The 114,065-nt window shown below is 43.7% G+C and overlaps 1 protein-coding gene across 5 annotated transcripts; it reads left to right on the top strand.

Moving 5' to 3' along the window:
* The first annotated feature begins 1,683 nt into the window (after positions 1 to 1,683).
* Positions 1,684 to 112,377, top strand: TAMM41 (TAM41 mitochondrial translocator assembly and maintenance homolog). Of its 5 annotated transcripts, XR_014016956.1 has the most exons (10): positions 1,684 to 2,036; positions 4,676 to 4,858; positions 7,292 to 7,384; positions 15,048 to 15,198; positions 31,185 to 31,330; positions 45,323 to 45,488; positions 46,989 to 47,051; positions 110,175 to 110,314; positions 111,818 to 111,988; positions 112,342 to 112,377. XR_014016956.1 is itself a non-coding variant. In XM_081247427.1 (9 exons), the coding sequence occupies exons 1-8, from the start codon at positions 1,902 to 1,904 to the stop codon at positions 110,291 to 110,293; spliced, it is 1,056 nt and encodes a 351-aa protein (XP_081103553.1). In that variant the 5' UTR covers positions 1,684 to 1,901; the 3' UTR covers positions 110,294 to 110,314; positions 111,818 to 112,174. The 5 variants fall into 5 exon arrangements, 4 of the variants coding, with proteins under 4 accessions (XP_081103553.1, XP_081103554.1, XP_081103552.1 ...); XM_081247427.1 differs by lacking the exon at positions 112,342 to 112,377 and having other exon boundaries at positions 111,818 to 112,174; XM_081247428.1 differs by lacking the exons at positions 110,175 to 110,314; positions 111,818 to 111,988; positions 112,342 to 112,377 and adding an exon at positions 56,737 to 56,863.
* Positions 112,378 to 114,065: the final 1,688 nt, after the last annotated feature.

Genomic DNA, 114,065 nt, shown 5'->3' on the forward strand with positions numbered 1-114,065 from the left:
TAGGTGGTCTGTATCCTCTTGTGAAAAATGATAGTCTAAGAGAACCTGCCTCAGAGGTCTTTGGAATGAAGAGAACGGATAAGTATAGAGAATGCTTGGAATAGAAAATAAACAATTGTCACCTATTATTATTGTCCTATCGATCGATCCTTCCTTGGTAGAATCTCCCATCTGTCTTCTGCTTGATAATCTCCTACCCATCCTTTAAGGCCTGGCTCAAATGCCATCACTGCAAAATCTCCTCTGGTCTCTCCCTGCACATCCAGAACTGATTGACGCCCCCTCATCATAGGTACTGCAGGGCACTGGGTACCCAGCTTCACCACCACATGTTATATTCTGGGTTTGCTTGTCTGTCTCCTCCATAGACCCTGAGCGCCTGCAAAGCATCATTCCTAGTCATCTTGACTTACCTCAGAGTTTGAATTCCAATAATCATTTTTCAAATTGAATTAATCCCATCCCTGCCTCTATCACCCCAGGCCAGGCAACTTAATTCACAATGAAACTATGGTAACAGCTTCCTAACTGGTCTCCCTGCCTCTCTTTCCCCACTCTGATCCAGGCTAACATTTGAGCCTGACAGGTCCCTGCTCAAAACCCTTCAAGGACCGAGTGGAATTGTAGGACATGGAGCCAGATTCTTCATTCCAGTTTTGCCACAGGCTGATGTGATCCCAAGCACATTGCTTTCTCTAACGCTTAGCTGCTTCATCTGTAAAATGAAGGCAATCACATCCTCCCACAAGGCAGTAGAGGGAACTCAATGAAAAATGCCTGTGAGTGCATCACTGTTACACAAATTTAGCTATTACTATTTGTGTTATTGTTGAGAGGACGTGATCATCAGGGAAGAAGGGAAGAGTATCTGAAAAGTCTCTGTCTGGGGACTCAAACTACATCCTGAATGGCCCTGTGACCTGGAGCAAGTTTCTCTAGTTATACACAAAGAGGTGAGCTCTTCACCTGGGGTCCCGTTTCCACCAGAAACTGCATTTAATGTGCCTTTTTATGAGCCCAGTCCACAAAACGAAGGGGCAAATACTCCTCCCCATGCTTAAAATTAAATACAAATATCAGAGAACCTTGGTGCAGGCTTTTTGTTGTTGTTGTTGTTTTTGCTTTAACCATTTATGGAACACTTTCATACCCATTATCGGATTTGAAAAGGGCTTTAATGGGAAGAAGGCACAGCAAATTCTTACCATTAATAATCTCTGGATGGTGGGATTGGGGGTGATTTTAATCTTATTTATGTCTTCCTAAACCTTCAAAATCTTCTGCAGTTTTGGAGCTGCATAGAGACATGGTTACACATGTTGCTAATGCAGTAAATGCCACTGAATTGTAAAGCGTACAATTTTAGGTTATATGAATTTCACCTCATCAAAAAGATGGTCTGCAATACTACACGCATGATTTCCTAGTCACTTATTAAAATGTGGTTTGAGGGGAGAACAAAAAAGAACTTTTATGGTTCAAAAGCAGTTCAATCAGCTGTTAACTTGCCCCCACTCATGTCCAGGTCACCGTCCCAGGCTGCCAGCCTGCAGTGCGCTCCTCCGACCACCAGGGGTCTCTGCGAAGGCCTCGCGTCCCCGCTCGCGCGCGAACGCCTGCTCTTACTCTTGCGCCTTCGGAGCACGTGTGCGTGCAGGAGGCGTGGCCCGGGGTGGGCACTAGACCGGCCCGACCGACGCTTATCCGGTTGCTTGCCGGTTGCCTACCCTCCTTGTGTGTGACTGGTGTGCAGCCCCGAGTCCTTGCCAGCTCCTCCACTCCCCGCCCCCGGCTGCAGCTTTCTCTCGTCTGGGCCGGTCCCCGGCTTCCATCTCCCACCCTGAGCGGGTACTCGTTCCCCGCCTGCTGCCTCCAAGGGTCCCTGTCTGAGCCCCGGCCCCATGGCTCTGCAGGCTTTGCAGAGCTCGGGGGTGGCCTTTCGCAAGATCCTGTCTCACTTCCCCGAGGAGCTGAGCCTGGCTTTCGCCTACGGCTCGGGGGTGTACCGCCAGGCGGGGCCCAACTCAGACCAAAAGGTGAGCCCGGGCCGGCCCCACGCCGGGAATGTTCTCACGAGTTCCCTTTGCCTTCGGTCCCTCCAGAGTCCTAGAGCTGCCTGTCTGCTCTGCGCACTCCACGTATCAACTGGCAAAGTACAAACCGTACAAAAGTGCTCCTAGTAGAACGATAGCGTGAGCTGAGTTTTGAAGGATACGTAGGAGTCAGCTTAGGTCTAGAGCGGGAGGTGCAATCATGCGGAGGGAAGAGCTGATGCAGCGACAAGATGGAAGAAAGGAAGAGAAATATTTGCCAGGAGCTAGTTCAGTGTTCCCAGCCTCGGCTGAACATTGGAGTTTTCTGGGAAGCTTAAAAAAATTGGGCCTCCCTGGTGGTGCAGTGGTTGAGAGTCCGCCTGCCGATGCAGGGGATGCGGGTTCGTGCCCCGGTCCGGGAGGATCCCATATGCCGCGGAGCGGCTGGGCCCGTGAGCCATGGCTGCTGAGCCTGCGCGTCCGGAGCCTGTGCTCCGCAACGGGAGAGGCCACAGCGGTGAGAGGCCCGCGTACCGCACAAAAAAAAAAAAAAAAAAATACAGATACCTGGGTTCCAACTGCGGAGATTGAGATTTAATTGGTCTGAGATGAGCCTGGGCTTCAGGAACTTTAAAAACTTCCCAGGTGATTCTACTACGCAGCCAAGCTTGAGAATCACGTCTCTGGTTGTAGGAGAAAATACAGAATGATTCTCCTGACTTGGGGAAGCTGACGGACTGATTGTAGGGTCAGGGCACGGGCAGTGACGTTTACTGACCGCGGAAGTTAGTGATAAGCAGCATATTTGCCCCTGCTCAGGACATTTAGCAGGAGTCTGTTTAGGGCTAGGCATTGTTCTCTTCAGAGTTGGCTGAGCACAACAGTAGTGAGGGTACAGTTTTCCTTGTGATTGCAGTTTTTTTTTTAATTCTGCAAATGGAAAAAAAACTTTGCTTCCAAGGTGGCGACAAGATTCAAGACATAGCAGACAAGTGGCAGGCAGATATTTTCCATTTAAATGAGGCTTTTAATTGACTTTGATACAGCTTTTGAGCTCTTGCTGAATTAATGTAAAAGGAGCGCGAGTCTAGATAGAGATGTTTTCTGTCTGTGCAACTCGTGTTCTGGACTGGGTTTCTTTAATAAATGAAGGAAATGATAGTGTGTAGTTTGCACTAGGGCCTCGTGGATTTGGACACCTGGCTGTAATCTGTCTTTCAGTTAACCTTCGTCTCTTCGCTTCCTGGTGAGGCCGTCTGTACCGTTGCTTGGATTTCCTGCTTCCCACCTATACTAGTATTTAAGTAATAGTTTTCTTTAAATTGAGAGCATATGAGAAATTACAGATTTGGAGCATATAGGTTGGGCAACCTAACTGTAGTTTGCAATAGGCTAGTTATTTTCTTGTAACATACATTAACATAAATTTTTAAAAAACATGTCCACCCCAAATCTTAAGTATCACCCACCACTGGTTTGTGGATCACACTGTGGGAAACTCAGAACAGGCCTTGGCCTCCTGATTCTATAGACGCCTCTTCATTTTCCTGTGTAGATTTTCCTTTGAGCAGACCTGGAATTCCCTCCAAGAAAAGGTCCTTCATTTTCCCTCACCCTCATTCCCTACAAGTTAACAAGTAAACTCCAGCACCTAAGTCTCTCCCAGATGAGCCCCTGCCCTCAGTGCCTTAGTGGCAGTTAGCCTCGTGTGGTGTTCCATCCTTTAGTCTCTCCTCCTCCCTTTCTACTGCAGGAACATTTCTTAGCATGCAACCAGCCTCCCTCTCTGGTCCCATCTCCCGCCACTCCCCTGCCTGCGTCCCATTCCAGTCCTACCGGCTCTCATCTCCACAAGAATGTTTTCCCCTAACAGCACTCCCTCCCTTCCTCAGGCCTCCTAGTACTTCACCAAGCCCGCTTAACTTGCACATTCTTTTAAGACTCAGACTTATCAGAGTCTGGAAGAATGTAAACCTGTAGGAAAATTCCTCCTTCTTCTCTGACCCCACTCTGAGTGAAATTAGTGCATTTTGTGTTCTCCTACCAAGTTTTTGCTAGCAACCTGTCTATTCTCCCCAGTAGACTTTGAGGTCTTTACCTCTATCCCAGGACCTATGGGTGAGAGTTAAATTAACTTATTTCCCTTTACATAACGCTTTATAGAGCTTGTCCATATGGTGTTATTTGATCTGGAAGAAAAGTAGAGCACGTTTAACTAGATTTAGATGAAAGACTGTGGCAAAGTGGTCCAGCACAGAATTTGGAGCCAGATTATGTCTGTCACTCAGTAGCCATGTGTCCTTGGGCAAGGAACTTACTCTGTGCCTTGGTTTTCCTTTCCTATAAAAATGGGATAATGACAGTACTTACCTGGTAGGATTGTTTTGAGGCTAAAAAGAGTTACTATATGTATAATATATCAAGTGTTTAAAAGAGGTCCGGAACATCAATAAGTGTTACTCTTATTATGTGAGTTGACAAAAACGAAGCTCAGATTGGTTCCAGGGACTTGCTTAAGTTTCTGATGACAGCCCTGGGTCTGCTGTTAATCACAGCAGCATAGAGTCTTAGAGCTTTCCACTCTGCCTAGGTGCCTTTCTAGGAATTAAAACTAAAATTATTCTCTTTTCTTCACCTCCCAGGATGCCATGCTGGACTTCGTGTTCACAGTCGATGACCCTGTTGCATGGCATTCAAAGAACCTGAAGAAAAACTGGAACCATTACTCTTTCCTAAAAGTTCTGGGGCCCAGGTTTATCACCACTGTCCAGAATAACTACGGCGCCGGGGTTTACTACAACCCATTGATCATGTGTGATGGGAGGGTAAGTGACTGCGGGCCTTTGTCTTAACTTGGGTGGTTATTAACCTTTGTTAATAGAATACCAGCTAAATAAATGTGTTCTTACAGTTAGGAAATGTTCACACTTTTGCTGGATGAAGGTGGTGAATGTGACTGTTTTTATTTTTTGCCTTTGGCCAAATTGTTTTGGTTCTCAAATTTTAGTGTGCATCAAACTCACCTGGAGTGCCTGTAGGACACACAGATTGCTGGTTCCCACCCCCAGAGTTCCTGATTCAGTAGGTCTGGGGTAGGGTTTGAGGATTTGCATTTTTAAAAAACTGAGCAGTAATTGTCATATAACATTGTAGTAGTTTTAGGTGTGCAACATAATGATTTGATATTTATATATATATAGAGAGAGTGAGATGATCACAGTAAGTCTAGGTAACATCCATCACCACATGTATTTACAATTGTTTTTTTTTTCTGGTGATGAGAACTTTTAAGGTTTACTCTCTTAGCAACAAAGATTTGCATTTCTAACAAGCTTTCAAACGTTGCTGATGCTACTGGTCTGAAACAAACTTTGAGAACCACTGGTTTGGGCAGTGGGAGGAATAGGCAGGCCCACTGTGGATCAGGGAGGAAATTAATCTTATCTACATACAGAGGGGCAGACACTCCCAGAAAGAAGTTGCAAGTGGAGAGGGTATCGTAAGAGAGGGTCTTATAGGAGAGGGTCTCATAGGTAGATGGGAGCACGTGGTGCCTCTTGTTGCGATCGGGTGGGTGGAATTTGATGAGGAGTATTGGAGAGCCGGGGAGAACCCGGGTCCCAGCAGAGGGTTGTGTGACAGCAGGAGCCCTGCCCAGCCGTCTTGCATATGGAGGCCCCGGGCTCTACAAGGGCTTCCTGGCAGGACCCCAGTCTGAGAGGACCAATGGGGAACTGAGTCAGATGCCTCCTAGAGGTCAGCTGCGCTGAGGGTGACCCTGCTGTGCCAGCTTTGTTCCATGCTGCTGAGGGCTTAGAGCAGTCATCCTTTGATGTGCAGACGAGTCACCTGAGGCTCTTTTTGAAATGCAGATTCTGATTCAGTTGGTCTGGAGTGGAGCCTGATATTCTGCATCTGGTGATGCTGGTGCTACTGGTCAGTGGACCCCACTTTGAAGGGCAGGAGGTTGGAGTACTGACTTGAGAAGGATTTTGAAGACCTATCTGAACGTGGCAGGAATGAGTGCTGTGACTGATTGGTGACGTCTTTGGGCCATACATTTACTTTTCTGGTTAAGGTCCCATCCGACACCACCTGTGGTTTGCAGATGAGGAAACCAAGGCTCGGAGAGAGGAAATGACCTCCCTAAGGTCTTGCAGCTAGTTAGTGACAGGCCCCTGTGATGTTCCCATGACCTCTCAGCTGTTACACACCTGCAGCAAGAAGGGCTGTCTGCAGTCCTGTGGCCAGAGCGGAGGGAAGAAGGTTGTTCAGCCCAGCCTTGCACGTCTGCTCTAGTCCTGCCAGACGCGCAGCTGTGTTCTTTCTCCATATCAATATTATGCTGAGCCGATCTCTAATTAGTAGTTTCAAATCATATTACAAGCTCCAGTAACCCAATGTTTGGGCATAATTATGTGCCAAAGGGACTGTACTTTTTAATTGAAATTCTTTAGCTACTTTTTAGATCTTTGCAGCCTGAGAAGGCTGTTTGGGTACTGAAGTTCAGTGAAGTGAGTCTGAAGATATTTGTTGAAGCAAATGGGATTTCGTAACCTGGAACAACTGCATTCAGGGTTTGTGTGAATTACTATTGAAATGAGCTTGACCATAATTCCATGTGTTCAGCACTGATAAAGAGGTTTTATTTTTGAATGTTGCTTTGTGATTACAAAAGCGTTTGAAAGAGCCTATAGTGAAAGAGAAATTCACCATGTAAAGGATGTCAGTGAAGACGTTAAAGAAAATTTCTTGTGCTTTGTAATGAAACAAACATTGGAAGCCCAGACTGAAATTCAGGGACCTAGTTTAACTCTGCTGTACGTGGTGCCATCTTGGGCACATCATTTATTCTCTCTGAGCTTCAGGTTTCTTATTTCTCAAATGAGAAACGTGAACTATGTTATCACTTCTTGAAGTGTCTGTGGTGAAGGACCAGTTTTTTTATTTCCAGTCCACTGAGGACCAGTACCAGACAGCCTCTAAGAGCTACTCTGCCTCTAACGTCACACGAGCCTGAGTTAAAACAGTGGTCACTTCACCTCGAATACCTGAGGAAACACACGGTCTTGGAAACTAATCCTTTTTAAAAGATTTTGTGGAGATGTGTATTTTTACAAGGTAGGCAGTTTAAGTGGCTTTGGAAATCAAGCTTCTGCTCTGGTCAGAAATTTATTTTATTTCTTTATGTTTTGTACTTGCGTAAGCATCAGTGTGGTATTTTGCTATTTTTCATGCCCATTTCTTTTCTTTTCCAGCTTATCAAATATGGCATTATTAGCACTAGTGTTTTGATCGAAGATCTCCTCGACTGGAATAACTTATACATCGCTGGACGACTCCAAAAACCGGTGAGTGTTTAATTAGGGACGTCTCTCCTCTCTGAACCTCACCTTACTTTGATCTTTGTGATTGCAGTGACGTAGAAATGAGCTTCACACTCCTTTCCCTCCCTGCAGAATTTGTTGCCAAACAGTATCCAAGGATTACCCACACTGCTCCCTCCCTCCCTCCCTCCCTCTCAAGATTCTCCAGTTGTCTGAATGGATCAGGTTCAGAGTCAGTCCGTTGGGCTGGGGAGGATGGCAGAAGAGGTGTCCAGTGCCTTGGTGGAGCCTCTGTCCGCCTCCCCAGACCGCCACCTCTTCTGGAATGCAAGTGCCATGGGGCACTGTTTGTCCAGGGATTTGTCCCAACAGTGCCTGGGACGATGCCTGGCATGTAGTACGCATTCAGCAAATATTTGTTGAATAAGTGAATGAGACAGGTCATCATTCTGGGGCAAGTGGACTCTGATCCCCTTTATTCTCCTCCTCAGGCCCTACCCTCATTTGGGACATTGCTGGAGGAGGCTGTAGGGGCAGGCTTCTCCGGCTTTACTAGAAATGGAAACAAACAGAAAACAGAAAAAAGTCGAGAGGACTTGAACTTTTGACTTGCATTCACAAATTATCGGGTTTCTTCTTTTTTGCAGTTGTATAGTCTGTTTTCTGAGAAGGGGTATTTTCGTAGTTTAAGAACTATTTGAGGACTTCCCTGGTGGTCCAGTGGTAAAGAATTTGCCTTCCAATGAAGGGGACTCAGGTTCAATCCCTGATCGGGGAACTAAGATCCCACATGCTGCAGGGCAACTAAGCCCGCGCGCCACAACTATTGAGCTCACGCGCCTCAACAAGAGAGCCCGCGTGCTGCAAACTACAGAGTCCACACGCTCTGGAGCCCGCGCTCCACAACTAGAGAGAAAACCCACATGCCACAACTAGAGAGAAGCCTGCACGCTGCAATGAAAGATCCTGCATGCTGCAATGAGGATCCCACGTGCCACAACTAAGACCCAGTGCAGCCAAAAAAATTTTTTTAATAAAATTAAAAAAAAAAAAGAACTATTTGTAGTTGTCACAGTTGTTAATCTCCCAGCAAGGAAGAATTTTCTCTGTGCTGTCAGAGGGTCTTAGGTCCCAAAGAGGGTTCAGGAATTATTCCCAGATGCCTCTCATGGGTGACTATGCTGCTCCTTTTTTGTCAGCTATGGCAAGAAATTAAAGAAATTTATACAGTCCTAGCTTACTTGGTTGTGTCATAAAATCTCTATTGATATATTTGGGAGGTTCAGATTCTCTTGCCTTGTATCTGGGCTTAAAATTTAATAGTGTAGGTCATTAAGACATACAGAAGCATTTGATCAAGGTGATAGTTACATGGGTACATCCATGTGTAAATATTTGTCAAGCCATGCTGATTAGATTTGTTTGCTTTACTGTACAGTATATAATTTTTACTTCAGTAAAAACACGTTTTAAGTCTGGAAACAATAGGTTACTGATTCAATTTCATATTTATGTAGATGAATTTCTCATTTCTAGGCTGGATAACTAGTAAGCCTCATAATTAAGCAAATAAATGTAATTGGAAATTTGTAAATATTCCTTTTCTTTCCAAGTTTCTTTTTAAATATACAAAATATGTAGTTTGATGGGAAGATTAATAAACGTGGAATTAGAAGCCTTGGGCCTTATTCATTCCTGCTACTTATTAGCTGTTTATGTGTTCTTAGGCAAGTTGTTTTACCTTTCTGAACCTCAGGTAGTTTCCCTGTAGAATGGGAGCAGCAATCCTTGCCCTGCCTACTTCACAAAGGTGTTGAAAATTGGAAGCAGAATGGTAATGGTGGAAAGGACACAGGTGTTTTAGAATCAGACAGATCTGGGGTTTGGGTCCCAGCTCTGACACTCCCCAGCTGTGTGACCCTGCACCAGTGACTTAATCTCCCTGAGCCTTGTGACACCCTTACCTGGGGACAAGGCCAGTGACACCGACCTCAAAAGGTGTTTGAGAAATGCCTAGATCTGAAATGTCTGGCATCTAGTAGACACTCAGGAAACAATCTTTCTCTTCTCTCTGTCCTCGCCTGTCTCAGAGTTATTTTGAGATAAAATGAGATATTGAATGTGAAAATGTTATATTATTCTCTGTACTATGTTTTGTGCTTGGAATAGTTCAAGTTATTTTTAGAAATAGGCTGTAGAAAAGTATAATGCCATGAAATCTCAGAATGTAAGCACTAGAAATGACCTCACATTTCATCTAAATGTCATGTATCCTAAAAAAATAAAAACATCAATTCAAGGCAAGTAGTGACAGCTACACTCAGATTAAACAAAACTGCATTTCTCAGCTAACTTGGAAAAGAAAATGTTCTTTATAACAGTGACTGCCCCTCCGACTTATTAAGAAGCTTCTAGCACAAGAAAATTAAACAATCTTAAAAACCATTTGAGGTGTTGAACATGACACGATTTTTAAAAATCAAAAATCATAAATGGGTGAATTAACTCTTCCACCCACACCTGCCTCCAGTTTCCCTTTCCCGCAGAAATCACTGTTAACTGGAGAATTCTTAGGATAACTATCTTTAAACTAACTATTTTTACCTCTAGGTGGCAGCACATATTAATCAAACTCGATTTAACAAATCCGATGAAAAGAAAGGGTTGGTAGCATTTTGGACAAAAATAATGGGTGACTATCTTAAGAAATAATTGTGAGAGTGAGTGTGAATTTTTTGTTTTTATGTGTTTTAAAACGAGTTACATAAACTTATATTGTCTAAAGCTCTAAAATTATCTTCCATATTGCAAATAGAGTCGAATTTCTCAGTCACTAGCAATTTAAGTCTTTAAAAGGAATATGCAGGGGATATATGGGAACTCTCTGTACTTCCCATTTGGTTTTGCTGTGGACCTTAACCTGCTCTAAAACATAAAGTTTACTATCAAAAAAATATATAAAGGAGTAGTTTGCTTAAAAAATGGACATTTCTGGAAAAAGCTGAGTGCAAGTTAAATTTCTATCAGACTTTAACCATTTACCTTACCTCATAATTGAGGAGATAACCCATTTTTACTTCTAGTGCAGCTTTAAGTTTGAGTTATTTACCAATCAGTCTTCCAAGTCAAGAAACATGAAAAGTATTTAATAGAACCTTGTTGTGGCCAATCTTTTTTTTTTTTTTTTTTTTTTTTTTTGCGGTACGTGGGCGTCTCACTGTTGTGGCCTCTCCCATTGTGGAGCACAGGCTCTGGACACACAGGCTCAGCGACCATGGCTCACAGGCCCAGCCGCTCCACAGAATGTGGGATCTTCCCGGACCAGGGCACGAACCCGTGTCCCCTGCATCGGCAGGCGGACTCTCAACCACTGCGCCACCAGAGAAGCCCCAGTGGCCAATCTTTTTTTAAGTCAGAAGTCGTCTAAAGTAGTATTTGCACTTCTCTAATATATTTAATGTAAGTTGGATTTTTGTATTTCATGTTGTTCTGTATTTCATGTATAGATAATATGGCTTGAATTTTTAAAGCATTCACATTGGCAAACAAGGGTATTTTGCCACCTTGTTAAGAGGATTTTAATTTATTTAATTTATTTAATTTAATTTAATGTATTCATTCCATTTTACTTGCTAGTCATATAGCTTTTTATAACAGGTTTACTGAGATATAATCACATACCATATAATTCAGCCCTTTAAAGTGTACAATTCAGTGGTTGTTAGTATATTCACAGTTTGCAAGCATCACCATATTGTAACTCTGTTGATTTACTTTTTTGTAGATAGTAAAATCCCAGTGGTATAAAAGGTCCCTGAATGGGAGTTGGAAAGCCCGGCTTACTAGTCTTGGCTCTGCCCGGCTGAGAGCAAATCTTTGGACTTCTAGCCTTGGAAATGAAAAGATTAAGCCATTCATGTACTTACTCAAAAGACAACTACGTTTTTTCCTCTGTGCATGCCAAAAGAATTTTTTTAAAAACCACCACATTGGTAGCCTCAAGAGCCCATAGTCCAACAGGTAGATGAAAAGGCTTTTTTTAATCCAGCTCAAATGTTCACTGTTTCTTTTTGGTCCTCAAGCAAAAATTAGCCTTTCTGTTCATTTGGAATGGAAAACTACTGCGGGAAGTGTCATTTGGTTAATGGTCGAGTCTTTGAACACGAGGTAGGACTGTGTTCTTTGTGCCTATAACTTCACTCTTTACAATTCAAACTCTGTCTCCGTGTGACTATTATAGAGGAGACCACATGTGACTTTCTCTTTTTTCTGTCTTGAAAGGTACTCACAAATCTCTCAAGTTGGGCTTTTGAAAGTCCCTTCAAGTGTTGCCCCTTCCTCTCTCCAGTAAAGATTTTCCCCTTGGCAGTAGTGCTAATGCTATATCTGTGGTTCAGTTCAGGGCATTCCCAGTAAGATACAAACAGCTATTCACAAATCTGAGGACTTTCTTTTTTTCCCAGGCCTCTCTGGCAGGGTCCCAAGAGTTCACTGGCTTTTCACTCTGAACAACAAATAACAGTGCTTCTGAGACAAGTTGCTAGTTCACCTTACACTGAGAACCAGATCAGCACAGTAGCAGAGTCTTCTGAACTGACATTTTTCTTTTGAGTAAGGGTGCTTTTATTTTCACTCTCTTAACCTTAAGTAGCAAACAGACCGCCTTTTTTTTTTTTTTTAAAACAACCTTACGTAGACACTTTCTTGGAGAACAAGGGTATTTCACAGAAAAGAAAATTTCCCCAAACTTACTCTTTCCTTTGCATCTTTGTTAGTATCTCAAAATAACTTCTATTTTCATTGAGTTTCTGTAAACAGTTCCCCCCCACACACACACACACAAAAGAGGGTGAGGAATTATTGAGCAGGACCTGGTGAATGAGGATGAAGAATAGGAATTTGGAAGTAAACAGGCCTCACAGGCTCACTTCACGAATCCTGGGTCCTGGTACGGTGTGCCACTGTTCCTCGTGGGGAGATCTTTTAACCCTCTGGGCCTCAGTTTCCCCGTTAGTGAGATGAGGAGGTTGCCCTCCTAGATCCTTGATTCTGTATGGAGTGTAAGGCAGGAACGTTATTCAAGGAATAGACATAGGAATTATAATAGGACCTTAAATTTTGTTTTAATCATCTTTCAAGATTAAAAGTTAACAAGAACAGAATGCATGAGGATAACTCAAAATATTTAGAGCTGGATTTGCCAAGTACAAGGGTGTTACCCTGATTTTTGCCATCAACTCATTATGCAACCTTGGGCAGATCCTGCTCCTGGACGGCTCCTTGCTTTGACTATCTGCAGATGTTCGCAGTAATACTGAACTCACCCAAGTGCTGCAAGGCTTAATCCAGGGCCATTAAGTCCTTGTAATTATGAGGGAGGAGGTGGCAGTATGGAATTCAGTGGCTTACCTATCACATGAGAGGTTTGTACGTTATAAATATTCCCTTAAAAAAAAGCAGGGACAGGGCTTCCCTGGTGGCGCAGTGGTTGAGAGTCCGCCTGCCGATGCAGGGGACACGGGTTCGTGCCCCGGTCTGGGAAGATCCCACATGCCGCCGAGCGGTTGGGCCCGTGAGCCATGGCCGATGGGCCTGCGCGTCCGGAGCCTGTGCTCCGCAGCGGGAGAGGCCACAACAGTGAGAGGCCCGCATACAGAAAAAAAAAAAAAAAAAAAAAAAAAAAAAAGCAGGGACAAAAGGTAAAAGACGGATTTTAGGTTCTTAAGCCAGATTTATAAAATAGTTATGTTTCTAATATTGCTTTTCACAATTAATAAAAACAATTAGAGAAGAAGCTATACTTGGGGATATACATCATTCCTGTCTTTCCGTGCTATCTAGTAAAATTTTAGTTTGGAGTTTCTCATCCTGTATGTGTCTTTTATGTGCCATCTGAATTTTGTCAGAAATGATCTATATTTGATCAATAAAAGGCAATTTAAGCCCTACTTTCTAGAACACGAGAAAACTGCGGCGACAGCACTGAATGATTTAGAGACGGTGGTTACATTTCAGGTACATGGGTGTCCGTATTAGGGATTTCTAGACCCTTCGCTTGTTGAGAAAATCCGTCAGAAGCAACATGATAGTTTCAGATTATGTCAGGAGTGCACATTGGCACAATCGCTACAAAGAGCAATTTGGCAATTCTAGTTCAAAGTAAATATACACCTTAGAGCAGTGGTTCTCAAAACGGGGACCCTGGACCAGCAGCATCAACATTACCTGGGAACCTGTTAGAAATGTACATTTTCAGGCCTCATCCAGGCCTACTGAGTCAGAAACACGGGAGGATGGGCCTAATAATAATACGTGGGGTGTTTTTTTTTTTTTCTTTTGGCTGCGTTGGGTCTTTGTTGCTGCGCACGGGCTTTCTCTAGTTGTGGTGCACGGGCCTCTCATTGCGGTGGCTTCTCGTTGTGGAGCACAGGCTCTAGGCGCGCGGGCTTCAATAGTTGCGGCATGCGGGCTCTGGAGCGCAGGTTCGGTATTTGTGGCACACAGGCTTAGTTGCTCCATGGCATGTGGGATCTTCCTGGACCAGGGATCAAACCCATGTCCCTTGCATTGGCAGGCAGATTCTTAACTACTGCACCACCAGGAAAGTCCCATAATATGTGTTTTAACAAGCCCTGCAGGAGATTCTGATGCTTACTAAAGGTGAGAACCCCTGGCTCAGAGAAACGCTTGTGTTGTGCACCAAGAAACACACAAGGAATCTCACTTCAGCTGCGGCTTCAGATGAAACATCTCATTTAATCTTCCCAGCAACCTTATAAGCTTGGTTCGGTTATTAACCCTGTTTTACTGATAAGGAATGATGCCCATAGTCACAGAGCTAGTAAGAGATGGAGCTAGGACTTGAACACATTCTCTTAACTGCAGTGCAGTCTTTAAAACCAGTCAGAACACACTGGAACAATTTCTATCTTGATGGATTGGGAGAAGTCAAAGATAGCAGATTCTACTGTACCTAATTTTCTTTCCCTTTTCCTTAGTCACATTCAAAATCAGTTCAAAATAGAGCATGACCTGCTTAGGTTATGTATGGTTAAGAACAGAGGTGAGTTCTAAATAAAGAAGTAAAATGCCTTTGTCCACCATAAAATTAAGTGAAGAACAATGAGATTAAAAAATAAAAAAATACTAAATTTCCCAAAGGTCATTTATTCCATTTAGTACTGACTTCTTTTTCAAAACTCATGTTGAGTTTCCTCATTTAAGAACAATATTTGTTTTTCTTTCCTATGTTACGAGTTCTCTGATTTGGGCTTAAAACAGGAGACTCCTGGGGCCTCCCTGGTGGCGCAGTGGTTGAGAGTCCGCCTGCCGATGCAGGGGATACGGGTTCGTGCCCCGGTCTGGGAGGATCCCATATGCCGCGGAGCGGCTGGGCCCGTGAGCCATGGCCGCTGGGCCTGCGCATCCGGAGCCTGTGCTCCGCAACGGGAGAGGCCACAACAGTGAGAGGCCCGCATACCGCAAAAAGAAAAAAAAAAAAAAAAAAAAAAAAACAGGAGACTCCGGAATTGCTTATTAGAATAATAAATATTTCATGTCAACTGGCCTAATACTCAAAGATCTTCAGGGCTAAGTGTTTAGGACAGTTCCAGTGTATGTATAAACACATAGATTGGGCAATACTCCACTTCTGGAATTTTTCTTCTGAATGTTCTGCTTTTTCCAGGTGAAAATCGTAGCAATGAATGAGAATGTCGCTCTCAGGTCAGCCCTGGATAAAAATCTGAAGAGTGCTGTGACCACTGCTTTCCTCATGCTCCCCGAAAGCTTTTCTGAGGAAGACCTGTTTATAGAGATTGCCAGACTCTCATATTCAGGTCAGTAGGTTTCATGCCTGTACTTTCTACAGGAAGGAGATTCGCTGTTGGAAGACTGTGCAGGCCAGACACCCCGCCCCTTGCCCTGCACTGGAGCTGCAGCAGCCAAGGCTCGAATCCCACCACCTCTTTGAAGGTCGCTGCAGGAGTTCTTTGATTTCCCTCCTTGCCCCCAGGGTCTCTTCCTTTCCACATCTCTACATAGGGTAATCTTTTTGTTGTTGTTATTGTTCAATTTTATTTTGAAACAATTTCAAAGGTACAGAGAAGTTTCAGTAATGATCCAGAAAACTGCCATGTGCCCTGTCCCCAGAAATGTTTCGCCACACTTGTTTTATCATTCTGTATCCGTGATTTTCAAAAGCTAGTGAGCAGCTGAATCCTCTGGAGGGCTTGTTAGAACAGACAAGACGGCTGATTTGGGGGGTCTGGGATGAGGCCCAAGAATCTGTGTGTCTAGCAAGGTCCTGGTGATGCTGGTGCTCCTCCAGGGATCCCACGTTGAGAACCACTGCTCCCTCTGTATGTGTAAATACTCCATATTATATACATATTTCTGAACTATTAGAGAGTAGGTCACAGATATCACGTCCCCTTTAGGCCAGATATTTCAGTACTTGTTTCCTAAGAACAAGGACATTCTCTTACATAACCACAGTACAGTCACCAAATTCAGGAAATTTAACATCAATACAGCACTTCCGTCAAATTGATGTTCCTTATTCCAGAGGTTGTCGGTTGTCCCAATAATGTCCTTTATACTATTTTTTTCCTTCAAGTACATGATTCAGTCAAGGATCATATATTGTACTTAGATGCCATGTCTCTTTTATCTTTTAATTTGTAATGTTTCCTCAGCCTTTCTTTATCTTGCATGACATTCACATATTTGAAGTCTACAGACCAGTGATGTTGGTGCCCTGACAAGCAGCGTTTTCTCCTTTCTAAGCAAACTCTGGGGAGACATTTGAAGGTGAGGCATATACGCTGCTTCTTACCAAACTTGCCCTCCTAGTGTGAGTTTCCACTGACGGTCCTTGCTTGAGCCAGTCTTTACTCTGATGGGCACAAAGTGGAGACTTGCCCACTCCGTCTTTCCTCACATTAAGGAAAGCTTGCCCTCCTTCCCCATTCATCTCTTTATTTATCTAAATTTTAACTTCCTTTCCCCTTAAACCAGTTGTGCTCCTCAGAGATGTCAGGGCACAGGGGAGGCTGAGGGCGGATCCCGACCCCTCACCACACCCCACTGATCTTTTTAATGTGTTAAGGGTCCGTGTAAAACTCTGTTTACAAAAAAGTAGCCTGCTACTTAAAAAATTGTTTGAAAACCACTATCTTAAATAAATATCCTCTTTCCCAACTTTTAAGTGTGAGTCAAAGAACTCTATACTCAAAAAATTGCAAAGGCAGTTGACTCATTTTCTGAATCCCTGTACAGATAAGATTTCATGGAAACGCAATGCTGAAAGAGATCTGAAAGGTCTTGTTCTTCAGTCTTTTTCCCAAAATGTGTGTGCTGTGACCACAGCTGTCATTGCAACACGGCCGAGAAAGGAGGTGACATAACCTTGGTCTTGGTTGCTTCCAGCTTCTCATGGCAAAGGCAGGGGAGCAGGCGTGGCGTGGCTGCCTCCAGGATGAACACGTGGGGAGGGCCTCTGGGTACCTCCCTCCCCACGCTCCCCTGTGAGACAGGGGGGACCAGAAGCCTTTTGTCGACTTTGTGGGAGAAGATGCAGAGCCGTTCTCTGCTCTGCCCACGTTGTCAAGATCAGCATAGTGTTAGGTGGATTCCAGTTCTCTGTAAAGTCAGAACAGTGACTAAAGACATTTATCGGATCTTATCACTGCTCCCACCTATTTGCAGACTTCAAGTCGGCACTCAGGCTGCTCTCAGTCTTGAGCTGAGTTTTGGTCTGCCTCCTGGAAGGACTGTGTCTTATGCTCCTCGCTTCTCCTGTTGTTCAGTAAACACTTGCTGATTCATAGCAGTATCATCCTCTGTGTCGCTTCTTCTATAATATTTATTAAGGGCTGCTGTATAGAGACGCTGTTCCAGACACAGATAAGGAGGTCAGTAAGTAGGCAGATAGATATGTAGGTAGGTGGATGGATCATTTATTCCTTTATTCCATTACTGAATCCTCGTACTACAGCCCTGTTTGTTCAACAAATGTGTGTTGTGTGTCTTCCCTGTGGCACACACTGTGCTAGGCCTGGGTGCACACTAGCAAGCGTGACGCGAGTGAAACTCCTCGTGGAGTTTCTGGTCTTTTAGGGAGAAGCAGACAGTAAAGAAGCAATAAGGCAGTTTGAGATCGCGCTAAGTGCTGTGAAGAGAAGAAAATATATCAGGCTGAGGGTAAGGCTGTCTCACAGTGGGTAGTCCAGGAAGGCACTCTGAGTGGTGACACGGAGCGTAGGTGGAAATAGTGACAAGGAGCTGGCCCTGGGCTGTTGGGGGAAGAGCTGGCAGAGGAAGCGGGCTGCTCCCCACGGCCGGGTCTCGCACCTCGCCGTGTCTGACTCCAGCCCCTCAGCCTCCGGTCACTTCCAATTCTCATCTTGCCGCTTCCTGTTGTTTGTGATTGCTTAACCCAGATTTGGATCTGAGAATTTGGCCATGTAGCCTACGTTACTCATTTCAAAGAGGTTGGCTTCTTTTTCCCGCAAAACTTAGGACACAATACTTGCCAATCCTCTCCAGAGGGACTAATTCCAACACTGTGTAGTCCCTACCTTAGAATGAGACATTTTCCAAAAAGTCTTCTGTAAGCCAGTTGTTTAGACTGGGGATATATTTTCCCATTGAAACAACATTGTATATGATGGTTGTTCCTAAGCCAGGACACAGTATAATTAATGGTTACCTAGCCCTTAATATGATGGAACTATACTAGGAGAGTGCACATGGGGAAGGATCTAGGCCCTGCAGGCAGGTGTCCTTCATAGGTATGAGACTTGCCCCAGGCGATGTGTTGAAAGGCAAGCTTTTCTACCTGCCTTTCTTAGGCTTCTGAGAACCCAGTCTCCCTGAATTGATCAGATTCTATCCCTTGGGCAAACTACCTAAACCTCCCAAGCCCTCAGAATATTCCAGACTTCAAATTACCCACCAAACTATTTTTATTTCCAACTTAGACATTTATTTTCCACCTGGTTCCAGTTGAGAGAGAGAATATGTTGTCCCTCACCTGTGAAATTCAACATTTCTCCCAGGCGTGGTCAGGAGGGACACAGAGAAAACAGTGTCTCCGTGTTATTGGACACGTTCCTGCCAGTAATTACTGGCAGAGGCAAGATCTGTCAGTATTGCTAGTAGTAATAATAACCCCTATATTTTATGCAGTATTTAAGGATCACTTTAACTGCCCTGGGGTCAGTATTTATGGCATTATTGTTATAAATGATGGTGAGAAAGGAGTAGGTGGATGATGAGAGCCTGCAAAATTGGGGAGTAGAAAGCTTTCTAATCCTTCAGGTATTCCTTTATTTATTTATTTATTTATTTATTTAAGTAAACAGAAAAAGAAAACCAAATGAACTTTAAAGGGCCACCTTGAACATTCTTATGGAAGTACAAACTATTAAAATGACTAATTTTAGGTAATGATCCTGGTTTAATATTTATCAAGTGAATCAGTGTACCATAACATATGAAGAACTAAAGCTACAGTTTCTGCTGTAAAGAACTGCACATTAATAAACGTATACAGTCATAGTGAGTCAGTGGTAGATTTAAAAAACAGCCCATGTGGAAAAGGCAGGGGAGTGTGAAAAGCATGGATTGTTTAGGGAAGAAGGAGCAGATTGACGAGACTCAGGTCCATGGCTATGGCAGGAGAAAGTTGCATTTTTTATTGTGTCCCAGGAATGACTCTGAATACTTTTGATCTAATAACTAGCTTAATCCTCACCACAACCCTTTGATTGGGTGCTCTATTATTGTCGCCATTTAACAGGTGAGAAAACCAAGGCCCAAATCTGTCTCAGGTCAGTTGTTTGGTAGACTAGTAGGTGGTGGAGCTGAAATCTTAGCCCACACTCTTAACCATTTAAATTCACTGCCTCTCTGGTATTTTGGAGAAGAGGTTAGGCCGGGGTTGTACAGGGCATTGAATACAAAGTGAAGAGGTGGGAATTTGACAAGCAATACACAAGTAAGAGCCACAGAAGTTTTCAAGCATTGCAAGTTGGTCCAAGATTTGTTGTTTTGGAAAGATAATTTTGCCAGCGGTGTGCAGGAGGGAAAGAGACTAAAAACAGGAAAGTTTTTTCATTCAGCATATAATTAGGGGAGTCTTCTCTGCCTGACGCCCTTGTAAGCTCTGGGGATGAAGGAAATAAACAAGGCAGGCACAGTCCCTGCCCTCGTGGGGCTTTCTTTGTAGGTAAAAAATCAGACAGCAAACACGTGGCAGCACAGAATAGGGGAGGAAGGAGAACGTTACTTTAGTGTAACCAGGGAAGGCCTCTCCCAAGGTGAAATTGGAACTGAGCACCAGCATCCGAGGACCCGTGAGCAGAGCCCGGTGAGAGGTGACCAGGCAGAGAGGAGTCTGTGGGGAGGATAGTTAGGACCGAGTCTGTGTCGGTTGCCCTATATCTTTGGCCTCCGGAACTCTGCTGTGGCTCATGGCAGGCATCTGTGCATGTGTGTTGGGTGGATGGACAGAGCCCAGCAAGTCCGGATGGTGATGAAGCCTCGAACTAGGGCAGTGCCTCAGAGATGTGAACAGTTTCACGTGAAAATAATCAAGGTCAAACCCTTAACTGCTTCAATTAAGTATTCTATTGATATTTAGTACTTTGCTTTTTTTTTTCTAAGTCATAATATTACTTCATGGAAGGGAGCATTAGTAAAGTGTTAAAAACCCAGTCAGACTCCTGGGTTCACGTCTTAGCTATAACCTTAATTAACTTTCTGCCTCCTTGTGACTCAGTTTTTCTCTCTCTAAAAAAGGTTTTTATAGGGATTAAATTAAATCATACATGTAAAGTGCTTAGCCCAGTGCCTGGCATGTAGTAAATGCTCAATAAATGTTAGCCCTTATTATTCTGGATACATGTTTGCTTGTATTAACACAGACACTTAGAAAGGGCAAGACTACAGTCAGACGTGAGTTTGAACACCAGCCTTGTGGAGGTGCTGGAACCTTTCTGAGCCTGTTTTCTTCTTTGTAAAACAGAAATAACTATCTGATAAAAAGGTTTCAATGAGATAATATTTATAAAAGCCCCCAGCTTCATACCTCATTGATGGTTGGGGCTCAGAAAATGACTGCTATTATTATTTATTACTATTATTGTGTACTATTGCTAGCTATAGAGGTTTTCCTCAGGCTGAGACACCTTTATTCTCTCGATCATTCAGTGATTGGTGGGCACTCAGGCTATCTCCGTCCATCATTGTTTTATTTATGACACTGCTGTGAATCACTTTGGCCAAATTACTTTGGTATGGAAGGGGGCAGAGTTGGAAGTTGTCTAACTTCCTTGGACACATTCTCCAAATTGGACTTATGTTGTCAGTTATAATAATCATAAAACTTGTTACATGTTGACAAGTAATGCCTGTTGAAGTTAGCAGAGTACTTAAATCAGGTGGATTCACTTGGCCCTTTACAGTTCTTAAGAAACAAAAAACACCTTCAAGCACTGTCAGTAAGAGAGAGAATGGGTTTGTTTAGTTGCCATATTGTCTGAACGCAGTCTCAGCTACTTCTAGGAATAAGACAAAGCAGTGAGGAAGTACCAGTTGAGTGATTCTTGGAGAAAAAAATGAGAAATGGGTGCCCGAACTCTAAAAGTGTGAGTAAACATCCCCATTTCTGGATCCTGGTCAAAGGCAGTAAAGAAACATTTTCTCTGGGGTGAGAGTGTTAAGATTTATTCCATGACAGTCACACCATCTGTGACCTTGCAAGCAGTGTCATTGAATGACTTGCATTTTGGGGATTGACTCTTTCAGTAATTTGGAAGCATATTTTTCCAGGCTTGGCAAGCTTGAGCTTTTGCTGAAGCCTCACTTGGACCTCTTTTTACTCAGTTACTTGCTAATTTCTGAGCATGCAGCACACCTGAAGGGATATTAATCACCAGTCATATCTAACGTTTCTGGATTACTTACTGCGTATCAGGTATTATTCTAAGTGCTTTACATGTATTAACTCATTTAATCCTGGACACCTGTAAACTGACAACTACTGCTGCTTCCATTTTATATTTGAGGATACCGAAACCCAGAGAAGTAAGTAGCTTGTCCTGGGTCATGTAGCTTCTAGTCCTGAGCTTGGATTAGAACACAGGCACTCTGGTTCTAGAACCCTTGCTCTTAGCCCGTCACTGTTCTACAAAGTGTCTGTGAGGCATGTGTCATTCCTGATTTACACCTGGGACACTCTTCCCCCAGGGCCCCTTGTGTCTCGCTCCCCATTTCTGGCCAGCTTTTTCAGCTTGTGTTTTCTTCGGTGCACTTTCCATCATCTGAAGTACTGTTTTTTTTTTGTTTTTTTTTTTTTTTGCTGTACGCGGGCCTCTCACTGCTGTGGCCTCTCCCGTTGCGGAGCACAGGCTCCGGACACACAGGCTCCACGGCCATGGCTCGCGGGCCCAGCCGCTGCGCGGCATGTGGGATCTTCCGGGATAGGGGCACGAACCCGTGTCCCCTGCATCGGCAGGCGGACTCTCAACCACTGCGCCACCAGGGAAGCCCTGAAGTACTGTTTATTTGTTGGGATTCTTGTCTCTGGCCTTTGTTCTACCACTAGGATGCTGAGGGTAGATGTTTTTGCCTTGCTTTGCTCACTGTCCTCCAGTGCTTACAGTGGTACCTGACATGTACTGGGTGCTCAGTAAATACTTGATGAATGAATGGGTGGATGGTTGTGACATTGGTTCCTTCCTGAACCAGTATCGTAAATCTGATTCCTCCCTGTCCCTCCCTACACCTCTCCGTTATGTGTTCTCTAAAGGAAGAGAAAATTTTATTTATTGATTGATTGATTTTAAATAAATTTGTTTATTTATTTATTTTTGGCTGCGTTGGGTCTTTGTCATTGGGTCTTTGTTGCTGCGCGCAGGCTTTCTCTAGTTGCGGCGAGCGGGGGCTACTCTTCATTGCGGTGCATGGGCTTCTCATTGCGGTGGCTTCTCTTGTTGTGGAGCACAGGCTCTGGGTGCCCGGGCTTCGCTAGCTGTGGCACGCAGGCTTCAGCAGTTGTGGCTCACAGGCTATAGAATGCAGGCTCAATAGTTGTGACGCATGGGCTTAGTTGCTCCGTGGCACATGGGATCTTCCCCAACCAGGGCTCGAACCCATGTCCCCTGCTTTGGCAGGTGGATTCTTAACCATTGTGCCACCAGGGAAGTCCCCCAAAATTTATATATGATTCAAATTTATATCACCGAGTACATCAGCTATTTATTCTTATCTCATTCTCTTCTACGTGCAGTGATGGTATGTTTTCTGCAGCCATGGAGGTATTTTGGGGATGTATTTCGAATGATGTGTTAGGCTGCCTCCTAGAAATACTGCCTTAGTCATCTTTTTTAAAATAAGAATTATTTTGTCCACATGCAAAAGAATGAAGTTGGACCCCCTAACATACACCCTACACAAAATTAACTCAAAATGAATCATGGATGTAAGAGCTAAAACTGTAAGACTTTTAGAAGAGTCACTTTGGGTTAGGCAGTGGTTTCGTAGTACACACCAAAAGCACAAGCGACAAAAGAAATAGATAAATGGGACTATATAAAAATTAAACTTCTGTGCTGCAAACAAAACTGTCAAGAAAGTGAAAAGGCAACCAACAAAATGGGAGAAAATACTTACAAATCATGTGTCTGATAAGGGACTAGTATCCAGAATGTATGAAGAATTCTTAGACTGCAGTAAAAAGATGAATAACCTAATACAGAAATGGGCAAAGGACATTTTTTCAAAGAACGTATACAAATAGCAAAGAAGCACATGAAAAGATGTTCAGCATCATTCGTAATTAGGGAAATGTCAAAATCACAGAGATTCTGTTTCACGCCGACTACAATGGCTATAATCAAAACGACAGATGAGAACAGGTGTTGACGAGATTGTGGAGAAACTGAAGCCCTCATACGTTGCTGATAGCATGTAAAATGGTACAGCCGCTTTGGAAAAACAGTTTCACAGTCCCTCAAAATATTAAACTTAGAGTAACTATATGACCCAACAGTTATACTCCTGGGTATCTACCCAAGAGAAATGAAAACATATATCCAGACGAAAAGTCATACACAAATGTTCATAGCAGCGTTATTCATAAAAAATGGCCCCAAAGTAAAAACAACCCAAATGCCCATCAACTGAGAGATGGATAAATAAAATGTGGTACATCCATCCAGTGGAATATTATTTAGTCGTAAACAGGAATAAGTACTGATAAGTGCTACAACATGATAAACTTTGAAAACGTTATGCTAATCAAAAGAGACCATATGTTGTGCAATTCCACTTATATAAAATGTCCAGGGTAGGCAAATCTATAGAGACAGAAAGCAGATTAGTCTTTGCCTGGGGCTGGGGGTGGACGGGTGGAGGGAGAGTGACTGTTAAGGGTACAGGGTTTCTTTTAGGGAGGCTGAAATGGTCTAAAATTAGGTAGTTGCATAGCCCTGTAAATAAGCATGGAATTATGTACTTGACATAGATGAATTGTATGGTATGTGAATTACATCTGAAAAAAACCCACAACTGTCTAAAATGAGCATTACGCTGCCGTGTCCACTTCCAGCTTGGGCTCCTGTTCCTGAACACTTTCACTTGGGAGTCCCACGTTGTAACCTGCACTGAAATGCTCTGTTTTCTTGTCACTTGCCGCCTGGGCGGAGCCTGTATCTTTGTATCCCCAGAGTCCAGCATGGCTCCTGGCACCTAGAAACCACCCAGGTGTTTATTGAGCTGAGATGACAGTGGTAGTGCGGTTAGTCTAAGAGGGGAAGGTTACCCAGCCAGTATCTTAAAAACTCAGGGCCTCCTGCACCCTCTATCCTTGCCCTTCCCATATACACGTCATCACAACAATATCTGCTTCACTATTTACAAAGCATTTTCTAATACCTTAGTCATTTGAACCTAAAAGCAGTTTTGCGAGGTTAGTATGACTATTACAGACATTTTGCAGAGAAGGAAACTGATTCAGAAAGGTTAAGCAACTCAACCGCAGCCGCCCTGCGACATTGCCAGACTTGAGAGCGGGGGCCTTTGCACTCACATCCCTACCTTTGTAATAACGTCCCTGACCGCTGCAGACATGCTGGAATCATAGAGCAGGCCAGCTACAGATGCGTTACAAGCCTCTGAGTTTGTCTTATTTCAGGTCAAGGAGAGGTTACCCTTTGGGTTACCCATTGAATTAGACTGGCAGTTCTCTGGCTTGAGCAGTTAAGAGTTAAACCCACCAGTAGAGGCATAAAATAAAAGTCAGCAGTCAGTTTTTCTCAATCCCTGTATTTTGTTGTAAACATATATTTGCAGGTAAGAAAAATTGATTCTTATGATCAGATGCTGGTTCATGCTGTGCTCACGATATTATTCATTTTGTTCTGAAGCAGCAGGTAGTAAGCCCATTTGCTTGCTGTTCCCCATGGCTGAGCCGGTTCTGCTGCACAGCAGTTGGAGAAATTCAGTTCAGCAGACATTTATTGATGTGCCTTCCTGTGCCAGGCAGTGCGTGAGGAGCTGGCGGTTCAGGGACGAGTAAGCTTCAGTCCGCGTTCTCAGAAAGTCCAGAGGATTTTCCAGCTCCTTTCATCGTGGCATGCAGTTGTTCTTTGGGGAGGATTTGGATTTGTATACCCTTACATTTTGGTAACGTACAGTCCCTCTCTCAGAAAGTCACTATCTAAAATATAAGAACTTTTTGTTTGTGGAATGTACAGGGGAGAAGAAGTGGCACAAATATTTAGAACTCAACAGTGATGCAATTTGATCTTTCACTTCTGAGCCAGCCTGTTAGATTCAGAGTTTGATGACATTTCACCCCTTCAGAGATTAATAGAAAACATTTATAGGCTCTGAATAAAAGCGTAAGGGTTTACCCAATTGAAAGTTAACCCAGCTGCGTCTCCATTCACATTTGCTGAGATAGCATGTCTGTGCATCTGTGAATTTATTTTAAAATGCTAGAAGTAGTGTGCCAACATTACAGAAGTGAGGGAAATGGAGGAAAATTACAAAGTGAAGTAAAGCTAGTACCTAAGACATCACTGCCCTGATACTAAGAGGTGGCTGGGCCTTGGGCAAGCTGTCTTTGCAACTCCATCTCCTCATCATTGAAATTGAGAATAATCAGTACCTTCATTTTTTAAAAAAATTATTTATTTATTAATTTTTGGCTGTGTTGAGTCTTAGTTGCTGCGCACAGGCTTTCTCTGGTTGCGGCGAGCGGGGACTACTCTTCATTGCGGTGCACAGGCTTCTCATCTCTGTGGCTTCTCTCGTTGTGGAGCATGGGCTCTAGGCTCGTGGGCTTCAGTAGTTGTGGCACGTGGGCTCAGTAGTTGTGGCTCATGGCCTCTAGAGCGCAGGCTCAGTAGTTGTGGCCCACGGGCTTAGCTGCTTCGAGGCATGTGGGTTCTTCCCAGACCAGGGCTCGAATACGTATCCCCGGCTCTGATAGGCAGATGCTTAACCACTGCGCCACCCGGGAAGTCCCAATCAGTACCTTCTTTACGAGGCTTTGCCAGCCCTGAACGAGACAACCAGTGTGAAGCACAGGCCATTAAAAAGCCCGCAATAAATGTGTATCTTAATAGAGCAAACATAACCATTTTACAATAGTCCTTTTGTCTTGTTTTTCCTGTTTTTTTACAGTTGTTTCCTTCTTGTACTTTTGTATCCTGGTTTCTTAGCTGTACGTTATTACATGGTCATTTTCCATCTCACAGTGTGTTGTGCCTGTAATTTTTAGTGGTTGCACCCTGCTCCGTGGTAGGTGTGGGTGCACCGTTCCCCTGTCGTGGGGCATTTGGTTGCTGCCAGGATTGATTTCAGTGTTATAAATAGTGCTTCAGTGAACAGTTGTGTGTGTGGAATGTATTCAGTTGCTTCTTGGGAAACCTCAGGCGGGTTCCATCATCCCTGTGTCTCTGTTGCCTTTGTGCTAGATCGGGATAGGGCAGCATCCACCTGAGAGGACAGGTGCGTGGACAAATGAGGTAATATGACAAAGCAAATGCTCAGCGAACTGTGCCTCCTAACCTCTGTTTGGGTTTGTTGCTTGGGGCTTCCTCTCCAGAGATGAGGTTTCATCATTCACGGCTTCCAGAAGTATGTTAGCAGTTTATAAAGTCAAAAGCATTATGTGAAAGAACCACTTTCTCTACACCCTCACTAGCAGTCGTCCCAGGGTTTAACTATGTAACTCTCTTCCCTTTAAAATAATAGTGAAAAAAACAGTCCCGTCTGTATTTGAGCAGCTTGTTAGGACAGGACTCACTTGAGCTCACTGCTCTAACCAGTCCCGACTTCATCTCACAAAGGTCGGGTTCCAGAGGCTGTTTGTAAGTCTTTTTCCAAAGCTTACAGTCCCCACATGCTTTCTTCCAAATTGTAGTGTAAGTTGGTCCTTTGAAGCTTAAAAATCCAGTGTATTTTATTCCTTACTGAAGTACATACTTACTATTGGATATCTTTTTATTTTTCCAAACAGACCAACAGTTTGCTCTAGAAGATCTGCTGTGGCTGGTCATAATTTTGATGATTCCCTTCCCTGCTCCCAAGAAAAGAAATCGGTGAGGGTAACCACATGTCCTGCTTTGCCCAGTTAATACTTGTCCTGATGACTTTGCATTGCCCACTTCACCCTCAAAAGTGACCTAGTTCGGATGATAAGTTACATTGTCACCCTCCCCCCAGGGGATTCCTCAGCAGCTGAGGTATCTGCCTGCTCTTTCCACCTCACTCCTCCCCCAGACTTCTTTCTATCTGCCCAGCAAAGGCTTCAGCCACATGGCTCTCTCCAGGCTTCCCCAGAGGGTCCTCACGTGTGCCCAGCCTCTTCTGAGTTAACGTTAGCCCAATAGGCGTTCACACAAGTTTTCCCATTTCCTCACTCTTGCCCCCATATCTTGCTGATGGTCGCCAGTGGCATGGGCAGGGTAGGGCACTTTAAGTTTGTCTCAGAAGTTGCTCTTCGTCCTTTGGAATTAGTATTTTGCAGCTCAGTTCATCCCACAGGCAAATGTAAGGTTCCTCATTTCTCACCACTTGCAATTTTTTTTAACTTTAAACTGAGCGTAGTCTTTTTTTTTTAACTAAATTTCATACTTTTTTTCCAGATGCTTTGGCATCATATAGAGGCAGGCTTTTGGTGCTTTTTTTTTTTAATTGAAGTATAATTGACTTACAATATTATATTAGTTTCAGTGTACAGCACAGTGATTTTATATTTTTATACATTACAAAATGATCACCATGATAAGTCTAGTTATCATCTGTCACCATACATAGATATTACAATGTTACTGACTGTATTCCCTATACTGTATATTACATCCCTGTGACATTTCTTTTATAAATGGAAGTTTATACTTCTTACTCTCTCTAACCTATTTCACTCATCTCTCTACCCCCATCCCCTTTGGCAACCATACGTTTGTTCTCTGTATCTGTGAGTCTGTTTCAGAAAGTTTTGTTGTTTGTTTTGTTTTTCAGTTTCCACATATAAGTGAAATCATACAGTGTTTGTCTTTCTCTGACTTATTTTGCTTAGCATAATACCCTATAGGTCAATCCATGTTGTCGCAAATGGCAAGATTTCATTCTTTTTTTATGGCTGATGTTCCATTGTGTGTGTGTGTGTGTATGTGTATATATTATATATCCCATCTTCTTTATCCATTCATCCATCAGTGGGCACTTAGGTTGCTTCCATATCTTGGCAGTTGTAAATAATTCTGCAGTAAACATAGGAGTGCATATATCTTTTCAAATTGGTGTTTTGTCTTCTTTGGAAAAATACCCAGAAGTGGGATTCCTGGATCATACAGTAGTTCTATTTTTAATTTTTTGAGGAAACTTCATACTGTTTTCTGTAGTGGCTGTACTAATTTACATTCCTGAATGAGGGCTCCCTTTTTTCCACATCCTTGCCAACACTTGTCCCTTGTAGTCTTTTTGATGATAGCCATTCTGACAGGTGTAAGGTGGTATCTCAGAATGCTTTATTTTGCATTTGCCTAATGATTAGTGATTTGAGCATCTTTTCATGTGTCTATTGGCCATCTGTATAAAACTTCTTTGGAAAAATGTCTATTCAGATCTGCTGCCCATTTTTTAATCAGGTTGTTTGGGTTTTTTTGTTGTTGAGTTGTATGAGTTGCATGTATCATTTGCAAGTATCTTCTCCCATTAAGTAGACTGCTATTTTGTTGATAGTTTCCTTTGCTGTGCAAAAGCTTTTTAGTTTGATGTAGTCCCATTTGTTTATTTTTGCTTTTATGTCCCTTGCCTGAGAAGACAAAGCCCCCCAAAATATTGCTAAGACTGATATTAAAGCTCATATGGACAGAGTTTTATGGTTTCAGGTCTTATTTTTAAGTCTTTAATCCATTTGGAGTTTATTTTTGTATGTGGTGTGAGAAAGAAGTCCAGTTTCATTCTTTTGCATGTAGCTATCCAGTTTTCCAGTACCATTTATTGAAGAGACTGTCTTTTCCCCATGGTATATTCTTGCCTTCTTTGTCATAGACTAATTGAACGTGTAAGTGTGGGTCTATTTCTGCACTCTCTGTTCTGTTCCTTTGATCTATGTGTCTGTTTTTGTGCCAGTGCCATACTGTTTTAATTTCTGTAGCTTTGTAATGTAATGGGAAATCAGGGAGCATGAGACCTCCAGCTTTGTTCTTCTTTCTCAAGATTGCTTTGGCTTTTTGGGGTCTTTTGTGTTTCCATATAGATTTTAGAATTATTCATTCTAGTTCTGTGAAAAATGCCACTGGTACTTTGATAGGGATGGCAGTGAATCTGTAGGTTGCCTTGGGTAGTATGTTCATTTTAACAATATTAACTCTTCCAATCCATGAGCATGGTATATCTTTCCGTTTGTTTGTGTAGTCTTCAGTTTATTTCATCAATGTCTTATAGTTTTCTGAGTACAAGTCCTTTACCTCCTTGGTTAGATTTATTCCTAGGTATTTTATTCTTTTTGATGGAAGTGTAAATGGGATTGTTTTCTTAATTTATCGTTCTGATATTTCATTGTTAGTATATAGAAATACAACAGATTTCTGTATATTAATTTTGTATCCTTCAACTTGATTCATTTGTTCTAATAGTTTTTTTTGGTGGCAACTTTAAGATTTTCTATGTGTAGTATCATGTCATCTGCAAACACTGACAGTTTTACTTCTTCCTTTCCAATTTGGATTCCCTTTACCTCTTTTTCTTGTCTGATTGCTGTGGCTAGGACTTCCAATGCCAGGTTGAATCAAAGTGGCGACTGTGGGCATCCTTATCTTATTCCTGATCTTAGAGGAAATGCTTTCAGCTTTTCACCATTGAGTATGATGTTGGCTGTATGTTTATCATTTATGTCCTTTATTATGTTCAGTGTGTTTCCTCTCTACCTACTTTGTTGAGAGTTTTGATCATAAATGGATGTTGAATTTTGTCAAAAACTTCTTCTGCATCAGTTGAGATGATCATATGATTTTTATTTTTCAATTTGTTAATCTGGTATATCACATTGATTAATTTGCAGATATTGAACCATTGTTGCATCCCTAGGATAAATCCCACTTGATCATGGTGTGTGATTGTTTTAGTATATTGTTAAATTTGATTTGGTGATATTTTGTTGAGGATTTTTACATCTAAGTTTATCATTGATATTGGCGTGTATTTTTTTTTTCTTTTCTTTCTCTTTGTGGCATGTTTGTCTGGTTTTGGTATCAGGGTGATGCTGCCTGCTTGTTTGGTTTGGCATCACGGTGATGCTGGATGTTTCCCAATCTTGGAGGAGTAGCCTTATGTAGGAGACGTCCTGTGGGTCCCAGCAGCACTCTTCCTTCTGGTCACCAGGACTATATAGGGGTGCCCCCTGTATGGACCACATGGGCCCTTCTCTTGTGGTGGGGCTGACTTCTTTGGGCATGCTCATAGGCAGGGCTGGTCCCTGGCCCAGTTAGCTGCCAGACCCTGCCTGTGTGGTGGCCACTAGCCTGCTGGTGGTTGGGGCTTGTCCAAGAGTGATTGGCTGTAGGGCCTGGGGCTGGTTCTGACCCAGTAATAAGCAGGCCTGGTGCTAATAGGCTAGAGGGAGGACTCCAAGATGGCACTTACCAGCACCAGTGTCCTCATGGTAGAATGAGCTCCTCAGAATGGCCACCATCAGCGTCTGTGTCCCCGGGAGTCCCAGTTGCCTCTTGGCTTCTCTAGAAGATCAGCAAGTTCACCAATTGCAATTTTTTAAATTATATCTGCTTTAAAGTTTATCTTAAATGTAAACCTTGCCCTTATCAAATATAATAAGGTTATTTATATTCATAAAGCACCTCAAAAGCCCTCACGCAAGCAGCAAGCAGGGCCAAGCTGAGTAAGCAGTACCAAGGACACAGTTATGGTGAGGCACACAACCCCCATCTCTGTGATTGGTCACAGGCAGAGTTTTGTTCACAAGATGCAAGTTTATAAATACAGAAGCTTCTGCATTGGAAAAACAAACACATATTAAACCTCTCAATGGTGACTGCCTTTTGTACTTAGGTAACTATATTTTAACTGCTAAAGGGCTTTGTGATTTGAGAGCCTTTCTTTCCCCCCAAACATGTGCCTGCATTTCTGGGGTACTCTGTTCGCAGTTTTAAGGTGAAAAAGCAAGTGTTTTGAATGAGAGATCCTGCCAGGTTGAACTAGTGCAGTGCCACCTGGGGGACTGTAGTTGACAGATCAGAATGTGAATTCGCAGTGGAAAATTCGTTTTTCTGTTTGTTTTAACCAGGTGACTTTCGGATGGTGGTCGGAGAGGATAAGGCAAAAGTGTTGAATATTGTGAAGCCCAACATAGCCCACTTTCGTGAGCTCTACGGCAGCATTCTACAGGAGAATCCCCAAGTGGTGTATAAAATCCAGCAAGGCAGCCTGGAGGTAAACTATCTGTGGGAAATCCTGTGGATTTATGTTCTTCCATATATTTGAAATAAGGCTAAAAGGTACACAAATGACTAGTAAGTGACTAGTAATCAGAGGCTGCCTTTGGAGAAGGGGACCAAGGGCTGACATGAGGCGGGGGGGTGGGGACTGGTCTTCACTGTGTGTGTCTTTTTTGCCATTTGAAGTTCTTACTATATATGTTCATTATTAATCAAAAATGAGTGAAAATAAACTCTGAAATTACCTTCTTTCCATCCCCAAGCCCATCTGCCTCCCCAGAGGTAGCCTTATTAACAGTTTGGCATGTTTTCTTCCAGAGCTTGTTGCATGTACTTCTGTATGTATTTGTACATATACACATGTATGAAGCAGTTTGTTCTTTTTTGTTTGGTTTTACTTTACATAAATGTATTTATACAGGTTATTCTGAAGCTTGTTTTTTCCCCACTTGTTATATGCATCATGTCTTAGAACTTTTCTTTTGATACATCAAACAAAACTTTATTTCAAGGCATTCTTCAAAATATTAAATTTTTTGAAAAGAAAGATCAAAGAGCCTTTCCTTTGAGAAAAGTAATTTGCATTTAAGATTTTTTAAACTATAGAATTCATAGTTTTTTATCTTTATGATAAGGAACACTATTTTACTTTTTTAATGCTCTTCCTCTTCCACATAATAGGGGCAACTAATACTATGCTGAATGACAAATTAATGGCATTTCTAGCACCAAAAGGAAACTTTTAAAAAGTAGGAATTATTTTAAATGTAATGTTGGAGAATAACATGAATGCCCAGAATACCCACCACTCAGGTTAACAGATTTTGCCATGTTTGCTTTAGATGGAGATTTTCTGTTTTTAATTTTTACTTTTCTCAAAGTAATGCATGCATACTGTTTAAAAACCAAGTGGCACCCCAAGGTTTGTCACAGAAAGCAGCAGTTCCCTGCTGTACACCTTCCTACTTGTCTGTGCTGCTTCCCAGAGCAACTTTCATCTCCTTCACTGATTCTTCTTATGTTTACCTCCATATTTCTAAGTAATATGGTTTGATTGTTATTCTTGATTTTTTTCAATTTGTACTTTATTTTTGTCATCTTTCTATGGAAAATGAGGATTTTTTTACTCTCTTGTGCACCGCAATCAACACACATACATTCTCTCTCTCTCTTTCTCTCTCTCCTCCTCCCCCCTCCAGCTCCTCCACCGCTTATGCTCCATGTATAGTTATTACATAATTTTGGGTTAGGGTAATAGTCGATATTTACTTCATTATGACAACTGACTTTCTTCATTGCTAAGATATACTACTATGAAATTTCCTTTCCTGTACAACTTTGTTTTTCTTGGAGTTAATCACTGTCTCATTTTTTTCACTTGCTTCGTTTCTCCGTACCTGTAACTAATTCACCCTCAATTTCTGCTACAGATCTGTAGAACATCTTCCACTGTAGACAAACACATCAGGTGTGTTCTCTTTTTCTTACTTTTCTTGGGGACGTTCTTCCTGGAGCCCTGTGTCCCCTGTTCCTTTCGGGGCTCGTTGTGTTCTAGGCTTGATGCACAGCTCTTCTGAAACTTTCTTTCATCAATACCCGAGAATTTCTTCCCCTCTCCTTTGCAAGTTTTTGGTTTACTGGATCTTTTCCTCTTTCACGGTTTACACTTTAACTTTGACGAAGTATACCTTTTAGTACTTCCTAACATAGGTTGTGAAGGAGATAAATTTTTTGAGACCATGTACATCTGAAAATTCTACCCTCACACTGATTGATAGTTTGAGCTAGATATCACATTCTAGGCTGGAAGTAATTTTCCCTCAGAAGTTTTAAGTCATAGCTTCATTTATTCTAGCTTCTAGTGTTGCATTCAAAAGTCCAACACTAGAGACGGTCATACAGAGTGAAGTAAGTCAGAAAGAGAAAAACAAATATCATATATTAACACATGTATGTGGAACCTAGAAAAATGGTACAGATGAACCGGTTTGCAGGGCAGAAGTTCAGACACAGATGTAGAGAACAAATGTGTGGACACCAAGGGGGGAAAACCGCGGTGGGGTGGGGATGGTGGTGTGCTGAATTGGGCGATTGGGATTGACATGTATACACTGATGTCTATAAAATTGATGACTAATAAGAACCTGCAGTATAAAAAAACAAGCAAACAAACAACTAATAATAAACTTTCTTTGGGTTATTTGTATGGAAATAAGTTAATATAAATGTTTCAGACCTTACATGAAATTTCTAAAAATCTTATATGTTCTGGTATAATGTTATAAGTCATAATTCTAGTTATTACTTTAAAATGTATATCTCAGAAATAACTAAATTTCCTTGTCAATTGCATTATTATGAACTTTCATCAAATCTTTAACCGTGGTCATTTTTAAGTCTTTTGTCATTTACAGACAGTTCTGGGTGTACTCTGATGCTTTTGCAAAAATGTTCCTATAAAAGGGTTAATCTTCAAGGAATTGATGGAAAAGGCTCTGACAAGTACAGGTTTCTGGTAACTGACTGTACTGCTGAACTGAATGAATAAGCGTTTTCAGAGCTCTAATGGAAAACTGATGAATTCATAAAAGTGCTAACAAAAGATCAAGAATGAAAAAAAATTAATTACATGGGACTGAGTGAACTGATGAGGATGATTATAATTTTTGTGACTTTCTGTTTGAATTAAAAAAAAAAAAGTCCAACACTATTCAGATTCCCTGTCCTTTGGATGTGACCTTTTTTTTAATCTCTCTGACAGTATTTAGGATCTTTTCCTTTTTTCCAATATTCTTAAATTTCATGATGATTTGCCTTTGTCTTTGTGTATATGTTTTTCATTTATTTTTTTAATTATTATTATTTTTTTGGCTGCACCACGCAGCTTATGGGATCTTTGTTCCCCAACCAGGGATCAAACCCTTGCCCCCTGCAGTGGAAGCTTGGAGTCCTAACTGCTGGAATGCCAGGGAATTCCCATGTTTTTCATTTATTACTCTGAGCCTCTTTTGGAAATGCACGAGCTTCAGTTCTAGGAAATTTTCTTTTATCATTTCTGCAATGAAATTTTCTTTTATCATTTCTTCATATCCATTTTCTTAGTTTGTTCTTTCTAGAATTCCTGTTAGTTAGTTGTTGGACCTCCTTGTTCGATTGTTTCTTTCCCTCATTCCTGTTTCTTTGGGTTTTTGTTCTGTTTTCCAGAAGGATTTTTTGAATCGATCTTCTAACACTTCTGTTGAATTTTTAATTTCCTCTGAATGTTCTTTTTTATAGCATCCTGTTCTTGTATGAATACATTATCTTTCCTCATCTCTTTAATGATCTTTATTGTAATTTTTGAAGTTTTTTCTTGCTCTCTATATTGTCTCTGTTTCTCTTAGTTCCTTTTTTTCTATGCATTCACTCTCATCTGTTGTGTTAGAAGCTTTTCTCAAATGTTTGCACATCCTTTGTGGCCTGTTTTTTAAAGAGCAAGGCAGTTTAAAAAATGCAGACTGGGAGTTCTTTGTGATGGATAGAGCTTGTCAGCTGGTGAGCTTCAGTATAGGATTTGGGACAAGGACCTGGCTGTTTCATTGGAAGACCCCAAGTTTCAGTATCTGTAGAATTTCTCCAGAGAGACATCATCTACTCTCTGGTTAGAGGATACGGAAAGATAATGTGCCTAGCTGCCAACTTTTAGAAACTGAGCAAGGGAAAAGAGCTGGGAATTTTCTTTAACTGTGAAAATAAACTTCCAAATCCCTCAGTTTGGCCTCTGAAAGCCTGGATGATCTATGTTCTAACTGGCTTCTTATTGTGGGGAAATGCACAAGAATAAGATGAGTGGGCTGAGCTTCAGTTCCCAGAGATGCATCTAGTCTTAAAGCTGCCGCTGATACCCATCTTCTCCCTCCTCTGCTGCCCATTCCAAATTCCCCTCACTCTTTCTAGCATTTCGGCTGGTCTAGGTGAGGTGACCTAGACCGTCATCCCTGAGGAGTCTGAGACCCTGGTCACCATGCCCATCTCAGACTGTAGCTACTACACTTTCCATTTACCATCTAAGTTGGGCAAGAGGTAGTAAGAGATGGGTACCAGCAGCCCTACCTCCTGATGGTCAGGTTTAATTATTTCTCAGTATGGTGATTCATTTCTTTGTCTTCTGGACTTCTTGTCTGCCTGGGATTCTAAAGTGATTGGACGGCAGTTATAGCTTTAAGTTTGTTTGTTTTTTTAATTAGTTATCCATTTTATACATATTAGTGTTGCATATATGTCAATCCCAATGTCCCAATTCATCATACCACCACCACCCCCCTGTGACTTTCTCCCCTTGGTATCCATACTTTTGTTCTCTACATCTGTGTCTCTATTTCTGCCCTGCAAACCGGTTCATCTGTGCTATTTTTCTAGGTTCCATATATATGCATTAATATACGATATTTGTTTTTCTATTTCTGACTTACTTCACTCTGTATGACAGTCTCTAGGTCCATCCATGTCTCTACAAATGACCCAATTTTGTTCCTTTTTATGGCTGAGTAATATTCCATTGTATATATGTACCATATCTTCTTTATCCATTCGTCTGTTGATGGGCATTTAGGTTGCTTCCATGACCTGGCTATTGTAAATAGTGCTGTAGTGAACATTGAGGTGCATGTGTCTTTTTGAATTATGGTTTTCTCTGGGTATATGCCCAGTAGTGGGATTGCTGGGTCATATGGTAATTCTATTTTTAGTTTTTTAAGGAACCTCCATACTGTTTTCCATAGCGGCTGTATCAATTTACATTCCCACCAACAGTGCAAGAGGGTACCCTTTTCTCCACACCCTCTCCAGCATTTATTGTTTGTAGATTTTCTGATGATGCCCATTCTAACTAGTGTGAGGTGATACCTCATTGTAGTTTTGATTTGCATTTCTCTAATAATTAGTCATGTTGAGCAGCTTTTCATGTACTTCTTGGCCATCTGTATGTCTTCTTTGGAGAAATGTCTATTTAGGTCTTCTACCCATTTTTTATAGGGTTGTTTGTTTTTTTAATATTGAGCTGCATGAGCTGTTTATATATTTTGGAGATTAATCCTTTGTCAGTTGATTTGTTTGCAAATATTTTCTCCCATTCTGAGGGTTGTCTTTTCGTCTTGTTTATGTTTGCTGTGCAAAAGCTTTGAAGTTTCATTAGGTCCCATTTGTTTATTTTTGGTTTTATTTCCATTACTCTAGGAGGTGGGTCAAAAAAGATCTTGTGCTGATTTATGTCAAACAGTGTTCTTCCTATGTTTTCCTCGAAGAGTTTTATAGTGTCTGGTCTTACATTTAGGTCTCGAATCCATTTTGAGTTTCTTTTTGTGTATGGTGTTAGGGAGTGTTCTGATTTCATTCTTTTACGTGTAGCTGTCCAGTTTTCACAGCACCACTTACTGAAGAGACTGTCTTTTCTCCATTGTATATCATTGCCTCCTTTGTCATAGATTAGTTGACCATAGGTGTGTGGCTTTCTATCTTGTTCCATTGACCTATATTTCTGTTTTTGTGCCAGTGCCAGTACCATATTGTCTTCATTACTGTAGCTTTGTAATATAATCTGAAGTCAAGGAGTCTGATTCCTCCAGCTCCATTTTTTCCCCTCAAGACTGCTTTTGCTATTTAGGATCTTCTGTGTCTCCATATGAATTTTAAGATTTTTTTGTTCTAGTTCTGTAAAAAATACCATTGGTAATTTGATAGGGATTACATTGAATCTGTAGATTGCTTTGGGTAGTATAGTGATTTTCCATGTTCCTGGATAGGAAGAATATTGATTCTTCCAATCCAAGAACATGGTATATCTCTCCATCTGTTTGTATCATCTTTAATTTCTTTCATCAGTGTCTTATAGTTTTCTGCATACAGGTCTTTTGTCTCCCTAGGTAGGTTTATTCCTAGGTACTTTATTATTTTTGTTGCAGTGGTAAATGGGAGTGTTTCCTTAATTTCTCTTTCAGATTTTTCATCATTAGTGTATAGGAATGCAAGAGATTTCTGTGCATTAATTTTGTATCCTGCAACTTTACCAAATTCACTGATTAGCTCTATTAGTTTTCTGGTGGCATCTTTAGGATTCTCTATGTGTAGTATCATGTCATCTGCAAACACTGACAGTTTTACTTCTTCTTTTCCAATTTGTATTCCTTTTATTTCTTTTTTCTTCTCTGATTGCCGTGGCTAGGACTTCCAAACTATGTCGAATAAGAGTGGCAAGAGTGGATATCCTTGTCTTGTTCCTGATCTTAGAGGAAATGCTTTCAGTTTTTCACCATTGAGAATGATGTTTGCTATGGGTTTGTCGTATATGGCCTTTATTATGTTGAGGTAGGTTCCCTCTATGCCCACTTTCTGGAGGGTTTTTATCATAAATGGGTGTTGAATTTTCTCAAAAGCTTTTTCTGCATCTGTTGAGATGATCATATGGTTTTTATTCTTCAAATTGTTAATATGGTGTATTACATTGATTGATTTGCGTATATTGAAGAATCCTTGCATCCCTGGGATAAATCCCACTTCATCATGGTGTATGAGCCTTTTAATGTGTTGTTGGATTCTGTTTGCTAGTATTTTGTTGAGGATTTTTGCATCTATATTCATCAGTGATATTGGTCTGTAATTTTCTTTTTTTGTAGTATCTTTGTCTGATTTTGGTGTCAGGGTGATGGTGGCCTTGTAGAATGAGTTTGGGAGTGTTCCTTCCTCTGCAATTTGTTGGAAGAGTGAGAAGGATGGGTGTTAGCTCTTCTCTAAATGTCTGATAGAGTTCACCTGTGAAGCCATCTGGTCCTGGACTTTTGTTTCTTGGAAGATTTTTAATCACAGTTTCAATTTCCTTCCTTGTGATTGGTCTGTTCAGATTTTCTATTTCTTCCTGGTTCAGTCTTGGAAGGTTATACCTTTCAAAGAATTTGTCCATTTCTTCCAGATTATCCATTTTATTGGCATAGAGTTGTTTGTAGTAGTCTCTTAGGATGCTTTGTATTTCTGCAGTGTCTGTTGTAACTTCTCCTTTTTCATTTCTTATTTTATTGATTTGAGTCCTCTCCCTCTTTCTCTTGATGGGTCTAGCCAGTGGTTTTTCAATTTTGTTTATCTTCTCAAAGAACCAGCTTTTAGTTTTATTGATCTTTGCTATTGTTTTCTTTGTTTCTATTTCATTTATTTCTGCTCTGATCTTTATGATTTCTTCCTTCTACTAACCTTGGGTTTTGTTTGTTCTTCTTTCTCTAGTTCCTTTAGGTGTAAGGTTAGATTGTTCAGTTGAGATTGTTCCTGTTTCTTGAGGTAGGCTTGTATTGCTTTAAACGTCCCTCTTACAACTGCTTTTGCTGCATCCCGTAGATTTTGGATCGTCGTGTTTTTGTTGTCATTTGTCTCTAGGGTTTTTTTTTATTTCCTTTTTTATTTCTTCAGTGATCTCTTGGTTATTTAGTAATGTATTGTTCAGCCTCCATGCATTTGTGTTTTTTACAGTTTTTTCCCTGTAATTGATTTCTAATCTCATAGCATTGTGGTCAGAAAACATGCTTGATATGATTTCAAATTTCTTAAATTCACTGAGGCTTGATTTGTGACCCAAGATGTGATCTGTCCTGGAGAATGTTCCATGTGCACTTGAGAAGAAAGTGTAATCTGCTGGTTTTGGATGGAGTGTCCTATAAATATCAATTAAATCTATCTGGTCTATTGTGTCATTTAAAGCTTGTGTTTCCTTATTAATTTTTGTTTGGATGATCTGCCCACTGGTGTAAGTGAGGTGTTAAAGTCCCCCACTATTCCTGTGTTACTGTCGACTTCCTCTTTTATAGCTGTTAGCAGTTGCCTTATGTTGAGGTGCTCTTAATGTTGGGTGCATATATGTTTATAGTTGTTATAGTCTCTTCTTGGATTGATCCCTTGATCATTATGTAGTGTCCTTCCTTGTCTCTTGTAACAGTCTTTATTTTAACATCTATTTTATCTGATATGAGTATTGCTACTCCAGCTTTCTTTTGATTTCCATTTGCATGGATATCTTTTTCCATCCCCTCACTTTCAGTCTGTATGTGTCCCTAGCGGGTCTCTTGTAGACGGCATATATATGGGTCTTGTTTTTGTATCCCTTCAGCGAGCCTGTGTCTTTTGGTTGGACCATTTAATCCATTCATGTTTAAGGTAATTATTGATATGTATGTTGCTTCATCTGGTACATAGCCCTCTGCCTTTTCATCTTGTCTATCTTTCTGTGAATGTGGTTTTTGTTCTACAGGCTGCAGGATTGTAGTTCTTGTTGCTTCTGCTGTCTGCCCTCTCATAGCTATAAGTTTAATAGGATGCTTACTGTGTCCTCTGGGAGAAGCATTTCTTCTTTGGAAACTAGGATCTCTAGACCCACAGTCCTAAAGTTGTGGAGATGGGAAGCACAGATTGCCCAGGTGGTTCCTGGGAATGACAGTAAGCAAGTCTGTTTCTCCTTTTACACTGTGGTTCCCAGACTCATGTAGTCTAGCAGTTGGGGACATAGTACTCTATAACAGCCATTAATTTAGGGCATATACTGTGCCTCACTGTCACAGGCTATCATCTCTAAGCTGTTGCTCAGCTCTTCTTCAAAGCTCTTTCGTTGGGTTTTTCAACAGTGACACGGTTGACATTTTAGGCTGAATAATTCTTTGTTGTGGGGACCAAAAATGTCCCCTTTTTGAGAACTACTGCTCTCCCAGGTTGGCAGCTCTGGCGCACTGTGTGGTAGGAACAGTGGAGCCGTGATCCTGTGCCCGTCCTGCACCTGTGCCCTGTGAGCCCTGTACAGTGGTATTGGCTGAGTCCTGTGGGCAGGAAAGGCAAGCCCATGCTCAGAATATGAGTGACTTCCAGGCAAGAGGAGTTGCTGCCCATTCCCAGGTGGAAGGGATCCAGTGTAGTCAACTTATCACCAAGTGGCTGGTTAGTCTCAGGAGATGGTCGTGTTATGAGGATCTCAGTGTTGGCCTCTGTTGCTGTCAGGATAGACTTTCAACCGCAGCAGTGGCTCAGTCAGCCTTGGTGAGTAGAAGCCCCTGATATTGGATCTGGGCAGAGCCTCTATCCCTACCGCCCACTACTCCTGCTACAAGCTGTTATGCCATAACTGGGATGAAAGAGCCTGTTGAATCAACTGGCTAAATTGTTGTTTTGGTTGTTGTTGCTTCTTCTGTGTTGGATGCTCTCTGAAGGAAGAATTAACGTACAATACAGAGATCTTCATATTTTGTGTCCCCTCCCATAGGTCCATCCACATGCCTCTTCCCCCAAATCCTGTCTTCCACCTTCTAATCTTTTTCCTTTTAGGTCCCTAACCAACCAAAGAACCATTGTCCACTCTTTGAGTCTTTATATATTTTTATCTTGGGCCACTTTTTCCATGTAAAGTGGGTAACCAGGTGTGCCACCTGCAGCATACTCATTGGGACAATAGCTCCTCATCAGTGTCTTCCAGGCTATCCCTGGGTGCGGCTGTAATGCATCATTTTCACCCCGTACATACTACAAGCCAAATCATCCATGAAGCAAGCTCATCCTTTATCCTCCTCCAGAAGCCTCCTTGTAGCCATGTGCATGAGCCAGTGGAGAAGTAGAACATTATGTGCTGGTGCAACAGTGGAAGTATGGGGGTCTGGGCTTCCTGTTTGTGTAGCTGACTTGTGCCCTCTGGCCCTGCTCATGTCCAATGCTGGTGTATCTCTTACATCCTACAGTGGATTGCTCTTGAGCTTCGTGACCTTATGACTTGGTGAATCTGGCAGATCCCAGTTCATAATGGGCAGTTCTTGATACATGGTCATTTGATGTCCCATGGTTAGAAGCTCCATCTCTGCCAGGGTGTAGCATCTAGGAGCTGATTTCAAATGGCGCATGGTTCTTCACTACAGATGCCGTGGCCTTGCTCCAGAACCCTAGCAGTCTACATTGTGATCTCCTACTGGGAGCCCACTGTAGCTTCCCAGGGCTTCTCTGTACACTGAGGATACCTTTAGTACCATAGTTTACAGGGATGTATGGCCCACGCGGTGGAGGGCTGCTTACCCTGCTGACTGTATCTAGTGCAGAGCTCGTTTTCGCTCTGGCCCCTCACAGACCTGGCATCCTTTTATATCACTGGGTAAATGGCTCTGAGCATTATTCCCAAGTGTGGAATATGCTGCCTCTAGAACCTGAAGAGGCCTCTCAGGCAGTGTGCTTCTTTCTTAGTGGTGAGAGGTACAAGATGCCGCAAGTTGATCTTTACTTTGGAGAGGATGTCCCAGAGTGCTCCAGATCACTTGACCCCTAAAAACCTCCCTGATGTGGTGTGCTCCTCAAAATTCATGAGGTTTATCTTTTACCCTCTGGGGTGCATATATCTACTGAGGCCTCCAGTGTACTTGCCCTTTAGTGCTCACCAGGTAACAGCAGCAACATGTCATTGATGTAGTGGACCAATGAGATTATACAGAATATCCAAATAGTCTGGTTTTCTTTGAATGTCTTATGACAGAGGATGGGGGAGTTAACATGGCCCTGAGGCAAATCGTTAAGGTGCACTCTTGTCTGTCCTGTATGAACGCGAACTGCTTCTGATCCTCCTTCCTCTATGGATGGGAGAGAATGCATTCGCCAGGTCCGTGGCCCCGTCCAGGTACCTGAGGTTCTGTTGATACGCTTCAGCAGACTTACCACCTCTGGCACAGCCGATACAGCGGGGCTTCTACTTGGTTGAGTTTGTGGTGGTCTGCTACAATCTGCCAGAATCCATTTGGATTTTGTGAAGGCCAGACTCAGTGGAGGTATGATGGGACCATCAGCTCTAGTATTAGGGTTCTCCAGAGAAACAGGACCAATAGGATATATAGAGAAAGATTTATTTTAGGGAATTAACTCACAGAATTGTGAGGGTTGGCAAGTTTGAAATTTGCAGGGCAAGCCAGCAGGCCGGAGACCCAGTGAAGAGGATGTTGTACTCTTGAGCCCGAGGGCAATCTGGAGGCAGACTTCCTTCTTCCTCAGGAAACTTTAGTCTTTTTTCATAAGGCCTTCAACTGACTGGATGAGGCCCATCCATATTAACGGGGGTCATCTGCTACTCAAAGTCTACTGACTTAAAAAGATACCTTTACAGTAACATCTGGACTAAAGTTTAACCAAGCAGCTGGGCCCTATAGCCTAGCCAAGTTGACATACAAAATTAAACATCACACCCCTGCATCCTTCAGGTCTATAGGTGGCATTAATCTCTGCCATTCCTCCTGTGATGTGGTTTTGTTTTTTCATTACTCTTTTGGCCAGGGGGTGAGAACGGCAGCTTCAGAGGCTTCCACTTGGCCTTCTACACTACGATAGCTCCAAAATGCTGTCTGAGAATGTGCTTTCTGGGACCACTCTTGGTACCAGTTGTGTAGGATCAGGATTGGGGAGATTAGAAACAAAGACTCTATCTGATCCTGTGATGGCACTGTGGAGCTCGATGGCCCTTCCTGGCTGTCCCCACTTGGGGCAAAGAGACCAGGCCTTTGTACTCCTGCATTTTCCAGTCTTTGGATACAGGCAGCTCCCTTTGCCTGAGGACAGTTCTGGGAGGGACTCTGAGACAGGAAGTTAGCCAGCTTTCCCAGCAGCTGGCAGAATGAGGACCTTGCGCCAAAGCCAGGATCTGGTCGGTGCAACACAGCATCCACTATCGTATGCCCCTATCTGCTTTTTTAAAACATCAGCCTTGTTGAGATATAATTTACATACCATAAAATTCGGTGGTTTTTAGTCTATTTACAGAGTTGTGCAACCATCACCACAATCTTTTACAACATTTTCATCACTCCAAAAAGACACCCCATTCCCAGTAGCAGTACCTAGCTTCCCCTCCTGGCAGGCAGCCACTAATCTACTTTCTGACTCCGTGGATTTGCCTATTCTAGACACTTCCTGTAAATGGAATCGTAGAACATGTGGTCTTTTCCATGTCTGCTTTGAAAATGCAATTTGACTCATAATTTAACTGAATGCTTTCACGTTTGTGTTTTAATGAGAATTGAAGAGTAAGGATAATTAGAATTTTGCAATTTATTTGAACATGTCACCTAATATTTTGTCTTTAAACACATGCTTTCAAACAAAAACTCCAGTGCATTCTTTTCCTCAAGAGAAAGCAGTGGCAAATACTGTTTTCTAATTCCTCATATTACTCAGCCATTTTGGCATCTCTAAAATTCCTGGAAGTTTCATAGGTAAAGCCTTGAAATACAAGATCCTAGTGACTAATCTCAATACTTGGCCCCAAAATATGAGTCTATAAATGTCATTTCTAGCATATTTTACAGAAATATTCACATTTTTTGTCATTTATCTAACCAAAGCTAAGTAGAGGTTGAATCCTGTGAATTTATGACCATCTCAATGATAAATATGAAATATTTAGGTTAAAAAATCCTTCACTTTATTGGAGCCACTAAATAATAGCAGTTGCTTCTTTTTTGCATAGATTTTATAGATAAAACTAGAAAATCTAGACATTGGCATATACTCAGTAAATATTTGTTGAATGAAAAAATGGTAGAATGAATGAATTCTAATTATTAAGAAAGTTGGTCATATCTGGAAAATCCAAATCTAAAATTTAATACATTCATTTATCTAATTTTTTTTCTTACTGTTCTCTTAAAGTTAAAACCTAAATGCTTGTTGAAAGAATACAAGACAGATTCTTACTGGGAGAATAATGTGATGAGCTGCTGAGGGCAGTGGTGCTGGTTTTCACCTTGGTAGGCAGTCGATGTTTACATGATTTTGGAAAAATTTAGTTCCGTGACGTAAAATATATTAGACTAGGAGTTAGGGAAGCTGGGTGTGGGCTTAGCTCTATGGATAACTTTTGATTCACAGGTTTCCAAGTAAAGTCTAATGCATAGTTTTATATATGTTTTATTTCTGTATTTTTCTTTAAATTTGATGTATTTTAGAATACACTGGGAACAGAAACCATTGGTATAACTTACTGCTGTTTAAGAAATAATGACAACTAAGCTTTATTGGTGCAGTTATTCATCCTCTATTCAACCGATGTTTTTTGAGTACTTACTCTGTGCCGGGAGATTAAAAGTAAATAAAGATTAGTCTGTGTCATCAGTTTATTCCTACAGTTTATGAAATACAGCATGGTACATAAAAGGCCCTACAGACAGGAGACACAAATTTAGATCCCACTCTCTGATTGGCTGCATGTTACTGACTATGTTACTTTGTGCCCCTGTGTTTAAAATGAGTACTTGGGGAACTTCCCTGGTGGTGCAGAGGTTAAGAATCTGCCTGCCAATGCAGGGGACACGGGTTCAAGCCCTGTCCCATGTGGGAAGATCCCACATGCCGTGGAGCAACTAAGCCCGGCGGCCACAACTACTGAGCCTGCTCTCTGGAGCCCGTGAGCTACAACTGCAGAGCCCACATGTCACAACTACTGAAGTCCGTGCGCCTAGAGCCCGTGCTCCACAATAAGAGAAGCCACCGCAATGAGAAGCCCACGACCGCAACGAAGAGTAGCCCATGCTCGCCGCAACTAGAGAAAGCCCGCGTGCAGCAACGAAGACCCAACACAGCCATAAATAAATAAATAAATAAAAGAAAATGAGTACTTGGATGTGCCAGTGTGTTGATGAATTTTAGCTGAAATTTTACTTTCTTTAACTACCGGATTTAGAACAAATAGAAATTTAAAAACTGAGAGTCAAAAATTGATTCTTGAAAGAAATTTCTTAAGTACAAACAGAATATCATAGGAAAAGAATTAACTTGTTCGAAGGAACTTAGAATCCTTAACACCTAGGCATTTAGTTTCAGAAAGGAGAAAGTCTCCTTAGCATCTGCCTAGTCTACTAGGTGTGAGTTCATATATGTTTGTGTGGTTTTAAGGAGAAGCCATGTGCTTTGAATATTTATAGAATTCAAAGCACTTTCCATAGACATCATCTTTTTTTTTCCTTAGATCGATAAAAGCCCAGAAGGACAGTTCACTCAGCTAATGACATTGCCCAAAACCTTACAGCAACAAATAAATCATATTATGGACCCTCCTGGAAAAAACAGAGATGTGGAAGAAACTTTATTACAAGTGGCTCATGACCCCGACTGTGGAGACGTGGTGCGTCTAGGTACGTGCATGAATCTGACCGGGAGGAAGTGTTGGCCGGAGGGGGTCGGGGGGAGCAAACTTTGTGGCTGAGACGGATTCTCTATTCTTTCTTGCCTAGTGAGATGGAGAGAGAGATTTCCTCTCAGAATAAGAAAGCACTAACAGTCTGGGAGTTTTCCCAACCTAAATTCTTGTTTGTTTGAACTAGGGTGCTGAAAGTACTTCTATTTTCAGATCCCTGGGTCCTAAATCACTGACAGAGAGGGAAACAATGATTCTTTTGGTCCCAAGGGCATAACGTTTAGAAGTTATTTCAAAGACGTGTTTGTTCCTCATGGTGAGACGTCTGAGGAGGATGGAGACTGGTGACTTTTTTTTTTTTTTTTTTTGCGGTACGCGGGCCTCTCACTGTTGTGGCCTCTCCCGTTGCGGAGCACAGGCTCTGGACGCGCAGGCTCAGCGGCCATGGCTCACGGGCCTAGCCGCTCCGCGGCATGTGGGATCTTCCCAGACCGGGGCACGAACTCGTGTCCCCTGCATCGGCAGGCGGACCCTCAACCACTGCGCCACCAGGGAAGCCCGAGACTGGTGACATTTTTAATGCTTTTATAACATCAAGAACACCACTCTCCTCGGCCGACGCCCCCTTGGTGTAGCTCCTGTGTGCACAGTAGGTCTGCTCCAACATGGCCCCTGTTCCTCATGTCATCCCCAATGTGGACCAAAAATCTGAGCCTGACCTTCAGAGACTTGCTGCCTTTTGAGGTGTTACAGGTAATTTACAAGGTCAGTCAGTAAGTAAGGAAATCATGAAGTTGAAAATGATGCCCTCCCTCAGATGAGCTCACCGTTTACCGTTGAGTATGTATTTGCTGAGCTTCCCCAGGGAACAGCCCGGCCACCTGGCAGGATGCAAGTCACAGTGACGGTGTCGCATGGAGATACCTGCCCGTCGGGCAGAGCGGAGCATGTGCCTAGGGCGCCGGGTACCTCTTCTGAAGATACATGTGGAGGCGTGTCTTTTCTGGTCATGGTGTGAGTTCTTCTGCCTTTCTGAGGGCCTGAAGGACTGTCCCGCTGTCCTCACTGAGGAGTCCTCTGAGTGATTTCAGAATAAGTTTTCCTCCTAGGCAGAAACGTTTGGTGTTTTTTTCCCCCAATCTTTTCACATCTTGGAATTGAGAACCAGCAGACTTAAGCAGATTTAAAGTGAAAAAAATGACCTTCAAGGGTCACCTAACCCACTGGTTGTAAGATGAGGCATCCCAGACCCAGAGTGGGGCGGTCATTTGCTTGTGTTCACACAGCTGGTCAGCGACACAGCTGGTCGTTGACACAGCTGGCAGCTCCAGTCTCCTGGACCTCGATCCTGATACTCTTTTCCCTGTCACTCTGACACCAGAGATAGATTTGTTGGTTTTATTGTATAGCTGGAAAGAATACTTAGTTCAGGTTTTCAAAGTGTTAGGATGACTCACATCTGGCTTTTTGGGCATTGTTATTGTTTTTTCCCTCACAGGGCTCTCAGCAATCGTGAGACCTTCCAGTATCAGACAGAGCACCAAAGGCATCTTCACTGCTGGTAAGAATTGTTCACAATCCACACTTAACGTACCTGCTGGATTGAGCAGCCTCAGGGCTCCTGGTTAAAACGTAAAGCTTTATCTGTATCCTGCAAGTGCTTGTGAAATGCTGAATTTTGATGGTCCTAACCTAGGACACCGCAGTAACATATAGACAGGCAGATGGCGCTGTAGTCCGGAGTCTGAGGTGCTGCTGGGAGGATTTGCTGCCCCTCTGCGTTTTCCCAGTTACTCCTCATGTGCAGGTTTCCCCTTGCGTTTTTATATCTGTGGGAGTTACACATGATATTGTTGCGGAAACAGCAGTGCCTTGCCCTCCCCCCGGCCAGTGTTCCTCTCCAGAGACAACCACTGCTGACTCTCCTGGTGGGTTATTTTTGTTTCCACTGCTGTTTCTCTGGATAATGAGCTTATATATGGCTGCTTCTCTCCTTTTAACTTTAGGCATCATCTGTGGACTTCTCACTCTAGCAGATTAGAATTCAACTGCCCCCACCAATGCGCACACACACACACCCCCACCCATCCCTCTGTGTTCCAAATATGGTTGTGCCGTAGCTTTAGCGAAGCCAATCTTGAGTTTCCATTGTCTGACTGTGTTACTGTGATTCATAGCTGCGCCATGTGATACCCTTTTCCTTGCCTGCACAGCTTTCTTTTCCCACAGAGGCTGTCATCACCTGTCTCACGTGAGGAACCCTGTTTCCTGTATCTGGTGTCTTTGATTTTTGTGGCACACAGCCTCATTTTGGTGAAGCACACCATCCGGGAACTTCATGGGAAAGGGGGCAGGGGAGGCAGATTTGGAGCCCATGTGTGGCCAAGTGTATCTTTAGTCCACCCTCACGCCTGACTGAGCCTTAGGCTGGAGATGATTAGAAATAGTTGTCCTTTAGAATTTTGATACCGTTGCTCCTATTATCTTCTCACTTCTAGCAAGTTCTGATTCTTTATCCTTTGTGTATGTTCTTTGTGGAAGCCTTTTAGGTCTTCTTTTAACCCCAGGGCTCTGAAGTTTCTCAGTGGTGTGTTTCGATGTGAGTCTGTTTTTATCTGTTACACTGAATACTCATTGCCCTTCAGTTTGGAAACTCAGAGTATAAGAATATAGGAAAAATTTATTGTATTCGTTCTTCCCATCTGTTTTCTCTCTTCTCTTTCTGGAGCTCCTTTTATTCAAACAGTTGGACCTCCTAGACTGGTCCTTTGGTTTTCTTTCTTTCGTGTCCTTTTTTTGATCTCTTTGTCCTTTTGCTTTGCTTTCTCCACTTTATTTTTTTTTTTTTTTTTTTTTTTTTTTTTAATTTTTTTTTTTTTTTGCGGTAAGCGGGCCTCTCACTGTTGTGGCCTCTCCCGCTGCGGAGCACAGGCTCCGGGTGCGCAGGCTCAGCAGCCATGGCTCATGGGCCCAGCCGCTCCGCGGCATATGGGATCCTCGTGGACCGGGGCACGAACCCGTGTCCCCTGCATCGGCAGGCGGACTCCCAACCACTGCGCCACCAGGGAGGCCCCTCCACTTTATTTTTGTTATTTTAATTTATTTTTTGTTATTTTAATTTTTGTTATTTTAATTTCTAGGAGCTCTTTTCTTTTTTTGTTCTCTGAATATTCCTTTTTTTTTTAAATTTAAAACATCCTGTTCTTGTGTTATGGGCTTAAACATTTGAGCATATCTTTGGATATTGCCAAGTTGCCAAAGTGGTTTATCATTTTATCATCCCACTAGGAGCAAACAAAAGTTCTTGTTTCTCCCCATTCTTTCCAACACTTGGTATTGTCTGATGACGGACTTTTCCAGTTCAGTCTCTCTTTATGCAGCTGTCTACTGAGCATCCCTTATGTGCTCGCCACGCAGGATACAGGGTGAACCCTGTGCCATTCTGCCTTCAGGGGCTTCATCATCTAGAAGGGGAGACAGACACATAAATAGAAGTTTGCAGCACTAGGGATAAATGGCATAGAGGGAACCTGAAGAAGGGAGTGGTCTTTCAGCCTGATTCTGATCCCTGGCTTGAGATTGCCAGGGAGCTGCATGATCACACCTCTTAACGCCTCGCTCTGGTTGCCTGGGGACACAGCCAAGCATTGCCCTCCTGAATCTTTGGAAAGATTCAGCCCGTCAACAAAGGTTTAGTAGCACATGTGCCAAACCTACTCAGCTGAAGATTGTCCTACCACTCAGGGGTGCATAGCTTTGCATTTCCAATTAAGATATTTATTTAATCTGTTTTCTTGCTGATTTATCCTGGCAAGGCTGAAGATGAGGTGCTTTTGTTTGCTTGGGCGGCTCACACTATTAATCTGTGTTTTGCAAGATTGCAGCTCCCTTACCATAATCCTTGGGTGAGGCTGGATGCTTTGGCTTTTTTTATTTTTGGCTTCCTGTGCTATAAGCAACTACTAGATTTGCTGATTTTTTTTTTGTTGTGATAATGCTGGTGATATGGGGTTAAAAAATCATTTTCTTGTAGAGATACATACTAAAATATTTACAGATGAAATGACAGGATGTCTGAGAATTGCTTCAAAGGAAAACATGTTGGAGGGAAGTGGGTAAGGGTGGGGATGACTCAAGATTGGCTGTGAGTTGATACATTGTTGAAGCTGGTGAAGATACATGGGAACATATTATGCTGTTCTTTTATAAGCTTAATTCATCTCTAATAAAAGGTTTTTAAAAATCCACCCTCATCATCTCTTTTTTTTTTTTTTTTTTTTTGGCTGCATTGGGTCTTTGTTGCTGCGCACAGGCTTTCTCTAGTTGTGGCGAGCAGGGGCTACTCTTCGTTGCAGTGCACGAGCTTCTCAATGTGGTGGCGTCTCCTGTTGCGGAGCATGGGCTCTAGGCATGCGGGCTTCAGTAGTTGTGGCACACGGGCTCAGTAGTTGAGGTGCATGGGCTTCGTTGCTCCCTGGCATGTGGAATCTTCCTGGACCAGGGCTCAAGCCCATGTCCCCTGCATTGGCAGGTGGATTCTTAACCACTGCGCCACCAGGGAAGTTCCATCCACCCTCATCATCTCTTGACAGGTCAACCTGAAATGGATCTTTGGTCCTCTTTCCTCTTGTTCTTCCTGGTTGCCAGCAGAGGGCAGTGGGCATCATCTCATGGAACCTGCAGCCCAGATTTCCCTGTGGCGGTGGAGTGCTCAGTGCTGCCTCCTCTGAGTGCTCACTGCTTTTCTCCCTTCCCCTCTAAAGATGCCTCGTTGGATTGTGGAACCAGAGTGACCGAATATCTGCAGCCTGCTCTGACGTTGCAGGAATTGTGGATGGTGATGCGCATTCCTTCAGATTTCGCTGGGTTTGCTTACCCTGTGCTCTGGCTTCTCTGGTTTATGGTGGTTGAGGGCTATGATGAAGGTGGCCCAGGCCAAGGGCAGGGGTTTGTGAGCCTCAGAGATTAGGGTTTGAACTCCAGCTTAACTACTGTGACTTGGGTAAGTTACCTAATTTTTCTTAGTTTTAATTTTATAGGGATAATTATGCCTGCCTCACTGGGTTGTGAAAATTATATCTTAAGACATATAAGAGCACCCGCACAGTGCCTGGTCTTTCCTCTTTGGTATCATTACCTAAAAGCTTCCTGACATCTCTTTAGAACATGCCTCCTTGCATTTTCCTATTCAACTAGCAGTAGCCCCATCACTAGGTCTCCAGCTGGAGTAAACTAGCGACCGTAGGCCCTGAGTGGCTGGTTTACTCTTTCTCTGTCCTCTAACTTCACAGCAAGCTTCAGAACCTCTCTCCTCCTGTGCGCTGCTCTTCAGAAGTCCTCTGGGTGTGGTCATAATTGCTGCTGTTCTGCCTGGCTTGTGCTGGGGGCATCTTCCTGAAACCTCCCAAGGTCTGCCTGTGGTCAGGTTTTCAGCCAGCTGATGTATCACCTGCAGCGTGAGAAAATCCCAGGTTATTTGGTTGCACTTTTCCTCCTTTGTAGCCCTTATCACTCCTCCCCTCTGCGACCAGCCGCTCGTTGTGGGAGTAAAAAGGAAGGTTCTCCTTAGCTAGTGAATAACTTTTATATTCAAATATTGTTCAATTCAGAGAGAGCAAAGCTCAGATTGTGATAAGAAGGCCTTGGCTCCAAGTTGTAGTTCACGTCTTCGCTCTGTGACCTTGGTATGTTAACAGCCCTTCTGCCTTGAAATGGAGGGGATACTAATACCCAACTTGTGGCATGTTGTGAGAGTGTCCGGTATGTACCCAGTACCTAGTAGGTGCTTTATAAACTTGAGTGAGTCTAGATCTAAGTTATCAGTCTCTTCCTGGAAGAGACGGAAGCCAGGCTCTATGTCAGCCCGAAGGGTTGCCCTTTCTAATGAACTGTGTTGGGTGACACGGCAGGTGTCCTCATGTGGTCTGACACTCTGTCTGTATTAGTTCCCTGAAATTCCCCTACCATCAGATATACCCACGTTCCAAGGTGAGTACAGAGCTCCTTCCAAAACCAAACACTGTTTTTCCCTTTAGCCTGGGAGTTGGTTATTGGGAAGATAATACTGACTTCTTAGACTGTGCTGTTAATGGAGCAGCCCAGTTTTTATCAGGGTCTCGGGGCAGCAGCTGCAGCCAGGCAGCTCGGGAAAGCAGGAGACTGCTGAGCCTCCTGGTCCTTGCCTGCGCCGCCCTGCAGGGCAGCAGCACACAGCATCCCGGCTCAGCCCGGCCAAGCAACCATCATGTTCTGATCAGCCACAGTCATTTATGTGTCTAACCTGAATGAGTAGAGAGGAGTGGAACTGTTTGCATCTTTGGGGGATGGCGGGGGTTGGGGGGAGCTTGGGGAGAAATGGGTCAGGGGCTTAGCAGTTAGACTGAGAAGCAAGCAGGAGCCAGACAGGGGAAGGCCTGTAAAAGCCTGAAGGGGAATCCAGAGTTTCACTGAGGGGAGAGGGGAGCCGCTGAAGGATTGTCGAAAGACTGCTGTAGCGAGAGGATAGAGAGCAGCTTGGGGGGAGATGATGCTGTTGCTTGGGAAACTGATCGGCTATGGCCGCAGCCCCCCAGGTGAGGAGGCCTGGCCGCCCTGACTCAGGGTTTTGCAGGAGAGGCAGAGGAGAGATGCAGGCAGTACTTGAAAGGCGCATCCCTAGGTCTTGGTGATGGGAGGGATTCGGGCAGTGAAGCAGAGAGGAGCCAGAGAAGCTCCCAGGTTTCTGGCTTGGGGAGCGGAGACGGAGGTGCCTTTCCTGGGGTGAGGGAACGTGGGGGAGGATGACAAGTTTAATCTTTGAAATGTTGCTTTATTTTTCCCCACCTGACTTTCTGGTCAATCAGAATTAACTGTGGGGTCAAATACCTGTGTACCTCTGTAACTTCAAAAGATTCAACTTTAACAAGACAGGTTTAGTCTTGTTCCTAAAAAGATTCCGGCATGCCTCAGTCGGTCCTTACCAGCCCTTTCTTGAAAGTGATAGAATGTATCATTGATTATCCTCTCCTTCTCATCTCTTATAACTGAAACATTTTATCCCCATTTTTTGGTACCTACATGTTTCAATAAGAAGAACACACGATAATAAAGATTTTTCTGGTGATGTATTTATCATTTAAACCTGAAAGTTTTAAAAATAAAACTGCCTCAGAAGAGATTTTCTTTGTAGATACAGCTAACTGTGGTTGGAAATTAATTGGAAGAAAGTTTGGGGCTTGCTGATTTTCTCTCCTAAAAATCTGAAATATAGGATTATGGGAAGGTAGAGACCTCTCACAACCTGGTCTCATCTCTGCCTCACATTGTTTCCTGGAGAATTTTGTCTGTCACTGGACCTATCAGTTTAAGGTCACACAGGGAATTCATAGTCTTACATATGTAGTGATTTTGCTGTAGGTAACATGAAACATGCTGGAAATCAACAGAAGAAAAACCTTAGGAGCCCTATATTAGAGTAGATTTCCGTTCGCTTCCAAAAAAAAAATCCTGACTTTGGATACTAATCAGTGTTCATAACGACCAGCTTTAGGTAAATAAGGATCTTCCTAAACAGGATGTCACTAAGGAGATGTTTGCACCTTTATCCACTGGGGAAGGAGCAAAGTCAACAGTGATGGTTCTTAGAGTACAGTTTCTCCCTTAGCAGGCTGTTTTCCTTCAAGACGCATTCTAAATGCAGACTTCCTAAATCACCATCGTCTTCTTTAGAAAGGAAGCAGAAACCAAACAAAAGCTCAGTGTCGGCCAAGTAGAAGTCTGTGGATTATAAACTCTGTGAGGGCAGAGACAGGACTGTTGTTCATATCGGTGTCCCCAACAACTAGCTCCATGTCCCGTATGTGTTGGTGCCCAAGAAATGCCTGTTCAGTGTATTTCAGTGACTGAATAAATGGAAGGTTCTGAATTTTCTGGTAGTAGGGAAAGTCTCCATATATACAGAAAAGTACACAAACCATAAATTTGGTGAATTTTCAGAAAGTGAACAGACTCGTGAACCCAGTGCCCAGATGAAGAACTAGAATAGGGCCAGTTCCCCCAGAACCCCACTGTGCCCCGTCCAGTCGCTGCTCCATCCAGAGTACCTACTCTCCTGACCTCTCATGCCACGCTTCTGTTTTGCCCATTTTTGAACTTTATATAAGTACGTGCTCTCTCACGTCTTTCCCTCCTTGTAACAGCAGTGAGGTTCCTCGTGGTGTTGGGAGTAGTCCATTTATTCTCATTGCAACTCAGCCATCGTCTGACTAGAGCACAGTTCATCCATTCTACTGTTGATGATTTACCAGGTTGTTTCCAGTTTGGGGCTATTTCAAAGAGTCCTGCTATGCATGTTTTGGTACCTGTCTTCGAGTGAGCATAGGTATGCATTTCTGTTAAGTTTTTAGTTACGGGTGGAATTACTGTATCATAAAGTGTGTGGGGCTTCCCTGGTGGCGCAGTGGTTGAGAGTCCGCCTGCCAATGCAGGGAATGTGGGTTCGTGCCCCGGTCTGGGAGGATCCCACATGCCGCAGAGGGGCTGGGCCCGTGAGCCATGGCCGCTGAGCCTGCGCGTCCGGAGCCTGTGCTCCGCAACGGGAGAGGCCACAGCAGTGAGAGGCCCGCGTACTGCAAAAAAAAAAAAAAAAAAAACACACACACAAAAATAAAGTGTGTGAATGTCCAGTTGTGGTAGATACTACTTAACAAGTGTCTAGGTTACACTCCAAGCAGCAGAGTTCCTGCTGCAGTACCTCCATGACCAGTGCTTGATAGTAGGTCTTTTTCTTTTTAGGCCCTCTGGTAGGTGAGTAGACATATCATATTGGAGTTTTAACTTACACTTTCCTGATGACCAATAAAGTTGAGCATTTGTTCACATGCTTACGTGGATATCCTCTTTTGTGAAGTGCCTATTCTACCTTTGCTCATTTTTCTTTTGAATTGTTTGCCGTTTTTTTTTTTACACTGAAATCTCTGTATAGTGTGGATACGGATCCTTCGTTGGACAAGTGGAATGCAGAAGTCCCCCACTCTAGGGCTTGTCGTCTCACTCTCTTAATGGTGTCTTTTGATGAAAAGTTCTTAATCTTACTTAGTCCAGTTTATCAGTTTTTTCCTGTAAGGTTAACAGCTTTTTGTGTCCTGTTTAGGAAATATTGCCGACTCCAAGTTCATGAAGTTTAGTCCTCCACCTTCATTGCAACTAGAATATTGAGGCAGGATCCTTCCTTCTAATCTCTTGGTTCTTAACCTTTTGAAAATTCTGGCTCCCAGTGAGACTCTGACTAAAACTCTGGGCCCTCTGCACAGACGTGCGCACGTGTGCACACTCAGCAAACCTCCCTGCAGCTTCAGGGAGTTCTCAGACTGAGGTCTGTCTGTGGGCCGCTCGTTGGAGAACCTGTAACCTAATCCCACCTGTCAGTTTACAGATGAGGAAGTCGATGCCCAGAGACGGGATGTCTCCCTGTCCCCAGCGGGGACTAACATCCCGCTCTCCTGACTCCCATTCCAGTGCCGTTGCCAGATCAGTCCCCTGCTGCAGCCATCCTGAGAACATGTCTCTGGCAGAGCTGTCAAAGGGAGAGACTTTTTAATTAAGGGAGGTTTCTATCCACTAGCAGCAAGAAATGGCTCCACGATGCCGCTCCTGGACTGTGGTATATTTACCTTAAATGTTAAGCTCCCCAGAGTCTGTGAGGAAGGTTTGTGAAGCTGAGCTGGGACTCACTGTGGTCGATGCCTCTTCCTCTCGCTGTGACTCAGTGCCCTGGGGTTGCCTCGTTGAGCCTTACTGTGTGCAGCTACCTTGGTGTCTTGATCGGTTCTGCCTGGAATTTTAAAAAGCACCTTACGTAATAAGATTCCAGTCCCAGTGCTCGAGTGGGTGAGGTTTACCAGAGTGGTTGCTCCAGGGAGAAAATTAAAAGGGGTGGAGGCAGGAAAAGGAGCTCTGAGTTTCTTGACGAGTCTCAGTTTGCAGGAGTCAGTCAGTGGACAAGCGAGGCCACAGCTTCTAGAAGCATTCACTAATGACTTTATCAGTGCCCTGCCTTTTTACCTGCCGCTGCCTGCAGTGGCCTCGTAAAAGGTCCTAAGTGCATGAGGCGGCCTGCAGGTAACATGATCAGGTATTTTTAAGAGCGCTTACACGCCAGTGCTCAGAGCCTCCGGAACCGGTCCTGTTATACCTCGTGAGCGGTGCCCACACTACATGTCACACCTGCAGCGCAGACCACATCTGGATCCCAGGGTGAAAAAGACTGTTCAGATCTTTGGGCCACATCCTGAAACACAGACTGAATGATCTCATCCTCAGCACAAAGAAGGTCAAGCCCGTAACACCGTCTGCAAATAGGATCCTGTGACATCTGACAGACAGCAGCACCCCGCTTAGTCCATGCCATCAGACTTCTTTCCCGTAAACCCCCGAGAGCCTCTCCTCTGGTTTCATCAGGCATTTGTGACTCAATAGATGGGGTGCTGGAAGGGCAGGTGTCTGAACAAGGTGCATCTGTTCCGTCACTGCAGGTGTTTACTGAGCACCTGCTGTGTGCCGGGTGCTGCACTAGGTGATGGGGAACCCAGGATGAATAGGACAAGGTCCCTGTCCTCAAGGAGCTCCCGGGGTAGGCAGAGGGACAGGAGAGCACTGTGCAGTGTGGTGAGTGCTGAGCTGGGCGTCAGCACAGGCGCCGTGGGACCAGGAAGAACAGTGTCTGAATCGGCCGGGGAGCCCGGTGCTTCCAGAGGAAAAATCTGAACAGGATCTTGGCGTCTACCAGGCAGGGCGTGGTGGGAACGCCCTTCACCGCGGGCAGACCGGCGTCACATGCAGGGACATGGCAGCAGTGCGCTGGGGGTGGTTGGGAGGCATCGGGGGCTAGAAAGGGGGCCAAGGATGCTCACTTACATACGGCGTCTTGTCTTTGCCTTTCTTTCTCCTCCTTTTTCAAAAAGCTGCTAAATTCAAAGGTTGCAGCATGCTCCTATCTGAAAGGACTCCCTTACCCCAGAAGCTTGGGTGCCTTTGGCATCTGTATCACAGCTTCAGCAGATGCGGAAATCAGTCTTTTCCCTCCCATTGATCATGATGGCCCCCAGGGTCTCCTGGACCCTGTCAGGCCCCCAGGCTCTCCTGGACCCCCAGTTAGCCCATCGCTGTTCTACTCCAAGGATGAGTCTGATCCGAATACCACAGGCCCTCCACTGAGCATCCATTCAGTAAGCCTCAGCGTTCTTACTCTCTCTTCTTTTCTCTTTTAGGCCTGAAGAAATCAGTGATTTATAGTTCTCTAAAACTGCATAAAATGTGGAAAGGATGGCTGAGAAAAACATCCTGATTTTGCTTGCTTTTATCTATGTTATGTGTAGCTGAATAAAATGATCCTTTTTGACAGAACAACGTCTGTTACTCTGACCTATTTGGTTGAATTTGAAGAGGTCTTGGTTTGCATGATACTGTACTGGATTTTGGAAATGTATGCGTCAGACATTTATCCAGGGGGATCCAATACCTTTGAGGACTCAGCATGAGAAGAGTCCTCTTTACACACAGCACCATCTGGGCCCTGCTTTCCTGAGAGCTTCGGCTGTGGTCTGTTTGGCAGCAAGGGTCGGAGGTCTAAGCAGTGGTGCATGTGCTGTGGACCGGCGGCCCCGTGCTAGGGCAGGAGCTTTGGCTCTGTCTGCCTCAGCTCCATCCGCTCACTCGGTTTTCTCCAGTGAGAGCTCCAGTCCGCATCTTCCTGGATCTGGGTGTTTAACATTTCTCCTTGTTCTCCATGAGGGTGTGTGGCAGTGACTCAAGTGAGGAACCTGCAACAGACCGGTGCAGAGCTTTCCCATGTAACAGGAGTGTGTGGGGAGCAGGAAACGACAAAGGACTCATCAGCTCAAAGAACTGGAAAGTCAGAGGTTGGTGGGCTTCAGAGTTGGATTGATTCAGGGGGTTAGCAGACCAATTTCCCTCCTTTCTCCATCCTTTGCCACGTTGACATCACACTAAGGCCAGCTCTCCTCTTAACTCTGAGACCCCTGACAACAGCCCCAAGGGCTGTGTGCACCCCCATCTGCATCTGGGGAGACAGAGTTCCTTTCAGAAGCCCTCTTAGAAAAGCAACGGAACTGCAGCAGTTCCCAGCAAGCCTCTGTCTGGATTCCTGGGCCCTAATGGGTAACTTGCCCATCCCTGCACCAGGAATGGCCAGGGGGAACCAGGCCAAGGAGCTTGGACCTGAGCCTGCCTCCCCACCAGCTCATGGACTGCAGGAGGAGCTGACAGATGGATGGAAATGGGGGTATGGGGGGAGGCAGCATCTGTTCCCTCGCCCGGCACATCGTCTCTTCAGTCCAAGCTCAGGTTTTGTCTTTCTTTTCTCAGATTGTCTCCACCTCACCCTGTTTACATTGCCCAGTGCTCTAGTGCAGACCCTTAGGTTCTTTTGAAAATTTGAACAATAGTTTTCTACTAATTTTTTCTACCTTTGGGTTCAGCTCATTCCAACACAAAAGAGCTCAGCCTTAAGATATGATCAAACTGGGGTGAATCTTCGCTCCACTGCTGTGTGACTTTGGGCAAGTTACTTAGTGTCTCTGAACAGTTTTACCATCTCTGAAAAGGGAATAACAGTAAAGACCTCCTTGGGCTGTAGTGAAGGTCCTGCAAGCCAAGTGTCCTATGTACTAGGACACTGCCTGGTAGTATTCAGTAAATGTCACTTCTGTCATTACTTTCTATTATTGTTTTTGTTACTGTTTTCTTCTGCAAGTGTTTTTGTTTTCTTGGGTCAGGTTCTTCGTCAAGAAGCTAAAATGATTCCCCACTGCTTATGGGATAAAATAAGTATTTCCCATCAGCCTTGGTCAGTTCGGGCTGCCATGACAGATACCACACATTGGTTGGCTCATAAACAGCAGAAATTGATTTTTCACAGTTCTGGGGCCTGGAAGTCTGAGACCAGGGTTGCTGATATGGTCGGTTTCTGGCGAGAGCATCTTCCTAGTTGCAGAGGCCTGTTTTCCCAGTGTCTCCTCTCACAGTGGAGCCAGCAGACCCAAAGCAAGGTTTCATGTTTCTTCTTATAAGGATACTAATCCCATTCACTAATCTCATGACCATGTTACCTGCCAAAGGCCCCACCTCTGAACATCATCACATTGGGGGTGGGGGTGGTGAGAGAATTCTGAGGGGGCACAAACATTCAATCTATAACAAGATTATTCAAGACCTATAAGCTGCGAAATTGGTTCAAGATGGTGGAGTAGAAGAACGTGCGCTCACTCCCTCTTCCGAGAGCACCGGAATCACAACTAACTGCTGGACAGTCATCTATAGGAAGACACTGGAACTCACCAGAAAAGACACCCCATATCCAAAGACAAAGGAGAACTGCAGTGAGACAGTAGGAGGGGCACAGTCAAAATAAAATCAAATCCCATAACTGCTGGGTGGGTGACTCACAGACTGGAGAACACTTATACCACAGAAGTCCACCCACTGGAGTGAAGGTTCTGAGCCCCACGTCAGGCTTCCCAACCTGGGGGTCTGGCAACAGGAGGAGGAATTCCCAGAGAATCAGACTGTGAAGGCTAGCGGGATTTGATTGCAGGATTTCAACAGGACTGGGGGAAACAGAGACTCCCGTCTTGGAGGGCACACACAAAGTAGTGTGTGCATCAGGACCCAGGGGAAGGAGCAGTGACACCATAGGAGTCTGAACCAACCTACCAGCTAGTGTTGGAGGGTCTCCTGCAGAGGCCAGGGGTGGCTGTGGCTCACCGTGGGGACAAGGACACTGGAAGCAGAAGCTCTGGGAAGTACTCCTTGATGTGAGCCCTCCCGGGCTTGAGTCTGCCATTAGCCCCACCAAAGAGCCTGTAGCCTCCAGTGCTGAGTCACCTGAGGCCAAACAACCAACAGGGAGGGAATGCAGCCCCACCCATCAGCAGACAAGTGGATTAAAGTTTTACTGAGCTCTGGCCACCACCAGTCCCTCCCATCAGGAAGCTTGCAGAAGCCTCTTAGATAGCCTCATCCACCAGAGGGCAGATCACAAAAGCAAGAAGACCTAGAATCCTGCAGCCTGTGGAACGAAAACCACATTCACAGAAAGACAGACAAAATGAAAAGGCGGAGGACTATGTACCAGATGAAGGAACAAGATAAAACCCCAGAAAAACAACTGAATGAAGTGGAGATAGGAAACCTTCCAGAAAAAGAATTCAGAATACTGATAGTGAAGACAATCCAGGACCTTGGAAAAAGAATGTAGGCAAAGATTGAGAAGATGCAAGAAATGTTTAACAAAGACCTGGAGGACTACAGAACAAACACCTAGAAGAATTAAAGGAAAAACAAACAGAGATAAACAATACAATAACTGAAATGAAAAATACACTAGATGGGATCAATAGCAGAATAACTGAGGCAGAAGAACAGATAAGTGACTTGGAAGACAGAATGGTGGAATTCACTGCCGTGGAACAGAATAAAGAAAAAAAATGAAAAGAAATGAAGACAACCTAAGAGACCTTGGGGACAGCATTGAACGCACCAACATTCGCATTATTGGGGTCCCAGAAGGAGAAGAGAGAGAGAAAGAACCTGAGAAAATATTTGAAGAGATTATAATCAAAAACTTCCCTAACATGGGAAAGGAAATAGCCACCCAAGTCCAGGAAACGCAGAGAGTCCCAGACAGGATAAACCCAAGGAGAAATACGCCAAGACACATAGTAATCAAATTGACAAAAACTATTGAAAGCAACAAGGGAAAAATGACAGGTAATATACATGGGAACTCCCATAAGGTTAACAGCTGATTTCTCAGCAGAAACTCTACAAGCCAGAAGGGAGTGGCATGATATATTTAAAGTGATGAAAGGGAAGAACTTACAACCAAGATTACTGTACCCGGCAAGGATATCATTCAGATTTGATGGAGAAATCAAAAGCTTTACAGATAAGCAAAAGCTAAGAGAATTCAACACCACCAAACCAGCTCTACAACAAATGCTAAAGGAACCTCTCTAAGTGGGAAACACAAGAGAAGAAAAGGACCTACAAAAACAAACTCAAAACAATTAGAAAATGGTAATAAGAACATACATATCAATAATTACCTTAAACGTGAATGGATTAAATGCTCCAACTAAAAGACACAGGCTCACTGAATGGATACAAAAACAATACCCATATGTATGCTGTCTACGAGAGACCCACTTCAGACCTAGGGACACATACAGACTGAAAGTGAGGGGATGGAAAAAGATACTCCATGCAAATGGAAATCAAAAGAAAGCTGGAGTAGCAATACTCCTGTCAGATAAAATAGATGTTAAAATAAAGAATGTTACAAGAGACAAGGAAGAACACTACATAATGATCAAGGGATCAATCCAAGAAGAAGATATAACAATTATAAATATATATGCACCCAACATAGGAACACCTCGATACATAAGGCACATGCTAACAGCTATAAAAGAGGAAATCGACAGTAACACAATAATAGTGGGGGACTTTAACACCTCACTTACACCAATGGACAGATCATCCAGACAGAAAATAAATAAGGAAACACAAGCTTTAAATGACACAATAGACCAGATAGATTTAATTGATATTTATAGGATATTCCATCCAAAACCAGCAGATTACACTTTCTTCTCAAGTGCACATGGAACACTCTCCAGGATAGGTCACATCTTGGGTCACAAATCAAGCCTCGGTAAATTTAAGAAAATTGAATTCATATTAAGAATCTTTTCTGGCCCCAATGCTATGAGATTAGAAATAAATTACAGGGGAAAAAATGTAATAAACACAAACACATGGAGGCTAAACAATACACTACTGAATAACCAAGAGATCACCGAAGAAATCAAAGAGGAAATCAAAAAATACCTCAAGACCAATGACAAAGAAAACATGATGATCCAAAACCTGTGGGATGCAGCAAAAGCAGTTCTAAGAGGGAAGTTTATAGCATTACAGTGCTACCTCAAGAAAAAGAAAAATCTCAAACAATCTAACCTTACACCTAAAGGAACCAGAGAAAGAAGAGCAAACAAAACCCAAAGTTAGTAGAAGGAAAGAAATCATAAAGATCAGAGCAGAAATAAATGAAATAGAAACAAAAAAATAGCAAAGATCAATAAAACTAAAAGCTGGTTCTTTGAGAAAATAAACAAAAGTGATAAACCGCTGGCTAGACTCATCAAGAAAAAGAGAGGACCCAAATCAATAAAATTAGAAATGAAAAAGGAGAAGTTACAACAGACACTGCAGAAATACAAAGCATCCTAAGAGAGTACTACAGACAACTCTATGCCAATAAAATGGACAATCTGGAAGAAATGGGCAAATTCTTTGAAAGGTATAACCTTCCAAGACTGAACCAGGAAGAAATAGAAAATCTGAACAGACCAATCACAAGTAATGAAATTGAAACTGTGATTAAAAATCTTCCAAGAAACAAAAGTCCAGGACCAGATGGCTTCACAGGTGAATTCCATCAAACATTTAGAGAAGAGCTAACACCCATCCTTCTCAAACTCTTCCAACAAATTGCAGAGGAAGGAACACTCCCAAACTCATTCTACAAGGCCACCATCACCCTGATACCAAAATCAGACAAAGATACTACAAAAAAAGAAAATTATAGACCGATATCACTGATGAATATAGATGCAAAAATCCTCAACAAAATACTAGCAAACAGAATCCAACAACACATTAAAAGGCTCATACACCATGATGAAGTGGGATTTATCCCAGGGATGCAAGGATTCTTCAATATACGCAAATCAATCAATGTGATACACCATATTAACAACTTGAAGAATAAAAACCATATATGATCATCTCAATAGATGCAGAAAAAGCTTTTGACAAAATTTAACACCGATTTATGATAAAAACTCTCCAGAAAGTGGGCATAGAGGGAACCTACCTCAACATAATAAAGACCATATACAGCAAGCCCACAGCAAACATCATTCTCAATGGTGAAAAACTGAAAGCATTTTTTCTAAGATCGGGAACAAGACAAGGATGTCCACTCTCACCACTCTTATTCAACAGAGTTGTGGAAGTCCTAGCCAGTGGCAATCAGAGAAGAAAAAGAAATCAAAGGACTACAAATTGGAAAAGAAGAAGTAAAACTGTCAGTGTTTGCAGATGACATGATACTACACATAGAGAATCCTAAAGATGCCACCAGAAAACCAATAGAGCTAATCAGTGAATTTGGTAAAGTTGCAGGGTACAAAATTAATGCACAGAAATCTCTTACATTCCTAGGGACTTCCCTGGTGGCGCAGTGGTTAAGAATCCGCCTGCCAATGCAGGGGACATGGGTTTGATCCCTGGTCCGGGAAGATCCCACATGCCATGGAGCACCTAAGCCCGTGTGCCACAACTACTGAGCCTGCGTTCTAGAGCCCGCGTGCCACAACTACTGATGCCTGCACGCCTAGAGCCTGTGCTCCACAAGAGAAGCCACCGCAATGAGAAGCATGCACACCACAGCAAAGAGTAGCCCCCACTCGCCACAACTAGAGAAAGCCTGCACACAGCAGCAAAGACCCAACACAGCCAAAACTAAATAAATAAATTTATAAAAAAAGAAATAAATAAAATAAATCTCTTGCATTCCTATACACTAACAATGAAAGATCAGAAAGAGAAATTAAGGAAACAGTCCCATTCACCATTGCAACAAAAAGAAAATATCCAGGAATAAACCTACCTAAGGAGGTAAAAGACCTGTACTCAGAAAACTGTAAGACACTGATGAAAGAAATCAAAGATGGCACAAACAGATGGAGAGATATACCATGTTCTTGGATTGGAAGAATCACTATTGTGAAAATGACTATACTCACCAAAGCAATCTATACATTCAATGCAATCCCTATCAAATTACCAATGGCATTTTTTATAGAAGTAGAACAAAAAATCTTAAAATTTGTATGGAGACACAAAAAGACCCCGAATAGCCAAAGCAGTCTTGAGGGAAATAAATGAAGCTGGAGGAATCAGACTCCCTGACTTCAGACTGTACTACAAAGCTACAGTAATCAAGACAATATGGTACTGGCACAAAAACAGAAATATAGATCAATGGAACAGGATAGAAAGGCCAGAGATGAACCCACACACCTATGGTTAACTAATCTATGACAAAGGAGGCAAGGGTATACAATGGAGAAAAGACAGTGTGTTCAATAAGTGGTGCTGGGAAAACTGGACAACTACATGTAAAAGAATGAAATTAGAACACTCCCTAACACCATACACAAAAATAAAATGGATTGAAGACCTAAATGTAAGACCGGACACTATAAAACTCTTAGAGGAAAACATAGGAAGAACAGTTTGACATAAATCACAGCAAGATCTTTTTTGATCCACCTCCTAGAGTATTGGAAATAAAAACAAAAATAAACAAATGGGACCTAATGAAACTTAAAAGCTTCTGCACAGCAAAGGAAACTATAAACAAGACAAAAAGAACCCTCAGAATGGGAGAAGATATTTGCAAACAAATCAACAGACAAAGGATTAATCTCCAAAATATATAAACAGCTCATGCAGCTCAATATTAAAAAAACAACCCAATTAAAAAATGGTCAGAAGACCTAAATAGACATTTCTCCAAAGAAGACATACAGATGGCCAAGAGGCACATGAAAACTGCTCAGCATCACTAATTATTAGAGAAATGCAAATCAAAACAACGAGGTATCACCTCAAACCAGTTAGGATGGCCATCATCAGAAAATGTACAAACAGCAAATGCTGGAGAGTGTGTGGAGAAAAGGGAACTCTCTTGCACTGTTGGTGGGAATGTAAACTGATATAACCACTATGGAGAGCAGTATGGAGCTTCCTTAAAAAACTAAAAATAAAATTACTATATGACCCAGCAATCCCACTACTGGGCATATACCCAGAGCAAACCTTAAGTCAAAAAGACACATGTACCCCAATGTTCATTGCAGCACTATTTGCAATAGCCAGGTCATGGTAGCAACCTAAATAGCCATCAACGGATGAATGGATAAAGAAGATGTGGTACATATGTACAGTGGAATATTACCAGCCATAAAAAGGAATGAAATTGGGTCATTTGTAGAGATGTGGCTGGACCTAGAGACTGTCATACAGAGTGAAATAAGTCAGAAAGAGAAAAACAAATGTCGTATATTAACGCATATATGTGAAATCTAGAAAAATGGTACAGATGAACTGGTTTGCAAGGCAGTAACAGAGGTACAGGTGTAGAGAACAAACATATGGACACTAAGCGGGGAAAGCAGGAGTGGGGGCCTGGGGGGAGGGGGATGAACTTGGAGTTTGGGATTGACATATATACAGTAATATGTATAAAATAGATAACTAATAAGAACCTGCTGTATTAAAAAATAATAAAATAAAAATTTTTAGAAGCCCCATAAGCTGGCTTTATTTTAACTTTAACTTGTCCCCCCTGTATCTAATATAGCCTTTTATGTCCCCAACTAGTTTAGACAGTAAATACTCAGAAGAGCACAGAATATCAGGGTCATTTTCCAGTGTGGGAATACCTGAGGCCGCAAGAGAGAAAATGACAGCCGAGGGTCAGAATGCACATGAGCATCGTGGCTGAGGCTTGACGCAGGCCTGCAAACTCCCTGCTCTGGTGCCTTTTCCTACACACCCCGTAGCTTTCGTAATTGATGAATGCTTGAGTCTCTGTGTTCCACTTCTCCTAGATGTATTCTTATCTTCCTTTTCCTCAATGCATTTTGAAGTATAGATATCTAAGTTGGGAGTCATCAAACAGGTATATAAGGATGAGGGCTGAGACTTCCTCTGAGGAAAAAGGAATTCTATGGCAGGAAGTAGCTCTTCTCGAACTCCAGGAGACCCAAAAATAAATGTACTTGAGAGTCAGACTTCCTTCCAGCCGTGTTCTTGGGCAAGTTATTTAACCTTTCTGAGCTTCAGTTTCTGTGCTGTGAGGTAAGTACACTCATACCTCTCTGGCAGGGCTGGTATTAGAATTAAATGAGGAAACATATGTTCAGCACCTAGCATGGTTCTTGGCACATGATAATAGTTTATGTTTCTACAAGTCACTCTACTATTCAGTTCAGATGGTGAGTTTGGATAGCTAGGGATAGCCTGCATATATCCGTCAGGAAAAGAGAAACAGTCCTGGGTATATCAAACAGAGGGGATTTTATCAAGGGAATTAGTTACAAAAGGGAGAAGGAGGAAGGGATGACTCCCAAGGATCAGGAAGCGGCTAACATCCCGAGGCTGCAATCTCCAAGCTGACCTGCTTGCTGTGATCCAGAGATGCTGCCTATGGTGGTTTCAAAATATGTTTGCAAATTCTTTGGCCGTCTTCCCATCAGTAGGTGGACTCTTAATTCTCATTCCCTGAATATGGGCTGGCCTCAGTGACTTGTTTCTAACAGATAGAATGCAGCGGATGAGATACCCTGACTTACAAGATGAGATCCTAAAATGTGGCACACCTTCCCCTTGGCTCTCGTGACACTCGCTCTTAGAGCCCAGCTGCCATGTTGTGAGGAAGCCCAGAACACACAGAGAGGACGTATAACTGCTCTGGCTGACAGCACCAGCCGCCAGGCAAGTGAGTGAGTGACCACGGCCAAGTGTGAGACCCCAAGCCAGGACCACCAGTCAAACTCCCAGAACTCTGAGGGGGAATCACAAAATGATTATTGTTAGAAGTTGCTAAGTTGGGGGAGGCTTGTTATGCAGCATAAGATAATTGGCCCAATGCCCCTGCCACTGTGGTAGCTGCTAAAGCAGTCCCACCCCTGCCCAGAGGCCACAGGGGACCACGAATGTTGGAGGCAAACCCAGGAACTTTGCTATTCCCTCACCCTCCGACCTGCCATTGTCTCCAACTGGCAAAACCTGATAGAAAGTCACCAGGTAAGAAAGCCTGAGAAAGGTAGTTTACATTCCAGAGTGGAGTGTAAAGAATAGGCGTGTGTCTGGGTCCTACCAGATAAAAACTGCCACGTCCACTCCAGTGACAGGGCATCCATGCACACCATTTAATCCATATGTGACCTTCCCACGGTAACAGCAGCACCCCCAGCTCCACCGACACCAGGCACTATCCTTGGTACAAAAGAAAATGCTCTTGCTTTCTGGCAGAAAAGAACATTGTATCCGTCTCTGGGTGGTGCTAATTCCTCTTGCAATCACAGTCTCACCTGACTGTCGTGTAACCTAGAAACTAACCTGTGAAGTTCCCCACCGCTTCTTACAGAAAATAATAGAGGAGAATAAAGGGGGTTAAAAATACATATGAGGGCTTCCCTGGTGGCGCAGTTGTTGAGAGTCCGCCTGCCGATTCAGGGGACACGGGTTCGTGCCCCGGTCCGGGAGGATCCCACGTGCCGCGGAGCAGCTGGGCCCGTGAGCCATGGCCGCTGGGCCTGCGCGTCCGGAGCCTGTGCTCCGCAGCAGTGAGAGGCCCGCATACCGCAAAAAAAAAAACCCAAAAAACGAAAAATACATACAAGCCGGTCAGTGAGTGAGTGTGTGTACTACACATTTTCAAGTAAGGAAGAAAATACACCCACCTCATTTTTCTGAACTGGTCAGGGTGTCACAGCAGACACGTCCAGCATCTTTCTTTCATCACCCGTTCCATGTTTCTACTGTCCTACTGGGGTGACCCAATCTTCCTTCCTGCAGGACCTGCATCCTTAGTGGTCCTGTCTTTATTGGGTCGTTCTAGTCTTTTATTAACTTTCACTGTTGAACATGGTTCCAAGTTTTGCATGTTGAGTAGTGAGGATTTGATAATGCATACTGTGCTAAGGACTGTTTCTTAACTCACTTACCCTCACTGCAACCCTATAAGGTCGGTACTATTACTATCCTACAAATGAGGAAACTGAGGCTCAGAGAGGTCAAATAATTTACCCAGAGTCACACAGCTAGTTAAGCGGTAGAGCCAAGATCCACACACACGTTTGAATCGTCTGAATCCAGTCTCAGTGCCCGTAACCACTGTGCTTATCCACAGCTGGGCACACAGAAGGCACACGGTCAGCAGTAGCTGTTATCATTCACGTTGCTTCCATTTGACTAATACTTGACTTTTGGGGAAGCTTTTACTCTCTGCCCTATAAAAATGACTAGCTGACTAAATAAAGCCTAAATAAAGAAATCTCCCTGATATCTGGCTAGAATTCCATAAAACACTCTGAGAATTCACAACTGTCTAATGCAAAGCCTGATTCCCAAAGCAGCGTCCCCTAGAATTGAGTCATGGCTTCCGGTCATAACATGTCTCTTTCTCAGCCGGGCAACCTCGGGAAAAGTTTAGGACTTGGTGACCCAAGACTCATGAGCAAATCCCAGGTGAGCTCTGCCCCAGAGCAGCCGGGAGACATTGGGCCTACCTGAGGGAGGCGGTGGCTGAGCTTGCTCATGTGGTTGCCACAGGAGCGGTCTTTGGGGGATGGGAGAAAAAGTGGCAAGGGTACAAGTACAAGGCAGTGCGGCCCTGGAGGGCTGCCTCTGCACACTGCGTGTGCCCACACGATCCCCAGGCGAGCGTCGGGAGAGCCGCGTGCTGAGAGGCCTTCTCTTCTCTGTCACGTGAGCAGAACTCCTTACAAGTAAGAGGTAGTCCTGTCGTTCCTAAGGTGTCTCCATGGCCACAGTCCTGGGTTGCGGCTCCAGCTGAATCATGGATTCCTGCTCCATTGAGGTACTGTGTGGCCCTGTGTCTCCCCCCTGAGCCCTGCCCTCCAGGACCCCCGGAGCTGGTGGTCCCCTAACTACCAAAACACCCTCAGTGAACAGAAAGAGGCAGGAGTGTGAATTTGATCAGACTCACTGTATCTGACTAAGAGAAGATGCTTGTCGACCCAGGCACTCTGTCTGGTCCTGACCAAAAAGTTCCCGAGCTCATCTAACCCACAGAAATGTCCACTGTCAACCTGCGCTGAGGAGCAAGTGGGTCCAGTGGCACAGGTACCAGTGAGTGTGCAAGTCCTTTAAATTAATGGAGGATGGAACAGAACAGGAAAATGAACCAACATTTACCAAAGGCCTGTGAACCCCAGTGGTCATACATAAACCGCTTCCTTTAATCCTTACCCTGCTTCAACAGCATCCATGTGATTCCTGGTTTTTTTTTTTACAACCAAGTAAACTCAGGGTTAAAGAGGTTCGATAGCGGGCCCACCACCCCACAGCTAGTACATGGCAAGGCTGGGGTTTGCATTCGGGTCTGTCCGACTCAGAAGTCCACTTGCTGTTCAGCATCACACCCCACTTTGGGCCTTGCCTGCAAGAAGTGGGTAATTCTCTCCAAGTTCATCCAGATGATCTCTCCTGTGATTATTTTCAGCCATCACTAGCCATGGGACTAAAGTCATCTGGTTTAGTTTCTCCTACACTATTTCTATTTCTTCTGAGATAAGTGGAATGATAAAAACATTCCTTCCTAGAATGAGCTCCTTCTGGAGAGATGATGCATGAAATGTCAGACTCGCTGTGGAGCCTAGAGACCGTTTACCCTCCCTCACTGTCCCAGTGGGATAAGGAGGTCCCAGACAGGTTGCAGCTTCCAAGGCCACATGTATTTGTTGACAGCCTGGACTAAAACCTGCAGCTTTTACATCCCACTTAATCCCCCTTTCACTTCAGCCTGCTCTTCTACCCACCCAGCAGGTAGGTCAATTATAACAGCACCTAGGGTTTCAGCAGCTTTTATGAGATCAAGAAGAACAAAATCTCTAGGCTCATTTTCTTTTCAAAAATTACAGGACACCCCACCTAAATGTAACTCCTAACTCTTAACTTGAGTTTCATTATCCTCAACTCCTTCCTATATGACTGACCAACTGTAATGTTTGGGCGACAGAAAAAGGAAAGTCTTTCCCTGGAATTCCAGGTTACCGTGGGTTCCATGGAAGTATTATACATCAGGGACTGTAGCAGGTGGGAAAGCAGGAGAAGGCTAAAGGCTCTCAAGAGAATTGAATTCAACTGGTAGTAATTCAGTGTTGCTTAGCGATGTGGGGCTGGGGGGAGATGGGATCCCGCGCTCCGTAAGATTAGCAAGTAGAGAGGGCAGAGTTCATCCTCATATCATAATACAAGATGAGAAGGGATCAATGCCATGAAGAGAAGTTCATGGATTAATTGACTTAGTACTTAACAGATGTTTAATAAATGCTAACTACATGTCAACTGGAGCACTAATAATGGATAAGACATTGTCTCAACTCTAAGGATCTTACAGTGCAGAAAAGTAGGTCAGTAAATTGTGAATTATGTTTGTCTGATAAATGCTGAATTATAGGGGTCACTATAGGCTGCTATGAAGATACCTAAAAGTAAAGGCAAGTATTGTTTGAGTCCTCCCAGTGTGTCAGGCGCTATTCTCAGCATTCTCTCTGTATTTATTCATTTAATCCTCCCCACAGCCTTATGTAATAGGGACTCTTATTATCCCCTATCCTATGCCTGAGGAAATGGAGGCCCAGGGAAGCTATACCCTGCACACTGTTTCACAGATCGTAGATGACAGCCAGGATTCAAAACTGGGGCGTTGGGTTCCAGAGCCCTCCCTTTTAGCCTCTTAGCTAAACCATCTTCCCATCACTTAGTGATAGCCTAGTCTGAAGGAAGGAGCAAGTGATGCCCAGCCTACTACTTTAAGAAGAAGTACGATTTACCCAGAAGAGGAAGAACAGTATTGCACACATGGGGATAAAAGCCCTGAGTGAAGTCATCACCGTGCATTTAGGGAACTAAAGTTAGCTCAAGAGCAATAAAATGCCAGGCTGATACCGTACAGAAGTGAGGCTGGAGAGATGACTGAAGCCAGATCATGAAAGGTCTTACAAGGCCTGTTAGTGTATTAATCATTATCCCCAGAGCAATGAAGAGCCAGCAGGGATTTTGAGCTGGAGAGTGGAAAACGATTTTCATTTTATGGAAATGATTATGGCCTGAGCATGGAGAATGGATTTGAAGGGACAGGACTCTGATCATCCAGTGAAGAGACAATGGTGGTCTAGGGCACAATCACCAAGGATGGACCCAGAGAGACAACTTCAAGTGATGTTTAGGAAGCAGACTCAGTACAGCTTGATGGTTGAATATGGAGAAGGTGGTGTCAAGGTTCTGGCTGGGGCAACCAGGAGAATGGGGTGCTGTTTCCCAAGTCGGGGGTTCAGGACAAGGAGCAGATTTTGGGGTGATGAGGACGGTGATAAGTTCAGGTCCTGGCATGCCGAGTTCAGAAGGAAAACCAGGAGAACAAGGCATCAAGTCATACAGGGGATAGTGAGGAAGTGTTAAATTGTATTCCTGTTCCCCTGAATGATCAGTGTTTCCTCCTTGGAGTGCCTGCCCTATGGGAGGATTAATCTTCTTCCCCCATAGACATCAGATTTAGCCTTATGACTTGTTTTGGCCAATGAAGTGAGAATGGAAGAGACACATGTCACTTCTGGACAGAAACTTAAGGGGTCAGCCCAGAGTCTATCCTGTCTTGTTTCCCCCTGCCATAGGACTGGCAGTGTTCCAGGGAGAGGCAACGCCAACAGTCTGGGTCGCAGAGTGAAGAAAACGTGAGGCAGAGCCACAGCTGACCCACAATGCACTCTTAGCACAAGTGGAAAACAAACATTTGTGGTTGTAGCCTCTGAGATTTGGGAAATACTTGTTACTGCAATATAACCTAGCCTATCCTGACTGACAAAGTGGGAAAGGTCACACTCAATTGGGAGGGTCAAAAAAGCTGAACCCTTACCTCACACCATACCAAAATTAACTCAAATGGATCAAAGCCCAAGTGTAACAGCTAAAAATATATAACTCTTAGAAGAAAACATGAGTAAATCATAACCTTGAATTAGTCAATGGTTTCTTAGACATAACACCAAAAGCGCAAGCAACGAAAGAAAAAAATATACTAGACATCATCAAAATTTTAAACTTTTGTGCTTCAACGGACACCATCAAGAAAGTGAAAAGAAAACCCACAGAATGGGAGAAAATATTTGCAAATCATATTTTGGAGAAGGTCCTTGTACCTAGGATATATAAAGAACTATTTAATTCAATAATAATAAGACAACCATATTTTAAAATGGGCAAAGGATCTGAATAGACATTTTTCCAAAGAAGATAAACAGCCAATAAGCACATGAAAAGATGCTCGACATCATTAGTCATCAGGAAAATGCAAATCAAACCACAATGAGCTACCACTTTACGCCCACTAGGGTGGCCCTAATCAAAAAAAACAGAAAATGGCAAGCATTGGTGAAGATGTGGAGAATCAGAACCCTCAGCCACTGCTTGTGAGAATTGAGGGTGCAGCTGTGGTGGAAAACCATCTGGCACTTCCTCAAATGGTTAAACATTTACCACATCATCCAACAACCCCACTTTAAGCTACACACCCAAGAGAAATGAAAACAGATGCCCAAACAAAAACGTGTATGTAAATACTCACAGCACCGCGATCCACAATAGCCAAGAAGTGGAAACATCCCAGTGTCCATCATGATGAGTGGATAAAGACAATGTGGTATACCCCTTACAGTGGAATATTATTCAGCAATAAGAAGGAATGGAGTGCTGACACATGCTGCAACGTGGATGCACCTTGAGCACATTATACTCAGGGAAAGAAGCCACACACAAAAGACCCCATAATATATGACTCAGTGTCTATTGAATACCCAGAATAGACAAATGTATAGAGAAAGTAGGTGAGTGGTTACCTGAGGCCGGAGGTGGGTAATTGAGGGGGCTTGGGAATGACAGCTAAGAGATGAGGGGTTTCTTTTTGGGTTACTGAAAATGTTCTAAAACTGATCGTGGTTATGGTTGCACAACTCTATGAATACACTAAAAACCATTGAATTGTACTTAAATTCAGTGGTTTAAGTACATTAAACAGTGAATTGTATGGTATGTGAATTATATCTCAATAAAGCTTTTAAAAATAAACAGAAGAAAGGTCTTATGGAGAAGTCCCTTGAGATGGCCTCATAGGAATGGTGGGAGTTAAGGAGTTGACAGGAAACAGCAAGTAGGGCTTTAATTTTTTTGCCTGAGAATTTAGAGTTTAGTTTCAGGGTCTCCAACCAGGGCTGCCTCTCATCTCTAAGCCAAGCTAGACTTTAGGACACAGGGACAACTCGGAGGAGGTCCTACTCTGTTTGGTTGCCCTCCAGTGCAATGCCAGGAAATGCCTGGGTACACTGCTTCCAGCCCTCTGCTGGAGAGTAGGACTCCTCAGCCTGCCCCAGAGCCGGTGGTGCTCTCAGAAGAGCTGCTGGGACTTTCGACTTGAGTATCTACACGCCTCACATGTGAGGTAGCAGAGCCGAAACGGGGGCCCATCGTGACGTCCGATGACATCCAGTCTTACCACAGTCGCATGCTGAGTGCAAGTTTCTCAATGTCTTATAGAAACTGGAGAAGCAAGTACGATTCCTGAGACTGGAGGGACTTCTAAGAGGGAATTTGCCGTGATGACGTATTTTCCTCGTTTGCTGCAGAGATGTAACTAATCATCCTGCAAGAGGCCCACAGACCTCCATGTCCTTGGGCAACTATGGCAGACGAAAGTCTCAGTCTGTTGATAGAGTCGCTTCCCTCGAGAAGGGCGATGTAGCACTGAGGATGTAAGGCCTAGGCGGGTTCCCTGGGAAACAGACTCTGAGAAGGGGATCGGCCTGCAGGAGGTTTATCAGGGAGTGGTAGAGGAACGGCCCCTGGAAGAAAGCGAGGGCAGCGAGGGCAGGCTGAGGGAGAAGCTGGGCTGGGATGCAGCTTCAATAGCGGCCTCCGCTGGTCCTCCAGGGAAGCTCTGGGGCCGGGTGGCCTTGCGGAATTCTCCCAGATTGGAGCACGGCAGCCGGGTCTGTGTTCCAAGGCAACAACTCTTTTCAGAACAGTTTCTTTCCTTTTCAGTTGTCTGGAACAACTCTCTTCCAGATCTTTTCAGCTATAACACCTCAGAGCCCCTGTAATATAGAACAGACATTCAAATATTGGCTGTTTATATGTTAACACTTTTTTTAGCCCTTTTCTCTAAAGATCTCAGACCTGTGCAGCCCAGCATGGTGGTCACTAGACACGTGGCCATAGAGCCCTTGACATATGACCGCTCCAAAGTGAGATGTGATGTGAGTGTAGAACTTATGCCAGATTTCGAAGACTTAGCATGAAAAAAAGAATGTAGGATGGCTCATGAATAATTTTTAATATTGATTGTGTACTGAGATGACAATATTTTGGATACCTTGGCTAAATATATCATTAATGCTAGTATTAATACTAATTTCACCTGTTCCTTTTTACTTTTTAAGATTTTTTTTTCTTGATATGGACCATTTTTAAAGTCTTTATTGAATTTGGTACAATATTACTTCTGTTTTCTGTCTTGGTTTTTTGGCCATGAGGCATGTGGGATCTTAGCTCCCGGACTAGGGATTGAACCCACACCCCCTACATTGGAAGGTGAAGTCTTAACCACTGGACCGCCAGGGAGGTCCCTACTTTTTTTGTTTTAATGTGCCTCTGTACAGTTTAAAATTGTGGCTCCCACGATGTCTCCCCTGGGCAGTGCTCCCCTGGACCTTTTCAGACAGTCTGTATCCTGGTTTCTTTCTGAAGTGCGGTGAAGACTGTTCTCTCTTCATGGGATGACCGGTAAGAACTCTATTCATTTCTTCTGGTCACCCATGCCTTGCCCATGGAAGCTCTCACAAAAGTTTGTTGAGGAAAATGATGAAGCAGGAACATCCCACTTTGTTTGACTTCCCTCTTTTAGATGTTCCTGTGCCATTGTATCAGCTTCATCACGGATGGGAAAGAAGAAAGATTGTGGGTGTGTCGAGGGTGTGTAAAAGAGAGAGTAGCTTATTAGGACTTTGTGATGTCATTCAAAGAAAGCAGTTGGGGAAAGATTATACAAACACAATGGCCACTATTTGTGCAGAGTCTTAACAGCTATATACATGTCTCTGAATCCTTTTTCATGGGCATGATCTAACGTAAGCCTCATAACAGTGCTGTGAGACATATATTTTTATTATTCTCATTTTGCAGGTGAGGGAACTCATCTCTCCAAACTCTGGTTTATATTACCTGCCTGGCCCTGTGGGATCTGAGGTTTTGACACCCTGTTCCTTGGCCAATTACGTATTTTTATATTGAAAACTTAATTGAAACCAAATGAGTAAGGTTTCAATATATGCTTTAGTCCAAAAACCTTGATTGAAAATTTTAATCAAATGCATTTACATTGTGATTTAAATATTTATTTAGACTTGATTCCATCCCTGGTATAGGAGATTCCATTTCAGTTTTTCTTTTGTAACTATACTCTAGTTGTTTAACATAACCTTATTATGCATCCTTCATAACTCAAAGATAATTTTAAGGTTTCCTTTTTGGGAGGACCAGATGCTGAAAGCAGTTTGGTTTTCAAATTTTGGAGCTCTTCCAGAATCCGATGCTAATCAAAGCACGTAACTGTGAATTCACTGGGAGGTGACCTATTTCCAAGTCAGCAGGTCAGGGAGGGGCTTGGGTAATATTTTCATTATTTTTATTAAGAGTACAGCCACAGCCACCACAAATGTAGACCTGTCAGTGGTTTTATTTAACTAGAACAACAAACATGTGTTTCCCAGATATCTTTATTCAAGACAAAAGAAGCAGATATTCTTCCAACAAAAGAATGAAAGTTTTAGAAATGTTTAAATCATTTATAAATGTAAAATACATTTATTTTTAAAATATGCAATAAGCATATTTTATGATGTTTCTTTCAGAATATTTTTATGCTTTATATATATATAATATATATATTTTTTATTTTATTTTATTTTATTTTTATTTTTTTTGCGGTACGCAGGCCCCTCACCGCTGCGGCCTCTCCCGTTGTGGAGCACAGGCTCAAGATGCGCAGGCTCAGTGGCCACGGCTCACAGGCCCAGCTGCTCCGCGGCACGTGGGATCTTCCCGGACCGGGGCACAAACCCGCGTCCCCCGCATCAGCAGGCGGACTCTCAACCACCGCGCCACCAGGGAAGCCCTATATATATTTTTATGTTTCCATCAGGTTTGCGTGTGAATCTTAAACTACATGATTATTTTACACGATTACGTACGTACATACAATTTTGTAGCGAACACTCTTCTCAGTTTCTCTTTCCTTTTTACTCACAGAAGAGAAAGTGTTTCTACTTTCCAATTCCCAGATGATATTTCCACATAGTATTAACTTATCTAAAGGAAATACATATTCCTTCTGTGCTTATTGCTGTTAGAAGCTTAATTATCGACTCAGAAAGTGCGTGGTTTAACGGAAAGGTGTAACCTCTGGGGGTCGTTAGACTGGGGTTCAAATCCCAACCCTGCTGCTTGTCAGCTGAGAGGCTCCAGGAGGTCATTCATCCACTAAGAAGTTGGGTTTCCTTGTCTGGAAAATGGGGATAATGCCTACTTTGCAAGGGTTGGCATGAAGCTCAATTAAATGACTGTGGTAGTATTTTATCCATTGTAAAGCTGATGTATAATATCCTCTCTGATGAACTGCGGTGATGAGGAGGCAGAGTGGTATAATGGAAAGAGCTCAGAATCTGAAGATGGAGGGGAAGGAAGGCAACATTGCTGTGCTCTCCTCCCCTTCACGTAAATTGTATCATTTTCCTACAATAACCCTGCCAGGTGGATGTTAATATTCCCATTTTGCACTCTGTTCTTCTCACTATACCTCTTAGATTTAAGTTCAAGTTTCCATTATACCAATTACTATGCAGCCTTGGGGACAACGTTTATTCTAAGTCTCAGGGTTTTTTTTTTTAATTAATTGATTGATTGATTAATTAATTTGGCTGTGTCGGGGCTTAATTGCTGCATGCGGGATATTTAGTTGTGGCATTCGGATTTTTAGTTGCGGCATGTGGGATCTAGTTCCCCTACCAAGGATTGAACCCGGGCCCCCTGCCTTGGGAGTGCAGAATCCTACCCACTGGACCACCAGGGAAGTCCCATCAGGGTTTTTTTTTTTAATCTGTAAAACTGTAGTGATATTAATCCTGACATCACATAGTAGCCCCACAACTGCTTTTTTACAGATGCCCAAACCCTTTTTACAACTAGATTAACTATAAATACAAAAGTAAAAGTTCAAATGCTTACCTTTAGGATCCAGTGGGATAACACGCATCATAACACCTCGCTTTCAGTAGGAGTGCAGTAAAAGTCTGGATCTGTACTAAGATTCTTGCACCAGCACACTGGCTTGACTTTACTTTAAGACTTCTCAGCACACACGTCTCTTAAAATTTGTAGCAGTTTACATAGTGGAGATGGGACTGCAGGACGATTAGACCCTGGCCACCTTCCTGAAACAGCAATGTTGTCCTGAGAAACATAGTTGAAGTGTGAGTTGTTCACGTAGATGTCAGAAATCACCAGGACAGCAGCAGGGAATGTGGCCCTGGTGGGGCTGGTGAGCAGGGCTCCAAGGCCTGCAGCAAATGTCAGAGGTCAGCAAGAGGAAAAGTGTTCTGGCTCGTGGCCTGAGCCTCAAAGGGAGAGAGGTGAGGTCCGAGGGCAGCTGTGGGAGTCAGGAGATCGTGGGGCTCCACCCCCTGGGCCTGTGGAGTGTGGTCCCTTCATGGCAAGTGCCCCCCGTCTGTCCATGGTCCAGCTAGTCCATCTGTGCTAACCCCGCCAGCTAGTCAACAGCCACCCTGGATCTCAGTGACTGCTCTTGTTGGCAGGGTGGAGGGCCTGCCTGTGACAGTCTGGTTTGATAGAGAACTTGCCAGGTGCACATTTAAAGGGAAAGGACATCTTCTGACTCCCAGGGAAGAGAAGCAGACGCCTCGCAGGGCTGGGTTTTCTAAGGTGCTGAGAGAGCTCTCCCTCACTCTGTTGGTCCAGGAAGTTTTCCTGCCCGTAAATTGCACCTTCATGGAGTCAGAACCAGGGTGCGCAAACCTGTTTTTGGTCGCAGAGCACCTGGAAGTCAGCTTCCTTTGCAGAAGATGATGAAACACCTGCATTTCTATGTCTCATACGAACCATGATTTAGCAGAGAATACGTTGATGTACTTAGCATCTAGTTGGGTCAGAAATGTTCTGCTTGATTAAACTTGCACACTGACGTGCCTCAAGCAGACTGGTTCATGAAGGAGACGAGCTGCTGAGGCTCCAGACGGGTTTCCTCAGGATCCAGTTTCCAAGAGTCTCCAGTACATTCATTTCATTTCCAGTATTCATTTTCCAAGAGGTTTGGGTGTTCCGCTTCTATTTGATAGTAGTCATCAAAGAAAAATATTGGGAGAAAAACTTAAAATTGACCAAGTACTAGTCATTAGCTTTTTTTTTTTTAGCAAATCAAAAAGGAAAAAAATAATTATATTTGGGGGACTTTGCAGTCAGAAAGACCTGGGTTCAAATTAAGAGTATTAGCCGTGGGACGGTGGACAGGTTAGTCAATCTCTTGGAACCTGCTTCCTCTTCTAAAATGGAGACGATACCTACTTGGCAGGATTATTCTCAAGATTAGCATTAGTGTCTGTAAAGCCCCCAGCACAGCACCTGCCCCATAGTAGGAAGGTTAATAAACACCAGGCATTGTTAATACTATTGGTGTGGGAACAACTCGTTTTACCCCTGGAACACAAGTGTTCCATAAGCCTGAGGTGGAAAAGGCCTGGAGATGATTGGATTGTATCCCGCATCCCACAGGGGAGGCAACAGAGACTCAGAGAAGAGCCCAAAAATCACACAGCAAGTTTGCAGCACATCAGGGGTAGAATCCCAACCTCAAGGGCTTCCCTGCCATGTTGTGCTATTCCCTTCTGCAAACCCAGAGCCTTTCTAAAATGCCCCACACACTGTCCCTTGAGGCCACCGGCTGTTACGCCTGCGTTCTCTTCTCCTCTGGTCGCCTGCCAAGGGCAGAGGATGTGCAGTGACTCCCCAGGTGAGCCCGGCCCCAGCCCCTGTTGTGTTAAAGAAAACAGTCCTCTCCTGGCTAGGCCGACATGTTCGTGCTTCTCATCATGTTCATTGCTCCCGCTATGGCTTTGCTCTGTTGGAGAATTTGCCGAGGAGTCTGCCTGCGCCAGCACCAGGGCACGGCTCGAGATGCTGCCGGCATGGCTGCTGGAGCAGGGAAAGCCCCGGGGGCTCAGCCGGCCTGGGCTGCCCGCCTCGGGGCTGCAGAGAGCAGGTTTTGGCAGAGAGAGGGGGACTGGCAGTGGAGGGGGACCTGTCGGCACTTGCCTGCAAGTCTCCAGGGAGAGACAGAGTAAGACACCTGGGACGGGGAGGCAGAAGCAACACAAAGGAACCCAGGTACACCTTAGGGACCATGCAGAGATATCACTATCTTGAACACCATCTTTATTATTTAAAATAGGAACCCATGCTTTAAAATGTGTTGGTTGGTGGCTTCCCCCCCACATTCTGTTCCCTTTTTAAGTTCACTGCTCAGCAGCCGCGCCTGGCCCACCAATCACCTTCCTGAACTTCTATTATGTCACCAGCAGCCAATCAGAGAAGCTGGTGAGTGTGCGATTCCAGTGTTACTGCCTAGGTTGACTTAATCCCAGCCAAGAGCAAAGAAGCTTGACAGTTTTCATCAGCAGGCCGAGCCTTTTAAACGGATTTTTGAAAAGCCTGCGTAGTTTTTTAGGGCCACTTACAAACTTTCTCCATGTCTCCACCCCAGGCTTATGGATGAGCCCTCCACACACTGAGGTAGAAAGCTGGCTTGCAAAGCCTGCAGCAGACACTGAAATAAACAGGCACCTGCTTCCAACTGTGCAGCTCCCGGCTCTGGTCCAGGACCACCTGTGCATCCCACCTCTGGGTTCCAGGGGGTGCCCTGAACAAATTCTTTAAATTACCTGGAATCAAGCCTTACTGTCCCAGACCAAGTTATGTTTTGCCAGGACTTTCTACCTTGTTATCCAGGCTCCTTCTTCCCTGACTGTGGTTCCTTGGCAGGATGGTCCCTGATTTAGGCTCCATATCTCCCATGTGGTTAACACAGGGACTGGCAGAGAACTCCAGTGGCCTGAAGGAATGGTGTGCTTTGGCACAGCCTCGGAGTTCTGCCTTGCCTTGTACCAAATGCTGGCTGAAGGTTGGATGGGGCTGGGAGGCAGAGTTCCACTCTCCAGCCCAGCCCATGTTGAGGACCTGACTCTTCTGGCACTCTGAAGGTAGCATCTGCCTGAACTAAAATTTCCCTTGTGGAAAACCAAAAAATAACATGCAGAGGAATCCCTATCCCTATAACATTATCAGCTGATTTTTCAGTGGAAACTCTGCAGGCCAGAAGGGAGTGGCAGGATACACTTAAAGTGATGAGAGAGAAAACCCTACAACCAAGATTACTCTACCCAGCAAGGATCTCATTCAGATTCGATGGAGAAGTCAAAAGCTTTTCAGACAAACAAAAGCTGAGAGAATTCAGCACCACCAAACCAGCTTTACAACAAATGCTGAAGAAACTTCTCTAAGCCGGGAAACACAAGAGAAGAAAAAGACCCACAAAAACAAACCCAAAACAATTAAGAAAATGGTAATAGGAACATACATATTGATAATAACCTTGAATGTAAATGGATTAAATGCCCAAACCAAAAGACACAGACTGGCTGAATGGATACAAAAGCAAAACCCATATATATGCTGTCTACAAGGGTCCCACTTCTGATCTAGGGACAATACAGACTGAAAGTAAAGGGATGGAAAAAGATATTCCATGCAAATGGAAATCAAAAGAAAGCTGGAGTAGCAATACTCATATCAGATAAAATAGACTTTAAAATAAAGACTGTTATAAGAGATAAGGAGGGACACTACATAATGATCAAAGGATCAATCCAAGAAGAAGATATAACAATTATAAATAAGCACCCAACATAGGAGCACCTCAATACATAAGGCAAATTCTAACAGCCATGAAAGGAGAAATTGACAGTAACACAATAATAGTAGGGGACTTTAACATCCCACTTACACCAATGGACAGATCATCCAAACAGAAAGTAAGTAAGGAAACACAAGCTTTACATGGCACAATAGACCAGATAGATCTAATTAATATTTATAGAACATTCCACCCAAAAGTGGCAGAATACACTTTCTTCTCAAGTGCACATGGAACATTCTCCAGGATAGATCACATCTTGGGTCACAAGCCTTGGAAAATTTAAGAAAATTGAAATTGTATCAAGCATCTTTTCTGACCACAACGCTATGAGATTGGAAATCAATTATAGGAAAAAACTGTAAAAAACACAAATACCTGGAGGCTAAACAGTGTGCTACTAAATAACCAAGAGATCACTGAAGAAATCAAAGAAGAAATTTAAAAATACATAGAAACAAATGACAATGAAAACACGAAGACCCAAAACCTATGGGATGCAGCAAAAGCAGTTCTAAGAGGGAAGTTTATAGCAATCAATCTCACCTCAAGAAACAAGAAAAATCTCAATCTAACCCTACACTTAAAGCAGGTAGAGAAAGAAGAACAAAGGAAACCCAAAGTCAGTTGAAGGAAAGAAATCAAAGATCAGAGCACAAATAAATGAAATAGAAATGAAGAAAACAATAGCAAAGATCAATAAAACTAAAAGCTTGTTCTTTGAGAAGATAAACAAAATTGATAAACCTTTAGCCAGACTCATCAAGGAAAAAAAGGGAGAGGATGCAAATCAATAAAATAAGAAATGAAGAAGGAGAAATCACATCTGACCCTGCAGAAATCCAAAGGATTAGAAGAGACTACTACAAACAACTATATGCCAATAAAATGGACAACCACGAAGAAATGGACAAATTCTTGGAAAGGCACAATTTTCAAAGACCGAACCAGGAAGAATTAGAAAATATAAACAGACCTATGACAAGTAATGAAATTGAAACCGTAATTTAAAATCTTCCAACAAACAAAAGTCCAGGACCAGATGGCTTCACAGGCGAATTCTATCAAACATTTAGAGAAGACCTAACACCAGTCCTTCTCAATCTCTTCCAAAAAATTGCAGAGGGAGAAACACTCCCAAATTCATTCTACAAGGCCACCATCACCCTGATACCAAAACCAGAAAAAGATACCACAAAAAAGAAAATAATAGATCAATATCACTGATGAACATAGATGAAAAAATGCTGAACAAAATACTAGCAAACAGAATCTAACAGCACATTAAAAGGATCATACAAGATGATCAAGTGGGATTTATCCCAGGGATGCAAGGATTCTTCAATATATGCAAATCAATCAATATGATACACGACATTAACAAATTAAGGAATAAAAACCATATGATCATCTCAATAGATGCAGAAAAAGCTTTTGACAAAATTCAACACCTATTTATGATAAAAACTCTCCAGAAAATGGGCATAGAGGGAACCTACCTGAACATAATAAAGGCCATATATGACAAACCCACAGCAAGCATCATACTCAATGGTGAAAAACTGAAAGCATTTCCACTAGGATCAGGACAAAAAAAGGATGTCCACTCTCGCCACTCTTATTCAACATAGTTTTGGAAGTCCTAGCCACAGCAATCAGGGAAGAAAAAGAAAAGGAATACAAATTGGAAAAGAAGAAGTAAAATTGTCACTGTTTGCCGATGACATGATACTATACATAGAAAATCCTAAAGATGCCACCAGAAAACTACTAGAACTAATCAATGAATTTGGTAAGATTGCAGGATACAAAATAAACGCACGGAAATCTCTGGCATTCCTATACACCAACAACAAAAAATCAGAGAAATTACGGAAACAATCCCATTTACTATTGCAACAAAAAGAATAAAATACCTAGGAATAAACCTGCCTAAGGAGGTGAAAGACTTGTACTCAGAAAACTATAAAATGCTGATGAAAGAAAGATGACATAAACAGTTGGAGATATATACCATGTTCTTGGATTGGAAGAATCAATATTGTGAAAATGACTATACTACCCAAAAGCAATCTACAGATTCAGTGCAATTCCTATCAAGCTACCAATGGCATTCTTCACAGAATTAGAATAAAAAATCTTACATTTCATATGGAAACACAAAAGACCTGAATAGCCAAAGCAATCTTGAGAAAGGAAAATGGAGTTGGAGGAATCAGGCTCCCCAACTTCAAACTATACCACAAAGCTACAGTAATCAAGACAGTATAGTACTGACACAAAAACAGAAATGTAGATCAATGGTACAGGATAGAATGCCCAGAGATAAACCCATGCATCTATGGTCAACTAAGTTACGACAAAGGAGGTAAGCATATACAATGGAGAAAAGACAGTCTGTTCAATAAGTGGTGCTGGGAAAACTGGACAGCTACATGTAAAAGAATAAAAGTAGAACACCTAACACCATCACCAAAAATAAACTCCAAATGGATTAAAGACTTAAATGTAAGACTAGATACTATAAAACTTTTAGAGGAAAACGTAGGAAGAACACTGTTTGACATAAACCACACCAAGATCTTTTTTGACTCACCCCCTTGAGTAACAGAAATAAAAACAAAAATAAACAAATGGGACTTAATTAAACTTAAAAGCTTTTGCACAGCAAAGGAAACCATAAACAAGACAAAAAGACAACACTCAGAATTGGAGAAAATATTTGCAAATGAAACAACAGACAAAGGATTAATCTCCAAAATATACAAACAGCTCATGGAGCTCAATATCAAAAAAACAAACAATCCAGTTAAAAAATGGGCAGAAGACCTAAGTAGACATTTCACCAAGGAAGACATACACATGGCCAAGAGGAACATGAAAAGATGCTCAACACCAGTAATTATTAGAGAAATGCACATCAAAACTACGAGGTATCACCTCACACCAGTCAGAATGACCATTATCAAAAAAGCTAGAAACAATAAATGCTGGGAAGGGTGTGTTGAAAAGGGAACCCTCCTACACTGTTGGTGGGAATGTAAATTGATAAAACCACTATGGAAAACAGTATGGAGCTTCCTTAAAATACTAAAACTAGAACTACCATATGACCCAGCAATCCCACTACTGGGCATATACCCTGAGAAAACCATAATTCAAAAAGGGACATGCACCCCAATATTCATTGCAACACTATTTACAATAGCCAGGACAAGGAACCAACCTAAATGTCCATCGACAGATGAATGAATAAAGAAGATGTGGCACATATATACAATGGAATATTACTCAGCCATAAAAAGAAACGAAATTGAGTTATTTGTAGTGAGGTGGATGGACCTAGAGTCTGTCATACCTAGTGAAGTAAGTCAGAAAGAGAAAGACAAATACCATATGCTAACACATATATATGGAATCTAAAAAAAAAAAAAAAAAGTACTGATGAACCTAGCTAGAGGGCAGGAATAAGGAGGCAGACATAGAGAATGGACTTGAGGACATGGGGTGGGAGGGGGAAGCTGGGGTGAAATGAGAGTAGCGTCGACATGTATACACGACCGAATGTAAGATAGTTGGCTGGTGGGAAGCAGCAGCATAGCACAGGTAGATGGGCTCCGTGCTTTGCGACCACCTAGAGGGGTGGGATAGGGAGGGTGGGAGGGAGGGTCAAGAGGGAGGGGATATGGGGACATGTGTATGTGTATGCTGATTCCCCTTGTTATGCAACAGAAACTAACACAGTATTGTGAAGCAATTATGCTCCAATAGAGATCTATTAAAAACAAAAACTTCCCTCGTTCGGTTTTGATTTTCACCACCAATAAGAGAACTTCTGGATAGTCAGGGGCCTACTTGCTTTCATTCTTCCCTTGGCCTAATCTAGCAATCAGTAAACTAGACAAATAGACTCTGCCTTGTTCTGTCAATGAGCTGTATTCAGACACAGCCAGGCTTATACATGTAAGTATTGTCTGTGGCTGCTTTCACGCTACAGTAGTGGAGCTGAGAAGCTGGGATGAAGATCATATTTTGGCAAGGCAAAAAATGTTTACTATTTGACCCTTTGGAGAGTTTGCCAACCTCTTAAATCATCTACTTGGCTGCCCCACACTGATCACTTAAGCCTCAGATTCAATCACACCATTCTTCTGCTTTAAAAAAATCTCCAAATTTACACTGTGTAGACAGAAGCTCCTTCGTGCGGCTCTACACAGCCCATCACTCACTCCCTTCCATCTCGGCTTTGCACCCTCCGCCTCTGCTCATGATCAGCCCTGATGTCATGCCTTTGTCCAGCCTAGAACACCCTTCCACTTTCTCCATCTGCCAAGCCTCTAGACATCCTTTAACACCAAATTCAAATGTCATCTCCCCTATGCACCCTTCCTAGATGCTTAGCCGAATTAATTGCTCCCTGCTCGGTGCTTCCACGCCTCTTTGGACAGACAACCGCCATTGTCTTGACCATATGGGATGGCAGCGGTGTCTTTCCGTGCTTGTCTCCCCCACTAGACAGTGAGCTACTAGAGATCAGGGACCTTGTCTCATTGGCTTTCTGCCCCTGCCAGGGATGAAGATGAACCATCTGGATGATATGTTAAGTCAGAAGCAGACCTTTATAAAAGTGCCAGGAACCTGACTACAACATCTTATCCGTGCCACCTCTCATGATTGACGGTAGGGTTTTTTCTTATCTCTGTACCTCCTGGTAGCTGGAATATCATAGGTGCTCAGAAAATGTCTTAATAGTGAGTGTGTAAATACATATATATTTTTTCTTCTATTCCAATATCAAAATGCAGTAAACACATTGTTACAGTCCCTTTATCATCAAGTACCTTAAGGACTTTTAAAAGTAGTTTATCTCCATCCAAAGATATACAAATGGCCAATAAGCACATTAAAAAATGCTCGGTATTATTAATCATTAAGAAAATGCAAATCAAAACTACGATGAGATACTTCACACCCACTAGGATGGCCATAATCAAAAAGACAGATAAGCATTGGTGAGAATGTGAAGTAATTAGAAGCCTCGTACACTGCTGGTGGGAGTGAAACATGGTACAGATGCTGTAGAAAACAGTTTGGCAGTTTCATCGAGTTACCAAATGACCCAGTAAATGTGCCTCCACACAAAAACACACACAGCAGTATTCCCAGCAGCATTATTCATAATAGCAAAGAAGTAGAAGTGACATAAATGTCCATCGACTGATAAATGGATAAATAAAATTTGTATCCCATGCAATGAAATATTATTCAGCCTTAAAAAGGAATGAAATTCTAATGTGTTCTATGAGATGGATGACCCTTGAAACATTAAGCTAAGTGAAAGAAGCCAATCACAAAAGGCCACATAGCGTATGACTGCATTTATATGAAATGTCCAGAACAGGCAAATCCACAGAGACAGAAAGTTGATTAGTGGTGGCCTAGGTTTAGTGGGGATGGAGGTGGGGGAAGAGATGAGCAGTTACTGCTAATGGGCCAGGAATTTCTTTTTGGGTTGATAAAAATGTTCTGGAATCAGATAGTGGTGATAGTTGTACCAGTTTGTGAATATACTAAAATAATTGAACTATACCCTTTAAATGGGCTTGTTTCATGGTAATGGATTATAACTGCATTGTGAGTGTGTGTGTGTGTTTTAAGTACTCTACATTGAATAGAGCTAAAATTGGTGAATTCTATCAATTCAATATCCCATTCAATATCCAAATTGTACTATCATTTTTTTCATTGTACTATAGTTGATGTACAATATTATATAATTTCAAGTGTACAATATAGTGATTCACAATTTTAAGGGTTATGCTCCATTTATAGTTATTATAAAATATTGGCTGTATTCCCTCTATTGTACAATATATCCTTGTAGCTAATCTTATTTTATTTTGTCTTTTGGCCATGCCACATAACATGTAGGATCGTAGTTCCCCGACCAGGGATCGAACCTGCGCCCCCCGGAGTGGGAGTGTGGAGTCCTAACCAGTGGACCACCAGGGAAATCCTTAATTTTATACATAGTAGTTTGTACCTCTGAATCCCCTACACCCACGTTGCCCCTCCCCACTTCCCTCTCCTCACTAGTAACCACTAATTTGTTCTCTATATCTGTGAGTCTGTTTCTTTTTTATTATATTCATTTGTATTTTTTAGATTAAGGGATATCATACAGTATTTGTCTTTCTCTGTCTGACTTATTTCACTTAGCATAATACCCTCCAAGTCTATCCATGCTCTTGCAAGTGGCAAGGTTTCCTTCTTTCTTATGGCTGAGTAATATTCCAGTGTGTGTGTGTGTGTGTGTGTGTGTGTGTATCACATCTTCTTTATGCATTCACCTGTTGATGGACGCTTAGGTTGCTTCCATATCTTGGCAATTGTAAATAATGCTACAGTGAACATTGGGGTGCATGTATCCTTTTTTTTTTTTTTGCGGTATGCGGGCCTCTCACTGTTGTGGCCTCTCCCATTGCGGAGCACAGGCTCCGGATGTGCAGGCTCAGTGGTCATGGCTCACGGGCCCAGCCGCTCCACGGCATGTGGGATCTTCCCGGACCGAAGCACGAACCCGTGTCCGCTGCATCGACAGGCGGACTCTCAACCACTGCGCCCTGCGCAGGAAGCCCTGCATGTATCCTTTTGAACCAAGTTTTTCTTCGGATATATGCCCAGGAGTGGGATTGCTGGGTCATACGGTAGCTCTATTTTCCGTTTTCAGGTACATGTATCTTTTCGATTTAGCGTTTTTGTTTCCCTCAGATATATACCCAGGAGTGGAATTACTGGGTAGTTCTATTTTTAGTTTTCTGAGTAACATTCATACTGTTTCCACAGTGACTGCACTGATTTACTGTCCCTCCAATAGTGTATGAGGGTTCCCTTTCCTCCACATCCTCGTCAACATTTGTTGTGCGTGTTCTTTTTGATGATAACTATTCTGGCTGATGTGTGGTGATCTCTCACTGTGGTTTTGATTTGCATTTTCCTGGTGATTAGTGATGTTGAGCATCTTTTTATGTGTTTCTTGGCCATCTGCATCTCCTCTTTGGAAAAATGTCTATTCAGATCTTCTGCCCATTTTTTAATCGGGTTGTTTGTTTTTTTGATGTTGAGTTATATGAGCTGTGTATATATTTTGGATGTTAACCCCTTATCAGTCATATCATCTGCAAACATTTTCTCCTATTCTGTAGAGTGTCTTTTCATTTTGTGGATGCTCTCCTTTGCTGTACAAAGGCTTTTAAGTTTAATTAGGTACCATTTGCTTATTTTTGCTTTTATTTCCTTTGCTTTAGGGGACGGATCCAAAAAAAATATTGCTATGATTTATGTCAGAGAGTGTTTTGCCTGTGTTTTCCTTTAGGAGTTTTTTTTTTTTTTTTTTTTTTTTTTTTTTTTTTTTTGCTGTACGCGGGCCTCTCACTGCTGTGGCCTCTCCCGCTGCGGAGCACAGGCTCCGGACACACAGGCTCCGCGGCCATGGCTCGCGGGCCCAGCCGCTCCGCGGCATGTGGGATCCTCCGGGATAGGGGCACGAACCCGTGTCCCCTGCATCGGCAGGCGGACTCTCAACCACTGCGCCACCAGGGAAGCCCCCTTTAGGAGTTTTATGGTTTCTGGTCTTACTTTTCGGTCTTTAATCCATTTTGAGTTTATTTTTGTATATGGTGTTAGAGAATGTTCTAATTTCATTCTTTTATATGTAGCTGTCCAGTTTTTCCATCATCACTTACTGAAGAGATTGTCTTTTCTCCATTGAATATTCTTGCCTCCTTTGTCATAGATTAATTGACCATAAGTGTGTGGGTTTATTTATGGGTTTCTTATCCTGTTCCATTGATCTATATATCTGTTTCTATGCCAGTGCCATACTGCTTTGATCACTGTAGCTTTGTAATATAGTCCGAAGTCAGCGAGTGTGATTCCTCCAGCTATGTTGTTCTTTCTAAAGATTGTTTTGGCTATTCAAGGTCTTTTGAAATCGAGACTCAAAGAAGTTAAGAAACGTATCCAGGGCTTCCCTGGTGGTGCAGTGGTTGAGAGTCCGACTGCCGATGCAGGGGATGCGAGTTCGTGCCCCGGTCCTGGAAGATCCCACATGCCGCGGAGCGGCTGGGCCCGTGAGTGATGACCGCTGAGCCTGCACATCTGGAGCCTGTGCTCCGCAACGGGAGAGGCCACAACAGTGAGAGGCCCGCGTACCGCAAAAAAAAAAAAAAAAAAAAGAGAAACGTATCCAAAGCCACAGAGCTACAAGAGGTAAAGACAGGATTCCAAGCCAGGTCACCTCTGGGTTTCAAATTCTCATGAAACCCCACATTAAATATTAAGTATGTATGATACACACACACACACACACACATGCACGCATGCACACACACAGAAGTATATGAGCTGAGTTGAGTTACAGCTGACTGTTTGATGTAGGATCATAGTTTGTAGACATGTAAACATTTGTCAATGATTTTGTGGTTTTCTTTTCACCTTTTGGAGTCAGACATTTTTGGTGCATCCAACACTTTGGTCAGCTCTTGAAAAATTCATAGTGTCAATGAACTGGGCCTGTGGTTTCCAAAAGCAAAAGATGCCACCAAATAGCAACATCATTTAAAAAACAGGGACACGCTGCTCCTGGAAAAATTCTTATTTTGGGAGGAGAGGAACAGGAAAGAGATTGAGTATGTTTTTAAATTATGTTTTGTGTATTTAGATCACTGTAAATTCCATGCAGTTGTAATAAATAAAAGAGAGAGATCCATGTGCCCTTTATCCAGTTTCTCCCAGTGGTAACACCTTGCAAAACGATAGTACAAACTAGAACAAATAATTTTAAAATGCAATCATATGCTATGTGGCCTTTTGTGATTGGCTTCTTTCACTTAGCTTAATGATTTCATTATCTGTGTAAAGAAAATTGCAGTATCTACTCCATAGAGGTGTTGTGAAAGTTAAAATTACATGAATAACTAATTCATGTAAAAGGCTCAGTAGATTACATGCTCCATAGTAAGGAAGTTATGATGATGATGATGTTACACAGGACAGTGATTTACTCACTGTTGACCCTGATGGATATTTGTAGGTCACTGGGGCTGATGATAAAAGCCTTGAGCCCAGGAGTTCCTTGGGTCCACTTGACAATGGCTTTGTACTTAAGCAGAGCCAGAGTGATGGCTGCTATTGTCAGCTCTGCTGGAGGAACAGTTGAAGCAGGAGAACAATGACCTGGTTATAGTGGAGGCTCCAGCTAACATTATTTTAAATGAAAGCTACAAAAATAGTGTGGAAAAACGACAGGAGGGGTAGAGCCAGCTAAGGTTTGCATCCTGAGGTCAGCTGCTAGTTGATTGAGTCACAAAGCATTTCATACAAATCATGATCTGTTGCTAAAACACAGGATACCTTTTTTTTTTTTTTTTTTTGCAGTAAGCGGACCTCTCACTGTTGTGGCCTCTCCCGTTGCGGAGCACAGGCTCGGACGTGCAGGCTCAGCGGCCATGGCTCATGGGCCCAGCCGCTCCGCGGCATGTGGGATCTTCCCGGACCGGGGCACGAACCCGTGTCCCCTGCATCGGCAGGCAGACTCTTAACCACTGTGCCACCAGGGAAGCCCAGGATACCTATTTTTTAGAAGTTATTTTTAAAAATCTGTGCGATTTGTGGCGTCTGACCTATGAAAAGGCTTGCATAGAACCTAAATCAAACGTGGTTATACATTTACTCAGTCATCTTTATTGAAAAAAGTAAGATTATGTGCCTTGGGACCTCCCTGCCAAGCCTGAGCTTTAAGGTTGTGTCACCTTTGGGATCACGGTTTGTGACAGCTCTGAAAACATGTGTCAGGGGCTGGCACCTCACTGAGCACTGAGGACGCAGAGCAGCAGCTCTGGCACTCACAGTATCATACTTATAAAATGTAAAAGCCAAACGCTAAAGCAAAACAAAACAATACGAAACACAAAAAGAGATCTTTAACAAATAAAAATCAGTGATTCTGTAAATGTTCTATCCTGTTAGTCAAAGATAATGTTGAAACAAAAATGATTATGAAGGTCCTATTCATGTTTCTGGCAGTTGAAAAGTATTGTTTTAGAAAAACAATAGAACAGTAGAAATGCACTGATATACTAGGCAATACAAAGGTTAGATATGAAAAGATCTGGGTTGTGTTACAGGTTCTGCCACCCACCTACTGTGCAACTTTAGCCAAGTCACTTAACCTCTCTGAGCTTCATTTTCCTCATCGGTAAAAAATGAACAATACCCACCTCACTGGTTTGGTGTGAAACTAAGTAAGAGAAATTGAACCTTTTTCAAATATAAGCAACATTATGGGAAGTTATAGCAAATGTTCTCAGTTGTGGGCTGTTTACAGATAACCAGGACCACAGAATTGTATTATTTCTAAATGTGTTTGGTTTTCAGGTTGTAGGCCAAAATTAGAGTGTGAAGTAAAAATTCCAGGACAATAGAAGGAGACCACTGCATGTAACTAATTTTAAAATTTTTCCTGTTTTGTTTTTCAAGAGATTTAGGACCTTCAGTTGATAAAAGAAAAATTTGTGTCTCCTCTGGGAGGCCAAATGCTCATCAACTAATAGTGAGTGTCTGAAGTGCTGGGTAAGGAGGAGTCATGCATCAAGGTCTGGGCAATAAGAGAGAGTCTGACCGATTGTAATGTTTGCTCTGCACATGGGAAGGGCAGGATAGGTAAGAATTAGGTGTTCACTGACCTTGCATTTCTAAAGAGAGGGATACAATGTTAGCTTAGGGAAGAAAAAACAAAGGAGGATTATGATAAATCTACAAGATAGCAATGGGAGTCTAACACTAAGTCAGTCAACAAACATCAACTGAGCACCTGTTTTGTGCCAGTTTTTTATTCCTCAGTGTTCTAGACAAGAGGCCTGGGAGTCAGTAGACTGAAGTTCAAATCCTGGCTCTGCTACTTGACCTATGGCTTTGGGCGAGCTGTGGAGTCAGCCGTGTAAACGCTTTTAATACCAGGTAGCTAGCGGGCTAACAGAAGTGTGTGGAGAGGACCTGGGAGGCTTCTGCTTGAGGTGGTGTCGTCAGGTCATGCTTTGAGGCTTTCTGCTGCTCCAAATATATGAAATGACAGAAAAAGTATGAAAAGAGAGAGAAAAAACATAGCCACATTAAAAGACATAATAAATATGTCTGTGCAGCATAAATGGATCACAGTGAGTGACAAATGGGCCAGCAGGGCTCTGGGTGGGAAAGCCGGCAGAGGTGACCAGGAATCAGCCTTTTGTGCAGTGACAGGAGAGGCAGGGGCACCAAGCAAGGGGAAGGGCGAGGCTCAAGCTCCCTGGGGAAGGATGTCCTCTTTGTTCACACACGTGCACACACACACACGTGCACAGACACGTACACCCAGGAAAGGAGGCTAAGAAATCCACAGCTCTCTGGACGTGTGGCTTGTGAAGGTATGCTCCCTGAGAGATGGAGAGGCCAAGACCTGGGCAGCCTGTCCAGTGACTTGTGCTTGGATTGACATTTCCCCTGTGTGGGTAGAGAGCTCAATATGGACACCCAGGGCACCAACATGACACTTGATTCTGGACGAGGAGCCCGAGGGGCTGGATGGGGGCCACCAGAAACCTGGACAGGGAAGAAGGAAGGAGAAAAGCAGAGAGACCGGGCGGGGTTGGGGGGTGGTGGTCAGGAGGGGAAATGTGGCCTCAGGATGAGCATGCAAACCAGAATCCCAAAGTCTATAAGGAAAATCAATGCTAAGGCACAGAGCCAAAGAAAATATATTTCTTTACTTCAGAAAGCTTCCTGGGAGGGCAGCAACTCACCCATCCAGAATGACTGCCATTGTGTGTTACGGAAATATTATTAGGTCCATCAACTTGTGGGTTTTCTACTGAGGAATGTTTTCTTAAACCTGATTTACAGAATTTGGTTTTAGTCTAGCTACTTAACCCTGGAGAGAGGAAGAGCTGGGCTGGGGTGGTGGGAGTGAACATTTACTGAGTCACACACTGCCCTTGTTTTCCATACACTCTCATTAATCTCCACACCAACTCTGGAAGTTGGGTGTTTTGATCCCCCTGTTACAAACTGAGGCTCCAAAAGGTTAAAGGACTTCAAATTTTCCCTGGAGCCCAGGAGGTGGTGAGGCGGGAATTTGAACCCATGTCTGCCTGTTCCAGTGCTCTTTCCACTTCAAAATAGAGACGATGTCACATTTTTGTTTGTATTTCTGGTGCCTGGCACAGTATTTGGCACATGAAAGATGCCTAATAACTGTTGGCCCAAAGAATGGAAGCCCCGTTGATCAACCCATAGGTTCCTAAACGGGCAATCAGTCCTTTCCCTGAATAGTACAGACAGGAGCTGATTAATACCAAGCACAGGGACTTCCCTGGTGGCGCAGTGGTTAAGAATCCGCCTGCCAATGCAGGGGACATGGGTTTGAGTCCTGGTCCAGGAAGATCCGACATGCCATGGAGCAACTAAGCCGGTGCACCACAACTACTGAGCCTGTGCTCTAGAGCCTGCGAGCCACAACTACTGAGCCCGTGAGCCACAACTACTGAAGCCCATGTGCCTAGAGCCCATGCTCCACGACAAGAGAAGCCACCACAATGAGAAGCCCGCGCACCGCAGCGAAGAGTAGCCCCCGCTCACCACAACTAGAGAAAGATCGCGCGCAGCGACAAAGGCCCAACGCAGCCAAAAATAAAATTAATTAATTAATTAATAATAAAATTTTAAAAAATAGATAATAGCAAGCACAGGCTGGTGAATCCCTGATGGATATCTTTTGTGAGAAAGATGAAAAGTAGTTGCTGTTCCATCATTACACTCTGTAATCTCACCAAATCTTGCTAATCCTCACTCTTAAATCTCTCTCAAACCATTCACTCCTCTCCACGCCCACCACCTCCATCCCAGCCCGAGACACCTCAGTTTCCCACCTCCACGGCCGCAGTGGCTTCTCACCTGCCTGCGCTCTTCTTCCTTCCGTCCATCCTACGCTGCCGAGACGGTGGGATGCTTAAAACCCTTGAATGTCTTCATCACCCTTAAAAAACGGAAAGCCCTGAAACCGTTCACGCCTTAACCTGGCCTACGGAGTCCTGTACAGTCTGCTGTGACCCGGTGTCCTCTTCGCCTTGCAGCGCCCTCCCTCTGGCTCTCTACCCTTCAGGCAACTGGAATCGTCTCCGTTCCTTGGACGTGCTGTCTCCCGCCTTCGTACATGCTGTTCTTCCCTTCCTTTACCTGCCTCGCTCCTACTCTACCCCCAGCCTCAGTTAGACATCGACTCTGCAGGGAAGCATCCTCTGTCCTCCCAAGACTGAGTTGGGACCTGCGTTGTGGACGCCCAGGGCTCTCTGTTCACCTCCTTTAAGAACTCCTAATACAACTCTGTTTCTTAAATGTCCCCCTTCCCACCTTGACTCAGTTCCTAGCCCACGGGGACTGTCCCATCCTTGGTCATCATCATCTCCTGAGCACCTTCTCGGTGAACGGACATGAACCTCTCCATGAATACATGTTTGTCTGCATGGATGATTTTCACACCGCACTGAAGAAGTGGTGACATGCCAAGTGATTGAAGGGAAGTGACACAGAATTGCTGCTAAATCGCAGAATCAGAGCAAAGATTAAACAACCCTGTGATTTACTTTTGAGTGACTTCTAGCTGGGGAGCTACTGACGGTCTGAAGAATAAGTTTAAAAGCATTGTCATTTTGCTCTCTGTGGCTAGCGGTTAATCAAGCCCCAGTGGGGCCCGATTCCCACGAGGGAAATAAAGAAGGTGACATCATGGTGACACACTCCCGAGGGACTGCAGGTTGTCCGCTCTGTTTGCTGGTTGGAAGAGTCTGTCCTTGCTCTCTTGGGCTGCTCATCATCTTTGTACGGCTTCTGACTGTAGGTCTCCAGGGATGGGTGACAAACTTCATCTCCCGGTTCCTTTGCCCTCCTCGTGACCCTCAGGATCTAGCCCGCCCTTCTGTGGTGGTGGCCTCCACTGCACATGCAGAGCTCCAGGAAAACAGTGCCTCTGTACACAAGCTTTCAAACCCTGAGCACACTCAGTATTGCCCCTCCCCTGAATTTCAGCATAACAGCTAACAACAAGGTGTGTAAAACTTACCCACTTATTCCCTCTCTCATTTGATTGTGGGTCTTATGCTCCTTGAAGAAAAAAGATAAACTGAAGAGTGCAGTGTTCCGCATGTTATATATACAAATAGATTCTGCTCACGGTCTGGACAAGTCATTTCATCTCCTATGCTTCAGGTCTTCTCTGAAAAACTGGATAATAATAGTTCATAGGGTGTTTGCAGAAGTTCATTAAATTAATATATGTTCAGAGTTATAATAATAATTCCCAGGAAATAGGTAATCACTAAGTGCTAACTATTTCTATTACTATTATGGTTATATTGTAATTTTCATGAGAGGAAATGTGGTCTATTTATAAGGATACGGGCTTTGGAATCCAGAAGACTGGCTTTCTATCTTGACTCTCTCAATTACTGGCTGTGTGACTTCAGGGAAGTTATTTAACTTAGAGCCTCAACTTGGTCAGAGTAGGATAGAGATTAATACTACTGACCCCCAGCAGTCATTGTGTATATTAACTGAGGGACTGTCTAGAAAACCCCTGGTGAAGGTCAGACACGGAGTAGACACCTAGTAAGTGATAGTTCCTGTCTGTTGCTCTGCATGGAAAAGACATCATTTCCAATACATAATAAATGAAAATTGCACACATGTTAACCTGTAAAGGGAGGTCAAGGAAGAAGGGAAGGGCAGTGCTATCAGACTAGCTGTTCGGTGACTCTAGAATTAGGACCAACATTTATTGAGTGCCTCGAGGGCAAGAAAGATAGCTAACATTTATTGAGCACCTACTATGTGCCAGGCACTTTAAATAAGTGTATTTGAGCCTCAGAAAGACCCACAAGGAAGGGTTTGTCTAGTTTCCTGGTAATAAGACAGACAAAATGCTTGCTAAGGTCTCACACTGAGTAAACAGTGTAGCTGGAGCTCTAATCCGGGACATATTTGTGTGATGCGCAAACATGGCTTTCCTCCCCCTTACGTAATACTCAGACATGGAACGGCAGTCGTAAGGATGAGCGGAGCATAGCCAGGAGGTGGGCAGGAGTGAAGTCATTGCAGGTATGAGAACAGCGCACGGGAGAAGCAAGAGCCGCAGAGGCTCACAGGAGGGTCCGAGTCCTTTCCAGGAAGGTAACAGAGGAGGTGGGAGAGGTGTGTGGGAGGAGGGGCGCCGCGGAGCATCCTGCGCGGCGGTGACCCCTTCACAGTGAGAGGAGGGCACAGGATCCAGCAGCTGTAGTGCTGGCCAGCGAGGGCACATCGGTCACATCGGTCACAGGGCCACGCGAAGCGGTCCTTCTCTTCAGGTTCAAGCTGAATGTTCCCACCTGAGGGTACCCAGAGCGCTCAGGGTCCTCCCATGCTCGTCCTGTCCAGATGCCTTTTCCCATCTCCTTGACCCGCCTGTGTCCTCAAAACCTAGATAGCGACCCTCTAGATAGCGACCCTCTTTGCATATCTCAAGTCTTTGTGTTATGCTGGGTCTCTCCCTCTACCCTGAATTCCATCCTCAAGGCTTCCTTTTGTTATCCTGGCTTAGGCATCTGCCAAGGTCAAGAAGAACAGGGCTGGGGGCGGGGAGGGAGAAAAAGTAGATCCCACCACCACACTGGGAGGAATTTGGACTTTTCCAGGTTCATCCCCTGCAGACTTAACGCTTTAGCAAGTTGAGTGAAGAGCGTAGCTGAGGGGACAGGACTGGGGGAGGGGGACGACGCGGGGCGACTGCAGCTGCCCAGGGAGAGCTGTGGCCCTCTGGTTTAGGACTGTCATTAGGCAGGATAGTGAGGAAAAGAGAGATCTGAAACATATTTATGAGGTTAGAATAAATCGGTAATTGACTGTGGAGGTGAGAGAGAGGGAGGGACTCAGGAGGACACTCTGGTTTCTAGGTGGTTGTCTGGGTAGCAGGGAGCCTTGTTACCTGCTGGAGATACGGGGGTGGAGCCGATTGAAGGGGAGGCTACCGAAGACCTTGCACAAGTTTGAGGGGGCTCTGGGCTAGATGGGGGGTCCAGCTGCATCTGATACATGAGCACGAGACCCAGGAGAGGTCTTGATGGCCAACTGAGAACAATCAAGATCCCCCCACCTCCCTGGGTAGAATGAGAAAAACAAGGGGCAGGGAGAGAGGCTGGGAGGACAGCAAAGCTTAAAAGGCAGGTGGAGAGAAAGCAGCTCTCAGAAAACCCAGAGACGCACAAGAATACGGGGAGTATATGAGGCTTCCCGCTGCTTTGAGAGTTAAGTCTGAACTCCTTACTGCTGCCCATAGGGCCCTGCCTCCTGATCTCCTGCCTCCTGCCCCTTCTGCCTGGATGCACACCCGACCTTCCTCTTTCCTCCCGTGCACCAAGCTCATTCCTGTCTTGGGTCTGTCCTTCCCCACCTTCCAGGGCAGCCATTTATTAAACCACTTTATTGAGGTATGATTGACATGCAAAAAAGCTGTGCGGATTTAATGTACACAACTCAGTGGGTTTGGGGATAAGTATACACCTGTGAAACCATCCCCCATCAAGGCTATAAACGTATCCATCACCTCCCCATTATTATTATTGGGTTCCTCCGTCCCCCTTAGTTAGTAGTATTTTTGTGTGTGTGTGTGTGTGTGTGTGTGTGTGTGTGTGGTAAGCACACTGAACATAAGATCTATCCTCTCAGCAAATTTTAGGTGTGCAATATGATACTGTTAGCTCCAGGCACTATGCTGTAGAACAGATCACCGGAAGTTATTTATCTTGCCTGACTGCAGTCTGTACCCTTTGATCATCACCTCACTGTCTCCCTCACCAGCCCCTGGTCCACCACTCTACTCTTTCCTTCTATGAGTTTGACTATTTCAGATCCCTCATGTCACTGGAATCCTACATAATTTGTCTTTGTCTGGCTTATTTCACTTAGCACAGTGTCCTCTAGGTTCATGCATCTTGGCACAAAAGGCAGGATTTCCTTCTTTTTTTAAGGCTGAACAATATTCCATTGTATATATGTGCACTTATCTGTTCATCCATCGATGGACCCTTAGTTTGCTTCTGTGCCTTGGCTGCTGTGAATCATGCAGGGCAGACACTCTCGACCATCCTGTCTCAGGTAGCTCTTTTTTTTTTTTTTTTTGCGGTATGTGGGCCTCTCACTGTTGTGGCCTCTCCCGTTGCGGAGCACAGGCTCCGGACACACAGGCTCAGCGACCATGGCTCACGGGCCCAGCCGCTCCGCGGCATGTGGGATCTTCCCGGACTGGGGCACGAACCCGTGTCCCCTGCATCGGCAGGTGGACTCTCAACCACTGCGCCACCAGGGAAGCCCTCAGGTAGCTCTTTTTATTCCTACTCACTTCATCCTGAGTTACTTCCTTTCTAGCTCGTAGCACCATCTGAAATCTCTGGAACCTAAGTAATTATTTGTCTCTTTTCCCATCCCCCATTAAGACATAAGCTCCATAAAGACGTGAGCTTGTCTGCCTTGTTCATCCCCACATGCTCGGCACCTACCTGAGTGCCTGGCACCTAGTGCACACTCAGTACATACCTGCAGAGAGAATGAATGGACCGGGAGGGGTGATGTCACAGCAGCCTAGGGCAGTGGTTCTCCAGCAGGGCTGCTTGCGTCAAAGTCACCCATGAGGTTTTGTAAACGTGCAGATGTCTGTCCCCTGCCCCAACCTCGTATCTGTGAAATCTGAATCCCCTGGGCATGGGTAGTGTAAAATTCTCCACTTTGATGTACTTTGCTGACAGCCAGGTCGGGGAACCTGTAGAGTAGAGAATTTCAAGGATCAACACCGCCAAATGCAGCAGGGAGTTTCATGGATCTAAGAACTGAACAATGTTCAGACTTGACATGCTTTAGGGTTAAGCCAGTCGGTTCAAAGTATGGAGGAGGCTACTCAGGAGGGAATGTACCCCCATCTTCTCCTACCACCCATGTGGTTTAGAGGGTCTGACCCCCTCCTCCTCCAGAGCAGGCACTTACTGGTCACAGCGATGGGCTTGCCTTCTGCAGCATACAGCTCAGGGCTGGACACAGCCAAGGACTTCCAAGAGGATGCTTGCTTGGGCTCCTGAGTAAGTCTCTTCTGGAAACTCCTGGAAAAGACTCTTCCTCTTCCTCTGGCTGCTGTGGTGTGAGAGTGTGTGACCTGGACCTGCATTAGCCATTTCACTGCCACAGAAGCAGAGAAGCTTGGAGCCTGCAGATAAACTAGGTCCCCCGGGAAGGGAGAGCTGAGGGAGGGAGAAACCGGGCCCTGTCTGGAGCCTGTCCCCTCTGAAGCTTCAGTTCCACGACTCAGTACACGAGAAGGAGGCTGACCAATCCAACCAGGATGTCAGTGTCAGCCTGCACGTGTGCTGAGTTGACAGTGAACCAGGCCTTTGTTGTTGTTGTTGTTTTATAAAAGTATTTATTTTATTTATTTTTGGCTGCGATGCGTCTTCGCTGCTGTGCATGGGCTTTCTCTAGTTGTGGCGAGTGGGGGCTACTCTTCGTTGCGGTGCATGGGCTTCTCATTGCGGTGGCTTCTGTTGTTGTAGGGTATGGGCTCTGGGCACCTGGGCTTCAGGAGTTGTGGCTCGAGGGCTCAGTAGTTGCGGCTCATGGACTCTAGAGCGCAGGCTCAGTAGTTGTGGCGCACAGGCTTAGTTGCTCCGCAGCATGGGAGATCTTCCCAGACCAGGGCTCGAACCTGTGTCCCCTGCGTTGGCAGGCAGATTCTTAACCACTGTGCCACCAGGGAAGCCCAACCAGGCCTTTATTGATGCGCAGACCCTTCAACAGACTTTCCTGAAGCAGGATAGGAATCTAAGCCATGGGCTGCAGTCAGCAGAGTGACATGAGCAATCGCAACACCCATCACAATCTGTCTGTATTTTTAGAGGGTTAGAACCTGGGTCTAAAGGGTTAGAACCTGGGTCTAAAGGGTTGGAAGCCTAACATAGCCTGATTCTGGGAAATAGATATTTTACAACTGATACAGAGAAAGCTATTTAGAAATAGACACTCTGTGAAGTCTTTTATCTTGTGGTCACACACCAACGCCAAGATGTTCCAAGATCCAGGACAGCCTCAGTAGTCTTCACAACCAAAGTCAAGTCTTGACATCTTGAGAAACCAACATGGGAACAAGCAGAACCAATAGATCTCAAGCTACTGTGGGTGTGAATGAACATTCCCTTTTGCTTCATGGCCCAAAAGCTGTACATCTGTTTTGGATTGTACATTGTGTCTGTGCTTTGATCCACAGTAACTTCTCATGTTATGGAATTGATTTGCATTGAACACCACTGTAAATAAAAAGAAATACGTGTCTGAAAAAGAAAGCAACCTGACCAACAGTAGTAACAGTGGACTGTTTGTCCTATGTAGGTTGGAGTTGCACAGAATTCAGGGGCTCTCCTGGGGACCCTCATCATTGTAAAGCAAAGGAAATGGGCTTTGGTGGCAGGACCCACAGCATTTGACCATAGGATTCCAGTTTTGGGGTTTGTGGTCCAAAGAGTATGGACTTTGGAGACAGATTTAAGTTCAAGCCCTAGTTCCACCACAAGGAAGTTATTTAACAACTGGAAACATGAGTGCAGTCAAATCTACTTCTTGGGTATTGAGGATCAAATGGTAATAGATATCATTTGAAGGTGCCTTGCAGGCCCCCTCTGGGCTCTCAGACTTTTCATGGTAACAGAATAGTGGCCACAGTTTCAAATGTCAGGCTCTCCACCATACCGTCCAGCTTTTTCTCTTCAAAGAGAAAACTCTGGAAAGTGTCAGTTTTTGCTTCTTTTCTTTCTCTATCATTTTACTGCTGCATTGTAAGAGTACCCAAAACATTTGTAACATTAATGTGAGACATTCTAATCACTTTGAGGCTGAAATCTAATGTTTGAAACATAGATACTGAGTACACTTTCTCATCTGCGTCCTCCCAACCTTCTTTCAACTTTATCGACATATAATGTAGATCTGTTTTAGGTGCATGCCTCAAGGACTTTTGACAAATGTATGCACATATGTAACCACCAATAAAGTATAAATGATTTCTACCACTCCAGAAAGTTCCGTCATGCCTCTTTGCAGTCAATCCCTCCTAAGCCCTATCACAGGCAACCACTGACTGCATCTCCATCACCATAGATTAGACGTATCTTTTCTAGAATTTCATAGAGCTGAAATCACACAAGTAGTCCTTTGTATCTGGTTTCTTTTTTTCACCATAATGTTTTTGAGATTAATCCCTGCTGTTGCATGTATCAGTAGGTTATTCCTTTTATTGCTAAGAAGTAATCCATTGTGTCAACCTATCTCAATTTGTTTATTTTTTACCTATTGAAGGGCATTTAATTTTTACTATTAAAAAGTTTTAATAGCTTTTTGCAGTTTTTTACTATTATAAGTAAAGCTGCTCTGACGTTTGTGTGCAAGTCTTTTTGTAACATTTCATTTCTCTTGGGTATCTATCTAGCAGTAGAATCGCAGTCATGTGATAAGTAAATGTTTAAATTTTTAAATGTTTATAAAATGTGCCCAACAGTGTATGAGAGTTTCAGTTGCTTCACAGTCTTTGCCAGCACTTGATACTCTTTTAGCCATTGTAGTGGAAATGAAGTGGTAACATTGTGGTTTGTTACTAACCTTTTAAAAAATTTGTGGAAAAATACATATAGCATAAAGTTTACCATCTTAACCATTTTTTTTGGTCTTGTTTTGTTTTATTTTGTTTTTTGGTACACGGGCCTCTCACTGTTGTAGCCTCTCTCGTTGTGGGGCACAGGCTCGGGACGCGCAGGCTCAGCGGCCATGGCTCACGGACCCAGCTGCTCCACGGCATGTGGGATCTTCCCGGACCGGGGCACGAACCCGTGTCCCCTGAATCGGCAGGCGGACTCTCAACCACTGCACCACCAGGGAAGCCCCATTTTAACCACTTTTAAGTGTACAGTTCAGAGGCATTAAGTACATTCACATTATTGTACAACCGTCACCACCATCCATCCTTAGAACTCTTTTCATCTTGCAAAACTGAAACTCTGCCCCCATTAAATACTATCTCCTCATTCCCCCTCCCCCCAGCCCTTGGCAATCACCAGTTTACTTTCTGTCTATATGAATTTGACTAGTACTCTAGGTACCTCGTATAGTGGGATTATACAGTGTTTGTCCTTTTGTGACTTATTTCACTTCGCATAACGTCCTCAAGGTTTCTCCATGTTGTAGCATGTGTCAGAATTGCCTTCCTTTCAATTCTTTAGGGTAAATATCCAAAAGTGGGATTGCAGAATCATATGATAGCTCTATTTTAAAATTTTGAGTAATCACCTTACTGTTTTCCATAGAAGCTGCACCATTTTACATTCCCAGTGTCAGTGTACAAGGGTTCCAATTTCTCCACATCCTCACCAACACTTGTTTTCTGCCTTCTGGGGTTTTTTTTTTTTTTTTTTTTTTTTTGCTGTACGCGGGCCTCTCACTGCTGTGGCCTCTCCCGTTGCGGAGCACAGGCTCCGGACACACAGGCTCCGCGGCCATGGCTCGCGGGCCCAGCCGCTGCGCGGCATGTGGGATCTTCCGGGATAGGGGCACGAACCCGTGTCCCCTGCATCGGCAGGCGGACTCTCAACCACTGCGCCACCAGGGAAGCCCTGGGTTTTTTTTTTTTTTTTTCTTCTTTTTAAAAAAAAAAACAGCGATCCTAATGGGTATGAGGTGTAGCTCACTGTGATTTTGATTTACATTTCCTTAATGATTAGTAATGTTGAGCATCTTTTCATGTGCTTATTCACCACTTGTATATCTTCTTTGGAGAAATATCTATTCAAGTCCTTGGCCAATTTTTTTAAAATAAATTTATTATTATTTTTTATTTTTGGCTGCGTTGGGTCTTCGTTGCTGCATGCGGGCTTTCTCTAGTTGCAGTGAGCAGAGGCTACTCTTTGTCACAGTGCATGGACTTCTCATTGTGGTGGCTTCTCTTGTTGCGGAGCACAGGCTCTAGGTGTGCAGGCTTCAGTAGTTGTGGCATGCGGGCTCAGTAGTTGTGGCTCGCGGGCTCTAGAGCACGGGCTCAGTAGTTGCGGCGCACGGGCTTAGTTGCTCCACAGCATGTGTGATCTTCCTGGACCAGGTCTCGAACCCATGTCCCCTGAATTGGCAGGCGGATTCATAACCACTGTGCCATGAGGGGAGTTTCCCTTGACTAGTTTTTAAAATTGGGATGTTGGTTTTCTGTTGTGGTCGCCACTGACTTTTCAACTGTCCTTCTCTTAGTGGTGTTATTCCATTTTATAGATGAGGAAACTTTAGTTCAGACTGGCAAAGTGACCTTAATAGTACTAGTCACAGGCATTGTTCTTATCTCATCAAAGATAAAGATGAGCAATCATTTGAAGATTGACTGAACATATACTAAGGGCAATAGAAGTGTGACACAGGCTGGAGATACCGGTTTACAGTTCCTGGAGGGAGACAGATAAGTAAACAGGCAATGTTAGTACAGTGTGACAAGCACCTAATAGGGGAAGTACGTGCTGCTCTGAATCTTTGGGAAACTAGAGGGAGCTTAGTAGAGCTGAAGCACTAAGTTTAGGAGTGGCTAGCAATGAGGCTAGGGATGGAGATTGGTTACAGTTCTTAATTGCAAATAACAGAATCCACTCAAGTTTATTTGAGCCGAAAATAAATTTGTAAAAGAATATTAGATATTTCCAAGAGGACCAGAGAGGGGGGGCTTGGAGGCTACAGGACCAGAAACAATGCCCAAACCACCCCACGGGACTTTCAGCAAAGACCCCACTGCCACAGCCCAGCTGGTATAGTCACTGAAGCTCACCAGCTGCAGTGACATGGACACCCAGCCCCCACCAGTGCTGCCCCCAAAGCCGGTTGCCTCTGCTCTCACCCTTGTCTTAACATGAGTCCCTGGAGTGCCTGCTTCGTCACACTGCTCACTTGTGAACAAAACCTTGCATGGCTGTGTCTGATGGACAGAACTTGCTCCCCACATGCAAGTTGGGAAAATGAGTTTTTCTGGCTCTGTCTTCAGTGAGCAGGACTCTAAAGGGGGAATTCCCCAGTCACAGAAAGGGTTCAAAAACAGTGGGCAGGTTCACACAAACACTTATACAGGAACATTCACAGCAACTTTGTTTGTAGCAGCCAATAGCTGGAGAGAGTCCAGATGTCCTTCAACATGTGAATGGTTAAACAAACTGGTCCGTCCACACCGTGGAGTATTCCTCAGCAGTAAAAGGAATGGGCTATTAATACACACAGCAGCTTGGATGGCTCTCCAGGGAATCACGCTGAGTGAAAGAAGCCAGTCCCCAAGGGTTGCATGCTGTGTGTGATGGAAGTATGACAAATAGGGTGCAAAGCTGCAAATCCAGCCTTGAGGCAATCAGGGAAGGCTCCACCGAGAAAGAGATCTTTTGAAGAAATGCTCGTAGAGGGAACTGCACTGCAGGTACCAAGGCCTAAAAGGGCCTGTCAAGTTTAAGACAGAGAAGGAAGTCTAATGGTGTTGGAGCATAAGAGTGTTTTAGGAGTGTTAGAAGAAAAGGCTAGAAAAATGGGCTGGGACCAGAACAGGAAGAGCCTTGAATGCCGTGCTAAGAAGTCTGGACTTGTTTCTGTAAAGCAGCAATTCTCAGACCATAGCCTGCTTCAGGATCATCCAGTGGCGGGGAGGGGGGCGTGTTAAAATGCAGATTGCTGGGCCCCACTGCCAGAGTTTCTGACTGAGTCTGTCTGGGATGGGGCCTGAGAATTTATGTTTGTCCCTGCTGATGAGGGGACCCCATGTGGAGAACCACAGGTGTAACGAATAGGAGGAGGTAGACAGAAGTTTTCAAGCAGGGGAATAATCAGATCAGTTTTTTTAGAAGGATCTTCAGTGGAATTAACCTGGGGACTGAGTGACTTCCTACAGTGTAAATCCCTCAGATGATCCACACAGATGGTATTAAAAGCAAAGGGCTAGGTGTTGAGAAAATGTGGGTTCCAGTTCTGTCTCTGTGACTAGCTGGCTGTCTGAACTGGGGCAAATATGTTAACCAATTTTTTTTTTTTTTTTTTTTTTTGCGGTATGCGGGCCTCTCACTGTTGTGGCCTCTCCCGTTGCGGAGCACAGGCTCCGGACGCGCAGGCTCAGCGGCCATGGCTCACGGGCCCAGCCGCTCCGCGGCATGTGGGATCCTCCCAGACCGGGGCACGAACCCGTATCCCCTGCATTGGCAGGCGGACTCTCAACCACTGCGCCACCAGGGAGGCCCTGTTAACCAATTTGAATGTCAATTAGGATGCCAATAACAATAATGACTACCATTTATTGAATAGTTACGTAATCATCTTGTGAAATACAGCTGTTCTAAGAGATAGGTATTATGGTTCCGTTTTACAGGTGAGAAAATTAAGACTCAAAGGAGTTAACTTGCCCAAGATTCCAAGACTATTAAAGGGTGGGGTTAGGATTCAAAACTAGGATTTTTTTTTAAACTCTAAAGCTTGTGCTCCTAATTGCTTTGTCGTGATTTCTGAAACTGAGGTTTACAAATGTAGTCTTAGGAAGTTATGAGTTTTCTATGAGAATTTTTAAACTCTAGTATTTTTTATGTTAATCTTTAAAAATTTGATATAAGCAAATACCGGGTCATCTGGATGACCTTTCTACCTGATTTCAGGCCCTGCATTTGCATATGTGTTTACAGTGGCATTTAAGCGGAGTAGAATCATTGTAATTGTCCCAGCCAAAGCCAAAAGAACATCAGTGGTCCTCAGTAGTGAATGATGTGCCCATGCAAAATAAAGAGCCAAGGACCCCAAGACAAGCTGGATGAATGAAGCGTTCATGGTGGTTTGAATGGAGAAAAGGCAGGAGAGTTAAGTCGCCAAGGGGCCCACGGTAGTAAGAAAATACAAACACATGAGCCCAGAGGTGAGTTCCATATTCACACTGCTAACATATTTAGTTTCACGGAACAACATCATCTGTCATATTAAGTTAATGCTGTTAATTTCAACATTGCTGATCTAGTGGAATTGCATATATTTAGCTTGCAAATACGTTTGTGTTTTATAATTGCTTAAAAGCTACAAGCCAGGGAATTCCCTGGCGGTCCAGTGGTTAGGACTTAGCATTTTCACTGCCGAGGGTCCGGGTTCAATCCCTGATCAGGGAACTAAGATCCCACAAGCTGCACAGTGTGGCCAAAAAAAAAAAAAAGCTACAAGCCTTTTAAAAAGGTACAAATCCTAAGAGTTCTCATCACAAGGAAAACGTTTTTTTTTTTTTTTCCTATTTCTTTAACGTTGTATCTGTATAAGATGACAGATGTTCAGAATGTATTGTGGTCATCATTTCATGATGTATGTAACTCAAATCTATGCTGTACACCTTAAACTTATACATATAGGTCAATGATATCTCAGTAAGACTGGAAGAAAAAAAAAGGTGCAAGCCTCTAAGGAACTTACATTGAGTTTTATGGTGTCCATATTCGAGCAACATGAGAACAAAAACAATATAAGTGAACTCTGGGAGTCCAGGGGAATTTTTGTCCATGAATGGGGGTCTGCAGATGACTTAAGAGTAGGCCAGGGTTCTGGGTTATAGTCAACAGAAAAGGTCTCTGGTTAATATAAGCAGAAAGAGAGGTTATAGGATGGGTATTGGGTGGCCAAAGAATAGATGGGAGGCTAGAGATTCAGGCTCAGAATGTGGTCAGGAGCTCGGGAAGGGAAGAAGCCCTGGCTGTCCTGGCACTGCATTCACCACTTCAGCCCGGGCACTGGTGTCCCAGGGCTCTTGACACGGCTGCCACCACCAAGCCTTCAAATCACTGTCTCAAGAATGAAGAACCTTGGCAGGAACGTCCATTTGGCTGAGCCTCACCCATTCCCCTACCTCCTGGCTGTCAGGGAGGGACCACATGGCCCCCTTTGGTTTCTGTAGACCCAGCCAATGGAGAGTCTCCCCCAAATAGGATAAAACTCTAGATGCTGGGGAGCCAAAACCCAGTCCAGTATACACACTCCACTGTGGATCAGAGAAAACGGGCCCAGTTCTAGGGATGTCAGCATTAAATAACACAACCTCAGGAGCATCAGCTCGAAAGCCCTGCCCACATGTTTGCAGTTACTGCCGGCAGCGGCAGTGTCTTGCCAGGTCCCACAAAGATCAAGAGCAGAGATAAAATGCCCAGCCTCCACAGTGGCTATTTTGGTTCCACAGCCTCACTGCTGTGGGCAGATCAGGAGGGAATCATGGACAGTAATTGAACAGAGAAAACACAAAAAATTTTTTTCTTCCTGGAAAAAAAATTTTTTTCATTGAAATCAGCTTCTTTTGATGTTTATAAAAAGAAGCCAATAAAAGGCCTCTAGCTCAGATTTTGGAGCTGAAATTCAGAAAACATAGTATTTATCATCGCAGCACTTTTCTGTTCCCGTCCTCCTGGGCTGATCACACAACTGGTTTTGCTGGGAGCAGGAGTGCTGGGGGGTGTTTGTCCCGGTCTCTGATGGCACTGGCTTCAAACACTCCCCTGCAGCGCTTCACATGTGGCTGCAATTAACTGTGCAGCAAACCTACTGCAGGAGGAGAGATTGTGTGTCTTATACTTCGCAGTAGGAAACCGTGACCCTTTCTCATTTTGGTCGCAAATCCTCCACTTCGAAGGTGTTTCATCTGGGGAACTGCACAGGAAGTCCTTGATTGTGTGTTACTTTTTTTGCAAAGATTTCTGCACCCGGAAATAGTGTTTTTCTCCCTCCTTCTCCAGTTACATGAAGGTGTTGGGGGGAAAAAAACCTGTTTTGGCTACTGCATGACCTGCTCCCTGCCCATCTCTCTGACCTCATCGCTACCAGTCTTCCCCTCCCACCCCTCTCCAGCTACACTGACCTCCTGACTGGTTTCAAAACACGCCAGGCCCTCTTCTGCCTCTGGGTCTTTGCACCTGCTTGGTCCTTGCTTTGGCACATCCTCCCCCCTTAGAGACACATGATTTGCTCCCTCAACTTCCTTCCAGTTTCTGCTCATATATTTCTTACTATAGAAGTCCTCCTGCTTCTAGTATTTTCTTACCCTGCCCTGTTTCTCTTCAGTGTACCTGATGCCCTATACTTACTTCTTTATTTGTTTATTATCTATCTTCTCCTACTAGAATAAATCTTCATGAGGCAGAGACTACGTCTTCTTCCTTGCTAATCACTAGTGGTCAGCACATAATAGACACTCAATAAAGTGTTGGATGAGTGAATGCATGTAATAGTAAAAGCTATCATTTCATGCGTAGTGGAATTATAAACATTATCTCTAAGGAGAAGTGAATTTATGCTGATGTAGTTAGTGCATGGAGGATCAAGGGCAATGGGGGACCCGCACCAGGATCAGAAGCCACCGGGAAAAGGGGAAATGCGATATTTAAATCTTCACTCTTGACACGTCCTTTGCAGTCCTGGCTCATACATCCAACTGCCTTTCCAACAGTCCCTTTTGGATATCTCAGAGGCAGCTCACATTACATACGTCCAAAGTGGAAATCTTAATTCCTCCTGCTCCCAGTATAAATCTCCTCCTTCCCGAACTTCCCATTTCACTTAAAGCCCACCTTTCACCTTGCTCATGCCAAAAGCCAAGGAGTCATCTTGGGGACCTTGCTTTCCTCCAACCCCTACGTGCAATCCACCAAAAAGTCTGCCAACTCTGCCATGACAGAAATGGCCAGCTGGACGCAAATCTGTGTCCCCTTTCCACAGTGTAGGACCATTGATGGGAAGTAGTTGCCCAAACAGGGACTACATTTCGTAGCTCCTGTCATTTGGGCGAGGTCACATGACTAGCTCTCATCAAGAGATATAAGTGGAATGATCTGTGCCACAGCAGGCCCACGTGTCCTTCTCCATCTGTCTGCTGGATGAAGAGGATCCTCAAAGGATTCTGGGGCCCCAGGGGTTGGCAGAGTCACAAGATGAGGATCCTGGGTCCCCGAGTCACCACTTGGAGGAGAGCCACTTGCTCTTCTAGAACTGCTCACTGGTTGGACTTTATGTCAAAAACCACTAAGTTTTTGGGGTCATTTGGTTCAGTAGCTGACATTACCTTATGCAGTACATCTATCTCCAAACTATACCTCAGATCTGTCCACTTGTCTTCATTAGTCTCTTATTTTATTTGAAACCTCCATCCTCTCTCATCAGAAAGATTGCTGAAGTCTCCTAACTTATCTCCTTCCTCTCTCCCTGCTGGCTATAGACTGAATGCTTATGCCCTCTCCCCCAGTTCATATGTGGAGACCTACTCCCCAGTGTGATGGCATTTGGAGGTAGGGCCTTTGGGAGGTGATCAGGTCATGAGAGTGGAGCCTTCATTAATGGGATTAGTGCTCTTATATGAGACTCCAGATAGCTCCCCTGCCCCTTCTGCCATGTGAGGGTACAGCACAAAGATGCCCATCTAAGAACAAAGAAGCCAGGCCTCACCAGACACCAGATATGCCAGTGCCTTGACCTTGGACTTGCCAGGCTCCAGAACTGTGAGAAATAAACGTTTGTCATTTAAGTCACCCAGTCTATGGTATTTGTGTTATAGCAGCCCAGAAGGACTAAGACCACCCCCCCACACCCCCGATAGTCTATTCTCTACACAGCCATCAGAGAGACCTTTTAAGAATCCAAATCATGTCACCCCCTCAAATAGCTTCCCTTTGCATGGAGAATAAAGTCTGAACTTCTTCCCATAGCCAGTCCACTGCTTTATCTCAAACCTCTCTTCTCCCCCGTTTATTGTGGTCCAGCCACCCTGGCCTTCACTCAGTTCTTCAAACACAGCAGACTTGCTCCTGCCCCAGAGCCTTTGCACTTGCTGTTCCTTCTGCTTGGAAGTCTTTCCCCCAGATCGTGGCATGACTGGTTCCTTGTCATCATTCAGGTCTCAACTCAAATGTCACCTCCTCTCAGGAGCCCTCCCTGATCACACTGTCAGGTTGATGCCACTGTGCTGCCACAACGGGTCATTCTCTATTTCATTCCCTGTTTTATTTTCTTCATTGATCTTATCACTATTTTAAACGATCTCTTTTAAGTTAACTTACATGACGTAAACCATGTTTCCTGGCTAATCATGTCTCTTCCACCTCCTCCCCAGCACCCCTCCACTAGAGCATTAGCTCCACGGGAGCAGGACCTTGTCTGAGTTATTGGCAGTTGAATCTTCAATGTCTAGAACAGTAAGACAGAAGGTGCTCTAGATAGAAGGAAGAAAGGGAGGGAAGGAGGGAAAAAGCGTGGTGGGGGGTGGGGGGTGGGGGGGTGGAAGGGAGAGAGGAAGAATTGCCCTAATCAGATCAAGGACCCTCACAGCACAACCCCAGGATCCACACAAAGTTGCTGGAGAGGAGGAGTGAGCTGGGGAGAGGCAGATGGAAGGCAGGCTGGGCAGCCCTTCTGAAGCAGCCTCCAAGGTACAGAAACGACATCACCTACCACCCCAGGCCATCAGCTTACTATTCTTTGGGAGACTCTCTCCCCCTTTGGAAAGAAAACAAAACAAAACAAAACATACCCTTGCCCTTCTTTTTTCTCTCTGTACAGAAACCTTATCTGTTTTGGACCCAAACCCACTTTCCCTGCTGCCAGTAAGCACTGGAAAGGTTATCCTGCCTCCTTGTCTGTGTGATTCAGAAGGATATGAAGCTGTAACTGTAATATAAAGAAGACGTGGTTTGTCCAAGGTAACTAGTTATTTATCAATATATCTCAAATTCTTCAAAAAGTTTTGTACATTGTGGTGTCTTAAATACTAACACAGTCTGCTTACGGGTATTCCAGGGCTGCATGCAGTGGGGTCACATTGGACTTTGAAATGGGACCCACTTTTATTGATTATGTGACTGTTGCAATGTATACAAACACTTTTTTAAAAAAATACAAGCTAATACAAATTCATCAGTCTAAGCAAGGTTGACCTGGATTTTAAAGCTGTCCTGAGTAATCAACTGTAGGGTCAATCAGACGAATGATGAAGTGGAAGAAAAAAAAAGCCATTAAAGAATTTTAATACTTTATAAAGTACTTAATAATTTTAAAAACCATGCCTTTTTTTCACTCAGGGCTTTTGCTTTTTTTTTTCCAGTTTTACTGAGGTGTAATTGACATACAGCACTGAATAAGTTTCAGGTGTACAGCAGAATGACTTGACTTACATATATCGTGAAACAATTACCACAAGTTTAGTTAACATCCATCATCTCAAATAGATTTTTAAAAAGGAAAAAAAATGTGTTTTTTTGACTTAGGATGAGAAGTCTTATGATTTACTCTCCTGACAGCTTTCAAATACACTATACAGCAGTGTTAACTATATGGATCATGCTGTGTGTGTTACATCTCTAGTACTCATGTACCTTATAATTGGAAGTCTGTACCTTTTGACCACCTTCACCCCATTTCCCCTCCCCCCCGCCACCTCTGGTAACCACACATCTGATCTCTTTTTTATGAGTTTGGTTTCTTTCTTTTCTTTTCTTTTTTTTAAGATTCCACATATAAGGGAGATCATACTATATTTGTCTTTCTCTCTCTGTATCTGTCAGTATTCGTCTTATAAGCACCTTTCTAAGTGGGAATCATCCCTGTTATATAGGTGAGAAAATGAAAGTTTGAGCAGGGTCCACGTTTGTGCCCGGTGTCATGCAGCTAGAGAATGGTGGAACCAAGGTTTGAACTCTGGTCTGTCTGATGCTGAAGTCTCAGCCATTTTCACGTGCCAAGGCCTTCTCCATCTTTTGACAAGCAATGTCAGAAATGATGTTAAGACCCTACTAAATTCCAATTCCACATGGTAGCCCACAGGGAATGGGAAACCAGGGGGAGATATTTCCCTTCAGAATTGAAGTGTCGGTCTAGGAGCGTAGATTCAATGATTTATTCAGGGATTATCAAAGGGGTCTCTTCTGGGTGAGCTGAGTGATATTGTTGAAAGATTATTGAATGAGGAGTCAGGCCAGGTGGTTTGAATCCTGGTTTGGCCCTGCTCAAGTAGTTGCACTAAGGCAAATATTCTACCTGCTCTGAGCCCCCATTTCCTCATCCGCTGAATGGGGTCATCAATACTCCCTCACAGGATCACACTGCATTAAATGAGAGTGCTCAGCACAGCACAGTGCCTGGCACGTGGCTGGTACCCAGTATGCTGATCTTCCTTCGCTGTTTACTTTCTTCTTGCCTGTGTACAGCACGTGCTTGTTGATGCCAAAGAAGCAATTGGAGCCAGGAGAGACATGGCAGTCTTGGTTTGAAGAATTTCTCTCTGAGGTGATGTCCTCTGAGTGTGTCCACCCTCAGAAGAAAAACCCATGCTTATTTTTGGTGGAGTTCCCCAGCTCAAACCATTCTCCATCTGAGAGGTAGGTAGTTAACTGTGGCCAAACTCTAGCCGGCCTTGAATCCAGCATCTGCAACATTCTTTTCTACGGAAAATGGCTCTTCTTATCTCCCGCCCCGGCCCACCGAAGTCTGTGTCTAAGAAAGACAACAAGAATAGATTGCCAGGTGCAATCATCCTTACAGTATTCGAAGGAAAATTCCTTGTGCGAGGACAAAGCCAATCTTTGCACCAGTGTTAAACATCACTTAGAGATCCGAGGTCTGAGCAATTGTTCTGGCCATAAATCTGGTCTTACTTAAGGGGACTCCTTCAGATCCATGCTGTGAAAAGAGCTGACATTCAGAAAAAAGCTCATCACTGACTCCTTGACAGGTTTCAGATGGTACGTTCCCTTGGAACACAGCCCTGGAGCAAGGCTCTCCATGGAATTCGGCATGGGGCTCGAGGCTCAGGTTACTACCACACCAGCGGCCCCACCATGGGATTCCATCCAGGTGTGTGGGGGGTAAAATCCCTGTTGGGTCAAGGTGGAGGTGAGGCTCACTTCTGCACTCTGAGACGGAAAAGAAGAAAGGGGATTGAGTGCTTATTGCCTGTCTGGCACTGTTAGAGGCCTTCATGTACATCTGCCTAGAAATTTTGCAAATGTTTTAACTATTCACAGCTCTGTTATTTACCACATTGTGATCCTGTTACCATATCTCTGAAATCTGGGCACTAGAGGACTCGGCAAGCAGCTCTGGGTTTGAATTATGACTGCCCACCTAGGAATGATAGCTCAGTGAGGGCAATGTGTTCACTGCTGTAGCCAGCCCCCTTGCACATAGGAGGGCCTCCATACTTATTTGTTAAGTTGAATTACCCTGGGCCTGCTTACTTAGTCTCTCTAAAGCTTCTGTTTCCTCAACAATACAAGTAGGAAAAATAAAACTTAGATCATAGGATTTTTAAATTACGCTTTAAATTGTGAGGTTGTTGTAGATTCATATGCGATTGTCAGAAATAATACAGAGATATCCCATATATCCTTTACCCCACCAGTAACATCTTGCAAAACGAAAGCACTATATCACAACCAGGATGTTGACATTGATCAATCCATTGATCTTTTAGGATTTCCCTTCTAGGACTTTTATGTGGATTAATTGCAATTATGCAGGCATAATGTTTAGCAAAGTGCATGAGTACTGTAAACGTTTAACAAAGGCAGCTAATACCCTTCTAGGAGACAATATGATGTAGACCAGTGCTGCTCAAAACATAATGTGAATATGAATCATCTGGGGGACTTGTTGAAGTGCAGATTCTAATTCAGTAGGCCTGAGTGGGCCTGAGAGTGTGCATTACTAGCAAGTTCCCAGGGGGTGTCTGCTGTGGCTGACAGGCTAAACACGTGGACTCCAAAATCAGACTGCCAGGGTTCAATTCTAGTTGTGCCCTTATTATCTTTAAGACCTCGACAAGTTATTTAACCTCTCAATGCTTCAGTTTCTTTATTTGCTTCATAGGGGTATTTACAGTCCCTATCTCACAGGGCTGTTGTGAGGCTTAATTATCTTAAAGCACTTAGTGCCTGGGCTGGAGTAAGTGCTCATTAAGTGTTAGGTACCATTATTATTTTAGATTATTTCTTATTCTGTACTCTCTCACTGAAATAAGACCATTTGGGTTTTCCCACTAGTTACTTTGGCCCGCAGAAAAGTAGAAATTCACCTGTTCTCTATGAGAAAAGAGAGAAGTTATTGCTAGAAGGTATTTGTAGAACTCTTCTAGATCAAAAATGGCAAACACCTGATTCAGCAGTTCCTATTCCCCACCCACAGCAGACGTTACTAATCAATCTTGACGTTCTTTTTTCATTGAACCTCAACAATAGCTTCAGAGGCCTTCTTAAGGGAGGGCTCCAGGCACAGCTGGTGCTCAAGATGAAACCTGTGTGTCGATAGTGATCTGGTCTAAGCTCCTCCCAGAAGTGAAGGCTTAGCCCCAGGGCTGCAAACTGACTTCCAAGGCTCACACTGTCACCCGGAGACTGAGTGTGAACTGGAACCCCCATCTGTGCTCTCTGCGGAACGAGTTGGAGTGAAGAAAGCAAG

This window comes from Mesoplodon bidens, assembly GCF_964165515.1.
Source record: "Mesoplodon bidens genome assembly, chromosome: 10".
Classification (NCBI taxonomy): Eukaryota; Metazoa; Chordata; class Mammalia; order Artiodactyla; family Ziphiidae; genus Mesoplodon; species Mesoplodon bidens.

What these genes read in the sequence shown, in the direction of transcription:
- TAMM41 (XM_081247426.1), top strand. Translation starts at nt 1,902, where the DNA reads ATGGCTCTGCAGGCTTTGCAGAGCTCGGGGGTGGCCTTTCGCAAGATC. An exon ending in TGATCATGTGTGATGGGAGG is followed by an intron (nt 4,859 to 7,291) that starts GTAAGTGACTGC and finishes TTTCTTTTCCAG; the next exon opens with CTTATCAAATATGGCATTAT. An exon ending in TGGAGACGTGGTGCGTCTAG is followed by an intron (nt 45,489 to 46,988) that starts GTACGTGCATGA and finishes TTTCCCTCACAG; the next exon opens with GGCTCTCAGCAATCGTGAGA.